The following is a 144,179-nucleotide window of genomic DNA, read 5'->3' as shown; positions in this document are numbered from 1 at the left end:
CCATCATACAAATACATATTCATTTACTAATGTACAGTAATTCAAAACTAAAATAAAAAGTTTTAAAAAGCAGGCAACCCATAAAGCAAGAACAGAATGCAATGAATACAAATGAAGCTCCTACAAACTACAAACTACAATTTTCAAAGTAAACAAAAGAAATTAATAGAAGGACTGGTAGATAATGTAAACAAAATCTCCAAGAATGTTGAGCAAGGAAAAGCCACAATGGAATGAAAAGCAGCCTTTAAGGTTCAGCAGTAGGTCTGCAGATGTAGCTCAATGGGAGAATGTCTTTCTAGTATGCGTGGGACTGGGCTTGATAGCCACGCACAATAAAAGGTTCACCGTTCATCATGCTCCAGAAGAGAGAAAATGGAGAAGAAATTATCAAAGCAAAAAAAAAAAAAAAAAAGGAACTTTACAAGATCACGAGGTCTGGCAAACATGACAAGTAAAGCAAGATCCACCCTAGATATATCATTATGAAGTTTCAGAAGGCCAACAGAAAGCAATCCACAGGGATTTCTGGATCCTGCTGAGAAGCAGGGGCACAAGAAGGAAGGAAAGGAGGAAAAAGTCTTGGGCTGTGGCTCCTACTGTAGACCAGACTGCTTTCTATGTTATTGGAATTACTCTTAGGAAATAATTATTACAGGCCTACCGTGGGCTCACAGATGGGCACTATGAAGATTTCAGAATAGGGATGAGTGATACCACCTTGTAGGCACACCTTACTGAACAACAATTCTCACACCAAATTCCCTGCAGAACTGCAAAGAACTAGCACTCTAGGAGTCAAAGGTTATCGTGGCAGCAAGAACCTAAGGACTGCAGTCCCAGAAATCCCAGCCTAGAGCCTCAAGCATCCAGAGGAAGGTCCCTCACTGTGCTCAGGAGTTCCTCCTACCTGGTGCACGGGAGCCCATGATTCATGTGCTCTGCCCATTGACCCACTGAGGTCTGGTGTGCCTGGCACCCATCCCCCATGCCCAGAAGCCCCAGCCCAGTGCCCAGAAGTCCTTACCTGTTGTGCTGTGCCCACAGACCTGCTGAGGCTCTGACCACCCAGCACCCATTCTCCAATAGCCCAGAAGCTCCCCTGGTGCCCAGAACCCCCCACACAGAGCACAAAATCCCATACCTGGCTTGCTCTGGCCAAAGATCTGCTGAGGCCCTTCCTGCCTGGCACAGGATTCCCCTGCACCCAGAAACCCCAACACGTGTGCTCTGCACCAGGACTCCATCAGGGCCCAGAAGTTTCCACGTGGTGCTCCACATGGACATCCGGTGCACAAATTGCAGAGGCAGAAAAACCAGTAAGAAACAACAGCCAAAAAGCAATCCCCACTGTAACAAAGAATAAAACCCTTAGGACTGGAAGGTACTGCTAACAGCCATAAGCCCCACCTGAGAAATCGCAGAGCATGTATCCTTGCTGGGGGCTGCCTACCTGTTCTTCCCATCCACAGAAGCCTGCCACCAATGGGACACCTAACAAAAGACTGAGCCTAGATTACAATAATAGTCTGTAAGTAGTCAACCTTGGGAGAGGGGAAAGCTTCATGTGAAGAGAGATGTGAGACTGGGAAATTGAGGGCCAGATTCCAAAACCGTTCCCTGGAGATAATATTCAGATATCCAAAGTTTACTCCCTGGAAAAGATGCTGAAGGGAGTAAACTGAGCAATTCCAGAGTTGGGTATCTGTCTAGACTGTCACCCAATGGACTGAAAGATTGGACACTGATGGTTGGAAAGCACCTGCTCAGACCATAGAAATTTCTGAAATTTTCTTATATGCCAATCTGTTTGTCACTGTTACATTTTGGATGTGTAGGTTTTTGTGTGTTTGCTTGTATTGTTTATTTTTTTCCTGTACATCCAAGTTGGGTAATTTTGTACTCTCTCCTGTTTTCTCTCTAGTTCTGCTTTTCTCCCCCTCCTTTTCTCTGTAGACATCAAAAAGAGCCACAAAAGCTGCCTTTCAGTATTCAATCTCAATCCATTTCTTTTCCTTCTCTTTCCTATTGCCTGACCTCTTTTATACTTTTCCCCTGGTTACAACTAGAACTGCAATCTATCTCATATGTTCTTCTATCTCTGTTTTCCCACTCCAAACCCTCCTTTGTTACCTGTACTTTATTTTTTCCAGGTTTTTTAAATAAACTTTTTTTTTCAGTTAACATGTGCATTACAGGAAACAAACACATGAAATAAAGAACAAAAATCATCCATAGCCACAATTAGTATAGTTGGAATGTCCTAAATCCTGTGTGTATACTCAATGATCCATCGTTATGTTACCTATACTTTTAGCTGATAAAAAGATTGCCAGGTCATTTTTTTTTGTTTTGTCTATGTTTGTCTACTCAATTTTCTTCATTTCTGTTCCTCCTCTCTCCTTTAGCACAATATTAACTAGATCTCTTCTACCTGTCTCACTTCCCCTTCTTATCAGCCCCTTCTATTAAGCTTGGACAGCTCTCCTTTCTGCCTCATAAGATCCCACACCTTGTTTAATCCATTAGGATTATCCTTCCATCTCCTCCCCACTCATTACCATTCTTATTACCTTGGGTTTTTCTAGATCATGAAGATTCATCTTTGCTCTAATATACCTCTAAAAATAACAGTAGTAGTGATTGACCTGCTTTAGGGATTGCCATAATCTCAAGGCTGTGGTTTATCAACTATGCTGGCTTAAGCAGCTAAGCTTCCTCTCCCTGTGTGGAATAAGGGGTGTCAAATAGTATCTTGAGAACTGAAGCTGAATGTTTGACTACTGAGTCACACACACCCAGCCTAGAGACAAGAAAATATACCATGACCCAGGTACTACCCAGCCCAAAATAATATTTGAGAAAGTCCCAACTAAAGGGACACAGGGAAGAAATTAAAAAGTTCCTAGAATCTAATGAAAATGAAAACACAGCCTATCAGAACCTTTGGATATAGCAAAGACAATGTTGTGAGAAAATTTTATGGCTTTAAAAGCTTATATTAAAAAAAAAACAGATCACACAAATAAATGATCCAATTATGTGCCTTATGCTTTTAGAAAAACAACAACAAACTAAACCCAAAACTAGCAGATGGGAACAAATAATAAAAATTAGGACCAAAATCAGTGAAATAGAAAAAATCAACAACAACAAAAAACTATACAAAGAATCAATGAAACAAAAAGTTGGTTCTTTGAAAAGATAAGTAAGATTGCTTCACCAACTTGACTGGAAGGAGAAAAGAAAATGCCCAAATTAATAAAATTAGAGTTGAAAAAGGGAATATTACAACCAATATCAATGAAACCCAGAAGATCATTAGGGAATACTTCAAAAATGTATATTCAAATAAACTGGAAAATCTAGAATAAGTGGATATTTCTAGATTCATTTGGCCAAACAGAATTGAACTGACAGGACATGAACCATGCAATGAGATCTATAGCAAGCAATAAGATTGAAGCAGTAATAGTCTCCCAACTAAGAAAAGCCCAGGATTCACTGCCAAATTCTACCAGACCTTTGAAGAAGAACTAACAACAATACTTCTCACACTTTTCAATGAAATAGAAAAGGAAGTAACACTACCAAACTCATTCTATGAAGCCAGAATCACACTCATTCCAAAACCCAACAAGGATGCAACAACAGAAAAAGAGAATTATAGACCAATCTATTTAGTGAACATAGATGCAAAAATTCTCAATAAAATACTGGCAAACCAAATTCAACAACATATTAAAAATATTTTACATTGTTATCAAGTTGGCTTCATTTCAGGGATGCAGGATTGTTCAACATATACAAATCAATAAATGTAATACAGCATATAAACAGAAGCAAGGACAAAAAAATCACATGAACATCACAATAGATACAGAAAAAGCCTTTGACAATACTCACCATCCTTTCATGTTAAAAGCACTGAAAAAAAAAGGAATAGAAGGAATGTATCTCAACATAAGAAAGGCTATATATAACAAATCAGCTGGCATTATACGAAATGGGGAAAAACTGAAACCATTTCCACTAAGTCAGGAATGAGAAAAGATTGTCCACTTTTCCCACTTTTATTCAATATAGTTTTTGGAATTCCTAGCCAGAGCAATAAGAGAAGAGGAAGAAATGAAAGGGATTCAAATAGGTAGGAAGTAAAATCATTCCTATTTTCAGATAATGAGATCCTATACCTAAAAGACCCTAAAAACATCAAAAAACTCTTACAAATCATAAATAATTTCAGCAAAGCAGCATGATACAAAATCAATGTATGAAAGTCAGTAGCTTTGCCATATTTCAACAGTGAACAGACTGAGAAAGAAATCAGGAAAATAATCCCATTTACAATAGATTAAAAAAATATCTAGGAATAAATTTAACAAAAGAAGTGAAAGACCATTTCAATGAAGAAAGAAATCTAAGAAGACATCAAAAGATGGAAAGGTCTCATGGATTGGCAGAATCAATGTTGTGAAAATGGCTATACTACCAAAAGCATTCTATCTGTTCAATGAAATCCGTGTCAAAATTCCAATGGCCTTCTTCACAGGGATAAAAAAAAATCAATCCTAGAAGGACAAAAGACCATGAATAGCCAACACAATCCTGAGCAAAAACAGCAACCCTGGAGGGAATCACATTACCTGACTTCAAACTATACTACAAGCCACAGCAATTAAAAACAGCATGGTACTGGCACAAAAACAGACAAAAAGAACAATGGAACAGAATAGAAGACCCAGAGAAAAATTGTTGCAGCTACAGTCATTTGATTTTCAACAAAGGACCCTAAAACATACATTGGAGAAAAGACAGCCTATTCAACAAATGGTGCCTGGAAAACTGGATAGTCACATGAACAAGACTGAAACTTGATCCCTGTCTTTCACCCTGTACTAATATCAATTCCAAAATGGATCAAAGATCTTAATGTAAGACCCAAAAGTTTGAAAGTACTACAAGAAAGAGTGGGGAAAACATTGGAAGATATAGGTATAGGACCCCAACAGCCTACAGAATGGGAGAAAATCTTTGCCAGTTATACATCTGATAAGGGATTAATAACCAGAAGATACAGGACATTCAAAAAAATAACCTCCCCAAGAATCAGCAACCCAATGAATAAATGGGCAAATGAATAGAACAGACAACTTTCAAAGGAAGAAGTAAAAATTGCTAATAAATACTTGAAGAAATACTCAACATCCCTGGTCATAAAGGAAAGACAAATCAAAAGGACATTAAGATTTCACCTCACTCCAGTCAGAATGGCTATTATCAAGAACACAAACAATAGTCAGGTGCCTGTGGCTCATGCTTGTAGTCGTAGCTACTCAGGAGGGTATAGATCAGCAGGATCTCAGTTTGAAGCCAGCCTGGACAAATAGTTTGTGAGACCCTATCTTGAAAATACCTATCACAAAACAGGGCTGATAGAGTGGTTCAAGTGGTAAGGTGCCTGCTTAGCAAGCATGAGGCACTGAGTTCAAACCTCAGTAGTGCCAAACAAACAAACAAACAAACATCCATGTTGGTGAGGGTGCAGGGGTTGACCGTATGCACTGTTGATGGGAATGTAAATTAGTGCAATCACTATGGAAATCAATACAGAAGTTCCTCATAAAGCTAAAAATAGATCTACAGTATGATCCAACAATACCACTTCTGGGCATATATCTGAAGGAGTATGTCAGGATACAATAGAGACACTTGCATACCCATGTTTATTGCAGCATTATTTAAAATAGACAAGTTATGGAAACAGCCCAGATGCCCTACAACTGATTAAGAAAATGTGATATACGTATACAATTCAGCCATAAAGGAGAATGAAATTATGTCATCTTCAAGTAAATGGATGGAACTGGAGTTTATCATTTTAAATTAACTAAGCCAGGCTCAGAAAGACAAAGGTTACATGTTTTCTCTCATAGTAGAAGACAGACACAAAAGATAAAATATACACAAATAGAAACATGATCATATATATACATGAAATGTCTGTAATAGTGGAACTGTTTGAGGATACTAGGGAGAGGAAGGAGAAGAGAAGAGAATGATAGCAAATAATATCGAAATACATTGCTTCTGTGTAGGAAGATAGCATTACAAAATGTACTGAGACCTGTTGATTAATAGAGGATGGGCAAATGGTAAGAGTGAGTCACAGAGGGGCTAATCTGATTAAAGTACAATATATTCATGGGTGAGATAACAGTGAAACCCCTTTGAACAATGAATATACACTTTAAGCAATGAAGTACAGGAATGTAAAACAAGTCCTGATGGTGGAGGGGAGGGTGAATGGAGAAATTGAAGGAAGTGAATATGGTTGATGTACTCTATATACTTGTATGAAAATACCACAATGAGATCTGATGAAATCATTTTAAATAGTGGGGAGTGGGATAAGGGCGAAAGATGGTGCAGATGAATCTAACCAACGTACACTGTAAATATATAAGAACATGTCACAATGAAACCCTTATACAACAACTATATGCTAAAAAATGTTTAAAAAAGATTCAGGGGGGACAGGTGATAAAAAAGCCACAAATAAGAAAATAAGAAGCCAGTTGGCATAAGATTTATCATCAGTAATGACAGATGCCATCAGACAACGAATAATTTCTGCAACGTTCTGAGGATTCTGGATTTGAATAAATAATCCTGTACCTGAGCAAATTAATGTGAAGGTAAAATAAAAAAAAAAGCATGAGAGAAATTACATTCAAGAACCATTGCTGAGGACGTTACTTAAGGATGAATGCGTATAAAACAATATGAATAAACAAGAAAAATATGGATTCAATAAGAAGTTCATTAATTCCAGTATTACAGCTACGCAACGAGGCTGCATTGCAACAAAAGATGGAAGGCCTGGAAAGGATGTCTCTGGGGGAAAAAGAAGATTGTGTGTAATAAGAAATGTGATTGAAAGGCTGGAGAAATTTGGAGATATGATGAGCACATTTTGTGTGTGTGTGCATGTGTGTGTGTGTGTGTGTGTGTGTGTGTGCACAATTAAAAATCTGAGGGAAAAAGCACCACTAACAAGAAGATGATCCAAATGTGAAGCAGATTTAAGTGTCACATGACTTTGAGCAACTATGGAGCATAAGAAAAACGAACCCTGGACTGGGGATGTGGTCAAGCAGAAAAGCACCTGCCTAGCAAGCACAAACAGTTCAAACCACAGTACAGTTCAAACCAGTACTGTCAAAAAAAAAAAAAAAAAAAGGAAAGAAAAATGGAGCCATTTGATCTTGCTGCTAAAAGTGGTGCAGGGTTTGTGACAATGGTTCTGTACAGAATTAAATACAACCTACCACAATCTTTGGCTATGCAGCCAGTAATATGCACATAACATAATCTGTTTCATTATTCTTCAACTTTTAGGATCAAACCATAGGCAGGACAGAGATGACAATTCTGTTTATGGAATAAAATAAAAATAAAGACAGTGTATAGCAGTAAAAAAGTGAAAATAATAAAAATATCGAACAAAATGTGGCAATAAAAAGGAATAAAGTGCCAAAACATGTTATGACGTGAATAAACTTCAAAATCATTAAGATAAGACAAAGAACCTGATATGGTTTGAATATGAAATGTCCTCCACAGGTTCATGTTTTGAATGTTCAGTTCCCAGTTGGTGGTACTGTTTTAGGATGTCGTACAGTCTTTAGGGGATGGAGACTACCTGGGTGAAGTAGGTCACTGGTGCAGGCCTTTGAAGGTTATAACTGGTTCCAGGTTCCTGTCTCTCTGCTTCTTGTCCACCAACAAGTAAAGAACAACCTCCACTACAGGCTCCTGCCTCCAGGATGTTCTGCCCATGTTGGAGACAAGCAATTATGGACTGAACCCTCTGGAACCATGAGCTAAAATAAATTCTTTCTCTTTTAAGTTGTTTCTGGCAGTCATTTTGTCACAGCAACAAGAAAAGCAACTAACACAGAAAATTCATACCAGAAAAGTGGGGCTGTTGCTGTGACTTTGTCTGCCCATGTCATTCAAAAGCCTTTGGAATTGGTTTGTGGGAGTAATTTGGAAAAGTTTGGAGATGCAAGCTAAAGAAATTCTAGAATTCTAGAAGCAGATATTAATGGGTAATTCTGATAGGAGTACCGAAGACCACAATATCAAGAGTATGTGTACAGCACAGGTCAGGTTCATGGGTTTTAGATGAAAATAAGGGTTCTGTTGGGAACTGGAACAGAGGTTATGTGTGTTACACTTGCTAAAGAATGTGTCTGCGTTTTGCCCACATCGTGAAATGCTGAGTGAGGATGAATGTAAAAGAAATGAACTAATTAATTTGGTGGAGGAAATTGCAACAGCATTCAGGCTATGGCATGGTTAGTGATGACTGCTTTTAGCTAGGTTTACAGTGGGGTTTGAGAACAAGAAACAGAGCAGAAGGATTTGAAAAATGTGCAGTCTGGCTACAAAAAGAGCCAATTGAAAGTGATGGACAAGAAAGGTTGTGGTTGCTAAAGAAATTAGCACCATTAAAGAGAAAACAAGCAGTTTGCACTAGGACCAAATGAAAGATGCCTAAGACAAGGCATCTCAGAAATTGGCCAGACCCCATCCATCACAAGCTACAGGGTATAAAATTATAAACACATCTGAAAGACTCTCCCATGAGAAGAGCATGCCACTGAGACTACCTTGCTTAGGGAAGTGTTTTCTCAGGTTTAGCCACTCAGAAGCTATTGTAGCCAAGATCCAAGGGGGAGGGGATACTGCTCAAACTAGCAGCAGACCTTGGCATCATTCATCCTTGAGATGCTGAACTCATCCTTGAGAGTTAAGGGATTGTGGAAGCTTCCACCAAGATTTCAAAGGAAGGTCTGGTAGGCTGGTTAATGTGTAGCAAGGCCAGAATCCCTGAGGGGAAAGTGTAAACCTGTGAGGGTTAAGCCTAAGTGCTATGAAGACCCCAGGATGTTAGAGATGCCAGCAACAGAGGGTATCTGCTGAGGAAAACTGCAGGCAATAACTGGAGTCATCCTAACAGAGGCTACATGGGCTACAAATAGCAGGGAAGTAGGGGCAGGACTGCCTCAGCCTATTAGAGCTCATGTCACAGCACCACATGCCCTGAAGGAATCTGGTCTTGCTTTGATCTGATTCTTCCTTGCTAGTCTCTTATGCTTCCTTTTGGAATGGGAATGTTTACTTTCTAACACTGTATGTTGAAATTATGTAACTTTCTTCTTGATTTTATATGGGCTTAGAGCTAAGAGACTGCCTTGAGTCTCAGTAGAACTGAGCCGGTTGGAACTGACTTGCGTCTCAGTTGGAACTGTTAAGACTATGGGGACTGCATTTTGTATTAGGACAGAGCCACTATCCTTCAGGTCCTGGGGTGGAATGTTATGGTTGGAATACCAAATGTGCCTCCCAGGTTTACGTGTTTGAGCACTCGGTCCCCAGCTGGTGGTACTATTTGGGGAGGATGTGGAAACTTCAGGAAGTGGGGCCTAGCTGGAGGAAGTAGGCCACTGGGGGCAGGTTATACTGGTCCCATGTTCCTATCTCTTTCTCTGCTTATTTGCTAATAAGTGAAGAACAGCGTTCTTCATGAATGCTCCCATGAGGTTCTGCCCAAGTGCATGAGGCTGAGCAACCTTGGACTGAACCCTCTGAAACCATGAGCCAAAGTAAATCATCCCTTAAATTGATTCTGTCAGACATTTTTGACAGTGATGAGAAAAGTAACAAATGCAGAAGCTTGTCACAAATGGACACATGTCATATAGTTCCATCTAATTAGGTAGATCTATGCAGACAGATTAGGTAGCTCTATGCAGACAGAAAGCAGATTGGTCACTGGGTAAGACTGGAGGCATTGTGGAGAAGTGAGGAGTGACTGCCAAGGGGTCTGAGGTTTCTTTCTGGAGTAATGAAAATGTTCTGGTTATGGTTGTACAACCACTGAATTATACACCAGATAGGTAAACTTCATGTTATGTAAATTATATTGCATTGAAACTGTTAATTATATATATATATATATATATATATATATATATATATTTTTTTTTTTTTTTTTGGTACTGTAGCTTATTCTATCTGCCCTTTTATTTGATGAGGTCTTTTTTTTTTTGAGATAGGGTCTCATGAACTATTTGCCTGGGCTGGCTTTGAACTTCAATCCTCCTGATCTCTGCCTCCTGAGTAGCTAGGATTACAGGTGTGAGCCACTGGTACCTGGCTAATGCAGCAGAGAAGTAAAGAGAAGAAATGAAGTGACGATACCCTATCTTTACATATCAGAGATAAGAAATGGAGGCTCAAATGTATAATTTACAATATGAAGCTGAATGCTTTCCTAGCATGCACAAGTTCCTGGGGTTCAATCCCCACAACTACATCCCCCCAAAAAAGCAAAATCAAACAAATAAATAAAAAAACAAAACTGTAAGGGGAACCAAGAGAAATATTTTTTAAAATAACTTAAACATTCAGAGAGAATGGAAGTGGTAAGTAATATTAATGAGTTAAATATTTGTCTCTCATGTTACAGGCAAACTATACTATCTGAAGTTGTAAAAATAAAGCAAGATACATGGTAATCAGTAACAATAAAAAGATAATCAGTAACAATAAAAAGAATGAAAGTGGGATAGAGAGGAAGACTGTGATTTTCATTAAAAGTACTTTTGTGGAGTGGCTCAAGTAGTAGAGCATTTGCCTGGCAAGCTTGAGGCTTTGAGTTCAAACCCCAGTACCAAAACCCCCCCAAGGAGTCTTTCTGTACTATTATTTTCTTTCCATGGGCTTGTAGTACTTTAATGAAAACACAGCCAAAGCAAAATAGATGGATGATAAAGGGAAATAAAGGAAAAAATTTACATGGCCCCATAAACATGCGGTCTTGTATGAAAATATACTTCACATATTTTTAATTCTCAATCAAGTCCTGGAAAAATACAGGTCAAGTGTAAACAATTCTGTCATGTGACAAAATTTCAAAATCTTATGTCCTTTTATAAAGCCTTTAACACTGCCACCTTGTGGCCACAAAAAATAGTCAAAATTATGTATTAAATATTCATGTTCCATTTCAAAAACAGTCAGGGGCTGTAAATTCTCGCTCCTGAGATCAGGAGGATCATGGTTCAAGGCCAGCTTGGGCAAACAATTCATGAGACCCCCCATCTCCAAAATAACCTGAGTAATATGAACTGGAGGTGTGGCTCAAGCAGTAGTGTGCCTGCTTTGCAAGCATGAATCCCTGAGTTCAAACCCCAGTCCCACCAACAAAAACAAATCAAAATTTAAAAAAATTGTCTTAAATGTCATGTGATAAAGGTCTCCCTTCAGCCCTGTCCTTCAATTTGTCTCCATAGAGAATCCAGTATTAATAATTTCTTGAGAATATTCTTGTCTTTACAAGAGTATCTTAAGCATATTTTATATTTTAAGCATATCTAGGAAAATTTGGGGGTCAAGTGTGGTGGTGCACATGTGTAATCTCACCTATTCAAGAGGATAGCAGTTTGAGGCCAGCTGGGGCAGAACAAAGTTAGCAGGATCCCATTTCAATCAAGAGACTAGGCATAGTGACAAGTGTCTGTAATCCCAGCTATGAGAGAGACATAGGCAGGAGGATTGTAGACCATTAGTCCCCAGTAAAAATGCATGACCCTATCTAAAACAAAAAAGGGCTGGTGGAGTGGCTGAAGTGGTGGAGCACATGTCCAGCTAGTGTGAGACCCTGAATTCAAACCCCAGTACTATCAAAAATAAAGAAAATGTGTAATTGTGTAGACTTTCCTAACAAAAATGCTAAAATACCATATACACATGTATTTTGCTTTTTTGGTCTTTTGATGGTATTTTGAAGATTCTTCTGTATCAATACACAAAAAAGTCTTCCTTATTTTTAAAAGAAGTATAAAGTAGTCCACTTTAAGGATGGTTAGTTCTAGTCCTTTGATTTCTCAAATGATACTGGAATGAATCCAACTGCATTATGCCATTTCACACTTTTTTGTGAAGGATACGTATATTTACAATTTTGGTAGACTTAGCCAAATTCACCTCCACTATGTTTGCACCAAACAGTAAGGTATGAATTTTCCTACCCCAGTGACATTTGTCAACTAGATTCTTTTGATCTTTAGCAATTTGATAGACCACTAATGGTTTCTTGTAGTTTTAATTTGAATTTCACTTATTGTGGAGACCATGTATTTTCAGATGTAAAGCCTACCTTAGTTTGCTAGGGCTACTGTAACAAAATACTGCAAACTTCATCTCTTAAACAATAGAAACTTATGTCACAGTTCTAGAGACTAGAAGTCTGAGATCAATCAGCAGGGTCTTTCTTTTTGGTGGTAGTGGGTTTTGAACTCAAGGCCTCGCACTTACTTGTAGGCAGGCATCACTTGAGCCACTCTGCCAGCCCTTTTTTGTGTTGGGCACTTTTGAAATAGTCTTCCAAACTATTTGCCTGGGCTGACTTTAACCACTATCCTCCTGATCTCTGCCTCCCAGGTAGCTAGGACTACAGATGTGAGCCACCAGTGCCTGGCCAGTGTTCTTAAACGTATCCAAAACCAGCTACCCCAACTCCCACCAGGGACACCAATCATATTGGATTTGGGAGATCCTACTGATCTCATGTTCACTTCATTGCCTCTCTAAAGAGCCTATCTCCAATTAAGGTGAAAGTCCGAGGCACTGGGGCTTAGGAATTTAACATAGGAACACAATTCAACCCATAAGAGAGCCAATTGTGTTTTCAGAGTCATTTATACATTTTAATATTTTATATTTTCTCTGTTCAAATTTTATTCAGTTTCCCATAAGCATCTTAAAATTTGTAGGAATTTTCTGTATATTAGAAAATTGGCCCTTTGTTTTGGATGATTAGAAATATTTTCCTCAGGTTGGGGTGGAGCTCAGTGTACAGTGCTTGCTTAGCAGAAGTAAGGTCCTAGGTTTGATCCCAGAACCCTCCCCAGTGCAATATATACATTTTTTCAGTTGTTTTTTTCACTTTGCTTAAGAGTATTTTCTTGCATAAGTACTTTTGACTTTTTATTGTTTATAAATTTGTTTTTAGCTTCTGAGTTTTTGTAGATACCTAGGAAGATCCTCTCACTTTGCAGTTAAATAATAATTACCCAGGAAATTTCCACTAGTACTGTAGTATTTATTTTTACCTTTATTTATTTGAATTTATTCCTGGCATAAGATGTGAGGTACTAAGCCAACTTTCTTTCCAAACATCTACTCCATTTTCTATTTCTATTTACTGAATAATTCATCTTTCCCCAGTTATTTGAGATGCCACCTTCAGTAATACTATGTTCTTGAGTTTGTCTCTTATGTCTGAATTTTTAAAAATTTTGGTCCTGTGTTTGGGATGTAGCTCTAGTGGTAGAGCACCTGCCTAGCATGCACAAGGCCCTGGGTTGATCCCTAGCACCAACCAACCAGCAAGCAAACAAAATCGAAACCAAAACACCAAGGGTCTGTGAACTTTATTAGTAAGCCAACTGGATATTGTTTTAATTCTTGAGCATTTTAAAATTTGATAGAGCCAGTCACTTTTCTCAGAATTTTCAGCCTTCTCATGTTCTTTTAAAATATCAACTCAGAACTGATGTATTTATTAAATGTCTTTAGACTGTGTAACATTTAATTCAAATCTACCTTCTGTTCAATAGTAACTTTTCTTTCCTATTTTCCCCACTACTGGGTATCAAACCTAGGGCCTGGCGTAAGTGTTCTACTACTGAGCTGTACCATCAGCCCCCAACAGAATTGTTTTTAAAAAATCAAAGTATAATGTATGTCAACATCTCCCTTTTTAGTATACAGGTCTATGAACTTTGGCAAATGGATACATTTGTGAAACTACAACAATCAAGACATATCTCCACTGCCCCTAAAACTTACCATCAGTCCCCTTAGAGTCAATTTGCTCTCTCTGTACTACATGGAAACCATTCATCAGTGGTGTCTTCATAGGGTTGCCTGTTCCTGATTGTCATATAACTGAACTCACATAGTATGAATCTTTGAATTTGGCTTCATATACTTGGTACAATGCATTTGAAATGCATTCATGTTGTACCAGTTTCCTTTTATTGATAAATAATAATCCATTATATGGAGGTACCAGTTTACCCACTCACCACCTGAAAGAACTTTGTTTTCACTTTGGGCTGATTATGACTGATTCAGCTGTAAGCATTCACAATAGGTTCTTCTGTGGAGTTTTCATTTCACTTGAGTAAATACCAAGAGTAGGACTGCTGGTTGTAGAATAAAGTACATGACTAATTTCATAAAAGACTGCAAAACTATTTTCCAAAGAAGCTGAACCATTTTGTAGTCCCATCAGGAATGTACAGTTGCCTGCATCCTCATCATCACTTGTAAACTTTAAAACTTTTAGGCATTCTAATAGAGATCTGTAGTGGTATCATGAAGGTTTTGTTTTGTTTTGGTTTTTTTTGGTGGAACTGGGGTTTGAACTCAGGCTTTGCACTTGCAAAGTGGGCATTCTACTGCTTGAGCCACACCTCCAGTCCATTTTGCTCTGATAATTTTGGAGATAGGGTCTCATGAGCTATTTGTCCTGGCTGGCCTTGAACTTGATCCTCCAGTTCTCAGTCTTCCAAGTAGCTAGGATTATAGGCACGAGCCATTGGAACCTGGTTCAGTATTTTGAAGTTTTTACATGAATTTCTCTGATAACTTAATGCCAAGCATCATGTGAAGCACATGAAAAATGTATTTATCATCCATATCTTTCATATGTCTGTGCAAGTTTTTGCTCATTTTAAATTAGGTTGGTTTCTAATTATTCAGTTGTGAGAGTTTATATATTCAAAGTACATGGATTTCCTGGAGTATCATTTAAAGTTTTCTTTATCTTAATCTGGCACACTTCTTAGGAAGTTAATCCTTGGATAAAATTTGTACTGTTTTTTACCTTCCATGTCATACACACATACACTGCTGTGGAGGTGACTTGCTGTAACTGCTCTGAAGCAGCTGCGATGGTGAGGATGGACTGAAAGAACAGAAGCTGCTCTCCAAGGGCCACTAGGTTCCAAAGATGAGTAACAAAAGTGGACAACTGGAGCCCAGAAGTGTCTTCCTGCCACAACAGTCCTGTCATGTCACTCCGGTGCTCTCATGATAAAACTTAACATTGTGCCAGCTGGTAAAGGAAAAATGTTTAAGTGGCTCTATTCCAGTGCCATAAAGTAGGACAAAAGAGTGGATTTGGAATTTTGAGGAATGGAATTCTATGAGTTTTTGGTTTTGTATTTGTGGTGCTGGGGACTAGAACTCAAGGCCAGATGCATGCCAAGGCAAGCACTTAAATCACTGAGCTACACCTTCAGCCCAACCTTTTTTTTTTTTCCCTTCTTGGTACTGGGGTTTGCGTTCTACCACTTGCACGATATCCCTGCCCTTTTTGCTTCAAGTTTTTTTGAATAGGATCTCGTTTTTGCCGGGATAGGCCTGGACCTCCATCCTATTTACATCTGCTGGGATGACAGGCATGTGCCACCACACTCACTACTGATTGAACTGGGGTCTTGCTTTTTGTCTGGTCTGGCCTCAAACTGCAATCCTCCTTCCTGAGTAGCTAGAATTACAGACTTGAGCCACTGCACCCAGGCTGAGAACTATTAATGAAGAAATTTTATAAAAAGAGGAGTGACTGAGGTCAGCTGATGGCTCATGTCTGTAATTCCAGCAATTTAGGAGGCAGAGGCAGGAGGATCATGAATTCAGCAGCCTTGGCTACATAACAAGACTCTTGTCTCAAAACAAACACAAACACACACACACACACACACACACACACACACACACACACACAGGGTGTGGGCTGAGAAGATAGTACAGTTGAAACATAGTGGTGGTTAGAGAAGTAGGTACAGAGAGGAAATGAAAAGTCATGGTCACATTAGCAATTTGGTCTTAAATCAAGGGCATCTGAACACTAATACTTGTATTAAGGAATTAATTATAGAAGAGGTGGTAACAGTACTGTGGCTATGCTAAACAAATCTTACATTTTAATACATAACTAAATGTCTGAGATTTACTTCCAAATATTTCAAGGAACAGGAAAAATGGGTAGGCCAAAGATGAAACAAGTTTGGCTTTGTGTTGATAATTAAAATTGAATGATACATATAGGATTACTTTATTCTAGTTTTTTACATGCTTGAATTTCCAGTAACTTGAGGGGGGAAAAGAATGTTGGCTTTCTAAGAGCAGAGAGAAGACAGGAAGAGTTAAAGATGTTGGCACCTGAAGATTTAATGTTAGAAAAGATTATTCTGCCTTCAATGTACACATCAGATTGGAAAGGTACCAGAATAGCTCTTGGAGACCCTTTTAATAACTCTTGCAATGGTTCAAGAAAAAAGATGATGGTCACACTAAGGAATAGAAACGGCAATAAGTGAACAGATTCAAGAATCATTCTGGGGAAAATTAGAGGGGAGGGTGACTTTCATTAAGAGAGGGAATAACGTAATGTTGGGGGTAGGAGAGGAAGACCATGGGCTTAATCTTGGACAAGTTGAGTTGTGACTATTTTTCAGACACATAGGTGGAAATTTCCCAGGTGGCAGTATGGTGATTTCAGGGAAAGCTGATACTCAACTTGGAATCAGTGGCGTGTCATAGACAGCCACTGAAGTGTGGTCATTTCTGCAAAGATCAAAGGGAGTTTGCTGCAAGAAGTGAACCTTGGGTTGAGACTTAAAAAGGGAAATATTTAGTGACCAGGGAGAAAGCTATCCTGGAAAAAAAGACAAAGGACTGGTTAAGGATCTGGCAGAGGAATGGATCATTGGGTCACAGAAAAGTAAAAACAAAATGATGTGAGAATCTAGAAGAGGATGGTCAAATGCCTAATGTTTTTGAGAATCAAAGACAAATTAGCCATTTAGTGATATATAGGCACTGCTGACTTTTCAAGAGCTTTATGGGATTTATTGGAGCAAATGAGAGACTGAAATTGGTTAAGTGAATGGGATTTGAATAACTGAAGAGAGCAAGCAAACTTTTTAAGATCTTTAGCTATGATGACAAAGGATGGGATAGGCACTGGGAGGGTGGAGCTTCCTTAAAATAAAAATTTGGGTATGTTTAAGTATTATAGGAAGGACTGTATGAAGGGGAGTAGCTCGATCTAGAGGGAGAATGAGCCATAATTCAGTGTGAATCCTGAGGAGCAGCAGGAGATAGGACTTATGGCTTTGGGATTTCCTTAGTTATGAGAATATGGAGTGGATGAGTGGTACCTTAGTGGGTGTCAAAGCTGGAAGTTGAGTAAGTTTCTCTCTGCCACCTCACCCCACTGAAATAGGAACGGTCATTTGCTAAGTGTGAGGGGGAAGTAGGACATTAGAAGTTTAAAAACTTCTGAATAGTGGAAGTCTAAAGTTGGAGACAATTTAGAAATACTCAGTCCAATATTTTTTTTGGTGGTTCTGCAATTTGAACTCAGGGCCATGCCCCAGTCCTAATATTTTGGATGCTCTGTGAAATGCTCTGATACAGCCTTAAAGTACCAGTGGAGTTTAACTTCAGGTATCGTGTACACCTATCATTGCTTTTATTTATGATTTTTGTTTCTTCATCTATTTTCCTATAATTGCTTTTAATTTATCCACCATGAGGCTGTTTTTATTTTTTTTCTTTCCAATAAAGTAAACTGAGAATAAGTACTACATTTTAACTAGTCTTGTTTCCCTCAACTCCTAGTGTAATGTCTACCCCAATATGGGTTCTCAAGTACTGTTAAATGTAGCAATGAACAAAGCTTCTAGCTTTACTTGCATCAAACTTTAAAGGTTACTTACCCTTTGTGTTATAAATGTTTGTCATCTATCTAGGACTATTTGGTACATTTACGTGAGTTGACTCATTTAAACCACACAATAACTCACTACTGCTGTTTTTCATTTTTCAGATGAAGAAACTGGAGTACATACAGATAAAATAACTTTGTATGGTCCCACAAGAGTTAAGTGGCAGAGTCAAAATTTGAAGCCAGATAGTCTCTATCAAAGGGGTCATTGTATGAATGTACACTTAAGGGTCTCTATAATAACCAACAGTAAAAGAATGGGTAATTGTCACAGTGATGATCAGGACTGCTCAGAATAAAACTAAGGGCATTCCTTGAGCTTGTCTAATTATTTTTAGCAACTAAAAATTGTGTAACTGCTATCCAGGTATAAGCAAGCTTAGGTAATTATGTGGTTATCTTAATCAATGAAAACTGCAACACTAATAAACCAAAGCATTCTAACAATTTCATTCTCTTATCAAAGGCTGCAGCCATCTTTATGATTAGAGCTCTTCCTGTGAAAAAAACACTTGTAATAAGTTATTTCAATAAGTGACATTTCAAAAAAAGATGTCACTAATATTAGAAGACATCCAGGTTATCTCTGCTCCATTGTATAAAAACTAGCATTTATAAAACACGAGGACTCATTTCATATCCTGTGGTTGTCAGACATCCAGATCTGACATGAGGTGAAATATCAAGTGAGGAAAAGGAAATAAAAAGGAAGGGATAAAGTATCTTTCCTTTCTATAAAAGTCTTCTAAACCTCAGGTAAGAGGCAAATTAAAAAATTCCAAATTGGAAAAAAAAGGCTTTTAGAGGTAGTCACTGTAATCAGTTCATCTGAGAAATTGCATCATTATCACAAACTTTTATTGAGTGCCCAAAGAACTCATGGCACCTTCATGGTGTTTACAAAGCTTTCTCTGCTTATATGTTGACCTTGCCCTTCAGGAGCTTACAATCTAGTGGAAAGAAAGAGAAACGCAGATGTGATAGAGCAATGAGTGAACAGACACTACAGACCGAAAACTTACCACAAACATAAAACATATACTGCAAAATGAGAGTTAATGGGGGGATGACTAGGATGGTAGACAGTTCTGGATATATTCCTGACTTCTTGAAGGACATATTATATATACTATATAATATTCAAGGGGCACACAGTGGAGAAAAACCAGGATGCAAACAAGACACTGCTCTCTGCACTTAGGGAGAATTACAAAATGAGAACATGGGGATAAAAGACAATGGGGGAAACAACCGTTACAGTACTCATTAGCACCTCTGATCATGAGGTGACTTAAGATTGGAATAGAGCTACTGTTTAGGTAACTAAAGTTACCTTAGACAATCCTACTTGTTCAAAGGAAAAATAAAGAGTTTAAAAAAGTCTCTTTGTACATATGTAACACGCAACTTCAACTAAATGATTAAGATGGCCAGAACGGCCACTATGGCAAAGGATGCTGTACTGGATGTAACAATATGGGTGTACCTTGAATAAACTGCAAGTCACTAGTTTTGCGCAGAATATGCCTGCTGATGGACACAGCACACTGGCAAGTACAAAAGGAAATGGAGGTAGAAGATACCCAGAATAACAGGCAAGTTTTATAGAGTAAAATGGGGATACAAGCCCTTAAGAAAGAAAATGGTAACACTGTAGGAGAAAATAATGTTATCTTGGTTCCCCCTCCAATTATGAGTCAAAACATGGAAAGTTCCCCTGAGCTGTTAGCAGAAAAAAAAAAGTGAAAAAGCTTAGTGGTAGAGTAGCCTGCACAAAGCCCTGACATCTTCAGCACCAAATAAAGGATTGTTATAAGGCTCAAAAAGAGGAATGGAGAGGAACGAACAGAGGGAACTAGCTGGAAGGCAAGTAACCACAAAAGCACGTAGTTTAAGATTATTAGATATTTTAAAATAATTGTTTCAAAGTTAGAGTAAAATCAAACTGGAGAAGCTCTTGGGTAAAATTACAGTTCATCAAGTTTTCATCAGCTATTGCTATGGTTTGAGTATCTCCCAAGGCTTCATGTTTGGAAATTAAATTTCCTTTATGAGGTGTTAAGAAGGTGGGAACTTAATTTGACTATGCCATTTAGAGATGGGATGTTTGTGAAGTAATTAGGATTGGCCAAGGTGATTAGGAGTGGAAACCCCCATGGTTGAACTGTTGTTTCTGTAAGAGGGAGAGATGAGACACATATACCCTGTCTTGCCATGTGATGCTCTCAGCTGTGCCAGCAAGGCCATCACCAGATGCAGTTTCTTGATGTTGTGTGTGTGTGGCGGGGGGGGAGGGGGGGCGACTGGGATTTGAACTCAAGGCTTTGCACGTGCAAAGCGGGCACTCTACTGCTTGAGACACACCTCCAGTTCATTTTGCTCTGGTTATTTTGGAGATGGGGGTCTCATAAACTATTTGCCTGGGCCAGCCTTGAACCACAATCCTCCTGTTCTCGGTCTCTCAAGTAGAATTGCAGGTGTGAGCCACTGGCTTAAAACCTCTTTTCTTTGAAACTTTAATACAGTCGAACAGATTATAAGTAAATAAGGTCAGGAAAAGGATTCATGTCTGACAAATAACAAAGAAAAGTGAAGCAGGGTATGGTGACTTACACCTGTAATCCTGATTATTCTGAAGGCTGGGGTCAGGAGGACCAGGGTCCGAGGCCAGCCCAGGCAAAACAGTTTGCAAGAGTCCATCTCAACCAATGGCATGCCTGTCATCTCATCTAAGTAGGAGGTATAAATGGGAGGATCATGGTTCAGTTGGACTGGATAAAAAATGAGACCCTACCTCAAAATAACCAGAGCAAAATGGGCTGAAGTAGTCAAGTTCCTGCCTAGCAATAGCAAGCACAAAGCCTTGAGTTCAAACTCCAGTACTGCTACCCTCTACCCCCTCAAAAAAAGAAAAACTAAGTGGAAAAGGTTATAAAAACTTCTCTACAAAGACTAAAACTAAGGGCTGGTGGAGTGGCTCAAGCAGTAAGAGTGCCTGCCAAGCAAGTGTGAGGCCCTCAGTTCAAACCCCCAGTACTGCCAAAAACAGAAACAAAAAAACAAAACTAGAAGAACTGGCAGGCTTCTAAGTAACCTTGAAAAAAAAAAAAGTAACCTTGAGTAGGCAGCATATTTAGAGATGCAAAATCTGTGGAGAGAAGGCAGACATTGAGGTAAAGAAAGAAAACAGGTAAGGGAATGCTGCAGTTTTATAGTAGGAGGTAGATGCAAAAGAATCTGTAGGAACTTTTACTTTTCTTCACATTCAACTACTTTTATACACAAAGTAAAAAAAATTTAGAAATAAGTTTGTCACGGATATTCTGAATGAAACGTGAATTCTACCTCTTCTGTATGACTGATAAGCTAGTTATCACAAAATGTGACACTCCCGTTGACACACTTGCTTTTTATCACATTTTAGGCTTTACAAATCTTCATTTTTTTTCATCTTCCCTTATTAAGAATTAAGTTGCAACATGGAGCAGGGTGTGGTGACATGTGCCTGTAACTTCAGCTATTGGGGAGGCTAAGGCAGAAAAATGTAACCCTACCCACAAGTCAAAGAAGCCAGTGAGAACCCATCTCAAAAAAAGTTGCATTATGAGCATCGTTATGCATACAATTTGATTCAGACATTTATGCAGAAACAGGCTAGTATCTACAGCAGTAATAAATTTTATCTGAACATATTTTATTAATGTGCACATTTAAAAAGTTAAAAAAATTTTTTCCTAAAATGTTCAAAAGACAAATGTGTTAGTCACAAGTTTGCTAGTACAGTATTTGGGATATTATATCAGATGTCTGGGCAAGTTTTTTCCCTCCTATTAAATTATTGGCTGATGTTTAGTGAGTTTTGCCAAAATGAATAAATAATCAAGAAGTAAAAACTATTACTACTCAGACATCTAAGTCTTCAAACTAGTCAACAATCCTAGTAGAAGATTTACACATAAAACAGTAAAGTTCAGGTAACTGTTTCTGGCTAAAGCTAAGTGGGCCTGTTTATACACAAAACATTAAGAAAAGCTGCATAAACATCTTTTTGCATTGGTTTGCAAACTTCAATGAATTTAGATTATTCTGGAAACACTGAAAGGTACTAGAGTACAGATCTAGCCTCACTTGGCCCTTAATAGCTGTGTGGCCTCAGACAACTCCATCATTTGAAGGGGAGGGTTGGGACAGATCATTTGTACTTGAATTTCTTAATGATATAGGAACTGTATGTATGTGACATACAGTTACCTTACGTATGACAGGAGGTAAGCTGGTACAGAATTTTCATTAGATTCTCATAGGTGATCTTGACTCAAAAATAAGCTTACATTATCTGAGATGATCACTTTAAAATTATTCCAGTTCTAGTTAAATTCCCTTCTGGTTGGTAGACCTCTACAATGGCTCCCAGGATTCCCTGGTATACACACCCTGTCCCTTGAATGCAGGATCTGTGAATATACTGGATTTAACTAATCCTGACATCCACACTAGAAGGTATATATAAAGGGAAGGATTTTGCAGGTGTGATTAAGGTACCTATTATTTGGCTTTGGGTTAATCAAAAGGGAATTACCCTGTGTGCGTAACTAGGTGAGTGCTTTACTTTATTTTTGGTACTGGGGACTGAATACTGCCTTGTGCTTAGCAGCCAAGCACTCTGCCACTGAGCTACATCCTAACCCTCAAGTGAGCCCTTTAGAACAGGGCTTAGGCTTTCCCTGAGATCAGAGATCCTCCCCTGGCCTTGAAAATCAAGTTGCCAGGAGCTCTATAGCTGCAAGGAAATGGACTCTGTCATATGAGTAAGGAGGAAGACCCCCCATCAGAGTTAGATCAGACTGTGTCTTTGGTTGCTACCTCGACTGCAACCTTGTGAGGGGCCCTGAGGAGAGGACCCAGCTAAGCTGTAACTGGACTCTTGACCCACATAAACTGTGAAAAAAAGTGTGTTATGTTTTAAGCCATTAAGTTTAAGGTAATTGGTTATACATCAATTAGTCTTAAAAGGAAAAACTTAGCTAACTCCTGCAACTTTTGTCTTGAAGGAACTGAGTCCAGTAGAGAACTGGAAAAGGGTGTTCCATTAGTTGTAGTAAAGGTAAGCCCAAACTATGTGATGTCCTTCTACCAAATTCTTCCAGATACATTTTTAATGATTAGTAAATAATCTCAACTATAGGAATATTCTAAATTTGCTCCAGAACAATGTAAAAAGTATTAATTCCACTGTACCACACAATTACTGAAGCCTTTGAAAATGAGAAAGGAAACAATATTTTTAAATTGTTTTAGATTAGGGCTTCTCACACACCTCAAAGTTCTTTTTGTACTACTTGAAAAGGGCTCAATACTCAAAAGGGGCAGTGTAAAGATACAAAAAGTCAAGGTTTAGCTTATTAATCCATTTTTTCCCTCATCAGACGTAATGATCTGTGTTTAAAATGAACCATTTTCTAAATCATTGCTGAATTAAAAAAAAAAGTTGTGTTAAAATCAGATTAACTATATTGAAACAATTTCAGGCACAGAGAAGCCCATCTTAGAATTCTACTACAAAATTCTACTATGATCTCCTACAAGAGATCACAGAAATAAATAGAACTATCAGGTAGCCCTTATACTTAGAGATGTTATAATCACTCCCACTTATTTTGTGTATAAGAACAAGTACTCTATACAACTAGACTATTAAAGCCTACTGGCCTACCCTGAACCATACTGTTTTCCAAAAATCAGGTATTCCTATGCTTACCTTCCAGTAATTAAAGCCTTCTGTAAAAATCATGCTCTGTATGTAATCATTTGGAGCCAAGGTTGAAGTTCTATTAATACTCAAATTATAGTTCAAGTTGTCTCTTAAGTCTATTGGGCTGGAGAATGAAGGAAGGCCAAAACCTTGGTTTGTACAGGGGAAAAAAAGCACAAGTATAGATGTGATCAGCTGACCAACTCAGTGAGCTAAAATACTAATATGTCCATACTTGAAATTACAGAGCTTATGCAATTTGTTATGTTGGTTTTAGGTAAAAAGCTTAAGAAAGACAAGAAGCTACTAGAAGCCACTGAATTACAATCTAACTTACAATCTAACTTAACATTAATAGCAAAAATAATGCACACACCACACACACACCCCATGTAAAACATTGCTTTAAGTTTTAATGTTTATTTCCCCAAGACAGCCTAGCCTGCACTCTACTTGGATAAATTTTACAAGCTAGTTTTCTGCTGTTTCTAGTTTTAAATTTTAACCATGTTTCTGATGACAAGGAATGCTGCAAAAATACTCTAGTTCAACAAAGAGTTATGATCACAAAATAATTTTTATCCATTCTACAGTGTTTCAGAATTACCAGTTGATTTTTAAACACAAAGTAGATATAGATGCTAATGGTGGCTAATCTGGTATGTTTCTTATAGCAAACTGTTGTTCATGCAACACTTGTGCTCAAAGGGGAAGGCACAGGATTTCCTACAATGAGCCACCTTATAAAGAGTTCTTTTTGTACAAATTAATTTATGTCACATTTAATTTAGTGTGCATGACCTCAAAACTGAGGTAGTATTCCAATTTATAAAAACCACTTGCATAACTTTTATGCAAGTTTTAAAAATACAAAGTTTTCTCCCTAAAGTGGCTCAAAATAGATTGTTCATGGCTGCCTACATCTAAGATAAAAAGATTCTAAAACAATTGAACAGATTAGGCATATTATTAAAGGTGTTCAAACCATTACTTGATTTGTACATCTACTCAAACCTCTTCATCGGTCTTTATTCAGCAGTACATATGCACCAAATTCCATTTTAGAAGTTTCCATATCATTTTCATAGAAAACAAAGTTTGAAAACAAGTAACATTTAAACACAGCACGGTATTCTATCACAACTGAAACTTTTTTCTTCTTCTTTACAGGACTCAACGAAATCTAAAAATGAACTATGCTGTAGATTTACCTCATGCAAAGATCTTTATGTTATCTTTGAAAATGAAAAGGATGGCCTTTTAAGCACATTTTTACTGTTTTATACTATTATGGCAACTTGTGTACTGCAACAGTCTATTTTGAGGGAAATTTATGATTTTTTTCATGCAAAAATCTACACAAATTAGTTTTGATGATATGGAAAGCTTTTCATAGCATCAAACATTCATCTGGTGCAAATGCACAGGGAAACCTTCCTGAAGTTTTTGACTTGCGAAGCAACTAAAAAAAAGCCATACTAGGTAAAGTAAATAAAAACTAAACAAAAAAAAAAGGGGGGAGGGAAGGGTAGCTGGGGAATAGAAAACACGGACTGCAGAGTAAACCAATGTCTGCTGCTAAACCGGTCTTTGTTTTCATGTCCAGTGTACATTAACACTTGTGATCTCAATTTGATGATTTGCTAGGTTTGTTATCAACCCCCTGAAGGCGAATCAAGCTTGCATGCGTTCACATACAGCACCACAACCACACTCTCGTACACAGTCACTCCAGGACTAGGAGTCTGCTTCATGAGTGAAGAGCCCTAGATTTGAAAGATGAACCTGGCTATCACTGAGCCAGACATTCATTCAACATTGTCCATTCACACACTGCTTCATAGCAAGGCCTGGGCTCATTTTCCTTGACTTATATGGCATTCTACTCTCTTTTATGCTTACAAGGCTTGAAGATGACAGTACTTCACTTTTCCCTCAATTGATAGAGTAAGTCAATGTTCCTTCTCAGGCACTGAAGATCTGTGACCTGTAGCCCTTTTTACTTGAACAACCTAAATAAGCATTCATGTAAAGTTTCGTTACATTTTGCCATTCATTCTCACTCGCACCCACTCGCCATCTTGACCTCATTTGGGCATTTTCTGTGATTCCAAATGAAATCTTCACATTTTCTTTCCCGATTTAATGCAGCAGCAGATCCCATGAGCCAAGCTTGATGGATCAAACCTTTTTATATATATGTATATATATATATATGTATCTCAGTGCTGCATTGTACCTAACTTCCACAACATCTTTCTAAAACTGGAACCCTTCTGTTGGTACATTGGCAGATGAATTGAAACCAAATGTTCCACCTTGAATTGCCTCTGGAACAAGGCTAGGATCTTCATCAATCTAGGGGAACAGAGAAAAAAAAAATATGATTAGTTTAAGGTATACAAAAACAACATTATTATAATATTTTCATTACCTTTTAAAAAGTAGAGGAGAGCTAAGTGGTAAGTGCCAACAATGTACTACCATCCTTTAGAAAGCTGAAATACTTTATAAAGGCTTTTTCTTAAGGGATACCAAACTGAAACTTAATACGAAAGATGGAAATCTTTCAAAAGAGAATGTAGCATGAAGTGGAAGTTGTCTCAATTCTCAAACTGACAGGATATACAATCAGTACTCACTACAATTTCATCTGTAAGGGTGCTAGCTTAAAAAAAAATAACCCTACCACTCTTAGAGAGTGCATTCTTTGGGGTTTTTTGGTGCTGGGACCAAGATTTTGTGTGCATGCTAAGCACATACTCTACCATTGAGCTATACACCAGCCTGGTTATCTTTCTTTCTTTATATAGGAAATTATATTATAAGAGAAACAAAGAGCTTCAGGCTGAGGTACTAGAAATCATAAGCCCTTGTCACACTATTAATAGTAATTAGTCAGCCAACCGAATTACGTAGGACTCCAAAATTTCGTTTTAAGACATGCAATTAAAGCTATTCTTAAGAATATGCTTTTCCTGGATTTTATTTCTGATTTATTTAATTGGCATTATATTCTAAATAGGATTTAGTTAGCATGGTTATCTCTATGAAAATAGGCATTAACAAAGGGTTTAATAACATTCTATTCTTTTTTTAATAATGTAGAAAACATGTGGTATAAAATTCAAGTCTTTAAAAAGCTGAGAAGAGCTGGTGGAGTGGCTCAAGTGGAGAGCATCTGCCTAGCAAGTGTGACACCCTGATTAAGTCCCAGTCCCAGTACCATACACACACACACACACACACACACAAAGCTAAGAAAATCATTCAAGCTGGGTGTGGTGGGGCATGGCCCGTAATCCTCTCAGAAGACTGAACAAAGAGGATTAAGAGTTCAAGGCCAACCTGAGTTACATAGTCAGACTGTGTCTCAAAAAAACCTAAAATAGAATAAAGATATCATATAAGAAATCCAGTTAGATACTGTTAACTGTATCTAACCATTATAACTTTCTTTTTTGTTTGAACTCAGGGCTTCTGGCTTGCTAGGCAGATGCTTACCGCTTGAGTCACATCTCTAGCCCTAACCTTTATAATTTATGAAAGAGCAATTGCTCTTAGATTTAGTTTTCTAAAAAGACAATATAAAATAATACTATTGTAGAATGACAGTTTCAAGATATTTTGTATACTATACCTTACATGTCTTATCTTTTGTGGTGACTTATTATTTTCATTCTATTATTATCTTCATATTTGGTTTTAGTCACCAAAAAAATTTACAATAACATTTTCAAATGTGGATCAAGCAAGCAATTAGTTTTCACAAAAGATTTATTTCAGGATATACCAGTATCACTGATCTTTTTGTTTATAAATATGCTATCCCATTATTATCAATTAAAAACTATGAGAACTATGAATAATTCAAGAAAATAAACTCTGATATACCCACTGTCAAAAAAAATCCTTACTTTTTTGTTATCACATCTAAAATGTCCTGAAGGGATTTTAAGTTTCCCAAAGCAAGTGACATTACTGTCACATACCTATTTTAATTCTATTACAAGAATACATGTATATGTAACATACCTATACTATTCTCTCTATATATACTATTATACACTATATTTATGTTAGCATATAAAACTGAGAAAAACTACAAAACTATTAAATACATCATCTGAAGAGAAGAACTGATCAATGATCTCATAGGCCAATTTGTAGATGTCTTCATTTTCATGATTCTGAAGTTGTTCAATTTTCTCCAGTCCTGCAAGAAATTTTATGAAGTAAAATAATAGTAACTAAAAAGTAGTGACAAGTATAATTGTGGAATACATTATACATTTTTAGCATTTCAAAATTTTTAGGTTACAATTCTTATAATCTACTGTATAGTGAATCTTAAATACAAGAAGATTTATTCCAAGGATATAGCATATTTATCTTTAAAATGACATTCTGAGTGTCTAGCAGCATGTAAATGTGTAAGTAAACAATGGGATGTCTATTATGCAGAATATTACATACCCATACTCATAAAGAATAATACATAAAATTGCTTTTGTTTGTTAAAAATAAAAAAACAGAATCTTCATACTTTCTAGTATCTGCCAAGTTTTTCTACTGAACATGCATAAAAAAGAATTTAAAGATATTGGCAATAAACAAATAATATGATGTTTAAGATACCTATTAAGTATACTGAAAATTACCAAGATCAGCCAGAGTTGAAACTTGAAATCTGAGAAAGTCTAAGTTTCCCTTTCTCTCAATCAAATCTCAAAAACCTCAGCCTATGCATTTGTTAAACTATTTATTTACTTATTTTGTGGCCCTGGGATTTGAGCTAGGGCCATAAGCTTGCAAGGCAAGTGCTCTACTACTTGAGTCATGCCCCAGCCCTTTTGCTTTATTTTTCAGATAGGGTCTTGTACTTGTCCAGGCTGGCCCGGGACCCGGATCCTTCTACATAGCTTGGATTACAGGCATGTACTACCACACCTGGCTTTTTTTTTTTTTTTTTTTGAGATAGAGTATTGCTAACTTTTTATGCTTGGGTTGTCTTCAAACCACAATCCTCCCATCTTCACCTCCCATGTAGCTAGGATTACAGGTGTATTCCACCATGCCTGGCCCCGATTTCCAGAATCATCTCCACTTTTGTCTATATTATTACTGCCTTCACTTATTGTGGTCTGACTACTACCAGCTTTCCTAATTGGTCTTCCTGCCTTCTATCTCCAAAGACCCTGCTGCCTAACATCCACCCAAAATACCAACTCCCTAGGTTAAAATCCTCCGGTGGCCTGTCATACCCTATGGCAGAATCCATAGGGGAGCTTATGAAATACATTTAAAAAATAGTAATTAAGATGCATTTACAATGCAAAGACAATCAAACCCAAGTATCAAAAATAATCAACTATGCTTGTTATTTATTTTGCTGACATTCCCAAGTTTGTTCCCTAACACTATCCCCCATATCTCCTATTTCTAACTTGATAAGTATGCACTATTTTCTGTTGTTCTATTTGTTACCTTAATAACTTCAAGGTAATAACTATTTTTTATCACATTAGTTTTCAAGTCTCTTAACTCCCCCACTGAGTTGATAACCTTTCCTTTTGTTCACTTTCAATTTCAGTCAGAAATATCTTTACTTCTATGTGCATCCTGGCTGACTACATTCTGTTCCACAGCCACATTTTGGGACTTCCATTTTCTGCCATCATGTTAACACTGAGTATTAAGAGCTAGCATGTGTTATTTACATTCTATGTGGCTCTGGTACATAGAACTGGTAACTAATGCCCTACAGAATAAAGTATTTGCTGTTCTACAAAGCTTGCAAAACTCCACAGGGGTCTGGTTATTGGCTACTCCTCTAACTTCATCTCTTGGCAGTTTCTATCCCATATTTTGATTCAGCAACACTGAACTACTTATAATTTGCTGAATGCTATTTCTCACCTCAGACTTTCCTCATGGTGTTATCTCTGCCTGGAACACCTTTCATCCCTTTTTTACTTTATTAATCCTTATTCATCTTTCAAAATCCAGCTCAGGTGTCACTTCCTGCTTCTTCCAGGATGGATTACGTATCCCATTTTGTTGTACATTTCTATTAGGGTAATTAGCACATTAATCAGTTCATAATTATCTTCAAGTCTAGACTACATGCCTTGAGGGCAAGGACTGTGCTTTATTCACCACTGTCTTTCCAGTACCTTGGCACAGTGCCTGTTCAATATATGGCAACAATTCAGTTACCTAAGCATATGCAAGAGGCTGAGCAGGACTGTACATATAGAAAATAGAATTTACTTTATTCTGTTACTTGATTATCTAAGATAGAAAAATACAGAAGTGCTGTATTAGTCAGAAAATAAAGGTAGTTATAAAAATAACATTAAAATATGAAACAGCAACTTATAATAAACTTACCTCCACATTCTTCTATAAGATTGGCTATGGTTTCCGCCTCATCTTCAGCCATTTTTAATATATTACTTAGTCCATCAAGTACTACTTGAACAACTTGTGCATCTTTTACAGTCAGCAAGTTGCAAAAAGGTGGGATAACATTTTGTTGGATAAGGTAGGCTACCTGAAAAATAGACATGGTGAGATAATAAAATGTAAATCAACTTTCTGTATCATAATATTTTACAAAAACAATTCTAACTTTTACATTTTGAATATGGAAGCATGACTTCATCTCTTGCATGTTAATTAGACTATATTATTAATCTAACTTCCTTCTTTTTAAGATAGCAAGTTTATTTGTCTTGAATTTTGGGGGGGACTACAGTGAAAATGAAGGCACTACTCTATGTCATATTGAACACATTGTGTGGTACTGGGGTTTGAACTCAGGGCCTCATGCTTGTTGGGCAGGGGTTCTCCACCAGCCCAGCACCATAATAAACATTTCTTTGACCTAAAGAGCACTTCCTTCCAAGATCCTTTCCAACTCAGGAGTAAGAAGTTATGAAATCAATTAAGAGGCTAAATGCTATTTTTAAAGAACTGTGATGGTTTAATGTGACAACATCCATTGGCCCTTTGCTGTAACATTTATCACTCTCCTAAGAGGTGAGAGGTGCTCGGGGACTTCTCAGTCCACTGTTGTACTGGTTTCATCATATTTTCCAGTCATTTACATATTGTCACTTATATTACTATTTCCTTGCATTCCACTTCCATTCTGCTATGTTCCTATTTAAATGGATTCATTATGTAGCACCAGTCCACAGCTTTGAGTTATCAATTTATTGACAGTGAGCTCCCAATTCTTCCTCATTACGTGCTCTGCAAAGCAAATCTGAGACTTTTAACACCACTGGTGCTCTGCAACATGGCACAATAGTAAGCTCTGCCACCTGTACCAACCTGAGAGTGAGTGTCTGTTTAAACTTCATGCCCTAAGAACCTCACATTCCTCACCCTAGTTCCTGGTCCCAACTGTGTCTGGCTGAATTTAATTTCTCATTTGTTTTGCTGCTGGTAAATTTATTTGTTCTTATTGGGAGATTTGGAAAATATTTTTTTCAAAAAATATAATTTGCTTAAATCTAAATGTTACAATTATCTGCAATGTTATATGTATATTTCTAACCAGTTTTAAGAAATAATTTAAAGCTCAACTTACTTGATCTTTCCTTCCACTAATTGTTAAGTTACTTATGGCCCAAGCAGCTTCTTTCTGAGTGCCAAAATCCCCCTGAAAAAAAGCAAAACAAAAGGCTACTAATTGCAATATAGGGTAAAGTGGAAAAGATGTTTTCTGAAATGAATTTTCAACTGTTTATCCTCCCAGGTTTCCTCTGAGTTTTTTCTATGTACATATGTAATTTTTACTTATTAAGATAAGCCTTGAACTACAAACAAATCTACCACCTAAAGCAAATCGAAATTTCATTATGTGAACTCTCCTGGAAATAAAAAATTGATTTGATACTACTATTCAACAATATAAGATTCAATGAAAATCAGCAAGTAAGATTTTCGGAAGTCTAATTTCATTACAAAAATACCGACTGAATAAATATTTTACATGTGTAAATAAACTTCGTAATTCACCTTTGAGTATTTACCTTAGAAAGTAATTTAAAACAATAATATGTATCTTCTTGTAAATGGTTATAGCACCATAACAAGCAAAAAGTAAAATCAACTAAAATTCTCACTAGGGGCCATAGTTGACTAATTATAGCAAACTTATTCAATGAACTAATAAACAGCTATTAAAAATTAAGACTAGCAACTTGGAAAAATGGTATGCTACACAAAGGAAAAACCATAAGAGAAATGTAAATTAAAATGGCATTGAGCTATCTTTTTGTATTTATCAGGCTGAGAAAATCCAAATATTTGTCAGTGATGCTGGTAAGAGTGCAAAAGGGTACAGAGGGAGTTGGCATTATACAGTATAACTTATATATGTGTTTATCTGTAAACTCAGTAATCCTAAATATAACTTGGAAAAAAAGTGTATCATTATTTTTAGAACTTAACTGAAAATATATCAAATGGGCATTAATAACAGATGGACTGAATATATTATAGTGCACTCATGTAATGCAGTACTACGTAGCCACAAGAATGAGCGAAAAACAAGTAAGGAAGCTTACTATTGAGTACACAGGGGTGATGTCTAGGATATATATTTCTAAAAGAAGTAATGTGAGAAGAATACACATTTTTTTCTGTGTAAGAAAGTGTGGAAATAAGCAAATATGCATTTTGTATATTTAATAAAACTAACAAAATGATTATCTGTAAAGGGAGACAGAGAATCGGGAGAAAGGGACAGAAATGGAAATTAGACCTTTACATGTGCCTTAAAATAAGTATTTAACAAAAATTAAAACAAAAACAAAGTAACTGCCCCCAAATCTGTATCAAGTTTGTAGCTTAACTAATTAGCCTCAGAACCACACACATACAAAAACAGGTAAATAATTTCAAGTGACACATGAAATACATTTTTGATGAAATATACCCTAAAGTAAAAAAAAAAAAAAAAAAAGAAACCCAACCCTCAAATTTTTAAAGTGCATTCAGTAGTCATGTCATTAGCAACGTGGCTTTGTTATTTTGATATAATTTATACATTATCTAGATATATAAATATATATATAGTTGTATTTCTCTTAGGCTGAAAATCAGGTTTATTTTCTCTTTATGATATATGCCATCAATGATGTACTTAAAAATAATATGTAAGGAAACTCTTTTGGGCTGGAGGAGTGGCACAATTGGTAGACCAATTGCCCAGCCAGGGTGAGGCTCTGTCTGAGTTTAAACCCTAGTACTGCCAAAAGGAAAAAAGAAAAAAAAATAAAGGAAAGAAAAGCACAACACTTGTTTTACATATATTATCTCTTACAATATTGTGGAATGAACCCAGGACCACTTAACTACCTCTCTAGTCCCCTATCCCTTTTAAGATTTTTATTTTCAGATGAGGGGACATATTTACAGTAGAGAGGGGCAGCCACGCAAAAAGCTGGGCAAATTCCTGGAGTGCAATGGTCAGCAAGGTGCTCAAGGAGCAGCCGGAAGGCAGGTGTGAGAGGAGGCAGAAGAGGTAAGTAGGAGCAAGGACCAGCTAGGGGGCCCTATAACCTGGGAAGGGGATCATTCTGGGAATTCAGGTGCAACCAGCAGAGTACTGGCCTGTGACTCAGCAGGACCCATGGCTCCACAAACTGAGTGTCAGTTTCTAAGATGCATTCCTAGGCCTTGCTTGCACACAGCAGGTGCTCAGGCAGTGCTTAAGGAATGAGGGCAGGGGTGCCTCCTAGCCAGCAGAAGGAGCCCCCACCCCCAACAGGCTCATGGTGGAGGCCAGCTGGGCCAGCGGAAGCCATGGATCTTGGGATCCCCCTCCCTCAGCCTCCTAAGTAGCTGGGATTATAGGTGTGTACCATGATGTGCACAAATTATCTGTAATATTTGATAACTTCCTTTAATTCATGATTTCTTATGAATTCATATGTTCATAAATACACTATCTTCCACATTCTACAAAAATATCTATCACATGTTTTGTTTACTTGGACCTTAAAAACAATGACAACCTTGTAACAATGATTATTTTTTATAACTGAACTATGATCCACAAAACACCATTCCTTATAAAAAAAAAAGAAATCAAGACATCCAGAGAAATAGTTGATTCCATAGGTAGGTCAGAAAAACATACAAGATAAACCTGGAAATCATGTCATATTCAAAAGGTAGAAAATTCTCAGAAACTATTTTGTGGGCTGGGAGTGGTGGCTCAAGTCTGTAATCCCAGCACTGGGAGGTGAGGCACAAGGATCATGACACTACCATGGACTGCATACCAAGACCCTGCCTCAAAAACAAAAACAAAAACAAAACAAAAAAACCCAAACTATTGTGTAATATAAAAAAAGACACAGGTACCAACTTCAAGAAGTTCCCATCGGTTACTAATGTGAATGTCAAAGGAGTAACAATTAAAATGACACTAAAATATATACTCTGGTTTCATTATGAGGTTGTTAGGAAACCACGCTAGAGTCTAAAATTGATTGTTTAAAATGACTGATGAAAAAGAGCCAAGCATTTATTCTGTCTTTACTATGTGAACTATACTTTGCAGTAAGTGATAGCTGATAAAAAAAAAAACTTACTGAAGAACTGTAGCCAATATACAAGGACAGGATTAGAAAGTCACCATTTTGCAACTCACTGCAAAATAAGGGATCCAAGCATTGATAATCAATGACTATCTCAAAACCATTAAGTGACAGCTATCTTTACAACCATCAGCTAGAGTAAACCAGTTAATGCCTGAGATCACCCATCTTAATTCCACTAGATGTAGACACTGTTTAATCTACAAGTTTATAGGAAACACTGAGGAATACAAGATGCACAGAAATACACATTTTTAATTTGAGAAAAGTGCTTAGAAAAAATTCTCACGCCATCATTGTCACTATAAATTGTCTTTTATTTCCCCAAATGATATAGTATGCATACATACTGGCTATTTGATTTAGGGCAATTTGTTTGTCTATATCAGTTTCTTCATCTTCCAACTGTATAGGTTTGTCATATTAAATGAGGTAATATTTATAAAGCACTTAGAACAATATGAATTAGTAAATCCCAAGTAATGCAATTTTGAGAAAGGAATAACACAGAAGAAGAGCCAGAGGTTTTCAAGAAATGTTTCTTGTATGTAAAAGCTGCTGGGTTTGAAGGCTTTGGTACTAATAGTATTTTACTGTATTCATGATACTGTACATAGGTCCCAATTAAATGAACAGAACAAGTATATTTTCACATAATTTGCTAGACAGCTACAAGATGATTCTCTTACCTTATCCAAAAGGTGTATTATCATTGGTACAAGATTGGCATCAATTACTGCCTGGACCTGCTGTTGATTTCCTGCAGTGATGTTAGAGAGGAACCACACTGCTTCCTGTAGAACAACATTTTTTCAGTATTTCTCATTAAAAATAAAATCTGTATCTGAACTAAGAAAAAAGCATTCACTAGTATCCAAATGATTTCTGAATGAGTTCCACAATGAAAATCCTTATAATCTCAATTCTTCTATCCCCTTCCATATTTCCTTTGGGCAATTCACTAATGGCACCTAATTTAAGTCACAATGAATAAACCCTTCTAAAGAATTTTTAAAGGTAATTCTACCAAACAGTATGACTCAAAGAAAGCATGGCTGAACAAATTCCAAGGAAGCAATGAACTGTAATACAAACACAAATCTTATAACTGTTGCAAATGAGGTTTAATGCCCACTTCTCACAAAATGTGCCTTATTCTCTGTTCTACCCTGATCAATAATTCTAGCCAAAGCAGATAAATCTCAATTATTCATGATAATGAAGACAACAAAGATGAAAGAGTGGGTTGTTTTAGTAACCTTATTTATAATAGTCATTCACTGAGGTGGAACCAGATGCTTAATTGCTTTATTAAGCATATCATTAGGTAGACTATAGTCTACCTAAATGATCTCTTTTTGTTGTTATTTTGTTTTGGTGGTAGTGGGGTTTGAACTCCCGGCTTCTCACTTGCAAGGTAGGAGGCTCTACTACTTGAGCTATACCTACAGTCCTTTTTGTCCTAGTTATACTGGAGAGAGGGTCTCGCTTTTGGCCCAGGCCTGGACCATGATCCTCTTATTTTCCACTTCCTGCCATCACTGGGATGACAGGTATATGCCACCACATACAGCTGCTTTTCCTCTGCTGACATGGGGTCTCATGAACGTTTTGCCCAGGCTGGCCTCAAACCATGATTCTCCCAATCTCAGCCTTATAAACAGCTAGGATTCCAGGTGTGCACCATTAGCCTGGGCTCATAAATGATCTTTTAATGTTACCCTTTACACTACACAATGGTGTAATTCTGCTAAGACACAGTGGCCCCAAGTGTTTTATAAGTCTCAAAGATCACAAATGCATTACTACAATCACCATTAACAAGAAACAATACAAAATATCTATCTAACATCCTATGTAGGCTATTATTAGAAACTACCAAATTTAAATTTATTAAATTCACAACTTTAATAAAGAGAAATATTTTTTCTATTTCTAAAAACTCTTAAAACAATTTTTACTCTAAAAACTATTTGTACTGACTAGTGTACATTCGGCTCTTTTGGATCAGATCACAGGAACACATTTAATGAACCTGTTAGAGATTTTAGGGTGCCAGGCTACTTAGGTGAGCTGTTCTTGGGTTCTAATCATCGGCAATGTTGTAATCAACAACCCATGTTATTTCTACAACAGCCTCAGATGCACTCCAATATCAGCACCACCATTCAGTGCCCCCTTTCCATAGCCACAAGCATGCGCGCGCACACCACACACACATATGCCATACTCTCTATTAAGTAAATATAAAATATTAAACTAGAAGAATTACTCAACATACATACTAAAAATTACCAGTCATACAGCATTCAACACCCAAGTATCTCTGCTTCATCATTTCCAAGAGAGCCAAAAGAAACAATTTGTGGATGAGGGTGTAGCTCAGTGGCAGCATGCCTGAGCTCCAGGGTTTGAGCCTAGCACTGTTCCCGCATCCCCCCCCAGAAAAGCACTGTGCAATGGGTTTGTTTGTTTCATATATGGAAAAATTACATACTATTTTGTGCTTTAAAGAATAAGATATTTTTTCTTGATGTCTAAATGATGTATTATATTAATAGCCAGTATTATAGACACCTCTGGGACCCTAATCCTCACAAATGAAAACTGCCATTTTTAAGTGCTATTTATTTAAAAATATTTTAAAACACTTACTTTATTAATTTTCTCTTTGGGATGTGTCAGGAGTGCTGGGAAATGTGAAAGAGCATCACAGTTCAAAACTACTTGTGTTTGCTCATCAGTTCCAGTAACAATGTTGCCCACAGCTCGAAGTGCAGCAGTCTGAAATGTAGAAAAGATTTGATAACATTCTGATCTTAGTGATGTACTCCTTACTAAGGATGGCAGGGAGCTTATGAGAGACAGGTGCATTTATTTATGCCTTCTTTTGAATCTATCCCTTTTGAACACATACTTTGTATCAGGCAGCAATCTAGAATAGCGGAAAGAGGAAAGACTCAAGTTGTACAACTTGTGTAGCTTAAATTATTGAGAGAGTCAATAGAAAAAGAAGGATCATTTTATGCAATAATTGCTGCCAAAATACAGTACTTTTGACTTGTTTAAAAAAATTAAAAGGAACCTCTTTGACAAGAGATTTCACCAGCTTATGAATTTGAATTATCAATTATTTCTATTCTATAGTTGCATTAAATCACTATCTGTTAATGTATTGTTGCCATCTTATTTTTCCTTCTATGAAACAAATGACCCAGGTATTTTAAAAATCTGAGGTATGATTTACATAAAATTTATCCTTTCAGAGTATATAATTTTATAGTTTTTTAAAACTGCATGGCCATTAGCCTCATCTGATTCTGTAACATTTTCATCATTCCCAAAAGAACATATATCACCCCCACTAGCAGTCATCCCCATTGCCTCCAATTCTAGTTCTGACAACCACTATGCCTACCTCTACAGATTTGTGTAATCTGGACATTTCATACAAACAGAAACAAGTCCATGTTATTCCTCATTCCTTTTCATGACCAAATAATATTTCACTATATGACTGCATTACACTTTATTTAGATGGACATCTGGGTTGTCTCTCCTTTTTGGCTATTAGGAATAATGCTGTTCTGAACATTTGTTTGCAAGTTTTTGTATGGGCATGTGTTTTCAGTCCTCTTGGGTATCTACATACACAAGAGTGGAACTGCTGGCTTGCACTGGCTACTATGTTTAACATTTCAAGATTCTATATTCCAAGCAGCTTGTACCACTGTACATTCCACCAAAAATATGCTAATATCTCTTCATCTTTGCCAATATTTGTTATTGTTCTTTTAATTATAGCCATTCTCAAGTGGCATCTCACTGTAGCTTGCATTTCCTTAATGACTAAATGATTTTAAGCATATTTTCATGTACTTATTGGTCATTTGTCTTCTCTATTCAGGTCATTTGCCCATTTTTAAAATGAGTTGCCTGTTTATTTTTGAGTTGTTTGAATTCTTTATATATTTCGGATTTTCAGAAATATGATTTGCATATATTCTCTCCCAGGCTGCCAGGACTGTCTTTTCACTTCTTGATGGTGTCCTCCATAGCACAAGTTTTCTTTAAGACAGGGTCTCATTAACCTACATTTTCCTGCCTCACTCTTCCAAGTGCTGGGATTACAGTGTGCACCAGTATGCCCAGCTCAAGTGTTTAAATTTTGTGAAGTCGAATTATCAAGTTTTTTTTTTTTTTTGCTCTGGTTGTTTTGTGCTTGTGATGTCATATTTTCGAAACCATCACTTGATCCCAGGTCATTAAAATTTATGCTTATGCTTTCTTTTGAGAGAGTTGTACTTTGAACTCTTACAGTTAGGTTGCTTTACCCATTTTGAGTTAATTTTTATGTCTGATGTGAGATAGGTTCCAAACTATTTTGGAACTTATTTACTGTAGCTTGGCAGTCAATTTTGAAAGTGATGTCTTCAAGCTGTTCTTCTTCAAGATTGTTTTGTCTGCTTCTGGGCCCAGTGCAGTTCCATGTGGATTTTAAGATCAGCTTATAAATTTCTGTAATAAAGGCACCTGTGATCTTAACAGAAATTACATTTAATCTCTAAACTTGGGGACCACTGTCTTCCTAACAAATCTGTCTCCAATCCATAAACCTGGGACATCACTGTGTTTTGGGTTTTTTTAAGCACTGTTTTGTAGTGGCTAGTTTCTTTAACAAACATATTTAAATAAGAAAAGAAAAAAAGCTATAAAATAAGAGACCCTTAAAAGACATTACAACATATGTTGACTTTTTTTTTTTTTTTTTTTGGTAGTACTCAGGGCCTTGTGTTTGCTAGGCAGTCGTTCTACCACTTTAGCCATACTCCAGATAGGAGTGGGGGGCACCTTGGACTGCGATCCTACCTATGCCTCCTGCATAGCTAGGATTATAGATGTAAACTACCATGCCCAGTTTGTTTCTTGAGACAGGGTCCTGCCAACTTTTTGCCTGGGCTGGCCTCAAACCATCTTTGCCTACTGAGTAGACATAGGCCATCATGCCTGGCCCCTTATGGCTTTGTCTGAGAAATGATAAAGCATTAAGTAAAATTTGAATACTGACTGGATATTTAACATTAAGGTTTTAAAACTGCACTAATAAAGGCTGGGGATATAGCGTAATGGTAGAGCACTTGCCTACCATGCTCAGGGTCCTGGGTTGGATCCCCAATACTTCTCCCCCAAAGGAAAGACATTAATGATATTGTAGTTACATTTTTTAAAAAAAAGTTCTAATTTCTAGAGATGCAAGATGGATGAAATGATGATACCTGGGATTATAATTATGCCTAAATAACTTTAGGGAGAGTAGGGATATAAAAAATATTTTATAAAATAAAAGTTTTATTTTCCTAAATTATGGCATGAACACTGAAAAGTTTGTTTGCTATATGTTTATAGAACTGGTGACTTATACTAACAGCTTTCCTAAGCTATTTCTATACTTTATAGACATTAAGCTATTTTTAGATTAAAACACTATTTCCCTCCGAAATGTAGGGAAAGCTACCTGTATCTCCCTTTACCACCGTGGGTTGATAGTTAACCATTTAAAATATTCTCACATTCTCTTTTTAGCTTTTTCTAGATGGGGGTTCTTTGGGATAAATATTATGGATAAAGACTTACTTAAAAGTAATAAAACAAGGAATTAGATAAAATTTAAGTAATTTAGAAACACTCTAACCAGCACATTTCAGTACAAAGCCTTTAGGTCAGTTCTAGTAAAGCTAAGTGTTAACTAAACTTGTTAGGTGAGTAAAAAAGATACTACAGGGGGAAAGTAGGGGAGGAAAAGAAGAGTGGAAAAAGAATAATGAGAAAAGTGGAAAAAAATACTTATTTTTATATGCCATTCAAGTTGCTACGTTGAATCACACAGGTTTATGCTAGAAATCAATACTCTACAGCAGAATATACCCCCGCTTTTTTTTTGGGTGATGGGTAGAGGAAGGGAAGTCATATTTTATCAGATTTAGATTTTATTATTAATAACACATTCCTTCTAATTTTTATCTTTTTTTGTTAATACTATCTGTATCTAAAATACGTTTTATATTGGTTCTATTTAAGATATACAGCTTTTTTATATACACAGTAGTACATGTTAATAATAAATTTTTGTTTGATTTCTTTCTAAAAAAAAAAAAAAACCCTCAGAATTTCCATCACAGACATGATGTTATACTAAGAATATACAAGCTACTGAAACTGTCCATCTTTGAATGCCATGCTTAAAGCAACAACTGGTAAGAAAACAAGATCAGACTTACCTGAACTTTAACTTCCTGGTGACTGAGTAGAGGAACCAAATGAGGAACTATTCCAGAATCTATTACCATTTGTATCTGTTCATTGCCAGCATCAGTAAGGTAAGAGAGGGCCCAGACTGTATCTACCAATATCTAATAAGTAAAATGAAAATTCAAAGCCTTGAGTATGTTCTCATTTTAGTAATTCTTAACCATACAATGAATTATTACTATTATTTTGCTTTTCTTTCTCACCTCAATTCACTGAAATTTCAATCTCTATTTTGCATCTTTTAACCACATTCAAGATGGATAGGTTACTTATAGTACCAATCCCTGACCAGTACCCAATCTCAATTCAATAAACTGCATAAACACACTACATAGTACATTAAATAGGAGAAAAAGATGTTCTCCTTCTCAATAGGATAATTGGCCCAAGGACATTGTGGCTAATGTATACAGTTGGAAAGACTGTATATATCCAACATGCACAGTAGTTTGAAACAGCTGGGCTAGGGTGGATATATTCAAGTAGTTCCATGCAAAAATGTCTAAAGACAGTACCCTAATATTAGTTGTTTTTGCCTTAGTTAAAACTGGAGGCAACCTCCTACATAGAAGCCCTCTAGAGCTGCAGATCAAGACACTGGGGCAGTGGGAGGGGGTGCTAGGAAAAAAAAATGCATACTTTACACTAGCTGCTACTTAAAAAAATTAGAATCCTCTATAATTAACTTATACTAAAAATAGCCTACAAGTTTTTAATGATTGTCCTTTGAAGTACAGCAGGACATTGATCTTTTTTTGTTTGTTAAGTCTCAATTAGAAGTTAGGACCAAAGGACAGTGTGACAACCATGCATATAAATACTATAATTATTGACAAAAACATAGGAATAATAACTGTGCCTGGAACTTTACTTCCAAAACTTTTCAGGACTCTTATCAAAAGGCAAGCCAGAGAAGTTTAAAACCTTTACAATCCTAAATCAATATTATTGTTTAAGACCCTCAAGAAGCCCCTAGAAGAGGAAAACAGCACTCTTGTCATTATTCCTTCAAAAATTCAAGAAAGCGCTAAGGATATCTTTTTAATGTAAAAGAGACATTAAATGAAAGAACACAAAGTATTATCAATATATGTAAAACAATTAAATTTCAATTTGCAAATATGACTAGTTCTTTTATTGAAGTATCAACATATGCTAAGATTTGTTGACACAGAAAGATTTCAAATTACTTGCTCATAACTGTACCTAAAAACTTGTTTGGCCAAACGCCAAACAAATCATTAATGTGTTCAAATCCAAATTCCATATGAAACCAAACTAGACCATTTATGTTTTTTTCTATCAAAGTTTATCTTCTATATTAAGTTTTCTAATTATAACTACAGTATAATTTTTTTATTTCTTTGATGGTCTGATTCAAAAATATGTTAGTTATGTTTATCTAAGATTTTATTTTTAGTAACATTACTTGGTGAACAATTTTATCTATTAAAGATGTTACTAAGAAGAATAATGTAAATTGAGAAATTTTTCAAGATACTTTAAAAGTAAGACAAAAGGGCAGGAGGTATAGCTCAAGTGTCTGCCTAGCAGCTATTTCAAAGCTGAATTCAAACCCCAGTACTGTAAAAAAGTAAGAAAAACAGAATCACAGGACAGGGGGAAAAAGGAGAATGATGCAGGGGGTGAATTTAACTAAGCTACATTGTAAACACTTTTGTGAATTTCACAATATACCCCTGGTACAACAATAATATATAATACAAATAATTTTTTTAAAAAAGTACTTGATTTTGACAGTGATTTCATATGAAGTTTAAATATTTTATGTTTTTTTCTGTGTTGATGATGTAGTACCCCCAGTACAACAATATAATAAAAAAAGAAAAAGAACAGTGATGTAAAATATGCAAGCCTATTACAAAAACAGCACAATGTGTATGTACTCTCAATACTCAGGCTGCTAAAGTAAGCTTCCATAAACAGTTCATGGACAATCAAAGGCATGCTCTCAGTGAGAGGTAACTGGCAACTTTGTAACAGGCTTGATTTCTTTAAACAAAGTAAATGTAAACATAACAAATATGTATTACAGCTCTTGAAATAGTAAAATATGATACAGAATGCACTGACAGAATACTTTACTTCTGTATCGCAGAGGGAGTCCTACACATACATATACAACATACATATATATGCATAAAAATATTTCTGTATGTATGAAAATCTATAATCATAGGCATTTACTCACATTTACATCTGTGTGATGAATTAAAACACAAAGGGCTGGAAGAATCTAAGGAGAAAAATACAGAGATTATAAAACATACTTAGATAAAAACATATACATATGGTATCTACTTTATTTTTAAAAAATTTGTTTACCTCCTGAATGGTTTCCATTGGTGGTGGCGGGTCTTTGTGGCGACATAAGTTGACCATAACCCAAGTAACATTTCTTAAGAATGTTATAGGAATAGATGGACTTATGAATGAAAGTAAAGGTTTCACAACTCCAAGACTTATGACATAATCTCTACATTGAGGACCATCACCTGTAGATAGGATGAAATCAATAAGATATACTAATTAGCACTTTTAGAAAACATACAGTACTGGGTACAATATGTTGCTTCTGGTATTCTAACCAGATCAATAATTTCATATAAAGACTTTTTTTTATGAAAACTGGGATTTGAACTCAGGGCTTCAGTGCTTGTGAGGCAGGCATTCTACCACTTGAGCCATTCCAACAGCCCTATATAAAATTTTTAAAACTATGATAACTAAGTTGACATTCTATGTCTTCAAACCAAGAGAAACAATGTAAGGTATTAAGATCATTTATTTGTGTACGTTATTCACATCTTTAGCTTTACAAGTTGCTCACTTACCAAATGTATTTATGCCATCTAAAGTTTGGAAGACTAAAGCGTTCGTTAAAATAATTTGGGAGCAGAAAACTGTTATTTTTATTTACTATTTTGATGGTCTCTGGTTTAACAAACTTTTAGGTAATAAAGAGGCATGTCAAAATACTATTAAACATACATATGTAGAATTTATATTTATGATCCAATAACAGAATATCAAGAGTAAACTATTTAAGCATTCTATATACTTAGAAAACTATGTCTGAAAAAAAAAGGAAGAAAGAATTAAATAGTAGTACAGCAACAGGACCAAATGTGATTTTTGGGCTCTAGGTCAGAATTACTGAAGCAGAAAACTAGGGATCTAGGATTCTGTAACCCGTGTAATTCTGATAGCATGTTAAAGTTTGAGAACCAGTACTGTAGACAACTGCCAAGTTTAAGTTCTGAATCTAGTGTATCACTGTAATTTCTAGTATGAAGTATTGCCATATTAAGAACACTTTTCTGCACTGCAATACCTGTAGATAAGATACTTGCTGTTTTTGCATTCATGTATTTGAATTAATACCAAAATATAATTGGATCAAAACCCAAATACCAAGATGCTGTTTTAATAGTTTTAAGACTAAAAATTGGTATAAAAGCAAAAGAGGAAGGAGCCCTAGATATACAAACACTAACTCTTAATAGCAGTGTACTCTATGTAAGTAAGTCTGTGGAGAAATCCTCCCTTAAAAGTCCATAATCATTCCATTTTCCATGTTGGTTCTATAAAAGGGCAATAAAGAGTTATATCAAAGTAATACAAATTACTTCCATGCAAGAACAATAATCTGTGGTGAAAACAACCTTCAGAATCCTCCTCCTCCCACACCCATCCCTATTCTCAATAAATAGGTCTCTGAGCTACACCACAGTCCAACTCTGAATCCAGATTTTTTCTATTTTCTACTGAGGGTAGGTGTCTGAATTTCTGAGTTTGGGTTAGCTTCTAGAAGCTGAGAACAGTGGTGTACATCTGTAATCCCAGTATTCTGGAGACTAAGGCAAGAGGATCATCAATTTGAGTCCAGCCTAGGACACCTTTTCTCAAAAAATGCAAATTAGTCTTTAGTCAATGAACAAATGATTAAAATAGAAGGATTTTTCTTTAACTATTCTTTCTATAATAATTTATCAGTAAAAACCTGAAAGGGCAGGGTGCTGGTGGCTCACACCTATAACCCTACCTACTCAGGAATCAGAGATCAGGAGGGTTGTGATTTGAAGTCAGCCTGGGCAAATAGTTACCTTATCTCGAAAATACCCATCATGAAAAAGGGCTGGTAGAGTGGCTCAAGTGGAAAGAGTGCCTGCCTAGCAAGTGTGAGGCCCTGAGATCAACCTCAGTACCACTAAAAAAAACCCCTGAAAGGTATGGTAATTGCAGTATTCAACATTTAATTAGACTATCAACAGGTTGCAGATACTTCCTGTTGATTCATGACAGGGAATATTACTATATTTTATACATTACTAAATTTTATTGTACTAAAGACATAAAAAGTTTCATTTTAGGCCTCTCAGAATTGCTGTTAAGAGAATAATTATTGGCTTAAGGTTTGCCTTCTTTTGTCTTGTTATTCCCTGATGAAGAAAGTTGAAAAAATGGACCCCAACAAAAAAAAAGACATAGATCATAGAAATATTTCATAATTATTCAAATAACTGAGTTGACTAAAGACAAAAAGACAAAAATGGTAGCATGAGCAACAAAAATGTGCCTTCATTTATTACAGCTTTATACTTACATTGTTATAATTAAAATTTCTGTAAGCTATTTCACAACAACTTGTACCAAAGGCAAACAGTTTTTTCTTTTTGACTACTAGTAGTGATTTTTAAATTATCAAGACTATGATAAAAACACTGTTGGATTAGCATTACGAGTCTTATACAAACCTATGATATTTCCCAATGCCCACACTGCTTGTTCACAGACATTCTGATGGGGTGAGTGGAGAAGCCTCAGGAAAAGTGGCACAGCATCTGAAGGAGGAAAACATGTAAGTTTAAAGATACTATACTATATAAAATCAACATTGATGTTTTGCTGAAACCTCAAAAGAAAAATACAAGCACCTATCAAAATACATTTAAAATATACCCTCATTGATTTTATTAGTATAAAATATATGGAAGAATTCTGACTAGCAGACTATTGTTCATTTTCAAAAATGAATTTCAATATACAGCCAATGCCAAATTGAGATTATAAAATTCCATGCACAATTAAACTTGAACTTATTTGCTTTTGGTATTGGAGATTATCAGACTAAATTCAAATTTTACGGATTTATTATTTATATGTAAACATTATCTTCTAAATAAGGTGGGGGGGAGTTCACTGTTTAAGTAACTTTTGAATGTGGACATTTAAACTATTGCCATATACGTCATTAGTCTAGTGATTACTGGGTCACATGATGCTGTCTGAATCAGAATGATTCTGTTGCTTAACAAGCACTGGAAACACAAAGACAGGTTTGTATGTGTCTACACACTGCACTGAACAAATAATTCTTCTTTTGTTATTACTTTTGAAGAACAATAAATATTTAAGTATACACAGATTAATCATGCATACTTATAATAATAAGTAGCTTATTTTATTTATTTTGGTATAGTAATATAGACTATCAATAATAAAAACAAATTCCAAGCCTCTTTCTAGTCTTTAAGGATTATATAAAACAGGACAAAGAGAGGGAATGACACTGTCATTAAACCATAAAATTTATACCTGTCAACTATATAATACAAAATATAACTGAATCCAAAACTAAACCAGTTTTAGGACTTAAGGTAATTATCTTTTCTAAGTAATAAACAAATTACAATACAAAATGCTTCTTACTTGGATAATGTATTTGTCCCCTGCCTTCAAAATCATGAAAAACCAGTGCTTATGATTTTAACAAGTTTAGACTAATTAACCCTGCTTACATTTAAGGATATTTAAAGATTTTCTTTTAAGATTATAACTTCTTCAGTAGAAGGATAAAATATTTATGGAAATAATATATTCAGGGTACTGTGTTTTCTTTTGAAACGTAAAACAGCAATGTTATGCCTAGCAAATGTGAGGCCCTGAGTTCAAGTCCCAGCACCACAAAAAAAAGCAAAGAAAAAAAATAGTAATCATATTACAAATATAATGGAAAAAAAATCTTTCTAACCAAACTTTCTATAGGACTACTTTATAGAAGGTTTTAAACATGAAAGAAATCACTCTCACTGAGAGAGCCTGTAAATATGACAACAGAAAAACAACTTTATTTCTACTGATGTCCTATAAATAAATTGATCCTACAGTAATGTAATTTGCTACTATAATTAGGAAATTATAGTTTCAGTTTTAGAAACTAATCAAAAGAATTTTTGGAAATAGAAAATGTTAGTCTCAGAATGTGATGATTCAAATAATACACATTAAGTTGGCTATTTTAACAATCCTACATGCTACTGGGTAAGTATTACAGCTACAGAGTAAACTGCCTTATTCAGTTTACTCTGTCACATGTGGTTTTCACCAAGTACAGTCAAAAAATTTGTTTTAATCAAGAGAACTTTCAAGGGTGTGAAGGGATAAAGGACAGCAGAAAAGGGGGTGAATTCAAGTATGATATATTTGATACAGTGTAAGAACTTTTGCAAAGGCTACAATGTACCCCCACCCAGCACAACAATTAAAAAAAAGGAGAGAAATTTCAAAAAACAAAAGTTTAAAATTCCCACACATGCCTCAGGCAGTTCAGGTGATGCAGAGAAGCTATGTCAACCCCACATTATCATCAGTCAAGTTTAAATCACCGTGTGGCTTGCTGAGTACTACCCTGCCCTTAATGTTGGGGAAAGCATCCTTCCCCAAAAGCAAATGGTGCCCAAAGAACAAAGTAAAAGTTATGGCTACCCTCTTAAGTCAAAAGGGGCATGTAATATGCTTAACTTAAATGGTAAAGTAAAAAGTCTGGATCTGCTGAAACGCAGGACGCCTTTTGCAGAAGTTGGGCAGCATTATGCGAAAAAATGAGTCAAGTATTCTCAAGATGAAAACACGAAATAGGATCTAGGTTTGGTGCAGTACTAATGTGTACAATGGTAAAGTTCTGTGATAGTAATGTAAGCCTACTCCACGTGGTACCAAGTGTATGTACAGGAAAATCTGAGTAAATTCTGAGTACTGAACTCTATGTATCCTGAGCTTTTGTGATTTTTGTTTTTTTCTTTCCTGAAGAGCAGTCTGGAACCAGGTATCCGGAGACAGTAAGGGTCTATTGTATGCGTTTAGGAGAATTATTGTTTTTTACTGATTTTTTTTTTTTTGTTGTTGTTGTTGTTGTACTGGGGCTTGAACTCAGGGCCTTCATCTTGAGCCACTCCACCAGCCCTTTTGTGCAGGCTGGCTTCGAACTATAATTCTCCTAATCTCTGCCTCCAGAGTAGCTAGGGTTACAGGCGTGAGCCACCAGCGTCCGGCTTCTTTTACTGACTTTTTAAAAAAAAATTAGATTTTTTTTTTAATAACCAACTTACTGGACTGAACCACAGCTTGAGTTTGTTCAGAGGTTCCAGATGCAATGTTTGTCAAAGCCCATGCAGCTTCGAACTGTAAAGAAGGACTATAAAAGAACAAATGATTGGAAACAGTAGACTTTTACATTGCCACTATGTCTACCATTTCCTCCCTCTAGCATTTAAAATGCATTAAATATTCTGTTTCAAAAGGTTGCTAGCCATCCAGCATTTTTTAAAACCCCCAACCACTGTTTCAAACATTTCTTCAGTATAAAAGGAATATACCACCACCTATGTCTTTATGTGCAGCGACATCTCTTTATTTAGATACTTGCATATTACTCACCAAACAGTTTGTTAATTGGCTATCTAGTCAAACTAATTCTTGCCAATTTTCAAAGCTTCCAAATTAAATTTATCATTCTCAAATTTGTCTTTGGTCTTCACCTCTATCTCTTGATAGTAACGTATTTTACAATGCTTTTCACTTTAACTTTTCAATTCCATTTCATAGATCTTCCCCCCCCCCCACCACCTTCCCACTCCCCTCCCATCCCCCGCCAAGACAACATCTGTGTAGTAGAGACTGGCCTCGGAACTTGCAATCTGCCTGCCACAGTCTCATGAGTGCTAGGATTACAGGCATATACCACCACTCCCAGGTCCCTTTCTTTTTTAAAGATAAAAATTACTAGAAATTCTAGTCTTCTTCAAAGGATACATTCTACATTAAATATATATGCATATGCATACTTATACTTACTTGTCATCTCTTTCAAGACAATGAACTAAAATAGGTAATATTCCAGATTTTATTAAGTCATCAATTGGTGGATTTCGATCACTGGACAAAAGCTTCCTGTAAAGAACATACTTCTCATGAAACTGAATGACATACGCTATTACAGTTAAATTCAAATTCACATTTGATAGATAGTATTATAAATCTAAATATTTGGTACAAGTATCCTCTTTGAAAGCTGCTTTTTATAATTTATGTAATGCAACACTTTCTGTAGTTATGAAGATTAATTTACAAATCAAACTTACAGAAATGACCAATAATTAGAAAAATATGGACATTTTACTACTTTTATTAATACAATACCATTCCCTTAATGAAGTTCTCATATGGCTTCTAAAAAAGACAACTAAATGATGTCTTTTATATGTGCTACCTTTGGATTTAATTTTGAGCTCAGAGAAAAAAAAGCGGGCAAGCATTGTTGGCATAACATTTGCCTTGCTGAGGAAAAAATCTGAGACCACTGAAATATCCCAAACTATTCGTACTAGGTCACAATAAAGTCAAAGAACAAGAGAAGATAAGCTTCTGATATATGTTTACAGCTGATACTAGTGTTCAATTCTTCATCCTACTTTATGACTTTAAGATCATAAAAGGCCCCTCTCAACAACTAAAGAAAAACGGAGTAAGTGGAATACACAGAAGAACAATCAAAGAGATGCTAGAAATACGGAGGTGAACAAGATAAATACATCTCTGTTCTCATGAAGCTTACAGGATAAAAACAAAACAAAACCTAGTGCCTATTTTCATAAGTGAGAAACCACAGGTTTAGCTGTTAAGTCCTCAGAGTAGCCTAACATAGATGTTCATTTATCGAATTCCCTACACTACTGCAGAAAGGCAAGGTTTAAAAAAAGCTTAACCAGATAATCTCCGTATAAAAACTTAGTGATAATTGCTTATTTACTATCTTTTGAATATAAACTCCCTGACTTAGCTTTAAACTCCTCCAAGTTGACTCCGCTGTAGTAATGAATCTTACTGTCTGCAATTCAACATTAGGCCAGTTGTCTGTTGCTCCATTTCGATCTCATTTGTAAAGCCTTTGTGTTCTACTCATCTCACTAGGAATGCCTTGTCTTCTGTCTTACTCAAATTCTATCACTTCAAAGTCTATTTGGAATTCAATGTCTTACAAAACCACCTCTTTCAATTTTAAGTTTTTACACAGCATAGTCCCACACTTGCTGTTGAGTATCACTATTTTTATACAGTTCTCTATTCCCAATTAGATTCTAAACTTCTTAGAGAAAATTCTATCACATAGTATTTTTAATAACACATGGCACAGTGCTTAAGATTCAATGGAAAGAAAAAAACTATATAAAGTTGTAACTCAGTCTTTCTTGAGGATATGTGAGATCAAGGGTGATGATTTGAAAAAAAAACCATTTTATTGCTTCACTAAGGACAATTTTAAAGACAAATGGCTTTTATTCTTGATAATAAAGAATACAGTATCTAAAAAATACAATATGAAATCACTTTTTTTGTCACTGTCTTGATTTATGTTAAGGCTCCATAGTTTTATCTATAGTTCCTTTGGCATCATCATTATAAAGGTTGAAAAAAGGCAAATAAAGTCTTAAAAATTTTTTTTTGTGTGTGGGGGTGCTACTGGGGTTTGAACTCAGGGTCTTGAGCTTGCTACACAGGTGCTCTACCACTTGAGCCATGCCCCCAGTCCTGTTTTTCTTTTATAGATAGGTGCTTGTGTTTGTTTGGGGTGGCCTAGACTGTGATCCTTCTATGTAGGCTTCCTCCAGCTGGAATAACAGGTCAAAGCCACCATTCCCAACTTTTTATTGGTTGGGGTAGGGACTGGGGTCTCATGAATTTTTTGCATGGGCTGCCTTTGAACATCCTCCTGATACAACCTGGTTTAGAATTATTGTGAAAATCAGTTTTGTCAAGCATACCACTGAAATTTTCTCAGGATCTCATTATACTTTAAAAACTTCTGTCTTAGGAGTATTTGGCTTTAATTTCCTTCAGAGCTCATGTTGAGAAGAACTATCTCCAAACTCCCAAATAATCAACCATGAAAACAGTAAGCATAATCAATTTATTAATCATTCTTCCTATAAGCATTAATTTACTATTGAGATACGAATCTCAGAATTGAGATTTTTCTTCCTACATAGCAAAGTCCTCCCTCAAGTTCTTTCATCAATTGTGTACAACACTATCATCCTACAATTTCCCTATTAATCCTAGATTACGTAAGACAAATACATAAAAGCAAGTACAATAAAATACAAACGGATCATGTATTAGATGAGACATTGGATAGACCTAGGTAAATTTTTTTTCCCACTTTGAAATTCTATTAACTAGGATCTATTTCCTGCTTAAGTGTCATTTTCCTACTAATATATGGTGCTATTCTTATGTTCATAAATACACAAAGCAACCACTATATTATATTATAGTATAATTAGGTCTTCCCTACACCACTGATTAATATGAAGGTCTCATTAATACTTTGTTCTGGGATTTTCTTTTAACATATGACAACATAAATTTCACAACAGAAATGTACAAAATGACTTGGTATTTCTGGTCTGGAAAGACACTGGAGTGTATGCAGTCCTGTATCTTAATGTCTATGTGCTATACGCTGACATAGTTTGCTTATAACTTGATTTACTGTTTGATTAATATGAACATAGTCAGACTTAGCTACCTGATAAAGTCTGAAGGATCTGACTTTTATAAAATTATAGCTATAAAATAATAAATAAGTAAAGTTTTATAAGTAATGCTTTTCCACTACTCTATGGCACTAATCTGTTAAATCATTTTTCTAGCATTTCTATGTGTTTATTAAACACTGAAAGCTTCAGTGTATTTAAAGTATACTTTCAGCACAAAATTCCTGGGAGTTTAAAACTGCCACCCTAATACTCTACGTTAGAGAACACCTTTTTTTTTTTTTTTTTTTTTTAAAATAAAACCATTGGTTTTATGACTGTTCTCTATTGTTTGATATTGAAGTTTTGATTGACAGGACTATAACAGTGAAAATCCCAAACTGAACCCGTGTTACCTATCAAATTTAAATTTGTTCTCAGAATTGAACTTACCTAGCAGCCTGGACTGCACTTAATTGAATTCCTTGGTTATCACTCGAAGCATTCTATACAGAAAAACAAAAAAAAACTGTGCTGTAGATACAGAATCATTAGTCATAGAGAACATGAAATATAAAGAGGGAGAAATAAAAGCCAACTTACTTGAACAATAGCTTCTAGAGAGGTATTTTGCTGGGAAAAATGTTAAAGAGAAAACTATGTTAAAAAGTCACCTTAAAAAACCATATTCATGGAAATCTTTTATTTGTAGCCTTATTACCAGAATAACAGTAACTTACCACTCTATAATCACCATCAATATCAGAATCTTCACAGATATCTTCATGTGGTACATTCCTTCTTTTCAAGAGATGTTCATCTCTTTTATTCTTAAAAAAAAAAGTCAAATAATTTCAGTTTTAAAAGTAAATAGCTAAGACTATTCATAAAAAGGTTAGGTAATCTTGTGCCTACAAACTGAAAATTAAAGTGCCATTTAAAAGTAAAACTCAAATGCAAAAAATTAAACCAAATTATGAATTAAATACTTAATTGGCACTAATTCGAGTCCCAAACCCCCAAACATGACATTTTCAATGTACCGTGAACTACGTACAAACAAAAAGTTTTACTAAAAAAGACAGTGTGTAGTTTAAGCCAAACCAAACATATATATTTAAAGTACTAGACTATTTTACAACATCTGGGAGCATCTTTTTATCACATAAAAGCAAAGTCAAAGCAAAAGTTGGGCAGTTCAGAATTAGATCAAAAATCAACAATGCCTTACAAAAGCCAAGGGCCATCTAAATTTCACTTAAAATGTTTGAGGCAAATTTATAATTATATTCTCAACTACTTTAATATTTGCAAAGTTGATAAAGCCTATAAGTAACAAGTTCTTCTCAGTGTATAATTACAACCTATTAATAGCAGAACTTTAGTACAACAAACAGTATCTCTGTAACTTACACTTTACATAAATCATTACAAATTATCAAAAAAAAAATCTCTCAAGTTGTTTATATCTATTTCTGGATAAGACAAGTTGTATCTTGCCTATTTCAATAACTATTCAAATTTAGTCACAGTTTTTCCTTTTTCAAAAGAAAAAGTAATGTTGAGCATTTGAGATTGAAAAAAGTTTAAATTCAGTAAAAAAAATTTCCATTATATAACAGGTTATACATTTTACATAACAATACCCATTTGCCATCTTCTATATATGCTATTAAGCTATTAGAATTATGCCTGTGAAGTACCATTTTAACCAGACTCACCTTCCTTAATTCAACTACAACTTCATTTCGTTGTCTTCTCATAGTCTACAAAAAATTTTAAAAAATTTAAATCACCTCAAATTCTATCATCAATGTTAAGAAAAAACTGCTCTTAATATTTAGCATATACCCCAATATTTTCATGTGTAACTTATAATAAAGCTCACATTATCATAGTATATAGATGATTTTCTATCTCCAATTCTCATTTGTGTTACAAAAATATTAAAAATCTCTTTGAAACCATTTTTATAAAACTGGATATATATTTTTAAAAACTGTAACATAAGGTTTACAAAAGATACAGAACAAAGAATAAGAGTCCTGTAAATCAATGACATTTTAGCAAATTAATGTTTGTACAAGGATACTAAATTCAGTTGCTTAAAAAAAGAAGTCAAGGAGCATTCTTGCCCAATCTTTTTCTCTAAAAGTAAACATTAGATTTACTATGATTGTAACACACGTCTGTTCTGTTCTTCATCTTATTTTGGTTTACTTTATTTACAGATCTTGAGCTCTCCCATGGAGGCATAGACAGATCTGTGCCAGTCTTTCTAATGACCATGAACTATTCTACCACATACTGTGATAATTCTCTTTTTAAGGTATGTTTTTTAAAGTTACTTAATAAATGAATACATATTTACTATAAAACATTCAAATATTCAGAAACAAGTTCAAGCTGTTTCTATTTATAGGTTCTCCTCCCTGCACATGCCAAGACATAATAAGTGGAAATACTTATATCCAAATGTGAACTTTATGATCTTTAACAAACATACTCCAACTCTCCAGGAAATGGCAAGTCCATCCTTTCACTGGCACAGATCCAAAACCTTGGAGCCATCCTTGATTTGTTTTCTTCTTCTCGAATTATACATTCACACATCCAAAATCCCACCCCTCTGCCACTCTTCTGCAAAAGCCATTTAACATATATCCCTCCTGCTCTTCTCCTCCTTTCCTCCCTACTCTATTCTTACCTTAGCAATCACAGTAATCCTCATAGGAGCCTTAATTTTTGTGTACTATGGGCTCCTTTGGCAGCCTGGTAAAGTTAAATGGATGTCCTCGGGTAGTGTTTTTAAATACACAGGCACAAAATAAGATTACAAAGGAAACCAATTATATTGATTTATATGTGCCTTATTATTGTACTAAAGGGATCTAGTGATGGGTCTGACTATTATAATTTCAAAGTGATGGTGATAATGAGCAGTATTTCAGAATATCTGCAACAACAATAATGTAACATTTATTGGCAGTGACAAAGTCACAAGGTACCTTTAGTACTATTCTGGTTCATTGACTGCATTATTAAATGAAGGAAACACTGTTTGCTATAAATTAGTAAAAAATAAAGATATAATTTTTTTCTCTAAGTGCCCAGTCTCTCCTGAATCCTACTCATAGACTCCATGATAAAAGGGTTAACGGATTCTCAGGTACTCTACTACCCAAGTCACACCCCCTAACCAAAGAACCACTTTTTAAAAAGTCTGTCAGGCCATGTCAATCCCCTTTTCAAAAGTGTCCACTTTGGAGTAAAAGCCCATCTTTACAATGCCTTAAGTCCAATCAAATATTTCCATCATGCCCTTTCCACTTACCACCACTTGAGCCCTTAGTTCTTAACCCTTTCTCCATTCATTCTCATACAGTCACACCAAGCTTGCTATTGCTCTAACATACCAAAATTCTCTAGGCCTTATGGACTTAACTAATGTACTACATAGCAATTCCTAAGATAGACTCCAGAGCCAAACTGCCTAGGTTCAATTTTTTTTTTTTAACCCCTACTACTTACTAGCTCTCTGCACTTCAGTTTCCTTACCTATAAAATGGAGACAGTAAAATTACTTATTTCTTAAGTTTACTGTAAGGCTTAAATAAGTTAATACAGGTAAAGTACTTAAACAGTTCCTGTCGAACTATAGAAAAGGTTAGATCAAGAAGAATTAACTTAGAAGGTAACACACATGCACAGGAAATCAACGCATGTCAACTCCCTGTATAGCTATCCTTATCTCAACTAGCAAAAACCCTTGTTCCTTCCTATTATTGCCGATACTCTCTTCAACAAAATTAGAGATAAGGGCAAAATAGTTTCTGCCGGGTAGCGAGGGAGTAGGCGGGGAGAGGGAGGGGGCGGCGGGGGGGGGGGGGGCGGTAAAGAAGGGCGTGGAGGAAGGGGGGAGAAATGACCCAAACATTGTATGCACATATGAGTAAAATAAAAATTAAAAAAGAAAAAAAACAGTTCCTGTCACTTAGCAGTGGAGTGTTACCTTATTATTATTACTGCTGCTATTTCCTCAGGCTGGAATACTCTTCTCCCACTAACTGAAGTGCTCAGTTTCTCATCTCTGTGATGAGATGGTCTTTCTGATCATCCACCAAACTCTCCACCTGGGTACTCTCTCTCACATTTATCACATTTGAATATAACGTATAATTATAATTGCTTATTGGTAAACCCCCTGCTACAATATAAGTTTTATATAAGAAATAAGAATAAATAGCATTTTTTCTCAAAATATTTTGGCTATTTTTACATGTGCAGAAATCTTTGCCTCAATTTTTGACTTCATTTTATTTTATCTTTGCTTAAGTGAAGCTTTAGTGATCTTGTAAGTTTTGGAATAGACACAGACTTTAAAAACACCAACTCAATTATGAAAGTGCTATACATCTGACAATGGATTAATAACCAGAATATACAGGAGCTCAAAAAACTAAGCTCCCCAAAAAATCAATGACTCAATGAAGAAATGGGAAAATGAACTAAACAGAGCTTTTTCAAAGGAAGAAGTTCAAATGGCCAAAAAACACATGAAGAAATGCTCAACATGTCTGGCTGCAAAGGAAATGCAAAATCAAAACCACCTTAAGATTCCACGTCACTCCTGTTAAAATGGCTACAATCAAGAACACAAGCAACAACAAATGTTAGCGAGAATGTGGGGAAAAAGGAACCCTCATACCCTGCTGGTGGGAATATAAATTAGTACAACCACTATGGATGGAGGCTCCTCAAAAAACTAAAAATAGAACTGCCATACAATCCAGCAATACCATTCCTAGGGATATACCCAAAGGAATGCAAGCAGGATACGATAGAGATACTTTGCACACCAATATTTATTGCAGCACTGTTCACAATAGCCAAGCTACAGAAACAATCCAGATGCCCTACAACTGATGAATGGATTAAGAAAATGTCATATATATATATTCATAAAATGGAGTTTTAATCAGCCATAAGGAAGAACAAAACCATGTGGTTTGAAGGTAAATGGAGGCAACTGGAGGACATCATGTTAAGCGAAGTAACCCAGGCTCAAAAAGACAAAGGTCACATATTTTCTCTCATATGTGGGAGACAGACACAATATAAATATAAGCAATATTATGAAAAACAGGTTATGCCAAGGGGAGGCCACTAACAAGAGAGGGAGGGTAAAAGGAAGAAGTTAAGAAGATGAAAGTGGGTAATGTACTGTCTATACAAGAATGAATATAGAATTTTTAAACCTGTTAAAATCACCATTAAGAAAGGGACTAAAGTAGAAAGGAGAAAAATAGAGGGCATGAACCAATTCGAGTTCCAATACATACATACATGGAAATGTCACAAGGAAACGTCCTATAGAGTTAAGTTACCTTAAACAAACAAAAACACTTTCTTTAAAAACAGAACAGGAAGGTAAAACAGGTCCTGTCTGGGGGCTGGTACCAGTAAGAGGGGGAAGGATATAAGGAAAGGGTGAAGGAGGCTGAATATAGTGGAAATATTCTGTGCTCATGTATGAAAATAGAGGAGACGTGTTGAAACTATTCTAGGACTGGGAGGAAGAGGGGATAAAGGACAATGATGGAGGGGATGAGTTCAACTATGATATATTGTCAGAACTTTTGGAAATGTCACAATGTACCCCCAGTATAACAATAATATAATTTCAAAAGAAAAAAAATCAACTCAATCATTCAAGTGCTAGTAAAATAACGAAAAATGAGTAAAAACCATTAGCTAAGCACTACCATAAGAGTTTTAACACCTACTATCTCATTTAATAATTACAGTCTTGAAAGGTAAGAAAACTATTTCTTTTTATAAATAAGGAAACTGAAGCTTAAAGAGGTTAAATTACATGTCCAACCATTAGCCAGGATTAGAACTCAGTCTCATATAAAGTCCCTGAATCTGTAAGCCACAGTTTCCCATGCATCCCAAGTTGAGAGTTTATGGTTCACACTAAAGCAAAAGTACTACAGACTGAGTGTCACTAACCTGAAAATCTGAAATTAAAAAAGTATTCCAAAAACTCAAAACCTTTTTGAGTATTCACATATACCTCAAGTGAAAAACTCCACACCATGAAACTTTGTTTCATGCACAAAATTTAAAATGTTATATAAATCTACTTTCAGGCTATGTGCACAAGATGAATATGGAACAAATATAAATGAATTTTGTGTTTACAGTTGGGTCCTATAGTCAAGATATCATTATGTGTAGGTAAATATATGAAAAGCATTTTGAATGAGGATGTCCAACTTGTATTACAAAGACAAATGGGCTTTGCATTATCAATACAAAACAAACAACTCTAATAATATTAAACTGTCCTATGTCTCACACTCAGTGTAAAGTATCTTTTAAGATATATTACTTAAAAACTGTTCAATAAATTTAGTAAGGCAGGATTCTGAAGGACAGTTATTTCTAGTCTATTAAAAGTTTTTATTAGTAGCCATTCCATCTAAAGCAGCAGGATTGAGGTATAATGATGTTAATCTTGCCATCAGAGCAAAACAAATCCAAAGACTGTAAATGAATTGGTAGACAGACATCCTATGTACTTCAGCCTGGCAACAATGACCCATGTTTTTCACTGCAAAAATCAAATGTCTCTAAGGTGGTATTAGACATTTGGACATTTTCAAGTCACAACCCTAACTCAAATCAAGGACTTTTATTTCTTAGGTCCCATGAAGGAGTATATAAAAAGTCTTCTTCTATAAGAACTTTTGTAAATGCCACAATGTATCCCCCACCCAGCACAACAATAAAAATAAATAAATAAGTAAACAAAGTCTCCTTCTAAGTTTCCCTTATCTTAGAGAGCAAGCTTTGCATATTACATATAAATATAGCAGTTGTGAGTTCACACAATTTACACAGATACAGTAAGCTGTGTTGTCAATTAGATTCCCAAAAACGTTGCCAAACTGGCCAAAGGCTTATTTATAGGCAAAGCCTTTAAATGTAAAGGACAAAGGCTAAAAACAGGGGAGGGGAGCAAGGAAAAGATAGGGGACAGAGGGTTGGTTTGTGTGTGTGTGTGTGTGTGTGTGTGTGTGTGTGTGTGTGAGAGAGAGAGAGAGAGAGAGAGAGAGAGAGAGAGGGAGAGAGAGAGAGAGAGCCCCACAATCTTCAGAAGATTATAGTCTGATGGGAGAAACTAACATTGAGTAAATATACAAATTATTTTAAGATAAAAAAAAAAGAGGTTTAGCTTTTAGTTAGTTTGTTCAGGTATGGCTTCAGTAAATGACAATGAAGCTAAGATTCAAAGGATGAGAAATAACCATGCAAATGAAGGGAATGAGATAGTAATTACAGGGTAGGGAAGGCATTGTGACAGTCAGAGCAGCATGTGTGAAGAGCCCAAAGAGGAGGGGCTATTGACATGTAAGAGCAAGAAGAATTAGAAGATAAATGAGAGCTCAGTAATTAAGGGAGATAGTGAAATGAGAGAGAGGTAGGAAAAATGGATAGAGACAAAGGTAAGCATAGCCAAAGTGAATGTTTTAAGGTCTCAATAGCGAGTTTGAAAGCTAAGTGTGATAGGAAGCTAATGAAGCACGTTTACTTTTTTTTTTTTTTTTGCAATGCTGGGGATCAAACCCAGGGTCTTCCTTGCACATGCTAGCCAATACTCCACTACTGAGATACATTCCCAACCCAGATTTACTTTATTTATTTTTTAAAGAACCACACTGGTTATTTTATAAATTGGAGAGGGGCAATAGCAGAAACAAACAACCACTTTGAAGACCAGACAATAATGAAGTAACACTGATCTGCCACAGATTGTAGCAATGAGTAGAAAGTTTACAGAAAAGAATGAAAATGATGTTAAATAATGTTAACCCTTAGTTCAAGAAGAATTAACTTAGAAGGTAACACATATGCACAGGAAATCAATGTGAGTCAACTCCCTGTATAGCTATCCTTATCTCGTAAAAACCCTTGGTCCTTCCTATTATTGCTTATACTCTCTCTTCAACAAAATTCGAGATAAGGGCAAAATAGTTTCTGCTGGGTAGTGAGGGGTAAGGGGGGGTGTAAGGAAGGGGGTAAGGAAGGGAGCGGGGGTGGGGTATAAGGGGAGAGAAATGACCCAAACATTGTATGCACATATGAATAAAATAAAAATTTAAAAAAATAATAATAATAAAGTTAACCTTGTCTAAAAGAAACTGCTTTTTCTAGGGATGTTCCTTTTGGTGTGACACTCCCCCTTTCCTTACACCACGGCTGACTAGTGCTAGGAATTAGCAGGAAGGCATCTGATGACACAGAAAAAGCCAATCCATAAGCAGACCAGCACAGAAAGACTTGCTTTCGCATAGGCAGAATTTATAAACTCAGTAAGAATGATTTTCTCTTTTAGTGATTTAGCACAGAATTACGTAAAGACTAATAGCTAGGAAAAATAAAACTCCATGCTGACCTGGCAGCCGAGAGGCGATGGGGCAAAAAAATCCATAAATTCTCACAGACAATTCTACCTGAAGTATCTTGGACAATATGAGAACTGGCCCTTTGCTAACATCACACTTTACTGGACCTACTCTGAATAAAAGTATTCCTTGTATTATTAAAAGCTTAGTTCAAAACAAGTACCCACTAATGTGGAACTTTAATTGTATAGATGCAGAAATTGAAGCTGAAAAAATATTAACTTTGCTAATGGCATATAGGTAATGAGGTATAATCTCAAATCTTCTCAGGGTAAAAATGAAGCTTTTCCACAAATCTCTAAGGAAGTACCAGATTTAAAAAAAAAATTAGGATTTCCTTTCCCTTCAAAGTACAGGTTTATTATAAATTTGAGTTTAAGAAAGAAAGCTAAGCAATCTACTTCAACCCTACCTTCCCAGGGGTTGAATACCCCCATAAGGTCAGCTTTTACGGCCAGGGATCTGAGTCTCTTGGCATGCAACAAGAGGAATTTAGCCTGTGTTGTTCACAGCTCTGTCCTCATCGCTTACAACAGAATTTCTGACACAGAAGCTGAATAAATATTTGCTGAACAAATGAATTCAATAAAGGGAAGGGTAGAAGTCAATGAAAAAGTGCTGCTTGGACAAGTTCAACTGTGACCCTCAGGTAGTAGAAAGTTGTCACAGACCCAAGTAATTTCTCTTAACTAAACTTTCTTTGTATTACCCACCAGTATTGAAAGAAAATTCAATATACACTTATTTAAAGTGTACATTGCAGTGATTTTTAGTTGTGCATCGATCATCACTATCTAACTCCAGGTAACTTACATCACCACAAATAACAGCCCCATACCCAGTAGAATTCATTCATTTCCTCTTTGTCCCAATCCTTGGCAACCACTTTCTGTCTTTAAGGAATTTTCTATCCCAGATATTTGATGCTATATTATAAAACTGTAACATATTTGGTCCCCTGACATACAGCTCCTAAAATCCTTGGAATTTCTACAGTGATGAGTGTCTTCAGGAGCTGGCCATGGTGTTGCATTCTTGTAATCTCAGCAGTCAGAAGGATGGCAAATTCCAGGCCATACTGGATTAGATACCAAGATCTTGTCTCAAAAACAAAACCAATGAGTGTCTTTTTGTATGCTGCTGAGATAACTGGTGGCTGGGGGACCCTAGAATGAGCTGGCCACCTGAAATACTAAGGCATAATTAGAGGGCTGGGACTTTTTCAGCCTCACCAAATAACCTCCCAGGAGGAGAGAGGTTAAGGTGATCACCAACAGCCAATAATTAATTAATCATGTCTATTTAATGAAGTCTCCACCTCCACCCCCAAAAAAAACCAAATTTGTTTGGTGTGCTTTCAGCTAGCTGAATGTGTGGTGGTACCTGGAGAGTGTCATATTGGGAGAGAGCATGGAAGCTCTGTGCCCCTTTCCACATAACTTGCTCTATACATCTCTTCCATCAGGATGTTCATCTGTAGCCTTTGTAATATCTTTAAGTAAACTGTTTCCCTAAGCTCTATGAGCTACTTCAGCAAATCAATTGAACCAGAGGAGCGGGTCATGGAAATCCTGATTTACAGCTGGTCCATCAGAAGCATAGGCCACAACCTGTGCTTGCAACTGAAAATGAGAAGCAGTCTTGTGGGAATGAGCCTGAGATTGGATGCTATCTTTGCAACAGAAATAAACTGAATTAAAGAACACCCAGCTGCTTTCCAATGAAGAACTGATTGCTTGCTTGTGGACTTATACTATTATTACACTATGAAATATATATTCGATTCCCTGACATACAGCTCCTACAATCCCCAAAATTTGGGGAAACCTTCAAATATCTGGTGTTAGAAGTATTGTGTTGAGTTACTGTGAGTATACAATAGAAAAAACAGCTTAGGTGTTTTTTCTCCCCTCCTCTATATCCTCTCATACGTGAAATGGAATTATAGAACATGGGATCTTGTAATTTACTTGACTGGCTTCTTACAGGCAGCATGATATTTTCAAGGTACATCCATCCTGTTACGTGTATCAGTACTTCACTCCTTTTCATAACAGAATAACAGTCCATTATATAAATACACCACATCTTGTTTATCCATTCATCAGCTAATGGATATTTGAGTTGCTTCCTTCTTTGGACTATTCTGGATAGAGCTACTATCCATAACACATTCGCATATGGGTTTTTGCTCAAAAAAAAAGTTTTTAATTCTTTTGAGTTAATATCTAGGAATCTAACTGCCAGGTCACATCATAACTAACTTTCTGAGGAACTGCCAAATGCATTTCAAAATGGCTGCACTTTAAAGAACAAAAAATAGTTCTGGGGATTGAACACAGAGCATCATACATACTCTACCACTGAACTATACCCCAGCCCATGGCTGTACCATTTTATATTCCCATCAACCATTTATGAGGGTTCAACTTTCTCCACATCCTCATCAATACTGATTATCGCCTACCTTTTTGTTTAATACCATCCTAGTGGGCACGAAGTGGTTATTTCATGGTTTTGGTCTGCATTTCCCTGATGACCAATAATAATGATCACATTTCTTATTTGCTAATTAGTTTTAATTAAGTTTCCCATTATTTAAAGATAATACCATTATTATTTTAAAAGTGAAGAACAAAGGGAAATTAGGAAAACTATTCAAGACATTAAGAGGAAAAATGTGAATCAATACTTTGATAAAATATTTGATAAATTAGCTGAACAACAATGAACCCAACCTTACAGACTTAACTTTAATATAATGAACATATCCACATAACATTCAGAGGCCAAATAGGGAATCAACCATGTACATCAATAGTGGATATTCTACCATTTTGTCTTTGACAGGCTTTTTCTTCTTTTTTTCATGCCTTAACAGATCTCTCATTCTTGTGGCAAACATGCGGTTTAAGTGGAGGTTCCAACACCTTTCCTCATCTCTAACACAGATAACTAGATACATGGCACAAGACCTTGCATTGGTCAATCGTAGAACTATATCCCCTGTTCCATGATTAAACTCGGGTATAAGCACTTGTCAAAACTTGGACAATCACCACCTTCCTTAGATTCTGGTTAGCACTTTAGCACTTTTATCTTAATGCCTGCTGTTGCCCAGGGTTTATGGGGTATGAGAAGATTCCCCCATTTTGCTTAAACAACTTGAACTGTGTTTCTGTTCCCTAACATGTAATTACATAATATAAAAATTAGCTCTTTCTGCCTCAAGTCAGACAATCTTCAATATAAACATTACAGAAAAAGACCACAGTACCCCTAAAATCTCTATTCTAAAGAAAACCAGAGAATACCTGGGTTTTATACCCACCTACTAAAGAACCAGGAATGATAAAAACAATTTGAAAATTTTAAGCTTATCATTTTGCTTGTTTTTACTGGACCAGCAATAGCCCAATGTGACCAAAAAGGATCAGGATAAAGAGGCAGGACAGGTAGCGAACAAGACAGGGCCATCTAATACAATCATGCAAAGACCGTGTAATGTAGGGCTTTCAGGATACAACTAGCAAACTAAATTCATGTAACTGCTACTTGGAGGAACCACAGACATACCATAAACTGAAGGAGGCATTAAAACCAGATACTAGGCAACTAAAATTCTTTAAAGGAGTGGGATACTGGGTCAACTCAAACAGCTCCGTTGGGAGAGTATTTTACTCTAGAAGAAGAGGATACTGAGATTGTATATGATTTGCTTTTTTAACATTAGGAAGTATGTCTACAATCAAATTAGGAAACACCATGTTATCTCAAGATTCTGACTTCTGTTAATAAAAATTAATGAAATTCCATGTTGCCAAAAGACCTGATTTAAAACATAATTTACATTGATTTTACATTTTTTTCCCCCTTGACACAGGGAATTGCTGTGTAGCCCATACTGTCCTGGAACTCACGATCCTCTTGCTTCTGCTTCCCAAGCACTAGGATTATAACTTTGCTCTACCACACCTGGCTTATGTAAGTTTAATGTAAATTAATTGCATTAAGTTTCATTAAATTAAATTAAATTTAGGGTAAAAGTGACAGGTGACAAAAGTCTGCTCTGATACTAAATATATAATGTAAAAATATAATTAATAATATTAAAAACTTTAGCATTTTCAATAATCAAGCTAATTTTATATTACGAATACATGTCTATGACCTTAAATCATTACGAATACTAAACAGTGTGAATTGGAACTATTTTGATTAAATTTGCAATCTTGTGAGAAAAGTTACAAAATCTACATAGAGCATTCATCAACCTACTTACAACACATTAGAGAAACGAAAGTCAGAAGGTAGTAATTTTTTGACAATTTAGTTAAAACATGTGGTGAAAGAAAAAAAAAACCCTACCCAATTTGTTTAATGTGATTTGATTTGGATTATGGCACAGTGATACAGAAAGAACTGTAAGCAAAATGTTATTCAGACAGGGGACATAAAGATTTGCTAGGTGTAATATACGATGAAGTTAGTAGAGATAGGAGAAGCCTCCATTCACTCTGCACATCCATATTGCTAGGCACTGTTAAAGCATTCCAATGGCATAGAGATTAAGTTATTCTTCATAACTTTTAAACAGAGGAACCAAGGTTCATACCTAGATCATCTAAGTGACTCCACAGTCCATATTCTGTTAACCCCTATAATATAAAGCCTTTTGCCAGGCACCCATGGCTCATGCCTGTAATACTAGCTACTCAGGAGGCAGAGATCAGGAGGATATAGGTTCAAAGCCAGCCTGGGCAAACGGCTTTCAAGACCCTGTCTTGAAAAAAACCTATCACAAAACAGGGCTGGTGGAGTGACTTAAGGTGTAGGCCCTGAGTTCAAACCCCAGTACTGTCTAAATAAATAAATAAATAATGATATAAAGCCTTTTAACAGCATATATTAACGAAAAGTGACAATCATCTGTAATAACAAGCTACAACAGTGGTTCTCAAAGTGTGGTCCTTGGACAATTATGGGAGTGGAGGGGTGTCCTGAGACCTTTTCAGAGTCCACAAGGTTAAAACTATTTTCCTAATCATACTACCAACACTTCATGTATGTGTACATGTGTGTATGCAAGGGTACATGTGATTAATATTTGCATCAGTGTAAAGGAGGTAAAACTGCTAGTGCTTCAGAATGAATTAAGGCAATGGCACCAAGCTGTTATAGTGTCATTGTATTTCAGTTTTTCTTTTAAAGAAAAGCCAGGTTAGTTAAGAACATCCTTGATGAAACAGTTTTTTTTCTAATTGTATGATAAAACAGGTAATACACACAAATCACTTCTGCAGCATACCAATTTCTCCAATTGGATGACGGCCTCAAGAAAAAAGTATTTGTGCAATTGAGTTGTAAACTGAACTAGCAATTTTTTTCAGGGAGCACAATTTTTTACTTGAAAAGGACAGAGAAATTATGGCTATTCAGACTCTGTGTGGCAGATGTCTTCACAAAAGTGGGCAAAGTAAAACCTATGGTTTGAAGGAAAACAATTTGCAGTATTTATTGCTAATAATAAAATTTGAGATTTCGAATGAAAATTATAATTTTAGAAAACTTGTATCCAGCACTGAGGCTTGACAGGTTTCCAATACTAAAGATTTTTTTGAAGTGTGTAGTGACAATAATAATTGTGAATTTTCTTCATTTTGTACGACAAAATGTGTCAGCATTTGGAAGTTCTACATAACTGCAGTTGGGTTTTTTGTTTTTGTTTTTGTTTGTTTTTTTGGTCAATGACATAATGTTTTCCAAATAATCCATCACATCACAAAATCAGGCACAGGTAAAAGGCACATTGAAGTATACGTCAGATCAGTGTCTATCGGGCCAATGGATTTTAGTTAACCACATATGTAAAGTTCACTGATGTGCTTCAAACTCTACACTGCAACTAATCTTTAAGAAACTACCCACGGTAGCTCACGCCTGTAACCCTAACTACTCAAGAGGCAGAAATCAACAAGTATTATGGTTCAAGGCCAGCCCACGCAAAAACTTAGCAAGATCTGATCTCAACAAACATAGGTGGATGTGGTAGCCAACACTATAATCCCAACTATGCAGAAGACATAGGACTTCTAGGGAGGAGGACTGTGTCTGAGGCCCACCCAAGCAAAAACAAGGCCCTATCTAAAAAATAACTAGAGCAAAAAAAGGCTGAGGGTGTGGCTAAAGTGGCAGAATGCCTGCCCAACAAGCAGGAGACCTTGAGTTTAAACCTTGGTAAACACTCCCCCCACCAAAAAAAAAAAGAAAAGAAAAGAAAAAACCCCAACAAACCACCATATGTAGTTATGGTTTAGTATCAAACAATAATCTCAAGTATCCCAGAAAGTAGAACGCTTATCTATATGTAAATGGACAGACTTTATGTACTTCAATCACAATAGTGAATCACAACAGACTGAATTCAGAAATAGACACACAAATCCAGCTGATTTCCCATAAATCAAACATTTGGGACCTGAAAAAAGTGTTAAGCATAGCCGTTCTTCTCATTAAATACTTTTGGTTTTGGAAAATAAATCATTTTTCATTAAAATTTTTATGCTTATATAAAATTTCTTTATGAGTAAACATTTTTAAACACCCCCTCCCCTCCCCTCACACAGTACTAGGATTGAACCCAGGGCCTCCCACATGGCTGGTCAAGCACTCTACCACTTAAGTCATGCCCCCCAGCCCTTTTGCTCTTTTGTTTTTGCTTTAGAGTCTCTCGAACTGCCTGGACTGGCATCTAATTCAAGATCCTACTGACTCTGCCTCTCAAGTAGCTGGGATTGCAGATGTGCACCACCACATCCAACTAACACTTAAAAAATATTAATTTCTAAAGTAGAAAACATGGGTAGAAATTCACAAACAAAAACTCTGAAGGTCCTCAATGAGTCTTGAGCACCAAACATACATGTTGTCCTTAGGTGTGTAGGTGTCAATCAAAAGACTGTTCTCATATTAACTATAGAAAAATGGAGGCTCTGAAATTGGAAGGATTGCAGTTTGGGGGCAGGAGGATTAGCAAGACCCAATTTCAACCAAAAAGCTGGGTATGTGTGCTGGGTGCACCTGTCATCCAAGTTAAGTAGGAGGCATAAGTAGGAGGACCTGTGGTCCAGGCCAGCCCTGGCAAAAAACATGAGACCCTACTACCTGAAAGATAACAAAAGCAAAAAGAGTTAGGGTGTGGTTCAAATAGCAGTGCACCTGCCTAAAAAGCGTGAGGCCCTGAGTACAACAAATTCCAATACTGCCAAAAAAAGGTGGGGAACGTCCTTCCCCAAACCTGACTTCTACCAAACCTACATGGAAAGCATAGAAAATAGACGGTGTTCTCCAGTGTTTAAAGTTCACAAATGACACAATTCCAAAAATCTCTCTGGTGAAAAAAAGAAACAGACTATGCTAGTGCTTTCACATGAAACCTTTTAATCAAATTTGAGCTCTGCATTAAGACTGAAAGAAGTTCAAGTAGTAAGGTATACAGTATAAAAAGTATAAACTTTTAGTATAAAAAAGTACAGACTTTATTTTGACACGTCTAAGTTAAAATCATTTTCTTGAATGTTACATGGTTCAAGTCAGAAGTGCTTTCTTTAAAATGAACTCAGCAGGAGGTGTGGCTAAAAGCAGTAGAGCAGCAAGTACCAGGTTCAATCCCCACTATAGCCAAAAATAAATAAATAAATAAATAAATAAAAAGAACTCAGTAATTCCTAATTATAAAATTGAGAGAAAACAGTTAAAAGCATATGTAGTAAGTACTCAAAAGTTTTCTTTGATCATACACCTCCTTGTTCCAAAACTAAATGAGGGAGTACCAAAATCAGCAATCAAGGTTAAAATTTGATCACTTGCTCTCATGCCATCACTACAGGCCCCAAGTAGGTGAACACTACTCCTCAAAACATTTAAATATATTTTAAGGACCTACCACTATCAGTTATTAGGGATCAACTGCTTTCTTGGGTTCAATTCCTCCCACTAACCATACAAAACGAAACAAAACAACAAAAAATGTATTTCTAAAGTTGTTTCATTCTTTGTTGTTACTCTGTCAATTCTTCCCTATCTGTGTATCCATTTTATATATACTAGTGACTATTAAAAAAAAAATGACCTCATGATAACTTATAAGAAAATTATTAATGAAACAATTCTGGAATGAATTGACTTATAAAATCCAGGGAAGCTGATAGAAAACACAAAAACAACCATTTAATTTGTAACTATATTTCTATCAGATATTTCATATCATCACATGCTTGGACTATTATATGAAAAAGTAGACAGTAGTTATTTTAAGTACAGTAAATATGTTCCAAGATTTGTGATGAGAGAGGTCAGTCTCTAAAAGTTAACAAGACTTAATAGCTTAACAATGCTTTTCACTCTACACACTAACAAATCAGAGGCTATTTCCAAACAAAACAGATGATCAATTTTACTAAATACTTGCCAACCAAACAGTTTTTGTTTTTGTTTTTAAAGTTCAAACTGACTTCTATATTCTGTTGTGTGGAAAACTTCAAGTTTCTAATTGTGTGGCATTTTAATATTCTTTTTTTTTTAGTTAGGATAAGTTGTTTTCATAAGATCTAATTATCTTTCTAACATGTATCTTACACTCCATTTGAGCCCATACACACAAAACTTTTATAAAAACTATGCAAGTTTATTAGAAACTCTACAAGTTTCTACTTGTAGAAACTTCTACTCTAAAAACAAACTAGATGAGCCTAATTTGCTTAATCCAACAAATTTCTTATTAGAAGTTTAGTCACTATCCATTTCCCATGCCCTCTTCTCTGTGGTTCCCATTCTCAAATACTGGATGAGCTCTATCACAATGCAAGGAAGAAACCAAGCTTTGGTGGATATCATCTAACAACTACTGAAAATTATTTTCAATTGATACAGACACTTCCTTTGACGCTTCTATCTTTTCAGAACGTTAGCATGACCACATTTTGGAGAAGCCAGAATGGTATATTGAACAGTAGTAACGATTATCAGATTGAAAGCTCTGAATCAGTTTCAACTCTTAACACTTAGAAATTATGACAATAGAAGGGTCACTAATCCTGTGACCAAATTGTCCTTCAATGTGCAATTACATGTTCCTATATTAAAAAGCATTCTCCATTAATTATGCAATGTTAAGTTAAAATTTCAATGTAACCTAAGTTATACAAGCACCCAGAGGAAAACAGCTCACTGCAAATAAACAAGAGAATCAATCACATTGAATCCTATTAAATCCTCTCCCAACCCCAAAAGAAAAGTGAAAATAAAATGCTCAGAGAATTGCCAGGCATCTATCTCCCTAACATTAACCTATAAATCTTCACAATACTCATGAAGCAAATGTCAAGCACTTCCAGTTTTACAGATGAAAGAACCCAAAGACCTAAGAGATTTCCTCCAAGGTTACACACAAAGTTAGAAATCAGATTAATGTAAACTCTAGGACAATGAACTCATCATCATTTCTAATCAAACTGTTAGAGCAAACAAAAAAAAATTACCTCACTCTATATGTTGTCCTATATTTACACAAGTGCTGTCCAAGAAGGTAGCCATTAGCTACATGTAGCTATTAAGCACTTGAAATGCAGCTAGTCCAAACAGAGATTTTGTAACTATAACCTAGAAACTGAAAAGTTAGTATGTAAAGAATAAAATCTCTCTTTTAACATGGATTACATGTTGCAATGTTTTTTGGATATACTAGGTTAAAATTCATTGTACAGCACTGGTCCATACTTCTAAAAAACCACCCAATGAAACAGATGCCCTAAGACCGAGCAGCATTTTCTCAGAATCTGATGTATTCTACAAATAGTATACATATATGTATACTATGTATATATACTACATATGTAACACAACATAGTAACCACATTTGTTTTTGATTTTTTGTTTGTTTCATTTTCTTTTTTGAGTCAGGGTCTTACTATGTAGGCTGGCCTTAAACTTTTGATCTTCCTCAGCGAGCCTCCCAGGTGCTGGGATTACAGACACGTATCACCATACCTGGCCATAGTAACCATATTTGGAAAGGTAGAAAACGGGCATAAGTTTTTTGAGATACAGGCATGTACATAACTACAAATACATAGAACAGACCATTATAGTAATTCTCTGAAGATAATAAGAGATGTTTCCATCTCATTGTAAGTATATGTGATCTTTTTCAGAAGGGGTGTATGTGCTTATTTGTTTCTGGGTTTCAAATCTAGGGCCTCATACATGATAGGCAAGTGCTCTACCACTGAGCTACATCTTCAGCCTAGTACATGTAAACTTGAATATGTCACAGTGAGAGGAGAGTATGACTTTCCTTTAGAGTAGTATGTCATTTCCTCAGGTGGAAAAGTGAAACATTCCTATTCTAATATATATATATATATACAGGGATATCAGTCATCAGAGGCTACCTGTAGGCACTCTGAACCTCTCAAAATGTCTAATATGTATTTAGATTTTAAAAAATCACATCTCCTAATATTCTAATAGACTCAGTACTTAATCTGAAATAAGTGGCAAGAAACACTCAAGTTTTTTAAAGACTAACTTTAGAACATAGTCTGATAGACTACACATGGTGGTACATGCCAATAATCCCAACAACTGGGAAGCTGAGGCAGGAGTATCTCAATTCTAGACTAGCCTCTGCTACATAGTGAGATCCTATCAAAAAAAAAGGGAAGAAAGGAAGGGAGGGAGGGAGAGAGGAAACAACAGAGGAAAAGAAAATAGTCTGGTAATCCTATAAAAGGTTTAATACAAAATTTCAATTGACACAGCAATTCTACTCCATGCGTTATAACCAAGAAAAAACGAAAACATACAGCCACACAAAAAATGTGTATATGAATGTTTATTGCAGTACTATGCATTACAGCTAAAAAGTGTTAATGCAATGTCCATGAACTGATGGATGGATAAACATAACGTGGTATATCCATATGCTGGAATATCATTCAGTCCTAAAAAGGATACAAATTTGTTACATCATGGATGAACTTTAAAAACATTATCCTATCTTGAAACAAGCCAGTCACAAAAGATCACAAATTGTATACTTCCTTTTATATAAAATGTCCCGAACAGGCAAATCTAAAGAGACAGAAAAAAGTTGTTTGGTGCTGGAATAGCTGAAAAATAACCAGTGACTGCTTAACGAGTGAGGTTTCTCTTTGGGTTGGTCAAAGTTGATTATGATGGTGACTGCACAACTATGTGAATACACCAAAATCCACTACAGATGGAGGAACTGTATGGTATGTGAATTACACCTCAATAATCTTGTTAGAAATATGAAGCATGGGGAGAAAAGGATTACAGGGATTCATCAGGCACCTTAATTGCTACTTTTCTGGATTTTGTAGCTTTGTGGTTTTTATCAGTTTTGAAGTTTTGTAATTTTTTTTCTCACTTTAAATATTCATTAGTAAAATTTTTCATCACATTGTTTTGCACAAGTAAATATACTAAAAGCTGTGAGTTATACATTTAAAAAGCTGATTTTCTGCAGCAGGTGAATTACTTTAATAAAGAAGTTAAATTTCTTTCACTAGAAAAAAGGGATCAAAGGATAATATCTTATGTTAACCGTAAACAATCTCAGAATTAACTACCACACCCTAGGACATAGATTCCCGCTGTCTAAAACAGCCCATACTACATTAGAGATTGAATAGCTTTGTTAAAGTCAAAAACACAGTTACTATCTCAATCAAGCAAATGCTCAAGTTCAAAACCAACCCACAGGAATCTGAAGATACAAGTATAAAAATGTGCAAGGACACCAGAAAAACTCGACTTTACCACTTTATCTTAAAAGCCAAACTCTTGACTCAGAATGGAGTGGGTGGGGGAAAGAAAAAACCCAATAGGCACCTAAATTCTTAAAAATCTCAGTGGGATGTGTTTAACACACACCTTACCAATACAGAAAGCCTAGGGAGCAGCTGTACCTAAGACAATGAAGCTCTTCTCTTTTCCTTTTTAAATAACAAAACGTGATGGTGCCATTCCCTAGCCCACCCCATCCCCCACTACTACCACCACCAGCAGGTGCAGGGAAAGGATACTGTAGACTAGAGGATGACAGCTTTGTATAACCCTTTGGACTTTATGTGTAAGAGTGCAGCTGGTGGTCTCCTCTCAGGAGGGGGTAAAAGAGATTTGTGGACAAGCTGAATTAAGGGGGATCCTTTGCCTGGAAGAGGGCACACCGGGAGCCTCATCTTGAGTCAGCTATATCCAGAGTAAAACACAGGCCGCTGGAAGGCACTGTTAGCATCACCGGGATGGCTCTCACGCCGGGGGTGGTTTTTTGCAGCGGAGAAGTTGACTCCTGTAGTTTGGACATTAGGGGGAGGCGGGGGTAGAGCGGGAGTCGGGAAGACCAGAAAAAACGCCTTTAAGTGGAAACGCCTCGGGCCTCGCCGAGGAAGTTCCGAGCCGCGCTCGGGGGCCACACGCTCGCCCCCCGCCCCTCCTGCCGCGGCGCCAGACGTCGGGGCCCGAGCGGGATCCCGAGCCTCCGCCGCGGCCCGGCCGGCCTCCTGCCGCGCGGCCCGGGCTCCGCACCCGCGCCGAGCCGGCTCCGCCGGGCAGGCCTAGGCCGCGCCGGCGGTGCCCCGGCACCGCGCTCCCCGGCGGAGGCGGAGCCGGCTCGACACAAACTTCCCGGCGCGTTCGCACAGGCGTCACCGGCAGGCCGGCCGTCAGCGCCATTCCCCCGCGGCCCGGCGGCGGCGCCCGCCCCGACTCCCCACACTCCGAGTCCCGGCGGAGACCGGCCGAGGCCCACGGCCCCCCACCCTCCGGCGCCCCCGAGTTTACCTCCAAGTCGCGGCCTTTGTTCTTGAAATTCTTGAGCCGTTGGTTGTCCAATTTCTCGTTGTCCGCCATGGCCGGGCCGGTGACTCCTTCCCCCGCCCGGGCCCCGCGGGATCCGCCCCAACCACCGCGCCGCACCGACACTCCCAGGAACCGGGCCGCTGCCTGAGCTGCTATGTACGCCGGGCGGCCGCTTCCTTCCTCCTCTCACCTGCCTCCGCCACGGCCTTCTCCACCTCTCCCCACCCGCCCCCCCGCCCTAACCCCAGCGCGACAGAATCAGCTCCAGCGAAGACAACTGCGGGGCCGGGCGGCGGCAACGGCGGCGGAATGTGCTGCCGGCTGAGAGGGGGGAGGCAGCCTCGATCTGAGGCCCCGGCGCCGCGGCCACGCCCATCACCGCCAGCCCAGCTTGCCGATTGGCCAGCCAGGCTCCGGTGCGTTCGGCCAATCAGAAGGGGCGATGGAGAGTTGGGGGGGTAGGGCGGAAGAGAGAACAGAAAGGGGAAGAGTGCGACGCCCGGAGGAAAGGGCCCGGGCGCTGAGAAGGGAGGGAGTAGAGAGAGAGGAGGGAAAGAGGAGAGGGTGCGGCGGGGGCAGGGCAGGGCGGGACCACGAGCCTGGGGGGAGAGGAGGCGGAAGCACCCGAGGAGCAGACTGGAGGGGAGGCCGGAAGGGAAGGAGAGGCCCGGGAAGGCGGCGTGACGAGGTGTGACGCCGGTCTTGCGGGCGGCCAGACCCCGACGCTGGGGTCCGGCGTCGGAGCGGAGTTGCAGTGACGCCCTTTTCCTCTCCTCCCCCGGCGCGCGTTTTCTTCCTGGGAACTTCGGGCGCTTTGCGGGGCGCAGAGGTGCGCCTGGCTCCGTCCCAGCAAGGCAAGCCAAGCCATCCAAGGGCCAGGCCTCGGGGCTAGGGGTGACAGGATGGCGTGCGTTCCCGAGGCGCAAAGGAAAGCGAGAGGGACGGTGGTGGAAAAGGAAAGGGGTCATTAGACGAATCGGATTCGTCCTCTGACCAAGTGCCCGCAACAGGTAGGAACTTGGGAAGAGCTGATGATCTGTAATACCACTTCCTAGGTGTTTCGCCTTAGGAATTTCAAGAAGCTATTTGGCCACGAAATACTAACGCCGAGACCGTGGCCATTGACATGGTAATGTAGTACTGGAACTCTTGTTAATGGAAGTGAACTCCAAGGATACCATGTTCACCAGAAACATTACTGGAGGCAGAAATAACGCACGATCCAAAAGAACGTACTCAAAATTTTCAGAAAAAAAGATTAGGAAATGTTTAAAAATATGTCGGTACCGACTAATAGCACTTCCAACGGACAGGGTTATGTAAAGTAGTGGCAAGTCGGACCAGAAGCAAGGAATTAAGGGCGTTGGATGTGTTTGGTTACGGCAAGGTAAAAGGAACGATTTTGGTTTGGGCCCTAATGGGGTTTGAACTCAGGGCCTCACTCTTGGTATGAAGGCACGCTATCACTTGAAAGTATGAAGTCAGTCAATGGGTTTAAACAGTAAGCTGAGTTCCCTCTGAGGGAGTAGAAATAAAGAGAGCTGGAAGGAATACTTGAAAAAGATGTTATAATGGTAGGAAATGGTTTTAACAAAACAAAACTTAGAAGCAGAGTAATACTTTTAAAGTCTAAAGTACTTTGTATACTTTCGACTGGGCTACAAAAACAAGCAGTACCAGGTAATAATTCACACTGAAGGTTAACTTGAATGTAAATTGAATGCAGGTCTTAAAATACAGATTGTAAATTTTTCATTATAAATTTTTATTACCAAAAAACTCAATTAATTGAAGTAACATTGTATTTGCATGCTGGAGCACTCATGTTTTAAAAAATGAGTGTAGAGGCTGGTTGTGGTAGTGCACACCTGTAATCCCAGCACTCCCAGCACTAGAGAGGCAGAGGCAGAAGGATGGCAAGTTTCAAGGACATCTGGGCTACAGAAGTGAGTTCAAGGCCAGCCTGGGCTGCCTAACAAGACCCCGTGTCAAGACAAAAGAAAAAAATAATTTAGGATAAGAAAATTCTAAACCTAGAATATATGTATCTTTTCTGCCATCATGGATTTGGTCAGACCAAGGTTCAAGAAAAAAATTTACTGGTGACTTCTTAAACTGATTGGAAGTTACTCTGTCAATGTATATAGATGACTATTTTGTTGTTGAAGTAAATTTCACCATTGTGTTCATGATGAAGTTTATAGAATTGTTTACTGTTCTGTACATCTTCACGTCTCCCAGCTACACCTGGTTATGTCTGATGATTAAACAACCTGAAATTCTCTGTGCAGAATACTCCTTAAAATGGGTTTGATCACCATTACCAACTGAGAAAGATTCAGTACAAATAGCAAATAGCCACATCTTGTAATTTTATTTGTTTAATGTCTAACTGAGGAGTAAATTCTTTGAAGTCAAGAACCAGTGTTCTGTTTACTACTATATACCCAGCACCCAGTGACTGTCAAGCGTTAAGACCTGAATCTGAGTTTTTTCAAGTGTTATGTCTTTGCAGTTGAATAACTTGCTTTCAATTGTGGATTGAGTTTTTCTTGCTTCTCATTTACACCAAGTTTCATCTACAAATACTTCATTTGATGTGACCTTCATCCCAGGGTTAAAATTTATGGAATAAATCAAACATGTTTCAGGGGAAAACCTGAACAGTAGTTGTGAAATACTTTGCTAAAACAAATAATTATCCTTAATTATAATTAATAGTCTCTTTGCCTGCCTAAGATTTTCACTGAAATTGTAACTGCTCATTTGCCAGCAAGTTTACATGTTTAGCGTCTGTACTTCGGACTCTTTTGAGACAGAAGATACATAATTTATAAAAGGGGTAAAGAAGTTTCTCCAGGAGTGGTAATAGCTTTACGTGCAGATTGGACAACTAAATGGCAAGATATCATAGAACAAACTCCTGTTAGTTTCAGAAATTTAATTTGCTGAACTAAGGAAGTAGTGAAATACAGGATCATTAATACCATTTCAACTTTACCTCAGTTTGGGCTACAATAACAAATTGCCATACATTGACTGGCTTAAACAGCAGACATTTATTTCTCTCAGTTCTGAAGAATGTTCGTATTAAGGAGGTCTGTTGTGCTTTCAAAGTATCATAAAGTTCTCTTAGAGTCACTTGAATAAAGCTACTTTCTCTGTTCTGCAACAGAAATTTGTGAGGGGATTTGGGAAGCCATACACAGGGTTTTAGTAAAATATAATCTCAAAAAGAATTATAATTGTTAATTATTTCACCCAAGCAGTTTGGACTATTCTTATAGTATGTACATTAATTTGAAGATTGTGAAATCTTTCTTGAATCAATCTATAATATGGATCTTATGGTCTCTTGTTTGTTGAGTACCTTAGATTATTTGTGGTTTCTTGAGCAAAATGTTGGTTACTATTAGCTGAAAAAAGGAATTTTATTTATAGCTAAATCTTAACTAAAAATATAATTTGTGTTTATAAATTAAACACTGGTTCTTTTTTGAGAGACAAACATTGAACTTTTGGTAATTGCTGTAGTTTGATGTAGTTTGTTTCTCAAATGTTTGTGTATTGGGAACTTGGTCATCAGGGTGATGATGTTGAGAGGTTGTGGGACCTTTAAGATAGGGCCTGGTGGGAGTTGGTTATATCCTAGAGGGCATTGCCCGCCAAATGGATTAAGATAGGTCTCAGTGGGACCCTGAGTTAGGTCTCAAGAGACAGTTGTTATAAAAAAAATGTGCCTGGCCTCTCCCCTCCCTTTGGGTACTTGTCTCTTTGTGATCCTTCTGTCACACGAGCTCCCTCCATGATGCCATCTGCCCTAATATGAGGCAGGGTGGGGGGTGCTCACCAAAGCCAATGTATGCTATTTGGACTTTCGGCCTCTGAAACTGTGAGTTAAATAAACCTCTTTTCTTTCGAAAGTACCCAGCTTCAGGTATTTCATTATAATAGAATATGGACTTATATAGTAACATACCTTTATTTTCTCTGGAAAACAAATTGACCTGGTATTGTGGAGTTTCATTCATGTCTTTCCATTGCCAGACTGTTCTGACTTAGAATTTGGGGAATTTTGAAGAAAATGAGTTTTTTATTTACTGAAGTCCCAGAAAGGTAAGAAATGATGAATTAAAATTGATATAATTTGGTTGGGAGAAGTGAATCACCTAGTTTTTTCTTTAGCTTATTTTTTTAATCTTAGTTTTGACCATTTAATTGAATAAAAACTTAGAATTGTAGGCCTAGCCTCCATGCCAATAATGCTCACTTCAGACATGTTCCCATCCCTGTATTTTTTTTTACTTTTTATTTTTAAATAATTATAGATTAAAAAATAATAATAATTAGAGATTCACAGGAATTTTACACATACACACACACAAAGTGGGCCCATCTTTCTTTTACTCAGCCTCCCTAATAATAGTATCTTAAGTAACCATAATATACTATCAAAACAGGCAGTTCATATTGACCTAATCCACAGAGGCTATTCAGAGGAGAGGAAAGACATTAGAATATATAATACATGAATCATGTATATGGAGTGCCCATATACTAGAGCTTCCAATAATCCTATATTTTATGGGAAAGGAGTGAGGAATAATAGTAATAATAATTAATAGTAAATTTTGACTATTCTAGGTCTAGGTGTTTTCTTTACATGAACTATTTTATTATTGTTGCTGTTATTTGTACTTCTAGTATTATAAATGAGTTATTGAGCCCTGTGTAGCTGGGTTGGAACTCACTATGTAGCAGGCTGGCCTTGAATGCGAGGTACTCCTCTTTGCCTCCTGAGTGCTGGGATTACAGGCACCATGCCCAGATGACGCAGTTTTTTCTAAACAATTTTTGTATATATTAATGCATTGATCCCCCCAACAACCCCATGAGGTAAGTGTATTCATTTTACAATTGAGAAAATTTAAGTACAAAGAGGCACAGTAATTTGCACAAGATCACACAGTAAACGGTAGAGCTGGCATTTGACCTGTGCCTGACACCACAACCAGCACTCCTGTTACCACGGAGGTACATAAACTTCGGTATTCATAGTATCCTTCAAGGTGGGTGTTACTATTTCAGCTTTCTGTACGAGAAGCCTGAGGTCCAGTGAGTCTAAGCAACTTGCTCAAGATCCTGCACCACTGGAATCTATTTTGATTCCAGGCCCGCCTAGCTGCAAACCCCCTACTGTTTGTGGTTGGCCCTCCTGTCTCCCTGGCATATCACACAGATCTCAGCTTGACCTCTAGACTTCTTTAAGTCTAGTTCTGAAATGTGCAAGGTGGTGGTTCTCAAACCTTAGAGTACATCAGAATAACCAGGGAGGATTAAAACCCAGATTTGTGGGCTCTATCCCCAGGACTTCTGTTTTAGTAGATCTTGGCTAGCCTCTGAAGATTTGGATTCTAGGAAAAGCTTAGATGACACTGATGAGATTCTATTACCTGGAACATCCTTTGAGAACTACTAGATCTGATGTAACAGAGCTCATTGTAAGGTAAGTATGAAGCTAGAATAAGGATAATGAGGCACCACAGTAATAGGTCATATTTTGTGCAACAGTAATACACATGTAAATCATGGTGATATATCTGTTGCTCAATGTAACCAAATAGTGTGTCAGGGACTGAAATTCCCAAGCCAGTACTATCCAGTTCCATTTTTCTGAATAGATTTATTCAATATTTTCCTAGATCCCTTTCTGTATCTAGTTTTTCTCTTGCATTTTCTCAAATACCATCTCTTTATACATTCCTCACAAAGACTGGCTCCATTTGGGCATGCTAAATCTATTTTTAGTTTCTTGGTGTTAACTTTAATCTCATATATTTTGCTACTGCCTTTCTAGATCCTTGAAGGTTCAGGCCTGCCCTGGTTTTGGGTCAATTCCTGAAGAGGTGGAATGTGTGTCCATTGACTGCTATCACTCTTCTGAATTCTAGCGCATTTGCCAGCTACTCTGGTTTACTCCTACTAGTCTCCTTCTCAGGCCCTGTTCCTGCAGGTTCATTCAGGAGTGGGGTCTCCTGCCATAACTGGACTGGCCTCTTGGAACCATCTCTAATATCAACAAACAAAACAAATGAAGATTTAGCATCTCTGTTTTTGGTTTCCCTGTTCGGGGATATCCCTCACAATCAAAACAATGGAAAAACCTGTTAATGTGCAATGCTACTTTATTTCTACTAATGGTACTACTCAGTTTCTGGAGCTGAAAACATTAGATATCTTTGATTCTTTATCCTTTTTTCTCTGCATGCTACATTCACTCAGTGCCAAATTGTATTCAATAAATAAGACATCTTAACAGAATCTCAAATTTGCCTCCTATCTATTCCCAGTGCTGCCATCATCTGCCCTTCCTGTTTAAAATCTGTAAGAATTGTTTTATATTCATGATGTCTCAGAATTGGAAGAGAGCATAAATGTTATCTAGTTCAACCATCCATTTTGTGCTTAAACTCTCACTTGAACATTCCCCATCAAGTGGGTTTTCCAGCCTCAGTATATCTTGAATCATAGCCCATTCGGTCTTCAGAGGACACCATTGTCAAACACTCATGTATATAATACAATCATTTAAAAGAAAAAGTCATTGAATACTTAAAACAGTATCAGTGGAGATAACAAAGAGTAGATGCATTAAATAGAACTGGGTTTTATTTTTGCATTTATGGTGATGATAGACTCCTACCTTCAATAATATACCTGGATTATAGGTTCTGTTTTGAAATTGGGAATAGTGATGCTAATCAAACATGAAAATTCTCATGAGCATGAGTGACTTTAGTAACTTCAATGAGAACAGACTGATTCCCTGAAACACATGACTTCTTTGGATAATTATATATAAGTAGGACTCTCTGATGCATTTATTAGTTTTTCTCCATTACTGAGCATAGATTTATATGTGACATATGGTACCACATATACACATATAATTCTGGAACATGAATTAAATTACAGTACAAGATTGAACACTTTCAAGTCACATAAATTAGTCTTGAAATACACACCTCATAGGATTTGTCATCTTCCTATTTATAGTCTTGTCACCATGTTATACAAAACCCTGAAGTCTCTTGGAGAGCTTCTCAAATGGAGTTTCAACAGATTCTCTAGATGCCTACAAAGTCAAAGTTCTGTAGTTCCTGATGTGCCACGTAGACTTAGTTGTTACTGGTTACCTTACAACAGACTTCAGAAAAAAATCTTTAGTGCATCTTTTAATGTTTTTCTCAGTCTCTTACACTGTTAAATCTTTGAAACCTTCATTCTTTCACCTACACACTTATTCTACCACTCATTAGAAACTGTTAAGTGTTGGTGACCATATGACTAATGAGGATGAGCACTTAGAAAGTGTTAGACCATCTTATTTAGAGTCTGTTAAATACTAGAATGTCTTGTACTCTTGCCTTTTGGCTACAACCCTAAGATCTGCCTGACCAAACCTTTCTGTTCTACATGGCAGAACACAAGGTACCATACTGATCCTAAATTAGACTTGCAGGATTTTAGTTCTACCTATAAATAGAAGCATCAGAGGAAGCACCTTGTAGGCAGATCAAGTCAATTAATGACTAAGAATTCTACTATTTGGTTAATTTGTGCATATGAGAACCATTTAGAGCAACAGAAAAATATCACTACCCACACGACCTAGAAGAACTATTTAATTTCTAGAGGTAGAAAATTGTTTAAGTTTTATATTTTTGTTCTTATTTTTTTACTTTTAAATTTTTATTTTTATAATCTTTTGGTTTTTTTGAGATAGGGTCTCACTTGTCAGTCTTCTTGGAGGCACTCTTGTGGTACATGAAATGATACAAAGGGACACTGGCAAATGTCTAATTTCAGCAACCTTAGCTAGCTCCTTCTAGTTCTTGTGGTTGTGTTTTTGTTTTGTTTTTGAGTGGGGGAGGGCACTGGAGTTGGAACTCCAGGCCTCAGGCTTACTGGGCAGGTTCTCTTACCACTTGAGCCACTCCAGCTCAAAATATTTTCTTTCTTTTTTTTTTTAAGCAGCACTGAGATTTGAACTCAGGGCCTCACACTTGCTAGGCAGGTGCTCTTACTGCTTGAGCCACTACCAGTCCTGCTAACGCCTAGAAACAATTTAAATACACATTGTATAGCTAGTATCACAAAGTATATGTTGCCTTTATTATAATACCTAAAATAGCAGAAAGGAGACCACACATATATTTCCACCCAATGCATGCACAACTACTTAGTGTAGTGTGTATGTATCTTAGTTCATAGTGTAATATATAATATGCTGGGGTTTTTGTTTTGTTTTGTTTTTTTGAGACAGAGCCTCACAATGTAGTTCAGATTGGCTCAAACTCCTGACCTCCTCCTGTCTTAGCCTCCCAAGTGCTAGGATTACAGGCATGTACCACTATACCCAGCCTGTCATGTATAATACAGTGTAACGCATATCTAGATGTGTACGCTGTTGCTTTATGGACATGTATCCCATACAGTTACATAGGACCCCATGTTTGGCTTAATAATCTTTTGTCAAAATCTTGGAATTCTCAGTTTTTAAACAAGGGAATCCACATTTTCATCTTGTACTGGTCTACTGTCTACTAGGTAGAGAGTAGTGTTTATCTAACTCAATGCTCATTCTTTTATTGGCATGCATTCCTTCAATCTCCAAAGTGTCGATTTCTATTTTAAATGTAACCAAGCAATATAGGTGTAAATAGGATAATACCATGTACCACTGCAACCTACTGTTTTCATTTAGACATTGTTTCCTGTTAATGTGTCTTTGTAAGGGCTGAAGAATGTTCTTTTACATGGATAAGCCATGATTTATTTATTTAATCTCCTACCAGGGAACACATACTGCCTTTGGCTGTTTGTTGAGACAAAGAGTAAACATATTTGAATGCATATGTTTGTGTACTTGCCCACCATTTCCTAGGATAAATTTCTAGAAGTGCACTTGAACGTTTTAAAAATGAGATACATACCACTTGATTGCGCCTCAGAAAGATTATACTAGGTTATACCAATCTAAATCCCATTGCAGTGGACAAGAACAATTGCTGCCCACAACTGAGTGAATCGCTCAGTTTCATCTCTGCTCACCCAGTAGTGCCTGCTATTTCTAATGGGCTTAGCTTGCATTATTAGCTCACCAGGATAGCCTTTATTCCCCTAACATGGAATGGCTGTTTATTGAATTAAACATCAGTACACCTATCAAAGTGAGTACCTTTCTTTTTCACAATTTTTTTTTTTTACATTTTTTGATGGAAACCGAGTATCTTTTAGGTAGTGACTTTGTATTGGCTTTCCTGCCCAAATGTGTGAAGCACTGCTCTAAACCCCCAACTTTTCTTTTAAATGAGTTTTTGCTCTCCATGTCTAACGCTCAGGGGTACTGTAAGTACAGTAAGTGCTCAAAGAAAACCAAAGGACACTTATTTTACTGCTCGTAATCCTCCAGGTATTAAAAAAATTCTAATTTTGAAACAACTTCAGGGTTGTAAGAGAGTACATAATCGTAAGAGAGCAGTACAAAGAATTCCCATAATGCCCTTCACCAGGATTTCCCCAAAGTTTACATTTTGCCATATTGGTTTTCACATCCTCTGTGCCTCTGATCTCTTTGAGAGTAAATTGTTGGCATGCATTCAAATGTTTCAACTCCATTTTCTTCTGTAATCACAGTATAAATACCTAAATTGAAAAAATTATTATAAAATTATTATGTACATATATTATTTAATTCCAGGGTTCAAACCAGGACCACGTATAACTTTCAGTTACTTGTCTCGTCTCTTTTGGGTCATATTTTCCCAAACAAATCCTACAATGGTGTAAAGAAATATTTTTGACAACCTAAATTCCAAAACTCTGGTTGTTTAGTTTTTGTTGTTTGTATTTTTATGCTCAAGAGCAGAAAAATGTTGCTTAAAAAGGAAAAACAAACTAGGCACTGGTGGCTCATGTCTGTAGTCCTAGCTATTCAAGAGGCAGAGATCAGGAGGATGGAAGTTCAAAGCCAGCCATGGGCAAATAGTTTGAGACCCTATCTTAAAAATATCCATCACAAAAACAAGACTGATGGAATGGCTCAAGTGGTAGAATGCTTGTCTACCACACATGAGGCCCTGAGTTCAACCTCAGTATTGCCCAAAAAAAGGCTGAAATTCTATCAGTAATACAATAAAGCTCTTTAAATCCCTGTCACCTATTAAAAAAAAAAAGGAAAAATAAGATCCAGCAGTTAAAAAAGTGGCATATTCAAATACAGATAATAGAAATTTGCAGCAGTAAGACATAAAGTATTAAAAACCATTTTAAAATATTGAAACGTTGCATATGTGTATGAAGATAATATAATGCAATGCCCTGTAAGCCTCTGGATAATAAGGGAGCAGGGTGTTAGAGAGTAAGTAGTAGGAGGGCTAATCTGATTAAAGCATGATGTATACATGTCTGAAATACCAAGGTAATTCCTCCCCTTGAACTATCACTCTACACTTAAAAAAAAAAAGGAGGACAGGAAGGTTAAACAGGTCCTGTAGGGAATGGGTGCCAGTGGGAGGAAGGAGGCATAAAGAAAGGATGAATGAGGGTGAATATGGTGATGTATTTTGTATTCATGTATGAAAATAGAACATGAAAAAATCTTTTAAAAAGTTTTTCTGAAGACTTTTTTAAAAATCTTTTTTATAAGGCCATTGGAGTTTTATTCTTTATGAATTTCTTATTCATATTTTTATCTAGTCTTCTCTTAAATCATCTCTTATTGACTTGTAGGAATTGCTTGTATTTCCTTGGTACTTTTTCTTTTTTGGTTTTTTTTTTTTTTTGGTTTTGGAGTTTGAACTTAGGGCCTCACTCTTGCTAGGAAGGCACTCTACCACTTGAGCCACTCCACCAGCCCAAATACTACAATAAGTCCACCTTATTTATGGATTTGTTACATGTGTTTTTTAAAATTAATTAATTTTTTAGGTGGTACTGGGATTTAAAATCAGGGCCTCATGCTTACTAGGCAGGTGCTCTACCACTTGAGCCCCTCCACCAGCCCGAGAAACTATATAAAAACTTTGTTTGTCCCCTCCATTGCTAATGATATCAGGTGTTGAGAAATCCTGTTTGATTTTATGCAAATAAAGTTATCTCTATGTGCCTAGACAGCCTAGGGAAAAGGAAAAAATAATACATACAATGAGAAAGACCCTTTCCCAACTTAACACTAAAAATGAAGGACATTTGTGTTCTTACTAGGATGACATTGAGCAGCTTTTCTTTCTCTTAAATCTTTTATTAAAAATGAAAATACAAGCCAGGTGCTGGGGGCTCACACCTGTAATCTTAGCTACTTGGGAGGCAAAGATCAGAAGGACCTGCATTCAAAGTTAGCCCTGGCAAAGAGTTGGACAGACCTTATCTCAAAAATACCCAACATAAAAAAACATGGCTGGTGGAGTGACTCAAGTAGAGTACCTGCAGCAAGCATGAGGTCTTGAGTCTAAACCCCAGTACCATCCCCCACACATCAAAAAAACTAAAACAGAGCTGGGTATGGTGGGGCACATCTGTAATCCCAGCCCAGAAAATGGAGGCAGGAAAAGCAAAGGTTTGAAACCAGCCAGGGTTACAAAGTGAGATCCTCTCTCAGAAAGAAACAACTAAAGCAAAAAAACAAGAAACAAAACACAATAATGCAAGGTGTGTTGATAGAATAACTTAAAGCTATAAACTGCAGTTGGCACTGGAGTAGGCTCTGTGAGGTACTGAGGGGGACCAAGGTTGAGATCAACTGGCCTGGCAACATTTACAACTTTAAGGGGAGTTCATAAAGAAAGAGCAGATTCATATTTTGCTTGTTAAATAAGCATTGAAGAAGTACTCAGTGTTGAGCAATACTCTAAACACTTCGCATGAAAATTCATTGTCTATCATCTTATCCTCACCTAGTAGAGCAGTAGAGCATTTTGTCCATGGCGCACAGCTTGTAGGTGGCAAAGCTAGGAAACTGTGAGAACCTCCAGGGAAGAGTCTACAGGGACCTGAGTGGTTTAATCTCATGGACTTTTGAAACTGATCTACTAGTTCCCATTTGTATGAAGATAGGGCCTTATACTAAGGAGAAAGGACTGGGTATGCAGTCACAAAATTCAGTAGGACAGGGATAATGGAGAAGGAAGAAAGTTTCTTCCGTAAGCAAGGGAGGAAAACCAAGCCAAGAAACCTCCAAAAGCAAGCTGCTATTAAAGCTATCTGAATCAAAATTTGGGAAACTATATTCACATAAAAAGCTTAGATACCATATAAAGAGAATAAATGAAGCAAAGGAAAAAGTAAAGTATAAAATAGCATCCATACAAACAATAAAAGTGTGCCAGAAAAACATACTCAAATAGCCATTCCAACTTACTGTATTTTATTTCAAAATTAGGTAAAAGATAGTCTTACATAAGAAATGAAAGAACAAAATAAATTAGAATTCAAAATAGATGACAGAAATCAAGAAAGAATTAGAAGCAGAGCTTGGCATAGGCTTTTGTGGCAGCTGCCTGCAGGGTTATTAATGGTGGCGCTGATTTTTTTCTTTTGTTTCTTTTTTTTTAGGCTGGGTCACTGACCTGGAACTCACGATCACCATACCTGGTTTTGAGTTTCTTTACTTTTAAAAGTAAATTTAAAGGAAAAGTATCAGTTAAATGTTTTTAAATAAAATGTCATTGAGTGACTAAATTAAATATAAAAATTCATTTTAGCTGTTGTGGTTGATGGTATAGAAAATTCACATTTAAATCTCAAGCCCTTTTTATTCTTTTTACAAAAAACATTTAATTGCAGATGTTTTAGGGAAGAAAATCAGAAATAAAATATGAAAATGGTACAATTCCCATCACCCAGAAAGTCAATTTTTTCAGCTTTTTTTCTGTAAGAATGTTATTTTAAACAAAGAGCGTATAACACTTCTTTACAGATACCCCCAAATCGAAATGACCCTGTTCAAAATCAAATCCTGCTGAGTTTGGTGAGCAATCGCTCTCTCCACACACATGAGCCTTCTGTGAAAATAGCATACATGCAACTCACCCTAATTTTCCTCTTATGATTTAAGTTTCATTTTGCCACATTAAAATATAGCAGTTTTTGTCCTGTTGGTTTATTTGCTGGATTCATTCAGCATGGATTGAGAAGTTCAACACCTGTACTGTCAATCCAAAGACTGTGACACCTTATGACTCTAACTACAATTTGGTAGAAAGTGAATACAGTTTTTGGAAGCTAAAACCATAAAAATGAATTTAATAAGTGGCAGCAAATGTCACAGTGTATTATGGAGAATTATACTTAGATAGAAACTCACCCAAAATTTATTAGAATACTCTTTTGTAATATCACATATGCATTAATATAAATTAGGATTTTGCCAACAAAAAGGTGTGAGGTATTTAAGGGTACTGTAGCAGAAGAATTGAACGATAGAACAGTTATTCCGAAGGTGGACAGCATGTGTAATATTAAAAAGCTTATTCAATAACTATCATCAAGAACACAAACAAGAACAAACTTTGATGAGGATGTGGGGGGAAAAAGGAACCCTCACACACTGTTGGTGGCAAGGTAAATTAGTATAGCCATTATGGAAAACAGTCTGGAGCCTCCTCCAAAAACTAAAAATAGAACTGCCACATTACCCAGCAATGCCACTCTTGCATGTGCTCAAAGGACTGTAAGGTTACAATAAAGACACCTGCACACCCATGTTTATTGCAGCATTTTTCACAATAGCTAAGCTATGGAAACAACCAAGATGCCCCACAACTGACGAATGGATTAAGAAAATGTATTTATACAGAATGGAATTTTACTCAGCCATTAAAAAGAATGAAATTTCATCGTTTGCAGGTAAATGGATGGAACTAAGGAACACCATCTTGAGTGGAGTTAATCAGTCTCAAATGCCAAAGGCCACATGTTCTCTCTCATATATGAAAGATGGATCCAATATGCAAATACAAGCATATCATACATACATATAAATATATACAGTCCTTAGGGAGGGGCTAGGGTGGCTGGCAGGTTTACTTAACATAGCCTTATCACATAACAAGGGGTAATTTGCGTATGCCCTTATATTAATTTATAGCCTTTAATTGTATGTATGAGATGCAATCAATGTTCAAGTTAAGAGGACTTGGCCTGGAAGGTCAAATTGGGAGTAGCTCCCCCTGCCCCGCCCCGTTTTTTAAAACAAGCAGGGCAAACCCAAAGGCAACTCTTTTGGACGCTATCTTGCAATGATATTTATGACCCACCAGAGTGTTTAAAATTTAGAGGATTTATAGTTCTAGAGATGGTTCAGTGCTATGCTGGGGTGGCTGTTAGCTTTGTTTGCTTAAGAGAAGAGAGACCTTGGTAAGTTATTTTCTCTGCCTGCTAACCTGCCTCAAGGGGACTACAGGAGACAGGAGAGGGAAAGAAAATGTTAGAGAATGAAAACTACAGAAACAATCCATCTGTATATGAAGATAACACAATGCTGCATAAGCTGTCAAATGTAGGGGAGCGTGGTGATAGAGAAAGAATTAATAATGACAAATCCCCTTGGAGTATCAATATACACTTGAAAAAGTGAAGGACAAGAGGCTGAAACAAACCCTTTTGGGGGATAGTTTTTAGTGAGAGGTGGGTGGGCATAAAGAAAGGGAGAAAGATGGTGAATATGGTGGAGGTATTTTGTATTTACATATGAAAATAGAAGAATGAAACTGTTTAAATTGTTCTAAGAAGCAGGGAGGAGAAAGAACGATCCAGGGGGTGGATCTAACTAAGATATAAAGTTTCTGTAAATATCACAATATATCCTCAGTACAACTATTATATGCTAATAAAAAACATATAAAAATATATAGAGAACATGTTTCCAAAAGTGGGACCATTAGAGGAGGCTAAGGGAGGAGGAAAAGAAGAAAAGAATGATAAGGAGTGAATAATAATGAAACACATCAAATCTGGGTAGGAGCAAGACACACAAAACACACTGAAAGCTACTGAGCAATAGAGGCTACAGAAAAAGGGTGAGAAAGAGTAGTGGAGGAGGTTAGACTGATTTAAGCACAATATATTCACAGGTAAAAAAACCAATGCAAAATCCACACTAAAAAATGAACAGACACCTAAATAATGAAGGACAGGAAGGTAATGCAGGTCATGTTAAGGGAGGGCCTCTGTGGGAAGGGAGGGTAAAGGGGCAAATATGGTTGATGTATTTTCTGTACAGGACTGAATATGGAACATTGAAACCTGTTGAAGTCACCTTAAGAAGGGGAATGGAGTAGAAAGAAGAATGGAGGAGATGAACCAATTAGGGATATAATACAGGCACATAGGGATATGTCACAACAAAACCACCTGTATTACTATCATATATTCACAAAAAAAATTTTTTTTAATGAATGACAGGAAAGAAAAACAGATCCTGGTCAGGGATGGGTACCAATGGGAGGAAGGAGGACATAAGGAAAGGTAAAGGAAGGCTAATATGGTGGATGTGTTTTGTATTCATATATGAAAATAGAACAAGGACACCTGTTGAAATTGTTCTAAGAAGCAGGAGGGAGGATATGGGAGAAAGATGGAGGGTGTGAATCTAATTAGGATATATTGCAAGCACGTATGTAAATGTCACAGTGTATCCCCCTGTACAACTATTATATGCTAATTTTAAAAAGCTTATTCAATATGACTATTGTTTTCCTAACTCAAATTGAAAATTAAGCTTGGTAAAAAATCTGTTCAATTGGTGGGTATGGCGTTCTACCATGAGAAGGTACTTCCTGGAACAGGATAAAATCTGAACTATGATGCAATATCCTGAGGATGTATGCATGTGTGGGAATGTGTACACTGGGAGTAGAGAGGTACACATTCACTGTATTCACATCACTGTTGTAGATTTTCCAAACTATAGTACACAGGTCGAGCCAATCCATACTTGTGGAAGCTACAAATATGTATTATTAGGGGCAATTGGAGAGATATTTGAGCTATGTACAGAGTTGTGCAATCTAGTATAGCTCATCCTTGAAAACTTTCTTACCTCTAAATTTTTTTGCACAAAAGCATCAAGTTAAATGAATGTTGAAAAGTCTTAAAGAAAAAAGTATGCCCTTTTCGCAAGTTATTTTTAAATTCTCTGTATCTTACTCCTTTTCTTTGAACCAACGTAGAGCTTAAGGAAAGTAAAACAATTTAAACTTGATTTTTATGACCATAGAAGTCTTAGGTTCTGATTCGGACTTTATGATCTGGATTTTGGGGCCTTCATTGAACACACCTCACCAAGAAAGGATATGTAAGTGACTTGGTTCTCTTTGAACACTGTTCATCAATAAGTTGATTTACTAGTACAACTGAGCCCAGAGGAGCCTACATACTATCAGTCAAGTTCTCTGAGGCTCCTTTCTAGGTGAATTTGTGCCCTGGATCTGAGGGTAGTTCTTCCTAGCACTTTAGCCTCAGGGCTGGCTTCAGCCAGTTCTTACAATCCTTTCAGAATTTACTTCTCTCTTTAATTTTTTTTTTTTTTTTGGCAGCCCTGGGGTTTGAACTCAGGACCTCATGCTAGCAAGGTAGGCACTCCAACTGCTTGACCCACTCTGCCAACAGTACTTTTTTTTTTCTCTCTCTCTCTCTCTTTCTCTGTCTCTCCTCTTTCTCAATGTATTTTCCATGCTCATGACTTGATCATCAGAGCTTAGAAGTTAAGGAGAAAAGACAATTCAATTCAGTTTAGCCCATTGCACTTATTTTTAAGTTTTTATCTTTTTGTTTTTTAATTTTTAGCTTTTTTTTGGAGATATGGAGTTTGAACTCAGGTCCTTATGCTTGCTAGGCAGACACTCTACCACTTGAGCCACTCTGCCAGCGGCCCCCTCCCCATTTTATTTCTTGTTAACAACTTTGGCAAAAAGACATTGGGATGAGATCAAAACTTTTGATTAAACAGAGATCTGGATTTTCAAGAGTTCAGTTTAGTTTTGGTATGACTCTGGGCACAGGGAATTAATTTGTTCCTTTTGAATATATAGAGGTTCGGTTGTTTTTTTAATGTAATAGAGAATTTTAAAGTAAGAATATCAGTAAATTCTGTGGAACTTCTACAAAACTACTATCTCCTAGTTAAAAAAAACTATTTTTGTAGTTTTGTTCCTCTGTGTTAATAACTTTGTTGTTGGTTTTAAATTGTGGCTTGTGGATATGGGAAAGTGGTAAGAAAAAATACACAAAGAAAATAAAACAGCAGGTTTTCTAGTGTAAATCAACTCTTCCTCCCCAACTTGCTCCCAGATTTACCAGTTTCTCTCCAGCCAAGCAAATTTCTGTAGCTGAAGTTGACCAGCAGGTAGTGAATTAGTCCTTCTTGAAAATCAGTCTTGGTCTTCAAACTTAAAAAAACAGCATATTGGGCTATAAACATTGGCACTGTTGGAAACAGTCACACAGCATTGATTTCTGTAGAGTCATCATTGGTGTTGCTTACATGCGAAGTGGCAATGATCCAAGATTTATAAAGAATTGCACAATAAAAGTTAGAATGTGTGTTGTGGATCTTTGAATAGGTACCACTCAGGTTACAATTTAACCATGCTTTAAAAAAAAACTATGGAAACAAATGTTAATAACTGAAACATACTTAGAGAGTTGAAACTATTTCATTTTTAATTTGTAGTTTATGAAATATTTCTTTCAACAGCTTAGAATTTGAATGACTAGTAAAGTCTTTTTTCTTTTTTTTTTTTGATGTACTGGGGCTTGAACTCACGGCCTTCACCTTGAGCCACTCTACCAGCCCTATTTTTGTGAAGCATTTTTCGAGATAAGGTCTTGGGGAACTGTTTGCCCAGGCTGGCTTCGAACCCAATCCTCCTGATCTCTGCCTCCTGAGTAGCTAGGATTATAGGTGTGAGCCACTGGTGCTCGGCTTAAAGTCATTTTTATCTTTGATTGAATGGAGTCTTTCAGAAAAATAGATATATTGCCAGATAAATGTACTTTACATTTTAAAAACTAGGAAGGGAGCCGGGCACCAGTGGTTCACGCCTGTAATCCTAGTTATTTGGGAGGCAGAGATCAGGAGGATCTTGGCTTGAAGCCAGCCCTGGCAAATAGTTCTTGAGACCTTATCTTGAAAATATCCATCACACACACACACACACACGCACACAGAAAGGCCTGGTTGAGTATCTCAAGGTGTAGACCTGAGTTGAAGACCCAGTACCACAAAAAAAAAACCTTAAGGGGGATAAAGGAGAATAATGGAGGAAAAGTTGAATGTAACTAAGATATATTGTAAGCATTTTGTAAATGTCATTATGTACAACAATAATATGATAAAAATAAAAATAAATAAATACTTATTTGCATATGTTTAGCTTTATATACACTGCTATTTGATTTTTTTTTTCACATAAGAAAAAAAAGAATATCCACTGACCTGCAGTGGATATTCAATAGATGTTTGCCGGATAAGGGATGTTTATTGTGTGGATTATAAGCAGCATTTGAGATCAACAGTGGCTTTAAAAAAAGGTTCAAAAATATGATAAGTGAGTTAAATATAGATGTATCAAGATAAATGAATTGGAAAGAAATAATTCAGATCGCACTGATGAAATTTGGGTTCTGAGCTATCAAAATATAAAAGATAATCTAGAGTACAAAATAACTTGTTTACAGAAAATATATATTGTATATTCTAAGATAGCTTAATGCAACAAACTACACAGGAAGACTACATTCACTGTGATTTTACAAATGTAGTGATCAGATTTCAAAGACATGTAATTACTGCCATGAAAAGACAATGATATCATGCCATGATATCATGGCAGGAGAAGGGAACATCTCATATGTTTTTAATTGAATCCTTTTGAACTTCTTCCCAAATCTATTTCCATATAGCATTTCCTTTAATTGGTAAATGATAACTGTCTACCAATTGCATATGCCAGAAACCCAGTTGTCATACTTAAGAAGTTCATTTCCCTGTTAGTGATTGTATCTCTCTGGTAACTATGAAAACCTTCTCATCGGCCGCTCCATGTCTGCTCTTGCTCCTTCTTCAGCCCACTCTTCAATAGCCAGGAGAATGACAGTTTAAAAGAGACATGATATTATGCATTTCTTAAAATCATTCAATGGTTTCTTAACGCTCTTACGATAAAATTCAGAAATCCTTGACTTGGTTTACCAGGCCCTATGTGATTACTTATATCCTTCTGAGTTCCTTTTTTTTTTTTTTTATGGCACTGGGGTTTAAACTCAGGGTCTCCCACTTGTTTGGAAGGTGCTCTTACCACTTGAGACACTCCACTAACCCTTTTTGGGGGTGGGGTTTTTGAGATAAAATCTTGCGAACGATTTGCCCAAACTAGCTTCACACCGTGATCCTCCTGATCTCTGCCTCTTGAGGAATTAGGATTACAGGTGTGAGCCACCCACACCTGGGCCTTTTGAGTTCTTGTTCACCATACCCGAGCCATGTTAGCCTCCCTCCTCCTTCAGTGCACCTCAAATTCCTTTCCCTCCCTGCTTTCTCGTGTACTTTTTCCTCTGCTGACACATGCTTTCCCCACATCTTGGTGGGAAACTCTTCCTTCAGATCTTGCCTTGCATATCACTCTGCCTGCAGTCCTAAACCTGCAGACAAGACTGAATTCACTTGTTTTCTCAAAGCACTCTATTCTTGTCTTTCATAACCCTTTTATTTACCCATACCCATTTTTCTCACTACTAGAAACTCATTAAGAGTCCTTGTCTGTTTTTGTTCCCATTGTATCCAAGCACCTAGTATATTTCCTGGTGCAATAACTGCTTGAAAAATATTTGTTGAAAACAAAGGAGGGCTGGTACTCACTAAAATATGATATGGTCTAGCTTTAGTTTATGGAATTTTTTATATTAAAGAGCATCTTTAATGCAAAATCTGTAAGAAATGAATCAATTATCATTTCTGAGCATAGATACCATGTATACTATGGCTTAGCCAGTTTTTTGTTTCTCTTTTAAAAGAGTCAAAGTCTACTAGCACCTCTGGCCTTTCCCTGGAAGTTTTCTGAAAACTTTAAGAATTCACCGTGCATGCACTTCTCTTTTGCTATGAGGCTGGTGAGCATGTTTTCCTCTGCTGTTGATAACCTCTCCTGAATGACCCCAGTCTCTGACGGAGGCACTTTGTCTTGCTTTTTAACTCCTCCAAGACAGTTATGTACTTTCCAGGTATTGCTTCCTTGTCTTAGTTCCCAGAGGTCAGTTCATATACTGCTTGCAGTCATGTGTTATTCATCATTTGCATTAACTAGTCTTCACTTCTTCCTTTGTCATAACATTTCACTATTTTGAAATTATTCCTATTGGAAAACTGGGAAATTTTGTTATATTTCCTCTCTCCCAGATCATTAGAAAAATATTAACCAAAATGGCCCTAACACAGTTTGGGCACCACTAAGATAACTTTCCTGAATTTTTAGCCCAAGCCCTATTGCATAGGACACTCTAAGGTGGCCTCATGGTCTTTAGATCCTGGTATTCACACCATTGAGTAATCCTTTTCCTTTGAGAGTGGGCAGAACATACAGCTTGCTTCTTACTGGTAGTATATAGTGGTGATGATAGGATGCAGTTGGTTCCATGTATGTGATTATGTTAACTAAGATTATAACATCTGTCTTGCTGAGAGATTTTGCCCCATACTGGTTTTAAAGAAGCAAGCTGCTCTGTTGTGAGCTTCCCTGTGGAGAGAGCCATGTGGCAAGGAACTGAGGGCAGCCTCTAGACAACAGTTGGCAAGAAACTGATAATCATAGTCTGTCATTCTGAAAAAACTAATGCTGCCACAACCACATGAGCATAGAAACAAATCCTCCAGTTGAAGCTCAATGAGAAGCCAATCCTGGCCAACACCTTGATGTCAGATTGCTCAGCTGTACCCAAATACCTGACTCACAAAACTGACAAAACAAATGGATGTTTGAAGTCACTAAATTTATAGTAACATTGTCATGCAGGAATAGATACCTACCACATCTATCTTCCACCATGTTAGCTCACAGCAAAAGATGCCACCTGTGCACCTAAAAGCCAGCCCTCAACAGACACTGAATTCACTGGTCCCTTGATCTTGCCAGCCTCCAGAACTGTGAGAAAGAAATAAACTTGTGTTGCTTATAAGCCACCTAGTTTTATGGTGCCTTGTGAGAGCACTTGGAATGGATTAAGACACTTGTCCTGCATGTTCATGTTTTAATGCCTTTTTCCGTGGTGTTTCCTCAATTTAAAATGCAGCTGCCATCTTGTTTTCTTCTCTAAAATTTTAATTGCCCTTTAAACTTAGCTCAGATGTTTCTTTTCATGAAGCCTTTCCTGATATGCCCAGGATCAATTGTTTCTTTTTACTCCCATAGCACATTGTGTGTTGTGTATAGTTTTACATCACTCTATTCTACTGAGTACTTTTCTACATAACTGTCTGTAAATACTTGGAAGGCAGGGATCACTCCTTATTTACACTCTGCTCCATTCAAAGCAACTAAAGTCTTCCTATTTGATCTCTGTATTTTCTAGAACACATCACATAGGGGTTTGCAGAACACACACATCTTAAAGAAATATACCTCAAAGAAAGTTGGTTGAGTATATGTATAAATAAATGAATTAACATGACAAAAATTTATGATGCATTCTCCTGATTGTATGCATTATAGAAAATTTGGAAAATACAGGAAAAAATAAATAATTCACATTCTTACCACAAAGTTTCGGAAAATATGATTCTGGTTAGCTTATGCTGAGCATATGGCTTGGAAAATCCACCAGTAGGTATCATTTGTTAGAAGGCCGACCAAAAAGGACCCACAGATCTTTGTCCTTGCGTCACCTTGCAGAGGGATATGCTTGTGGATAAGGCTGGATACATCAAGAGGTTGTATAGGTATATAAAAAAATAGGTATTTTTATGTATAGGCATAAAATTCAAAAGTTATGAAAGGGCATGGTGAAAAGTAAACTTCATTCCACTGTTATCTTTCAGACACCTAGTTTCTCTCCCCAAAGGTAACCATTGTTACCAATAGATATTTTATAAAGTGATTTCTACAGTCTGATTGTGTCCCATAAAATTCATACATTGAAACTTAAATGTAAATACAACAGTATTAAGTGGTAAGGCCTTCATGAGGTCAAAGCCTTTGCTGATGGAGTCAGGGTCTTTATGAAAGGCCTTGAGAGATAAGCTTGCTCTTTTCTGCTCTTCCACCATGTGAGGACAGCATTAGTCCTCCTTTTGTCTTCTATCCCTTTTGCTAAATGAGGACACCAAAAGGTGCCATCTGTGATTGGTGTCACCAGAGACTTGCTAGTGCCTTGATTTTAGACTTCTTAGCCTCCAGAATAGAGAAAAATAAATTTCTGTTCCTTTTAAATTGTCCTTGTTCAGGTATTTTGTTATAGCAGTACAAATGGACTTGGGCAGAAATTATTCTAATATTTATTTGGAAAATAATATTAAAAGTAATGTAATGCCTTACATTATTAGATTTGCAATAGCAAATCTAAATCTAACAACCTTGATTTGCTAGAATTCTTTTTGGTGGGACTGGGGTTTGAACTCAGGGTTTCACACTTGCAAAGCAGGTGCTCTACTGCTTGAGCCACACCTCCAGTCCGATTTGCTAGAATAATGAGTAAATCAAAAAAAAATTTTTTTTGTGGTACTGGGGTTTGAACTCAGGGCCTATACCTTGAGCCACTCCATCAGCCCTTTTTTGTGATGGGTTTTTTTGAGATAGGGTCTCACGAACTATTGGGCTGGCTTTGAACTACGATCCTCTTGATCAGCTAGGATTACAGGAGTGAACCATGAACGCCCAGCTTAAATTTTTTTTTAACTAGTAATATTTTAAAGGTGAATGAATAATCTTGAGTTTGCAGTGAGTATGCTGTGTTTATCCATCGTGGTGGTTTTGTGGCTTCAGTGGCTTTAGTAGGCTTCTGGAGAAAAATCATATAATCATATAATTTGGCATCTTCAAAGCGATCCCCAAACCTTTCTCTGTTTTCCAAATCAACTCTCAAGAGTAGATAATCCAAACCTTCTGAATTCCTCACATCTCTGACCCTTCCTCACTTTTAGCAGATGACTTGCCCCCTCTTCACAGGGTGAAAGATAATCATAATTAAGATCGTCTCATGTAACAAGCTTTCCCCAACAGATACGAATGAGCCAGTGTCGGAAGGAGTGTCTCATCGTCTGTTTCACATGGAAGGAGATGGTCTGAGGTGTGAATCTATATTGATTCATAGCAGAGCTAGAAATCAGATCATGTTCTTTCCAGATCATGGAAAGAACAAGACTGAAAGATTGTGACTAGGAGATATGGGGTAAGAAGATGGACATCTTAAGACTGTGCCTAGAGTGGGTGAGTAACTATATCATGTGGATACTTGTCAGACCACTTCTATAGAGGGGTCTTTCCTCAGAAGTGTTTGTTCAAAAGATTCATTTATAAAAGTCTCCATGGTGGCAAGGAAGTAGATTACACATAGGTTCACAACTGACTTTGCCCACTGGGGCTGACCTGACTACTCAACTCCTACAGTGTCTAATATACCTGAAGTTGTGTCCAGTACCCGAGCCCCTGATTTGGCTCCCAGCCCTGGAATCTCAGCCATCTAGTGGTCCATCATGGAGACCGCAGCAATTGTCCTCACAATCATAAGCATTTACTTTGGATACAGGCTTTTTCCTTGGATAGCAGATTCTTACCTGCATCATTTTCTGTAGACTTACTAAGTACCCAAGTCACTGGTATCCCATTAACTATGCTCTTGACCTGGATATTTATTTATTGGTAAATGAATTAATTCTGTTGACATCCACTTGTCTTATCATGCATCCCATCAGCCAGAAGTGGACTAGCTTCTACAAAGATAGAAGGTCCTTTAGGAGACCCAATTAACATACCAGCTGGAAAACTCCACCTCATGAGGTTTTAATGCTATCAGTCCGAATGTAGTCAATGTATATCTTCCATGGTCACAATACATGGGTTCAGAAACCATGTATTCATGGTATCTAAAGTAAATGCTTATTATTGTGAGGACAATTGCTGCACTCTCCATGATGGACCACTAGATGGTCTTCATAACCAATGGGTATGAAGTAGACGTGACACCTCACTAATAAGCCTAAATGATCCATTCTTAAAATTTTTGCATCATGTCCCTGCAACTTTTGTTGCTTTTGTTCTAATAGTCTTATTATCCAAGTAAGGAATGAATCCATCAGGAGACACAAAAGTGGTTTCACTGAATTAGGGATTGAGACTGACACCTGATTCTTTTGGATTGATTCTTCCTGTCTCATGAACAAAGGAAGAAAAAGATTGCATATATTGTCTGGGGTGCCTGATTCTGATTTTAAAAAAGGAAATAGGTTTCTACCACACATTGAAGATAAGCAGCAATATATTTGGACCTTAGAAAATCCTTTGTCTTCTACTACTGCCATGCCCAGTGGTTAAACCAGTGAAAAGCCTCAATCTATATGTCAAAGGCATAAAAAGGTCAGGTCTTTAAGGAAGGAAGGTTATGTCATCTCATCAAACAAATGATTCCAACCATTTCAATTGCTGACTGAGGGTAAGAGGAGCATAGAAAAAGTAGTGAAGGAAGGAAGTTTTAAACACCATCTATAGACTGAAGATCTGTACAGCTAACCTTAATTCCTTCCTTCCTTCCTTATGTTTTCCCTCTGCCCTTTTCAGTTGTGGTTAGCTTCACTATTTAGTCCATAGGTACCAGGGCATCAACACATAGTTATAACTTAGCCAGAGGAGGAAAAAACATTACCCAAAGATAAATGAAGTTACTGATGAGATTCTATGTCTCAAGGGAGAGAATAAATGTAGTTTCTTTTGTACAAGGTATAACTGCATTACAAGAGGTAAAAACAGCTGGGCACCAGTGGCTCACGCCTGTAATCCTAGCTACTCAGGAGGTAGAGATCAGAAGGATGGCAGTTCAAAGCCAGCTCCAGGCAACTAGTTTGTAAAACCCTATCTCAAAAAAAAAATCCATCACAAAAAAGTCCTGGTGGAGTGGCTCAAACAGTAAGAACACCTTCCGAATTAGTGTGAGGTCCTGAGTTTAAACCCCAGTGCTGCCAAAAAAATAAAATAAACAGAGGGAGAAAGAAAGAGACAGAACATGTTGCAATTTGTGATTTGAAGTTTTAGTGTGGGAGGAAGGGTAAATGGATGCTGAGTAGGCAAAGGGACAGGCAGTGGCAGATATTACTGAATCATTCCACACTTGTCCATTCTCATTACAATTTGGCTTCATGGACTTTAGAACCTGAAAATCTAAAGACTACTATATTTCCAAGGCTCCCTTGAAGTGTAGCTAGGGTTGGTCCCATTTCTTTCTACCAGGCAGATGCACCCCTGTTGGAAGAGGCAGGCAGAAGTGAGCATCACAAGGCAGAGAGCACACAGTTCTCTTGGCAGGCATGACCATAGAGGCTTTTGCTTCCACTACTGTAGCTGTTGTAAAGGTTCTGGTGTCCAGATCCTGGACTCATGGACATTAAGCAACAGGTGGTGGTAGCAGTGACATATCTGCTAGAAAGTTCCTTTGGTGTGGTTGATCATTTCTCCTGACTGTGTGGTCAATGGCTATATAAAAGACAGGTTTGGTTTATTGGCCCACCCAGGCATGCTGTAAGCTAATTATAAATAGCTGTCATTGTAATAGCTGTAAGATATTATAAATACCTTTCTGCTGAAGCAATTGAGTGTTTTCTAAAACTAGGACCCTACTATGTGTCTAAATTAGTCAATAGCAAGTAGAATAGGATTCCTCAAGTTTGAGGCATAGAAATGGGACAGATGTCTTGACAATCAGACCCATGGCAACCAGGCCTCAATCCTCAACCTCTGAAATTTGGCAAGTTCATCCTCTGCTACTATTTTTGTGAAGGTTGCTAAGACTTTACTGATGTAGCCTCTTGGCAGCTTTTAATCCTGTTATCCACCTAACACTTAGCTAAAGATCTTTCTTCTTTCAGCTTCTGTATACACAGTCTTCTAATTTTTTTTCCTTCTGTCTTTTCCTCCTCAGTGATCTTTGATGTGCCTTCTTTCTCTGTTGATGATCCTTTAAAGATGAATAATTCTCAGTATTTTGTACTGACTCTGCTCCTCTTCTTACTGTATATATTATCCAGAAGTCATTTTAGATTTTCTTTATTCAGATGGTTTTAATTAATCCCTCCACAATGCTGACTTTCAAACTAATTTCTTCAGGACGTGCCTCTGCTAAGCACCAATGCAGTCTGAATATCTCCACTTCAGGGTAAACACAGCATGAGCGAAACAGAACTCATTAGCTTCCTCCTTTTACCTCCTTGAAATCCCTCAAATTGGCAAAGTACTCCTTCCTTGTGTTCCCTATCCTGATGAATGGCACCACATTTCATGGGGTTGCGTAAGCCAGAAACTGAATAGCAGCTCTCATCTCTTCTTTGCTTAGGCAATCAGACTTCAAGTCCTATCCTTTGTACTTGTGAAGTATCACTCAACTTTTCATCTCTACAGCCTTAGTGTTAGATTCCATCATCTCCAGCTTTCCTTATCACCACAGTCTACTAGCCAGTCTCTCTACCTTCAGTCTTGCTTCCCTCTTGTTCTTTTCTTCACATCGAAGATAAGACTAATGCATCCAGAATACACGAGTCCTGTCTTTTCCTTGTCTCTGGGTCTATGGACTAACATCTTAATCTCCCCTCAGAGGGCTTGCACATTCTACGTCTAGCCTTACTGAACTTCTCCCAGGTCCTAGAATATACCACATTCTCTTTGTCTGTACTGTCACTCTTCTAAAGGTACTGATTTCAATGTAGGTATTATTTTCTTCAGCAAGTCTTTCACTTCCAGATTTTTGTTCTGCTTTGTTCTCCAATAGCAGGGAAGTACCTTCTACTCCCCCCACAAGCATAATACATTTGTGATATCGAATTGTAACTCTTGTAACTCTTTTTTTGTTTTTTTTTTTTTGCAGTGCTGGGGATTGAACCCAGGCACTTGCACATGCTGTGCAATGGAATAATGGATCTTTAACTCTTGACTTACTTTTCTGTCTTGCCCCACTTGGCCTGTCTCTGCGAAGGTAAGAGCTATATCTATTTTGCTCATTGTTAATGGTCTCAATCACCTAGCAGAGTCCCTGGCACATATCAGTTTGTTAATCAAGGGAACAGTTGACACAAATAGTAGGGTAGTATGTAATAAACAAATAATTGTTCATTAATTGTAACCATAACTGCAAAGATTTAGGGTTTGTTAAAATGAAACAGAATTGAATAAACCTTAATCACTGTCAAGACTTATTACTCTATGTCAGTGTTAATAGCAGAACAATTGGAAATTTATGTGTTTCTTGATGGGTACACAAATTGGCATAACATCTTTGGTAAAGTGTTTGATAGTGTATCCACTTAAGGTAATAATGCTTCTTTATATCATTTGTAACTTAAAATTTTATTTTGGTGGTAATGGTGTGTGAACCCAAGGCTTAATGCTTGTTAGGCTCATACTCTACCACTTGAACCATACCTTGAGCTCTTTTTGGTCTGGTTATTTTGGACAGAGGATCTCACTTTTTGCTCAGGTAGCTTGGACCACAATCCTCCTATTTTAAGCTTTCTGCCTTAGCTGGGATGACACCCAACACACCCAGCTTTTTTCTGTTGAGATGTGGTCTCGCAAACATTTTTGTCTGGCCAGAACCACAATCCTCACAATCTCAGCCTCTCATGTAGCTAGGATGACAGGTATAAACCACTGTGACCAGCTATCAGTTAAGATGGGGTCTCTTGGATTTTTTTTGCCTGGGCTGGTCTCTAACCTTCCCAGTCTCAGCCTCAAAGTAGGAAGGATTACAGGCATGAGGCATCAGCACCCAGACAACTTTAAAAAAAAATTAAAACAGATTTTTCACTATGTAGTCTAGGTAAAACTTAAATGTACAAATCTTAAATTCAAAACTTGATTGACTTTTTGCTTATGTATATACCTGTGATGCTACTCAGCTCAACGTGTAGAACATTGTCAGCACCTCAAAAGCTTCCCTTGCACCCTTTTTAGTCAGTATCCCAAAGATAATCACTATTTTGACCTCTATCACCACCAATTTGTTTGCCTGATTTCAAACTCCACAGAATGCAACTATAAACTATGTATTTTTGTGCTTCTATGCTTTTATTCAACCTATATTGGTAAAATTGATTCTTTTTCATTATACATTTCTATGTGAATATGCTATACTTTATATATTCCACTGGCAAAGGATGTTTGGATTACTTCATTTTTGGGCAATTGTGAATAAAACTGTTATGAATATTCTTGTATACGTCTTTTGGTGTACATAAGTACTAATTTCTGTTGGGTTTATAGCCAAAGGAGGATTTGCTGAGTCATAGGATATAAACATAATTACTTTAAGTAGATACACTACAAATTTTACCAAAGTCATTATACCAAATTACATACCCATCAATAAATGGGTTCTACATCCTTGATATTACTTCTTATCGTCTTTGTGTGTGTGTGTGTGTGTGTGTGTGTGTGTGTGTGTGTGTGTGCAGTACTGGGGCTTCAACTCAGGGTCTATACCTTGAGCCACTCCACCAACCCTTTTTTTGTGATGGGTTTTTTTTTCAAGATAGGGTCTCGCAAACTATTTGCCCAACTGGCTTTGAACCACGATCCTTCTGATCTCTGCCACTTGAGTACCTATAGTATAGACTTGAGCCACTGGCACCTGGCCTTCTTACTGTCTTTTGCCGACTAAAAAATGCACACAATCATTTGAGAAGAAAACTGAAAGTACAAATTTCTGTGATACTTTAATTCATCCAAAATTGGCTTCCCAAGGTTTGTGAGTTTTCAGAGATAAAATAATAAGAATGACTAACAGCAATCACTATGGAAAGCAGCATGGAGATTCCTCAAAAAGCTAAAAATAGAATTACCATAGGATTCAGTGATACCAATCCTGGGAATATATCTGAAGGAATGTAGTCAGCATATAATCAAGGCACCTGCACACCCATGTTTATTGCAGCACTATTCACAATACAAGTTTTGGAAAGAGCCCAGATGCCCTACAACTAATGAATGGATTAAGAAAATGTGTGCCAGGCACCTTTGGCTCATGCCTGTAATCCCAGCTACTCAGGAGGCAGAGATCAGGAGGATCACAGTTCAAAGCCAGCCTGGGCAAATAGTTTGAGAGACCTTATCTCCAAAAAACAAAACCCATCACAAAAAGAGGTTCAAGGTGTAGGCCCTGAGTTCAAACTCCATTATCACAAAAAAAAAAAAAGAAAGAAAATGTGGTATACATACACAATGGAGTATGAGTCAGCCATAAGGAAAAATGAAATTATATTATTTGAAGGTAAACAGATGGAACTGGAGATCATCAGGTTAAGTGAAGTAAACCAGGTTCAGAAAAGAAAAGGGTCACATGTTTTCTCTCATATGTGGAAGACAGAACCAAAAGATAAATATATACACAAATACAAACATAATCCTATGTATCTATATCTATATATTTATAAATATATCTAACAGAACATGTGTACAATAGTGGGACTGTTTGAGGGTGCTAGGGGGAGAAGGAAGACAGAAAGAGGATGATAGAGAGTGAATTATTTTGAAATACATTGCATCTGTGTGTGAATATGGCATAATGAAACCCACTCAAAGCTGTTGAGTAATAGAGGATATGGGAAAAGGGTAAGGGGAAATAATAGAGGGGGTTAATCTGCTTAAAGTAAAATATATTCACAGATGAAATGCCATGGAGAAACCTCTTCGAATAATGAATATACACTTAAATAATGAAAGATAGAAATGTAAAACAGGTCCTATTCAGAGGTGGACATTAGTGGGAGGGGCAGGTGAATGGCGAGATTAAAGGAGGTGAATATGGTCAATGTATTTTATATACTTGTATGAAAATAGAACAAGGAAACCTGTTGAAATTATTTTAAGCAGGAGAAGTGTGATGAGGGAGAGATGGTGGAGGTGAACCTAACCAAATTACATTATAAGCATATATGGAAATGTCACAATGAAACTTCCCAGTATGACTAATAAATACTAATCAAAATGTTAAGAAAAGAAAATATATATCTATAAATATAGATATATACACTGGAGTACAATTCAGCCATAAAGAAGAATGAAAAATGGATGAACTGGAGATCATCATGTTAAGTAAGCCAGGTTCAGAAGGACAAAATGTCACATGTTTTCTCTCACATGTGGAAACCAGATCTAAAAGACAAATGTGTACATAAATACATACACGATACATATGTATGCAGAACATGCTTGTAATAGTGGACTGTATGAGGGGACTAGAGGGAGGAGAAAGAGGAAAAGAGAATGACAGAGAGTGAATAATATGGAAATACATTGCATAAAGTGTAATACAATACAACACAACACAAACCCATCGAAAGCTGCCAAATAACGGGCTGTAAGAGGGATAGAAAAAGAGGAGTAATGGAGCTGGCTAATCTGATTGAAGTACAATATATTCATGGGTAAAACACCACAGTGATTTTCCTTTGAACAACTAATGTACACTTTTAAAAATGAAGTACAAGAATGTAAAACAGGTCCTGCTAGGGGTTGGGTACCAGTGGGAAGGGGCAGGTAAATGGAGGGAGTGAAGAAGGGTGAATATGGTCAATATAGTGTATATACTTGCATGAAAATAGGACAATAAAACCTGTTGAAATTGCCTTAAAAACAAGGGTGGGAGAGGAGGGAGAATGGTACAGTGAGCCAATCTGATGCAGGTACCTTGTATGCATACATGGAGATATCACCATGAACTCCCTGCACATGTAATACACGCTAATAAAATGTTTAAAATTGCTGACGTGTTGGGCATGTAATACACGCTAATAAAATGTTTAAAATTGCTGACGTGTTGCACATGTAATACATGCTAATAAAATGTTTAAAATTGCTGACGTGTTGGGCATGTGTTGCTTGCCAGGCATCTTCTAAGCACATATGTTGACTGTCTTCTTTAATCATCACCACAGTTCTGTGATGTAAGGACTGTGATTCTTATTTTCAGGATGAGGAATTTGAGGCACAGCATTAATTCCTAATCTTGAAGAACTGGCTGGAGGTGCCAGTAAAGACCAGCTAATGAAACCTCTCTTTGATCTGATTTTTAAAAAATAATCCAGGCCAGAAAACAGGCTGCATCTTCTGAAAGGGAAGTCACCCAGTTTGTAAGAGATTGAATCTGAATTAGAATCCAAATCTCCTATCTTCTCATCCAGCATTGATAATGCTGTGCACAAACTAGTTAATATTAACAGTTATCAAATAAAGATATTTTAAAAAATGATTCATACCCTTCAGAATTTAGTAATTGTGAAATTGCTTTGTGGAATAGTTTCACCAAGTTCTAAAACTATTTTTAAAATGTCATAGGAGAATGATGGAGGGGATGAATTCAGCTATGATAAATTATAAGAATTTTTGTAAATGTCACAGTGTACTTCTAGTATAACAATAATAAGATAATAAAAAAAAAAAAGAAAGAATGTCAGGTAAAAGCCAGGTAAGATAGTGCATGTCTCCAATCTCCAGCACCTGGAAGGCTCAGGCAGGAGGATCTGGAGTTCAAAGCCAGCCTGGGCTACATAGGAAAACCCTCTTTCAAAAACAAAATAAACAAACAAAAATAATATGATTAGGGGAAAAGGTTATTAAGAAAAAGAATGTAAAAATAGATTACCTTCGTAATTATTACAGAAATACACCCTGTGAACACATTATCACAACCTGGTGGTAGCCCGCTTCCAGTTATGAAGCTTTCCCTCAATTTTTCCTGGCTCTTGGTATTCATGCCTTGTATCATTCCTCTTCCATATTGTATTGAGATTGGTGTATGAGAGCAATAGAGTACAGCGAAGTGACAGTATGTCACTTCTGTGGCTAGGTGATATGAAAACATGAGTTCTACATTTCTTTCTTGGATCATTCACTCTGGGGAAACCCAGTTGCTATGTTGTAAGAACCCTCAAACAGCCCTGTGGAAACACCTATGTGGTGAGAAACTGAGGCCACTGTCTATAGCCTTGTGAATGGGCCATTTTGGAAGTGGATCCTCCAGGTCTAGGCAAGCTTTCAGATAACAACAGCCTGTCCAACAGCTTATGTGCAACCTATAAAATATCCCAAGCCAGGATGACCCCGATAAACTGCTCCCAGGTTTCTAACTCTCAGAAATAGTGTGAGAAAAGTTTATTGTTTTAAGCTCATATGTTTAATTTGTTAATACATGCTTCTCATAGGACCTTGGAAGAGACCCATGCAAAAGAGAGACCCCAAAGTTTAGATTTCGGAAGCATTATGATAATCGCCCTTTGCCTACATCAATGGTTAAGGCTACAAGGTGGCTAGAACAGAGACAAATAGTTTTCCACTAAAATTTGTCCTTTCTTTCACTTTGGCTCCAAGTAGGCCATGTCTGTTGTGTTAGATGGCTTTCTATTACTGTAACAAATGCCTGAGATAATCAATTTATAAAGAGAAAAGGCTTATTTTGGCTTACAGTTTTGGAGGTTTAATCTGTGATTGATTGGGCTCCATTGCTGCCTGTTGTGAGGCAGCACATCATGGCTGAAGTTGTTGGTGGAGTAAAACCATTCACCTAATGACCAGAAAGCAAAAGAGAGAAAGAGAGAGAGAGAGAGAGAGAGAGAGAGAGGAAGAGAGGGCTGGGGATATATCTCAGTGGTAGAGTGCTTGCCTAACATGCACAAGCAGCAGAGGAGAGATAGGTGGTAGGGGAGAGAGAGAGAGAGAGAGAGAGGACTCCTACAACCCCCTTTAATGGCACATCCCCATGGTCTGAAGACCTCCCACTAGGCCCGCCTCTAAAGTTTCCACTACTTCCTGATAATGCCAACCTGGGGAACAAGCCTTTAACACATGGGCTTTTGGGGGACATTCCAGAGCCAACCTAAAGGACCTGTGAAAATGATAATCACTTTGCCTAGCTTTCTTTGCAGCTAGTGGTTTCATGTGATTAAGTGCTTGCTAATGGGATGCGCACTTATGTGACTTTCTGAATTGTGCTTTCAAAAGACTGGGCATTGTACTTCTTTCCTTCTGTCCCTGGGTCAGATTGGTAAAAAAGTAACCTTGGAAGCCACCTGTTAAAAATGGCAGAACCTCCATTCCACTGGGTGCCTTAATGACTTCATGGAGCACAGCCTCTAACACCTCCAGTCTGTTGCACCTTCCCTGAGCCATTTTATTAGAGAGGGATAAGCTTCTGTTGTGTTTCAATGATTACCCTTTAGGGTTCATGTATTAATCACCCTAAGTGATTATAGTTAGGCTTCACACTTTAGATACTTGATTTTACTCCAGAGTCTAGTCTTGATTTTTACGGTATTTGTTTCATCCTCAGTTTATTAATCTATTAACTTTCTGGTTTGCAAATTTTCAAACACAGAGAAGTACAGGAAATTATATAATGAAGCCTCATTTACGTGATAAGGTCATTTCCTATTTTACTGATAGCCCTTTCCTCCTCTGACCTCTTCTGGAGTATTTTTCAGCAAACATCAGAATTTCAAAGTCACATCATTTTGTTGGAGAATTTTAAATGTTAGGTAAGAAGCTTTTGCCACTTTCCTTGGAGGTCAGGGCTTTTTGTGAGGCTATGGAAAAGGCCAGCTCCTATTGTTTGATTGTACATGATGAAGACAGAGAGAGCTGTAAGGTCATATTCTCCTGCTGGTGTGAGAGGCACAACCCGTGCCCATGATGTTTAAGAATCTACCTTCGCTGGTGAGTGACTCAATCGTGAAACCCTGAGTTCAAACCCCAGTACCACATTAAAAAAACAAAAAAGGAAGAAGAAGAAGAATCTACCTTCATTCTCACTATATTCAACCTGAAAGCTTTTAAGCCTATAAAGGAAACTGGCAGTGTCAGGCTGCCTGAGTCTCAATGACAAGCGTGGCAAGACATGTGGAGCAATGGGTATGGCCAAGAACTGAAGCCAGATCATCTGGATTGTCTTAACTGTACGCCCTTCAACCATTTGCCTAATTCCTCAGATCTTTATATGTGCTCATTCATAAAATAGACATCATATCTACTGCATCTATCACTGGATTGATATGGCAATAGACGCAGCTAAGGTTTAAAATTTTTTAATTTTTTATGATTATCAGTTTTTAACATGGAAGTAGGTGTAAGGTAGGTTTTTAATTCTTATTTAATGTTTGTCTCTAGTGTTTGGATTCACTTAAGCTATAGGGAACTATGAAAATCAGTGCTAAGAGGGGATTAATTAGTTTTTCCAAGACCGTTTTGACTATGAATCAGCAGCACCATCTGTGAAGGGAAAAAGACACTGCAGTGTATACATTTCTAAACGTGTTTCAGCTGAGGAAATTGGACAGCAACACGGCGAGCTTCTGCAGGCAAAAGGGCATGGAGAATCTTACCTGAGTTTTTCTCTGAGTAGCTTAGCTTCTCCCCGCTTACCAATGGCCCAGACAGTTCTAGATAATCTGGACTGTAGAGAGGATGAAGACACCATATTCAGTGACTTTCCTCAAACAGCACAATGTCTCTTTTTAGATTATTATTTTTTGGCAGTACTGGAGTTTAAACTCAGGGCCTCACACTTGCCAGGCAGGCACTCTACCACTTGAGCCACACCACCAGCCCTTTTTGTTTTGGGTATTTTTGAGATAGGGTCTTGAGCACTATTTCCCGGGCTTGCTCCCAACTGTGATCCTCCTGATCTCTGCCTCTTGAGTAGCTAGGATTACAGGCGTAATCCTGTTCTTTCTGGATGTCTGAGCTCAGTGCCAACTGGGTCACAGTGTTGCAGAAGGCAGGAGTAGACAACTCTGAGCAACTCTGACTTCACGCTGGCTTTCTTTGCCTCCATCCCAATCTTTGACCTAGCTTCTTGTTCTCTTTTACCTCTCTGTTCTTTACCCACTTGTGACATATCAATGACATCATCAGAGAACTATTTTTTTAAAAAGGAAGTATACAGTAATTAATGAAAAAAATCAACAATATATTTTTTTTCTATTGAATCCGTATGAAATGTTTTTTCTAGGTTTTGTGTTGTAAACTACATTATAAGCACCTGATAAGTCAGAGTCTTTTTTTCAAACTTTTTCGTTTTAGGATATTTTTAGGTTTTCCAGAAAGTTGCAAAGGTAGTAACAAGAGTTTCTGTGTACCCCTGGCACAATTTTCTCTACTGTCAGTATCTTACATCACCAAGGTACATTTTTTACAACTAAGAAATCAACTTTGGTCAGCTGTTTGTGGTAACTCACTCCTATAATATCAACTATGTGGAAAGGCCAGTCCTGGCAAAATTTTAGTGAGACTCCAATCAATAAGCAAGTGCCTGTGATCCCAGCTAAAATGAGACATAGGTAGGAAGATTATGGTCTGAGAAAAACTCAATACACCACCTGAAAAAAGCTACAAGAAAAGAGGACTTAAGGGTATGGCTCAAGTGGTAGAGCACCTGCCTAGCAAGTATGAGATCCTGAGCTCAAACACCAGTACTGCCCAAGAAGCCAACATTGGTACGTTGCTGTTAAATGACTCCAGACTGTATTTGGATTTTACTACATTTTCTACCAATATCCTTTTGCTGTTCTGGACCCCATCCAGCACACTAGATTATGTTGAGACTTCATGTCTCCTTAACCTGCTCTGATCTGGAACAGGTTTTCAGACCTATCCAAAGTGAGAAATATTTTTTTTAAATTTTCTTTTGGACTTCAGGTTTACAAGAGAAATTAATCATGATGTTATCATCATTGATCTCTGCAATGTCCCTCCCATATTTTTCTTTTCTTTCCTTTTTTTTTTTTTTTTTTTGTGGGTAGTGGTAGTACTGGGGTTTGAATTCAGGGACTCACACCTGGTAGGCAGGCATTGTACCACCCACCAGCCCCCATATTGTGTTATTTTCATTTTTTTGTTTATCAAACTGCACTCTCATTACTACTGCCCCCACACAGGCCATAATTCTAATGTATTTAGTGAGAACCTTCTCCTTGTATATCTTATAAAATGTACCTTGTTGCTTTCTGTGTATGTCCTTATCAATTAAAACATCAGCATTTTAGCTGGCAGTTGGATATGTGCCCATGTTCCCTGCTACTTGAGAGGCTGAGGCAGGAATGTTTGAGCTCAGGAGGTCAGCCTGGCAACATAGAAAGACCCTATCTCAAAAAGAAAAAAAGAGAAAGGAGAAAGAAAATTTTTAAAAAGTAAAACAGCGAAATGGTAATTAAAGGAAAAACTGAAGAACTACTAATTAAACAACTCAAGACCTGTGAAAAGAAAATGCAAGAACTCACCGACTCCATCAAAAGACCAAACTTGAGAATCATGGGCATCGAAGAAGGAGAAGAGGTGCAAGCGAAGGGAATGCGTAATATATTCAACAAAATAATAACGGAAAATTTCCCAAATCTAGAGAAAGATATTCCCATACAAATGCAAGAGGCCTCCAGGACACCAAACAGACCAGATCAAAATAGAACTACTCCACGACATATCATCATTAAAACAACAAGTTCAGAAACTAAGGAAAGAATATTGAAGGCTGCAAGAGAGAAAAAACAAGTAACATACAAAGGTAAACCCATCAAAATCACAGCAGACTTCTCAACAGAAACATTAAAAGCAAGAAGAGCGTGGGGTGAGATCTTCCGGGCACTGAATGAAAATAACTTCAACCCCAGGATACTCTACCCAGCAAAGCTATCATTCAAAATAGATGGAGCAATAAAAGTCTTCCATGATAAGCAGAAACTAAAACAATATGTGACCACAAAGCCACCATTACAAAAGATTCTGCAAGGGATCCTGCACACAGAAAGTGACACCCAACTTAACCATGAAAAGGCAGGCAGCACCAAACCACAGGATAAGAAAAAGCAAGACAGTAGAGAGTAACATCAAGTTAGGTACACACAATCAAACCTTCAAACAACTAAGATAACTAAATGGCAGGAATCACCACATACCTATCAGTACTAACGCTTAATGTTAATGGACTTAATTCACCCATCAAAAGACACCGTTTGACAAAATGGATTAAAAAAGAAGATCCAACAATTTGTTGCTTACAGGAGACTCATCTCACCGACAGAAATAAGCATATGCTTAGGATGAAAGGCTGGAAGAAGATTTACCAAGCCAATGGCCCCCGAAAACAAGCAGGAGTAGCAATACTTATCTCTGACAAAGTAGACTTCAAACCTACATTGATCAAACGAGATAAAGAAGGACATTCCATACTAATAAAAGGGGAAATAGACCAAAAGGAAATAATAATCATCAATCTGTACGCACCCAATGTCAACGCACCCAATTTCATCAAACATACCCTGAAAGACCTAAAAGCATATATAAACGCCAACACAGTGGTTGTGGGAGACTTTAACACTCCATTATCATCAATAGATAGGTCATCCAAACAAAAACTCAATAAAGAAATCCAAGATCTAAAATATGCAATAGATCAAGTGGACCTAGTAGATGTCTACAGAACATTTCATCCAACCTCTACACAATATACATTCTTCTCAGCAGCCCATGGAACCTTCTCCAAAATAGATCATATCCTAGGGCACAAAGCAAGCCTCAGCAAATATAAGAAAATAGAAATAATACCATGCATACTATCTGACCACAATGCAGTAAAAGTAGAACTCAACAACAAAAGTAAAGACAAAAAACATGCAAACAGCTGGAAACTAAATAACTCATTACTTAATGAAGAATGGATCATCGATGCAATAAAAGAGGAAATTAAAAAGTTCCTAGAAGTCAATGAAAATGAAAACACAACCTACCGGAACCTATGGGACACAGCTAAGGCAGTCTTGAGAGGAAAGTTTATAGCCATGAGTGCATATATTAAAAAGATTGAAAGATCCCAAATCAATGACCTAATGATACATCTCAAACTCCTAGAAAAACAAGAACAAGTAAATCCCAAAACAAATAGGAGAGAAATAATAAAAATAAGAGCTGAAATCAATGAAATAGAAACCAAAAAAACCATACAAAGAATTAATGAAACAAAAAGTTGGTTCTTTGAAAAAATAAACAAGATCGATAGACCCCTGGCAAACCTGACTAAAATGAGGAGAGAAAAAACCCAAATTAGTAGAATCAGGAATGCAAAAGGGGAGATAACAACAAACACCATGGAAGTCCAGGAAATCATCAGAGACTACTTTGAGAACCTATATTCAAATAAATTTGAAAATCTAAAAGAAATGGACAGATTTCTAGATACATATGATCATCCAAAACTGAACCAAGAGGAAATTAATCACCTGAATAGACCTATAACACAAAATGAAATTGAAGCAGCAATCAAGAGTCTCCCCAAAAAGAAAAGTCCAGGACCTGATGGATTCTCTGCTGAATTCTATCAGACCTTTAAAGAAGAACTGATACCAACACTCCTTAAACTGTTCCATGAAATAGAAAGGGAAGGAAAACTGCCAAACACATTTTATGAAGCCACTATTACACTTATCCCAAAACCAGGCAAAGACACCTCCAAAAAGGAGAACTATAGGCCAATCTCCTTAATGAACATTGATGCAAAAATCCTCAACAAAATAATGGCAAATCGAATTCAGCAACACATCAAAAAGATTATTCACCACGACCAAGTAGGCTTCATCCCAGGGATGCAGGGGTGGTTCAACATACGAAAATCAATAAACGTAATAAACCACATTAACAGAAGCAAAGACAAAAACCACTTGATCATCTCAATAGATGCAGAAAAAGCCTTTGATAAGATCCAACATCATTTCATGATAAAAGCTCTAAGAAAACTAGGAATAGAAGGAAAGTTCCTCAACATTATAAAAGCTATATATGACAAACCTACAGCCAGCATTATACTTAACGGAGAAAAATTAAAACCATTCCCTCTAAAATCAGGAACCAGACAAGGATGCCCACTATCTCCACTCCTATTCAACATAGTACTGGAATTCCTAGCCAGAGCAATTAGGCAAGAAGAAGGAATAAAAGGAATACAAATAGGTAAAGAAACTGTCAAAATATCCCTATTTGCAGACGACATGATCCTATACCTTAAAGACCCAAAAAACTCTACTTAGAAGCTTCTAGACATCATCAATAGCTATAGCAAGGTAGCAGGATATAAAATCAACATAGAAAAATCATTAGCATTTCTATACACTAACAATGAGCAAAAGGAAAAAGAATGTATGAAAACAATTCCATTTACAATAGCCTCAAAAAAAATCAAATACCTAGGTGTAAACCTAACAAAAGATGTGAAAGACCTCTACAAGGAAAACTATACACTTCTGAAGAAAGAGATTTTGGAAGACTATAGAAAGTGGAGAGATCTCCCATGCTCATGGATTGGTAGAATCAACATAGTAAAAATGTCTATACTCCCAAAAGTAATCTACATGTTTAATGCAATTCCCATCAAAATTCCAATGACATTCATCAAAGAGATTTTAAAATCTACTGTTAAATTTATATGGAAACACAAGAGGCCACGAATAGCCAAGGCAATACTCAGTCAAAAGAACAATGCAGGAGGTATCACAATACCTGACTTCAAACTATATTACAAAGCAATAATAATAAAAACAGCATGGTACTGGCACAAAAACAGACATGAAGACCAGTGGAACAGAATAGAGGATCCAGATATGAAGCCACACAACTATAAGCAACTTATCTTTGACAAAGGAGCTAAAAATATACGATGGAGAAATAGCAGCCTCTTCAACAAAAACTGCTGGGAAAACTGGTTAGCAGTCTGCAAAAAACTGAAACTAGATCCATGTATACCACCCTATACCAAGATTAACTCAAAATGGATCAAGGATCTTAATATCAGACCCCAAACTCTTAAGTTGATACAAGAAAGAGTAGGAAATACTCTGGAGTTAGTAGGTATAGGTAAGAACTTTCTCAATGAAACCCCAGCAGCACAGCAACTAAGAGATAGCATAGATAAATGGGACCTCATAAAACTAAAAAGCTTCTGTTCATCAAAAGAAATGGTCTCTAAACTGAAGAGAACACCCACAGAGTGGGAGAAAATATTTGCCAACTATACATCAGACAAAGGACTGATAACCAGAATATACAAGGAACTTAAAAAACTAAATTCTCCCAAAACTAATGAACCAATAAAGAAATGGGCACGTGAACTAAACAGAACTTTCTCAAAAGAAGAAATTCAAATGGCCAGAAAACACATGAAAAAATGCTCACCATCTCTAGCAATAAAGGAAATGCAAATTAAAACCACACTAAGATTCCACCTCACCCCTGTTAGAATAGCCATCATCAGCAACACCACCAACAACAGGTGTTGGCGAGGATGCGGGGAAAAAGGAACCCTCTTACACTGTTGGTGGGAATGTAGACTAGTACAACCACTCTGGAAAAAAATTTGGAGGCTACTTAAAAAGCTGGACATCGATCTACCATTTGATCCAGCAATACCACTCTTGGGGATATACCCAAAAGACTGTTACTCCAGAGGCACCTGCACATCCATGTTTATTGCGGCACTATTCACAATAGCCAAGTTATGGAAACAGCCAAGATGCCCCAGCACTGACGAATGGATTAAGAAAATGTGGTATCTATACACAATGGAATTTTATGCAGCCATGAAGAAGAACGAAATGTTATCATTCGCTGGTAAATGGATGGAATTGGAGAACATCATTCTGAGTGAGGTTAGCCTGGCTCAAAAGACCAAAAATCGTATGTTCTCCCTCATATGTGGACATTAGATCAAGGGCAAACACAATAATGGGATTGGACTATGAGCACATGATAAAAGCGAGAGCACACAAGGGAGGGGTGAGGATAGGTAACACACCTAAAAAACTAGCTAGCATTTGTTGCCCTTAATGCAGAGAAACTAAAGCAGATACCTTAAAGCAACTGAGGCCAATAGGAAAAGGGGACCAGGTACTAGAGAAAAGGTTAGATTAAAAAGAATCAACCTAGAAGGTAACACCCATGCACAGGAAATCAATGTGAGTCAATGCCCTGTATAGCTATCCTTATCTCAACCAGCAAAACCCCTTGTTCCTTCCTATTATTGCTTATACTCTCTCTACAACAAAATTAGAGATAAGGGCAAAATAGTTTCTGCTGGGTATTGAGGGGGGGAGCGGGAGGGGGTGGAGTGGGTGGTAAGGGAGGGGGTGGGGGCAGGGGGGAGAAATAAACCAAGCCTTGTATGCACATATGAATAATAAAAGAAAAATGAAAAAAAAAAAAAGTAAAACAGCATTTTGTTATATAGCCTATTCTAGTTTTTACTTTTTTTTTTTTTTGCCATACTTTTTTTCTGCTTGAACTCAGGGCCTGTACCTTGAGCCACTCCACCAGCCCTTTTTTGTGTTGGGTTTTTTCTTTGAGATAGGGTCTGGTGAATGGGCTGGCTTTGAACTTCAATCCTCTTGATCTCTGTCTCCTGAGTAGAAGGGATTACACACATGAGCCACTGGCACCTGGCCTGGTTTTTACTTTAAAAAAAAAAAGAAAAGAAAAGAAACTACTGACTTTATATTTTAGAGCACTTTCAGTTCACAGAGAAACTGAGTGGAAAGTCCAGAAAGATCCCATATCCACTCACTCACCACACTCCTATTATTAATGTCTTGCATTAGTGTGGCACATTCTAAATGATGACACTATACTGACATATTATTATTGACTGAAATCCATAGTTGCATTAGAGCTCAGTGTTTGAGTTGTACGGTTTTTAGTGGTTTTGACAAATGTACAATGTCTTACATTTGCCTTCACTGTATCATACAGAATAGTTTCTCTGCCCTACAAATTCCCTATGCTCCATTCATTGTTCTCTCCCTACTCCCTCCTTAGCCCTTGGCAATGCCTGGACTTTTCGCTGTCCCCATACTTCTGTCTTTCCCAGAATGTCAAATAGTTGGAATCATCATATGGATTATAGGATCTTCAGACCAGCTTCTTTCACTTAGCAATACACACTTATGTTCCCCTTTGTCTTTTCATGAGTTGATAACTCATTTCTTTTTATCACTGAATAAAATATCACCGTCTGGATCTGCTAGTTTATCCATTTGCTTATTGAAGGATGTCTTGTTTGCTTCCAAGTCTTAGCAATCACAAATAAAGCTACTATTAACATTTGTGTGCCTGATTTTGTATGAACCTAAATTTTCAGCTCATTCTGGTAAATACCGAGGAGTGCAGGTGCTGGTTCACATGGTGAGAATATGTTTGGCTGTGTAAGAAAGTGCCAAACTGGGTTCCAAAGTGGCCGTACCACTTTGTACCCCCACCAGCTATGAATGAGTGTCCTCACTGCTTCACACCCTCATCAGCATTTGCCACTGTCATTGGGACAGAGTTTTATTCATTCTGATAGGTGTGTGGTAGAACCTCATGGATGTTTTGTTCTTCATTTCTTTCATGATACAGGATGCTGAGAATCTTTCCATATGCTTATTAGCTATCTGTATATCTTCTTTCTGTTCAGATCTTTTTTCTGGCTTGCAGTAGAGTTGTCTGAATTTTACTGTTGAATTAAGAGTCCGTTGTATATTTTGAATACAAGCTTTTTTAAAATTGGATAAGCTATTTTGCAGATATTTTCTCCTAGTACGTGGCTTGATTTTCATTCTTTTAACAGTTCTTTTGCTGTTAAAAGTGAAATTTCACTGTTAAAAGAGCAGAAATTTTTATATTATATTATTTATTTGGTAGGCAGGTGCTCTACCACTTGAACAATGCCCCAGCCCCTTTTTGGCTTTATTTTTTAGGTAGGATCTCAAGTTTTTGGCTCAGGTTGGCCTTGGACCATGATCCCCCTACCTATACCTCCCAGTAGCTGGGATCACAGACATGAGCCATCACGCTCAGCTTATTTGTTGAGATGGAGTCTTGCTAACTCTTTGCCTAAACTGGCCTCAGACTGTGATCCTCCCAATCTCTACCTGCCAAGTAACTGGGATTATAGGTGTGAGCCAATATACCTGGCCCTAGACAATTTTATGTTTTAATGAAGTCCTATCTATCAATATTTTCTTTCACAGATTATACTTTTGGTGTTATATTTAACAGTCATCTCAAACCAAAGATCACCAAAATTCTCTCCTTTGTTATCTTCCAGCAGTTTTATAGCTTTGTATTTTACATTTAGATCTATGATTTATTTTATCTCTCAGCTTTTTCATGTATGATAACACATTTCTTTTTTTTTCATTATTGTTTTATTATTCATATGTGCATACAAGGCTTGGGTCATTTCTCCCCCCGCCCCACCCCCTCCCTTACCACCCACTCCGCCCCCTCCCTCTCCCCCCCACCCCCTCAATACCCAGCATAAATTATTTTGCCCTTATCTCTAATTTTGTTGAAGAGAGAGTATAAGCCATAATAGGAAGGAACAAGTGTTCCTGGTTGAGATAAGGATAGCTATACAGGGAGTTGACTCACATTAATTTCCTGTTCGTAACACATTTCTTAGGATCCATCTATTTTCCTAAGTGCACAGCTAATGTGTGTCTGAATCAGTACATAGACCTCCATGGTGGCCATCTGGAAGTTTACCTCTCCACTTTATGGTTTGCCTATAGCTTCTTGCCATCACAAATAATGCTTCAGCAAATGGACCTGGATTCAAATTCTTTGGATCTGTATCCAAGACTGGAAGGACTGGGTAATGGAGTGTATTTACTGAGCTGAGTTGTGATGGGCTGCTCTCTACTATGGCTACAGTATTCTGCACCCCTGCCCACAGCATCACATCGCTGCCTCCTTAGAAAGGGCTACTTAGTATGATAATTTTTGCCAGTCTAATAGTTATGAAATATACACTTGTTACTTAAATTTGTACTTCTCTACTAATCATTTATTTATTACATTTAAAATTTTAATGTATGGCGATTTTAACACTGTAAAATGTGTTAATTCAGATAATTCCTGGCTAACTTGTAGTCATTTATTAGAAGTATAAAAAATGAATTGTGGAGCTCAATTCAATATGATAATTAAAGGAGTCCATTTGATGTGGACTTTCAAAATAATATTTGAATGAGAGGTAACCTTTTGAAGCAAATAAATTTATGACTAACTTTTGGACATCAGCTACCTTAGAAATAAAGAATTGCATTGTGCTGCATGGTGAGCTTCTCGATTTCCAATAAATAACAGTGCTTTTCTGTGAATGGGAGGAAAAAGAGGTCTTGGAATGTGATGATACAAGTCACAAGGCTCCAAACTCTATTACTCAAAGGCACTGGATCACTTAAAACTTTCTTTTCCTTCTGATTTGAAAACTCTTTACTCATCTTTAAGGCAAAAAAGAACAGAGTTCAGTACAGATATGGTGAGTGTGTTGCAAGTTCTTTCATTTTATACCTGTGGGGACTAGTTTGAAAGTAAGTTCTCGATTCAATTCTTTGAAAAACATTGAAAAAGAAAAGTTGACCAGAGAGACAGGGGTAGCATCCAGAAAAATGCTTAAAGTTCTAATGGTGGCTATCATGTGAGACTGTCATAAGACCCCAAAATATTCACAGTAGACAGAAATTTCTGCTTCTGTCATTGAGGCTGTGGAAAGCAGGCCCTGTGACATGTCTGGGAGCATTGGTGCAACCTCTCCAAGAGGCAGTTTGGTAATGGTTGACAGATTTGCCATTGCAGCTACCCTCAGTCCCAAGAAATTAAGCTTGAACTCAATCTGAACTTACTTCTTCTCCGAAAGAACTGGATATAAATCACACTGAAAGCCTCAGTACAGGAGAACACAGAGGTGCTGCCAGAGATAGACTAAGAGCTGAGGTTGTGCAAAATGGTGTCCATCCCAGTGAGTAAGAAGTTGGTGGCAAGTTCAACATAATCTACTGCAGAAAAAGCAAACCCATGGGCCAGGGAGATGTCTTATTAAAGAATATGAACTTATGAGCAATTGCACATGCCAAATTTGAGAATTTTAAAATGATTTGTAAGGAAACAGTCATTCCTGGGCAAACTGGTGTGTGACAAAGAGTGTGTCATTTGTAGAGGATCCATAAAACATGCTATCATAGAAACTGACATCCAGCTGAGAACAGAAACATGACCTAAAAATTGCTTAAGAATTTCCATCACTTTTTAACCCAGAGACATTGGAATATGACAGCAGAATACCTCTGCAGTATCTGTTGTCATTCCAGATGTGAGTATAATTAGTGAACTGCTTGGGTCTTCTTTTAAACTGTGATTCTGCCAGTTTCAACTGGTCATTGTATTGTTTTTATAAAGCCCCAATAAAGAATCCCCACCCTGAATTATTTTTTTCCTTTCTTTCCCTTTCCCTTTCCTTTCATTGTGTGTGTGTGTGTGTGTGTGTGTGTGTGTGTTAACAGTACTTGGGTTTGAGCCTTGGATTTGTTAGGCAGTTGCTCTACCACCTGAGTCACACCCTCAGTCCCAGAATTGTTATGTATAGTGATCAGCATTGGGTGGACTCACATTGACAAATACCAGTCAGTTGCCAGAATGAGGTGACCAGCTGACTGGTCCCTGGCAGTGTGGTGCCCTATTGTTCTGTCTGGGATGGTGCCTGTTAGTTATGATGAGTCTGGGCAAGAAGCTGTTCATCACAGTGACTTTTCTTATAGGAAAAGAGGACTGTATATTTAGTACCTTTTGTCCAAAAAGCAAGGAAGTATGTAATTTTTATAGAAATAATTTCATATAACCATTTTTTAAGTTTCTGTGCTCTAAAGCAGTGAGTCTTTAACATTCTCATGCACTTAGGATCACTTATAATGCTATTAAAACACAGATTGCTAAGTCCCATCCTAGACTTTGTGTCAGTAAGTCTGGAGGGCCTAAGAATTTGCACCGTAAACTTCTGTTATGTGGAACATCCACGTGATAAGTTTCTCATTCCTTATGATGCAAAACACTTAAGATGTATTGCTAAGTGACACAGAAAGCAGAGTGCTCATTAGAAACAAGCAGCCCTACCTCCTTCCCTGTACCAAAGTCTCCTTGGAGAGCTCTGCTGCTCTTCCTCCAGCCTTCCAGCCACACCCACCTCCAAAGCAGATACTACAATGGAGGTCCCCTCTTGACTTTCATTCTTCTCTTTATTAATTTCTTCCGTTTCTTTCTTGTATTTCCTGGCATTAATATATGCAAAACAGTTGTGAATAATACATGACAGAATCTGAACAATTATGTACTAGAAGTTCAAAGAAAGGAGCAATCAAGAAAGACCCACGGTGGAATTGAAATGTAAGCTTGACCTTGATAGAAGGATGGCATTTGGTTAGTCGAACAGGATACAGTATACATTTCAAACCAAGACAGCATCATGGGCAAAGGCCCAGAGGCAGGACAGTGGAGAGACAAGCCTGAGAGAAGGATGGGGGATGGGGGGAAGGAGAGGAAGGTTGGCTAAAGAAGAAGGTTGAACAGGTGGAGATGAGAGTTGATTTAGTCAGACCTGGGAGGATGTTGATGGTTTTATAGTAATTAGAGACCTTCTTGGGGAAGATTAGCCAGGCAATGAAGTATGCAAGATAGCTTGACTGTGGAGGCCACCTAGCAGGCTGTTCTGGAAATTTAAACCTGGACAGGCAGCTCCTCCTTAACAAACTAAATGTATCCAACCCACAACGTAAGACACCAGTAGGTGACATTTCCCCAGTGTGTCTGAGCAAACTGCCATTTTTCTTAAACTTTCTTGTATTTATTATTTAATTTTGATTTTTGAGACAGAGTCTCACGATGTACCCTGGTTAGCCTGAAACTCACTATGTAGTACAGGTTGGCCTTGAACTCATGATCCTCCTGCCTTAGTCTCAGGAGTCACCATATCCAGCTTCAAGTTCTTAAACTTTCTAAAAATCACTTTCACTTATGGTACTGTGTGTAATTGTTCAAACTGTGTGTGTCACCCAAAGCATTGTCTTTTCAATCTTGAAGCATTGCTCTTTTCCATTTTGCAATGGTAGCTATCGTTTCCAAACTGGCCTTTAATTTCCTTGTACCACCTCGCTTTCTCATCCCTCCCAGTTTTTCTTTCCTGCCTCAGTAATGTTTTCTTGGATCATCTAAACCTAAACTATCTCCAGTTCTTTTCCACCCGGCTTGGTTTAGAGGTAGTATTTTCTTTTGCCTGATGATCAAAGTCACTGAAGTATTCATTGACAGATGCCTTTTCCCTGACATATATTATTCATAAATCATCTCACAATTAACAACATGATATTTTCCATGTTGGAAGAAGAGAATTGTACAGTCTATGGTGTTAGATGTGAAAGCCACATTTCCCTAGACTGCACTGATAAAACAGTTATGGTTCAGTCTCCATCAGCAAAATATGGAGAGCCCAGGCTAGACCCTTTAGAGTACCTGCTTCAGAAGTGGCTCTGTGGCACACCACCCACGTGGTTCCCACGGTCCTGACATCCCCTCCACTCCCAATATTGGTGTGTTCATGGTTGCACCTTACTTATCAATGGCTGTCTTGCCATCTTTCTCTTCGGTTAGTCTCTTCCTGGGCCCCAAAGCAGGTTGCTTTGTGCTCTATGGTTTACAGTAGCTCTGTTCTTTATTACCGCCCCTCTCCAGGAACAAAGCTTAGGCCCTGAGGCTGGGCTGAGCAGCAGTCACACTCACTGTCCTGCTTTATAGCTATCTTCTCTTTGATCTCTTCCAGTGTGCCCAGATCAGGCACATGCAGTTGGACTCCTGACGGAACAAACAGAATCATGAATCACATTGCACAATTTATGCAGCTGATTTCATAGACTTTAGGCAGTTTTATCACAATTTCTACAACTACAAATCTTTGGGAAATTGGGAAATGATGAGAGGGACCTCTCCCCAACCCTCCTGTTTCTTACCTATTGTCTCCCCATCCCTCATTCTCTTAATCTTACCTGTTCTCTTAATGGCCCAGCATGTCCAGAAATCTGGTTTCTGAGGTCCTCACTTAAAACCACCAGCTTTGTCAGCACCTAAATATCATCAAAGTATATAAACTTTCAATGTACACAAATGAAGTTCCATTCATTCATTCAAAAGATATCCTTTGAGCACATACCCAGTGCCAGGAATGGTTCTTAGCCCTTGGATTGTGGCAGGGAACAAGACAGACTAAATTTTTGCTTTCAGAGAATGTATGCTTGGGGCTGGCAGAGTGGCTCAAATGTACAGCATCTGCATAGCAAGTGTAAGGCCCTGAGTTCAAACCCCAGTACAGCCAAAAAAGTACAGAGAATGTATGCTTTCATAGAGGAGAGAATAAATAAATTATTTCAGAGAGTGATAGTACTGTTGTATTAATCAGGGATCTCTAGAGGATCAGAACAATATATATCTATATACAGTATAATTATATATATACACACATGCACATAGATATGCATATATACATGTATATAATTATACTGGTTCTACTTTTTTTTTTTTTTGGCATACTGGGGGTGGAACTCAGGGCCTTGCATTTGCCAAGCAGGTGCTCTCCACTTGAGTCACTCCACCAGCCCATATCTATAATTATAGAAGGTGATTTATTAGACTGGCTTACACAATTGGAAGTCGGAGTCCCAACAATGGCCATCTTCATGCTGGAGAGGCAGAGAACCTGGTAGCTGCTCAGTCCAAGAAGCTGGACACTGGATGTGAGGGCGATCTGGCTGCGACATCTGTCACCCCATTGATCGCCAGGGTTGATTCGGCTGATCTGGCTGGCTAGGTGGGTGTCCCCTTCCTCCCTCACTGCTCCATGTGCGTCCCTCCCGAAGCTGCGCGCTCGGTCGAAGAGGACGACCATCCCCGATAGAGGAGGACCGTTCTTCGGTCAAGGGTATACGAGTAGCTGCGCTCCCCTGCTAGAACCTCCAAACAAGCTCTCAAGAAGCTGGACACCTCAGAACAAGGGGGGCAGATGTGCAGCCCCTGTCCAAGGCTAAAGGCCTGGAAACTCCCTGAGGCGTCGCTATCATTGAAAGACTGAAGCTGGAGTCTGATGTCCACGGGTGATGGCAGCAGCAATCGATGCACACAGGAAGACTTGCCCTTGCACTTTCTGGCTGGCTTCCTGCTTTTTCCCCTTTCATTCCATCCTGGTTTCCAGTCTATTGCATGGTGAGTCTTTCCCCTCAGATACTGTCACCTCTGGAAACATCCTCACAAGACACTCAGAAGTGTGCTTTACTAATCTCCAAGGCATCTCTGAATCCAATCAAGTTGACAGTCAAGATTAACCATCACATCTGGGAAGAAAATGTTGCAAGGCAGCTTGAGAGACAGTGATGGGAACAGTGAGGAAGGTCTCTCTGAAGAGTGACAGTGATCTGAGCCTCTCCATGATGAAGGAGAAGCAGCCTTAGTGAACACAGCAAGCAGGAGGAAGATCAAATGTAAAGAGCTGAGCCTGGAATGCAATGTACATGGGGCATAGAGAATTAGGGAGCTGATGGGGGAGGGGATGAGAGGCAGCTGGGGGCCGAATTATTTAAGACCTTGTAAAGTAAGAAGATTGAATTTTGAGTGTTACAGAAAGTCACTGAGCAGCTTAACCAGTGGAAGATCATGAGCTGATGGGGAGGGTTTTTTCCTTATTAGCTTTAAATATTGAGATAAAATTCACACAACATAAACTTTACCATTTTAAAGTGTATAGTTCATTGGGTTTTTTTTTTTTTAAGCATTTTACAATGGGTACAGCCACCACCACAAATTCAGTACATCAATATCAGCTCCAAAAGAAATGCTATACTTGAAAGCAGTTCTTTCTTCTTCCTCTCAGCCCCTAGAAGTCACTAATAGACTTTTGGTCTCAAAGTATCGACTATTCTGGACATTTCATATAAATGGAATCATACAGGCTTTTGTATCTGGCTTCTGTCACTTAGCATGTTTTCAAGGTTAATCCATTTGTAACATCTAATTTCTTTTTGTACCATCTTTATTCCTTTTCAGGGCAGAATAATATCCCATTGTGTGTATGTGACAACTTTTGTTTATCCACTCATCAACTAATGAAATTTTGGGCTATTTCATTTTTTGGTTATAGGCATTTGTATATGCACATATGTTTTTGTTTCATTTCTATATGAGTAGGAGTGGAGTTGGAGTTGCTGGAGTATTTGGTCACTGTAGGTTTAACTTTTTGAGGAACTGCTAAGCTCTTGCCTAAAGTGGCTGCATCATTTTATATTCTCACCAGGAATTGATGAGGATCCCAATTTGTTCATATGCTGGACAACACTTGCTATTTTTTGTTTTTGTGTTCAAAGCCATCCTGGTGGGTATGGAGAGGTATCAGTAGTTTTAATTTGTATTTTTCTAACAATGAATGATGCTTCATGTACTTACAGGTTATTTGTATGTCCTTTTTTTTTTTTCTGTTGTTTTTTTAAAGAAATATCTACCCAAGTCCTTTGCCCATTTTAAAATTGAGTTGTTTGTCCTTTTGTTATTGTTACAAGAAGTTTTTTTGGTTGGTTTGTTTTTGTTTGTGGTACTAGGGTTTGAACTTAGGGCTTCACACTTGCTAGGCAGGCTCTCTACCCTTAAGCCACATGCCCAGCCTTTTTTTTTTTTTTTTTTTTTGCTTCAGTTACTTTTTATATAGTGTCTCTAATTTTTGCCAGGCCAGCCGTGGACCTCCATCTTAACTACAAACTCACAAGTAGCTGGACTCACAGGCATGGCCACTACGACCGGCTTGTTTGTTGACATGGGGTCTCCCTAACTGTTTGCCTGAGTTGGGCCTTGAACCACAATCCTCTGGAGTAGCTGGAATTACAGGACTTTTTTGTTTGTTTGTTTGTTTTGAGACAGGGTCTCACTATACAGCCCAGGCTGGCCTCAAACTCACAATCCTCCTCTCTCAGCCTCCCATGTGCTGGAAGTACAGGTGTGTACCACCAAAGAGTTCTTTTTTCTGAGAGAGGGTCTCCATGTGTAGCCCAGGAGGTCCTTGAACTCAAGATTCTCTTCTCTCAGCTCTCAGTATCAACTGCTGGGACTACAGAGAAGAGCCACCAAAGAGTTCTTGACACACTCAGGAAACTTGCTCTTTTCAGATAGATACATGATTTGTAAACTTTTCCTCCTATTTTATGAGGTTATTTTTACTTTCTTGATAGTGTCTTTTGACCTTATATAAGTTTTTAAAAGGTCACTCTGGCATCTATGCAGAAGATGTAAGGCAGACTAGATAATTGGCCATGGAACTTCTTAAACCTCAAGAAAGTATTCTCAACACATTTCATGCTAAACTCCTTATGTCACTCCAAGGCTTTGCTGTTGTAAATTCTAAGACAAAAAGAGGGGAGGGAATGATCTCAACCTCCATTAACATTTAGATAAAAACATGAATATGGATCACACCCCATGCATATGATTAAAATATCTAAGAGCTAGCTTAAGTGCAAGCACAGAGTAATTGTCAATCACCCCAGTCTGACCCACCAAAACAAATAAAACCAACAAACAAAGTAAAAAGCAAAGCAAAAGAAAAGAGGTAAGACCTCTCTGAGTGAAATCACCTCTGCCTGCAAGAAGCCGGACTCAGGAAAAGTGAGAGGCTTTCTGGAAGACACAGCTGAAAAATGCAAAGATAGAACGACTGGAATAACCATTTGACTAGTAGTTATACCAAGTGGTCACTAAGAATTTGGACAGATTTAGGAGGGGAAGGCCAAGTAAATAAACATAAAATTAACAAACAGTTATAAAATGGGTTAGATTCAGAAAGGACAGTTCATGCAGGTGGCATATGGGTTTTGCCTGTGCCTTGAAGCACAGAGAAATTTATGGATTTGCATTCTGAGGGAAAACATAGCAGAAATGAGAAATATTAAATTCAGAGTGAGACAGAACAGTAATCAACCAAGTCTAGAACCCAGATTAGAGCAGGGTTACAGCAGGGGGCAATGAGGCAGATATCAGGAGGACCATGGTTCAAAGCCAACCAAGACAAATAGTTTGAGACCCTATCTCGAAAAAACTCATCACAAAAAAAAAAAAAAAAAAAAAAAGGGCTGGTGGAGTGGCTCAAGGTGTAGGCCCTGAGTTCAAAAAAAAAAAAAAAAAAAAAGATCCTAGGCATACATGCTGCTAGAGGCCTGGAATATTCAAAAGTGGAGGAAAAGCCGGGTGTGGTGGTACACATCTGTAATCCCAGATTCAGGAGCCAAAGGCAGGAGGATCAGGAGTTTGAGGCCAGCCTGAGCTACAGAAGGAGACCTTGTCTCAAAAAAAAAGAGACAGAGACTGAAGAACAAAAAACAAAACAAAAAAAAAAGTGGAGGAAAGTCAGAATCATGGAGTTCACTGGAGAGGAACTGATTCCTTTACACCACCAGAAACAGGCTGTTAGGCATCTAAGCAATCCAGGAATCTAAAGTTGATTTTCTAGCTGAATCCAATATGACAACTAGGTGACAATCCCTTTCCTAGACAGATCAGACGGCCTTACGCAACTTCATAGCAAGAAACAATGGAAGCACCCTTTGTGGCTTAGGCTGGGGAAAGGTCTGCTCACAGGTTATTGATGAGGCTCAGTGGGGTGCAGAAGCAGCAGTTCAGAAGGAACAGGAAAATTAGTGATTATGAGTAAGTAGAAAGGCTGGGGCAGAGAATCAAATACAGCCTGGTAACTTGGACTGCTGTCCACTTTGCAGATTCTAATGTCTCAAATTCTACTAAAGTTATCGACAGATCCCTAGCACCTCCCACCAACAGAGATGTAGATAGGTGGTGTAAAAATTAGCTGTAAATGGGTGGTTGGTCCAGATTCCATATAAATTCAGAGACTGTGGGCTTCAATGAACTATCCTGGATGGACTGTCATCAGAGAGGATCAACCTATTCTTTTCTTGGTTGGACCTCCTTCCATCCAGTACCATGAAGTCATTGCTGGGGTCTTTGGCGATAGTAATTCTGGCCTCTGAAAGCATAATTTTACTTGTGACAACTATATATATATATTTCTTTAGATTTGGTGGGTCAAGGTCCAGTGCTGTGACATTCTTTTGTGTTCTGTTAAATCTTGAAATCTTTAAACATGCTTTCAAACTCTGAAGTCCTGAGGGAACTGCATCCGTTCTATTGAAGATACTGAGGTCACAACTGTCCACATTCACCTCACAGCCCAAATCCTTTCAGCTGAGATTAGGCAGAATTTGGGGAAGATAAAATTTGGAGTTCAGTTCCTTTGAATTTTTGGTTTTGAATTCTTTTGACCTCTAAACTGCTTTTAACTCTAATTTCCTCCCAGGAAAATCCATTTTAAAAGGCAGTTAATATTCAAGTCTGGGACTTTGTATGTTGTAGACATTTTTATTATTAGGCTATTTTTATGTTGTTATGTTACTCTCAGTGCCAAACCTTTGATGAGCTATTCTGGATAATGTGACTATACACAGCCTGGGAAGGAAAACAGAATAGAGAATTTCCAGTTTGGGATTCAGGTTTTAAAATTAATTTAAATTTATGTACTAGTCTGATTCATTTTAGAGTCTCTTGAGGTTAAAATGAAACACTCCCCACCAGCAATCCAGAAGAGCCATGGTTAGTGTCCAGGGAATGTTTTGAAGGTGGAACCAGGATTGACCGGTAGATTTTTAATCTTTTGCCCTAAGGAAGGCAGCCACACCACTAGTTAATGGTTAAACCTAACTGGGTAAAAGGACAAAAATCTGGAGGGGGATCTTCTTTTTCTGTGACTTGCTGCCTCTTTATTTGTCATCACTCACTCCTTCTGGAACCTGTCACACTAAACAGAGCCGGCAGTGCTGGATAATGCCACCATGCCTGGCCCAGACCCCTCCCTCTCTTTCATCTGCCTACCTACATGCTGGAAAATGTGTGTTCTGCTGTATTCCTCCATGCTGTAACATTGCAGGAGCAGGAACTGCCTGGAACAGGGAGGTCTATGGTAGTCTGTGCTGCCTGGGACTAGATAGGAAGCTTGTGTAGACGTGATTTCAGTATTAGGGTACATTCTTACCTACAAATAGAAGAGCTAGCAATCAATACTAGCTATCCACAGTAGCTCTATTCTTTTTTTGACAGCCCTAGGGTTTGAACTCAGGGCAGGCACTTTTACTCTTTGAGCTACTCCACGACCTCTTTTTTTGTGATAGGTTTTTTTGAAATACAGTCTTGCAAACTATTTGCCTGGGGATGGCTTTGAACCATAAGCCTTCTGAAATCTACTTCCTGAGTGCTAGGATTACAGGTGTGAGGCACAGGCACCTGGCATATTCTTGATTAATATTTTGTAAAGGTAGTACTCTGATCTCCATTTGTCTGGCTTTTGTGTCTGTCTTTCAGTTGGTTCTACACTTGGGGTGGGAACATAAGCATCAATTACTGGGCTCTCTTTAACTCTGTTAGAATTACTATAAATTTTTGGAGGTAGACTTGACAGCACTTGCTAATTAACTATGTGTGGGATATGAAGGAAAATGACAAATTAAAGATGACTCCTCTAAGTTTTGGGCTCAAGTGACTAGGTAAATAGTGGTGCTATTTAATGATATAGGAGCCCTGATTCTGAGATTAGAGCTGTAACTGTGATGAGAATGACTAATGTGGGCTGGAGGAGGTTATGCGTGCTGAATGACTTAGTGGGGAAGGGTCTGTACATATAACAAGAATGAGTTACTGGGGATGGGATTGCTTTGGGGCAGGGAAAGTAAGCAGGAGGAACTCTGATATAGTTCAGATCAGAGATAAGGGCTACAAGTAGTATACTGGGCATAGGGAAGGGTGGGAGGGGATTGATATTGGTGAAATTCTGGAGGTAAAATTATCAGAACTTGCCAACAAGTTGGATATGGACAGAAGGATAGAGAGGGAGTCAAGAGAGACTCTAAGATTTCAAGTTTATGAACTTGCCCATCTAAATCAAACTTTAGCTAGTTGCATAAAGATGTTAATTTTTATAGATTCTGTCATCTTAATATGACAACTCTATCAAGCCACAATAAAACATGCAGGGTATAGGGAGAGGAAAGTGGAAAGATAATTTTCTATAGAGCCTGATTCTCCTGTTCAAGAGAAAACAAAACAAAAAAGCAGCTACTCCAACCCCTTAAAAATAGCAGCTAAGATATATCCTTTGAGTTGAGGTGGTCTTTCTTTTTTTAGACTTGATATACTATCACATAGGTTGGCAGGCTTTTTCAATAAGGAACCAGGCAGTATCTTAGGCTTTGTAGACCATGTGTGTCACTGTTGCAACTATTCAACTTTTCCTATCTTACAGAAAATCAGTCATAGACAATAGGTTAGTGAATAGCTGTATTCCAATAACATTTTACTTATAAAACAGGCAATAGCACCACTGGATTTGGCTCACAGGCAATAGCCAGTTTGCTGATCGGTGCAGCTTGCATGTGTGGTGAGTGTCTTTCCCTCAGCTCTCAGTAGACTGCAATGATGAGTCCCAAGACCAGTTAATAAAAAAGGGCCTTGTAATATCACACAGGTTGGAGGAAAGTGGGACGTTTTGGTCAATAAGCCATAGTAGCAAGGGAGAGTTGTTGTCAGAAATTAATTCTCTGGTGCAAGATGTCTTTTAATGGTCTGGCCAAAGCACAGCAGGGAAGAAAAGGAAAAGAGTACAAAGCTGTCCACCTCATGTCCTTTTGACCATATTTCCGCCACCAGAACACAAACCTTCCCTCTTCCCTTACCCAGCAGTGGAAACAGGAGGATGAAAGAGAGGTTGTGATTTTGTAGCCTATGCCAGGTACAAATAGGATTTCTAGGCCATAGAAGGAGGTCCATAGCTTTCTCATGTTGGGGAAAGACCACTCCTGGAGGAGGAATGTGGGGGTGATATATGGGGAGAGGGAAGCAGAGGCATGGTGAGAGAAGAGGGGGTCCATGGGGACATTTTTCATTACGGAGGAGACTCCATGGAGGGTATCCTCACGCTCTGGTCAGTGAGGCCAGTGGTCATGGAATGTGCTCAGAGATGAGGCAATTTGATTAGGAGTCCACTATCAGACTCAGTTTGGGGTCTGTCTCTGAGGATGCTCGAGTTAAGAATTGTTTGACCATGTGTGTGTGTGTCTGTGTGTGTATAGGTTCACTTAATCAGAGAAGGGCCAAAGACCTTCTCCCCAGCCCCACCAAATGCTATACATAAAAACAAGAGAAGCCAAGAAAATCTTGATGTGCCGTAAGTGTTACAATTATAAAACCACAGAACTACAAAGGACTATGAGAAGATGTGACCTAGTCTTACATCTTCAGAAAAGTTAGTCTTTTCTCAGTGACGTGCCTCCCATCCAAGTACTAACCAGGCCCGACCCTGCTTAGCTTCCAAGATCAGACGAGACCGGGCGTGTTCAGGGCGGGATGAGTGACATACCTGACAAACGATGGGCACTCTCTCGTAATAATTCATTCCAATATTTTTTCATTCTGGCAGTCTGGAAGTACTTTTCTGGTTTTGGAGGAGGAGAGATGAGACTCGGGGCCTTGTACACCTTGTACACCCTGCAGCAAACACTCTACCACAGCTACATCCCCAGCCCTTGGGTTCTTGAGACAGTGTCTCATTATGTAGCCCGGGCTGGCCTCACTTCGGATCCCCTTGCCTCAGCCTCCCAAGTGCTGGGACTACCAGTACACATCACCGTGCCTGACCGGAAAGTCTTCATATCCAATAGAAATCTCCCCTACTTTACTCTCATCTTCTTTTCTTTGATCTGCTGTTGTTTGTGACCAAACAAAACCAACCCTTTTAAGAACCAACTCTTTTAAGATATACTACAAAATCATTTAGTAGGACTGGGGATATCCAAACAACAGAATTGTAATGATGGTTTCCTCTGCCAGTGTTGGCCCAGTGGCCTGGTTTTCAATGGAATAGAGAATAATCTTAGCAAGTGGCCTTTTCAGGTGGAAGAATCTCACACAGTTTATGAACTGAAGGTCATTTACTATTGAGCAGCAAAATCTACTGTAGTACAGGCTGAAAGAGACATTGGAAAAGGAAAAGAGCCGCCAAAGCAAGCAGACACTGACGAATGTGCTCAAATGAGTGCTGCTCTCATGTCGCCTTCAGTTTTGCCAGAAGCAATTTTAACAAATTCTGTTAGCAATTTTCTTACATTTTTCTCTGAAAGAACAATTTTACAACTAAAAGTGTTTTGCTTTTTTATTATTGCATTCTGCTTTTTAAGGAGTTATCTTATGGAAACTAATATACATCATGAGTTCTGTTTTTTAAAGGATGAGAACTGAAAAAGCATAATTTATTTGTTGTTTTTAACATCAGTAAATACTTACGGTTTTTCATAATTGGTACTACATTTTTTTCATTGTTGCTTTAGGTAAATCTTAATGCAAGATTATAATAAATCCTTAATCCATTCTTTATTTGGTTCATTATTATTAAATATGATGTTTTCTGACACATTGTTCAAAAATTTATATACTTATTTATTTTGACTGTTAAACACTTATCATTTTGGATACTGTTTTGTATTAATCAGACTATGCAAGACTATGCCATCCAAGAAATTAACTCCTACATCTCAGTGGCCGAATGTAGCAGAGGCTTGCTTCTTGCTCACGTGACATATGTGTTTGGTTGAGTGGTGGTGGTGCGAAGTGCTCTTCCACACGATCACAAGGGATCTTGGAGATTCTGACCCCATATGAGCTGCATCATCATCTGGCATGTGAGGAAGATTGCTGCAGAGTCACACATCATCTCTGAAATGCTCTGGCCACTCATGGCATTTATTCACTAAATGGTCCTAAAAGGTCTTTTATTCTATCACAATGTCCTTATATTTTTTTCTTAGCGGCATTCAGGGCCTCATGATTGCTAGGCAGTTGCTCTTACCTCTTGAGCCACTCCGCCAGCCCTTTTTTGTGATTGTTTTTTTCAAGATAGTCTCTCGAACTATTTGCTGGGGCTGGCTTTGGAACTGTGATCCTATTGATTTCTGTCTCCTGGGTATCTAGGATAGCTAGGATTACAGGCATGAGCCACTGGCACCTGGCCACAATGTCCTTTTGAAGTTAAGATGTTTAAAGTCTCAACATCACTGAATCCACTACCTTCTGGTTGAATGACCTCTTTAAAACTATGTCACCCTCCATCCCCCTTTTCTTGGTCAAACTTCTCTGTTTTTAGTCTTTTCTGACAGCATTTTTTAGTTGCAGATCCAAACTCAAGTCTATCTCACTTAAGTGGGAAGGGACTTCTGGTCAACGCTCTTCCACTTGACCCACCGCCCCAGTCCAGAAGAAACTTCTTAAGGGAGGTTAGAATTGGTGACCATTGGAAAGGCTGGAGGAACAGATTCTGGACTGAGCTACAATCAATCCCAGCACTAAACTGTCTTGATTGTGAGGGGGACACGACTGCTCCCACTGCTGATTTAGAACTGTGACATTGAAGCCACCTGACAGGCAGAATGAATGTCTGGACTCTGCCTGTTTTTCAGGTAGTTTTTGAGTAGGTGCAATTGAGAGCCAGAAGCTAAATTATAGTCATTAATACTTTGGGGCTAGAAAGAAGTAAGAGATATTAAGTTTTAGAATTTTTTTTTGGAAGGCAGGATTGCATGATTTGGGGAACTATTAAAGTGTGGAGTGGTTTTTCAAAAGATGTGGTAGTGACAGGAATAACAGATTCAGTGTGCTTTCTTTTCTTCATTTTACTTGTACTTACAAATTTTTTTTCTGTTACAGAAATTCATGCAACTAGAGTTTTTTTTTTTTTTTTAAGGTGCTCATGATGTCAATCACCCTAACACAGCTACTGTTATTTTTTGGTGTGTACCTTTTCTGTGCAGAATACTTTTATAAAAACTATGTAAAATATATTCCTAGTTAGTTATTAGAATAGAGTCACTTTCTTCTTGTTGTTGCATAATCTCTAGAATCATGAGTTTTTAGTGGCCGTGCAATATTGTGACAGTTGCAATGGTTACTATGTAAATATTGTTATGCAGGTTGACGCAGATGACTTCTCTGATTACAAGTGTGTGTTTGTTCTTTCATTTACACTGTAATGACACCAGTGTCTTATGGTTACCTTGTTTTCCAGTTTTGCTCAGGGCATGTAAGCTAGAGACACAGTCTAACACCGAATGTAAATAAAGAAAGGGAAATGAAAAACTTAAGCAATCACTTCATAAACTTTAGACTGCACTTGTCTGAGGTACCCAGAGCACTCAAACTCAGGGAGACAGAAGGCAGGAGGTGGTTGCCTGGGGCTGGGGGAAGGAGGAAGAGGAATGGACAGATGTTTAGGAGGTACGAGGTTTCAGCCTGGGAAGATGAACAAGTTCTGGAGATGGACAGTGGTGATGGTGGCACAACATTGTGACTATACCGAATGAACCATATACTTACACGTGGTTAACATAAAAAATTCTTTCGTGTATATTTTTTGCCATAATTTAAATATTTAAAAAATAAAAACCAATGAAAGACTAAAAGAAAAGAGCCCCTTATTCTTTACAAAAAGGGACTTTTAGTATATATCATCCATGTTGGGCCTCAGTCTTCTTTTATATAATGTCATGTAAGTTTTTGAAATTCCAGACAATTATCCCATTATTCATTTGCCTATACCATCACAAACTCAGTGTAGTTTCTAACGATGATGTAGAGCAAAAACAAAATCTAATTTTATCCAACTATAACCACAAAAAAAGGAAGAAAAAGGAATCCCCTACACTGTGATCTTGAGAAAAACCCATTCACCTGAAACCGTTTTGAGTATCCACTACATCAAGGAACACTGCAAGTTCCGAGTGAACACCAAGACGTGTGAAATCTCTTATTAGGATTTTTTTTTTAAAGCAACAGTGTGTTGGATTGCCTTTTAGGTTTTGTTTAAAGCACTAAAAGAACATGGGACTGGTAGTAAAGAGGCTTAAGTTTTATTTGCAATTTGAGCACTGTGTAATTTTGAACAAGTGACCCAAACTCTCGGACCTCAGTTTCTCATCTTTAAGGAGAGGTTAATAGAGGGTTGAGAACTCAGGCTTCTCATCTCAGACTTCCTGAAAATACAGCCCCAGGTTTTCAGCCCAGTGGTTTTCTAACAAAAAAGAATAATACACCAGGTGTCATTTCACACGTCTGTAATCCCAGCACTCGAGAGGCTGAGGCAGGAGGATTGTGTGTTCAAGATCAGCCTGGCTACACAACAAAATCTTGTCTCAAAAAAACCAGAAAAACAAACTCATACATACAGACATATATACATATACAAACAGATGAGGAAACTTATAAAATGACTATCCTGTATAAAGTTCACTAGGTACTAATATCACTTCAAAAATGATCATGAGAATTCTCCTATGAAGTAAACACCTGTAGTCCTGATCTGTTCTTTCAAGGTGTTAATGAGCTACTGGATAAGATTTTCTCAAATGTGATCACTTAGTGTAATGATTACGTCTGAATTCAGCCCAAACAAAATAGCTATGATTTTTAAGTATGCAATGGACAACAAGGCTTTAACTTTTCAATTATAATTCCATTTAAGGGTGGGTGTGGTGGCTTACTACTGCAATCCCAGCTACTTGGAAGACAGAGATCAGGAGGGTCATGTGTCAAGGCCAGGCTGGACAAAAGGTTAGTGAGACCTCATCTTAACCAACAAGCCAACAAACCAACAGGTGATCTGTGCCTATAATTCCAGGTAAGCAGGAGGCATAGTTAGGAGGATGGCACTCCAAGGCTGGCCCCAGGACAAAAACATGAGACCCTACTTGAAAAATAACTAAAGTCAAAAAGGACTGTGAGTGTAGCTTAAGTGGTAGAGTACTTAATAGTAAGTGTGAGGTCCTGAGTTCAAAACCCCTGTACCGCCAAAAAATAATAATATGTATGTACATGTATTTAGCTGTGTATATAACTAATTATAATATATATTACTATGTATGTGTGCATATATATAGCTGTGTGTATATACAGCTTCATTTAATCCTCATAGCAACCCAATTTGAGAAGTTTTTCCTTGTTTACAGACAATGAAATTGAGACCCAGGGGCTAAGTAATTTGTCAAGCCACACAGCCAGTGGAAGAGGCAGTTTTCCAACCCAGGTCTGTCAGACTCCAGAGTCCAGTGCTTTCCATCACGACCTGTTTTGTAAACCTTTCTATGAATTTAACTAATACCGATGTTCCTGTTACCATGATAACCATATCTTATCTGAGCTAATTTCTCAAATCCTGTTCATTGCTTTCAGGTGTAATCTAGTAAAATGTAAGGAATTCAGGTGATTTTCCAAATAATTAAGTTTAAAATGTATTTTAATTAAACATCTGGCTACTTTAGGAAAAGTTTCATTTTTGGTTCTAAACTGCTAATAAAAATCTAGCCTTGTTTTTTAGATATATATGCATATGGCTGGCATTAGAGGAGTACCTCATTATCTCAGGCATAACTAATTTCCTTTATGTTCTGTTCTTCCCATGCATCTTTCTAGGATAAGGTGAAGGAAAGCTCTCTCCAATGAGACCCAAGATGCTCAAGAATTGAGTCAAACTTTGTTTCCAAGTCTTATTCTCAGATGAACCAAAGTACTTTCTCTTTCTTCCGTTTTTCTGAACGATGTCACTTTACTTTTAAATCATTATTATTTTAAATCATGATTATTTAAATCATTATTACTGTAAGTACCTCAGGCTTTCAAAGCCTTTTATGATTATTATCCAATAAATTCTTCCAGTGGCTTAGGGAGAAACCAGCATTTCACGGAGAAGCAAAATGAAATATAGATGGGTTAATTTAATTGGCCAGAGTGGCACAGTGACTTTGCACAGACATCATAGTCAAGGACAGTTGAAGTAGTCTTGGCTTATTTAGACAGAAACTCTGCTCCATGAAAGATCACATTTAACAATTACATGATTCTATGGTGGTGGAGAATCCATTTCACTTTACAAGATGCCTAAAAAAAAATTCTAGATTTCCCAATTTGCTAGCTAGAATTGATCTACCTGATTTCATTCTAATTACTGTTAAGTCCTTTCTCTTAAGTTAGTTGATAAAAGATTCATTCTTATCTTTAAGCTTTGTACCAATTTCAAATTGAGAGACACAATGCTAATATTTCTTGTACAGTTGTCTTCCTTGCCATCTTTTTTTTTTTGGAGGTACTTGGGTTTGAACTCAGGGCCTACACCTTGAGCCACTCCACCAGCACTTTTTTTGTGAAGGGTTTTTCAAGAGAAGTTCTTGCAAACTATTTGCCCAGGCTGACTTTGAACCGTGATCCTCCTGATCTCTGTAGCTAGGATTATAGGGTGAGCCACTGTTGCCCGGCTCTCCTTGCCACCATTTTATCTTACATTTTTACCATCCTTTTGGGGGCACTGGGATTTAAACTCAGGGCTTTGTGGTTGCTAGGTGGGTGCTCTTCCACTTGAGCCACCCACTCAGCCCTATCTTGCCTTTTAAATTCTTGTATTAACATGAGGCTTGATGCTAAATAAGAATGGGAGAGAGGGCTGGGGATGTAGCTCAGTGGTTAAGTGTTTGCCTAGCATGCACAATACCTTGGGTTCAAGCCCAAGTCTGAGAAAAAAAAAAAAAAACCTCTTAAAAAAAAAAAAAGAAGTAGGAGAGAGAAGTTGCATCTTTTCCCATAAACAGATGCCCTGCCTCTGACTTCCAGCCAGATCCACCTGAGCAAAGGTCTCTATTATTAAATCAATATTTTCTGATTTATTTTACTGCTCACTCTTGGCAAGAGGAGCTTCCATCTTTCAGCCTTTCAGATGACTAAGTTGAATGTGCCTTTGGTTTGGATGAGTAATTTTAATAGCTAAGAGAAGGCAGTAAATCTTTGCTGTATGGCTAATAAATAAGACCATGCCATTTTATATTAGAGTTCTTAATGCTTTGAATTTGGAGGAAATAAGCACAATCTCCAGCGTTATATTATAAATGAAATACCAACTTTATTTAAAATTTTATGTTGTCATATGATAATCTGACAATAATTTTGAATGCTTACAAAGGAAATGAAACACCAGCAAAATCTATTTAAGAAGCTGTGCCATCCTGTGCATTTATAATCAAAAAATAAAACTCCAGTAACAAAAGTGTTGTTATGTTTTATTAGGTAAAATTTGAACAACAGTCTTTTGATTGATTTTTTGGTAATTTTACACATGGGATATTTACTAATTTGTCTGAAATATAATTAAGAAACTTAACTGAGATGCTAACCTTAATTGCTAAAGATTGGCAACTCCTTGCAATTTATTTTTCTCTGTCTTTTAAGGATGTTTTCTTAAAATTATGATGATATTTTGTTTAATTATTTAACTTTTTGAGTAAAACTTTAAAATATTTTTCACTTTTTTTTTTTAGAGATAATGGGATTTGAACCCACGACCTTACATTTGCCAAGTGGGTGCTGTACCATTTGAGCCACACCTGCAGCCTCTTTAAAATATTTTTATAAGGAGCCAGGCACTGGCAGCTCATGCCTAAGATCCTAGCTACTCAGGAGGCAGAGATCAGGAGGATCAAGATCTGAAGCCAGCCTGGGCAAGTAGTTCCTAAGACCCTATCTTGAAAATAGGTGGCTCAAGGTGAAGGCCCTGAGTCCAAGCCCCAGTACCGTAAAAAAAAAGAAAAAAAAACTATTATAACTATATATAATACATATATAAAATATATATGGTAAGTTTTCTTGAGAAATCCATTAAGTGGAAATAAATGTATGCAACCAAGAAATGTTTTTATATATGCATATATCTTACATAAACATGAATTCAGACATTTCTTTCTCACAGCTCGAGAGTGCTGCAGACAAAAATCTGCATAGAATTAACTGGGAAAGAAATTGAATTAGTAAGATGATGTTTCTGTCAACAGATTATTCGGTTGGCTCATTTCTTGGTAGAGGAAATGAGACTGTCCATATGAAGTAGTCACTGGACTGGAGGCGCAGAATGACTGGGTCCAAACCCTGCTCTTTCAGTGATGAGTCACTTGATGTCTGTACATCAGGTCCACACCCATAAATGTTATGGCAGTAGTTGTAGGTTTAGGTGGATAGTGAAAGGAACTTCATCAGGTGCACAGAGAATGTTTTGAAGGTTATGAGTCTTAGTTGTTCTTACAGTGCAATATTCAAGGTAGACCATTGAAAAGCTGCCTTCCTGTCACTATCGTGCTTGAATGGATTTCTTAGAATTGGAAAACTTAGTTAATAGAAAGCCTCGTTGCTGGCATTCAGTTGCTATGGAGGACTCCTGGAGCAAACCGGAATGTCAATTCCTTATTTAGCTTGGTTATGGACTTACATGTCCTGTGTGACCTTACTTTTTGATTCTTCCAGCATTTCATACTTTTACTTCATTTTGGTCCTCCAGAAATTTCATAATTTTTAACTTCATATTATTTGTTTTACTATTACTTTGGTCCTATGCAATCCTTCAGGGCAAGGAGGTATTTTCTTGAACTCAATTCCAGAAGCTAAGTACATTCATTACATATTGGTTTAGCTTTGTATTCCTTTAGCACTAATGCTTTGATGATTTGGTTGCAATTATTTTGCCATTTTCTTCAACAGATAACGGTCGTGGGTACGACTTTTCCTCTCTAAACCATCATTGCAGAGATGCCTTCATCAATGACTCTTTAAGAGTCTTCAAAATAAAAACCACAAAAAAGAATAAACACAAAATCTCAAAAGATTGAATATTACCAGCCACATGAAATTATAGTGTCATCAAGGCCAGATGTGGCAGCTCACACTTGTAATCCCAGCTACTCAGGAGGTCGAGGTGGGAGTATTGTGATCTGGGGGCATCGGGCAAAAGCTTGAGACCTTATCTTAAGAACGAACTAAGAGCAGAATGGCTGGGAGTGTGGCACGAACGGGATGGCTCTGGGAGTTTCCATTTCTCCTTGCCAAGTGGATGGTAACCAGAGTTGTTCTTTATGTGTTGTGATGTCTGCAGTGTTCATTGAGATGTGTGCATTGAGGATAGCTCTGGGACAGCAAGGCACACACAGGGATGTCACAGTGAAAGACATGAGGGCCCAGGAGCAGGAAGAAAGTTTTATTTCCAGGTAAGAGAAAGCCTCCAGGTTTAGGCTAAGGTGAGCTAAGGCTCCTTGGGCTCAAACTTTCAGCAGTCTTTCCCTCCCCAGGAGCAGCTGAGAGTGAATGTTCTTTAAATTTTGTGCCTCAGGAATGCCAGCCCCTGGAAAATAAGGTTTGTGCTAGAGAGTAGACAATGAGCCACAAGCTAGGAAACTTGGGACAGTGAGAGTGTGAAGCCCCCCATCAAATCACGTAAACAATGTGAGTTCTTTTGGTTTTTTTGGGCCCGTGCTCTCTGGTTTCAGGACAGTTTCACAGCCCACAGGCCTCCCACCTCTCCCACTCTCAGAGCACTCATGAAGAAGATACAATTCTAGGGTGACAGTATGGAGCCATCAGAGAAGAGGTGTCGGGGGAAGGGAGGGAATAAAGGGAGCACAAGGCCAGGATGAATTTTGTATATAGGCTTGCCCATGGCTCCTCCCAGGCCACCGTCCTGTTCCTTTGCTGGATGGGCTCCTGCCAGGTAGCTTTAAAGCCCTGACTGCTCTTTGAGGGACCCTCTTACCCCCTTGATAGTCATTGCTCCACTTCTTGCACATCCAGGGTAGATAAACCTATTTTTAATTCACAAAACTGAACTTCAAAATCTATAAGTGAACTTAAATTCCTATTTCAAGTTTCCATTCTGTCTGATAGCAGAAACTAATTCAGTAGACTGTAGATAAGCTTACTTATTTCTGTTTTTTATTTTTTTCATACTGAATTCAGAATTTCCTCTTTCCCCTCTGTGTCCTAGGTGACATCTAAGCTCTAGGGGACATGGGGTAACATGTTGGCTTCTTGACCACCAGTGGGTTAGCGTTTGCTCCTGGGGTCCACATTTCTTTTGCCTCAGCGGTCCCAGTGTTTGCAGCTCCTTAACCCAACTTTGGAGCAGTCCCTGAGCCATGACCTCACCCTTTTAGGGACAAGGGGGAGGGTTGAAGGTTCTCCTGTGCCCCTCTGGAGCTGTGGAGACTTGGGGGTCTGTCTTAGATACAGCTGTCCACCATCTTTACCTTGGCCCTACCTGAGCAGTGAGACCACCAAGAATACACTGTATAATATTAATAATGTTAATATAGCTTACATTTTGAAATGATAATATTTTGGAGACATTGAGTTAAATAAAATAGAGTATTACAATTAATTTTGCATATTTCTTTTTTACTTTAAAAAATGTGACTACTAGAAAATTTTAATTGCACTGTGCTCCTTTTGGACAGAGTTCATTTAACAGATGTTAAATTGAAGTGTAATAAACTAAATTTTAATCTCCCCAAATTTGTATGTTTGTTTATATATATAGTTTATAAACAACTATTTATATACTTTTTTTTTATTGGCACTGGAGTTTGAACTCAGGGCCTCATGTTTGCTATGTAGGTGCTCTACTACTTGAGTCACTCCACCAGTCCTCTTTTGTGTTGGATACTTGTGAGATAGTCTCAAGAACTATTTGCCTGGGGCTGTCTTTAAACTGTAGTCTTCCTGATCTCTGTCTCCCGAGTAGCTAGGATTACAGATGTAAGCCACTGGTGCCTGGCTTGGTTTATTTTTTGAGGTGGAGTCTTGCTGTATTGCCAGGCTGGACTTGCACTCCTGAGCTCAAGTAAGCCTCCCACCTCAGTCTCCCAGTGTTGGATTATAGATATACACCACCATACCTGGCCGTATGTTAAAGTTCTAACCTCCAATGTGACTGTATTTGGAGATAAGACCTCTAAGGAGATAATTTAGTTTAACTGAGGTTCTCAGGGTGGGACCCTAATCTAGTGAAACTGATGTCCTTATAAATAGAGGAAGCCACACCAGGACCTTGTGCACCAAGGAAAGGCCATGTGAGAACAAGGAAGAGAGGGCTCACAGAAGCCAACTTTGTCCACACCGTGATCTTGGACTTCCAGGCCTCAGAACTTCGAGAAAATGAATTTCTGTTGTGAAAGCTACCCAGTGTGTGACATTCTGTTGTGACAACTCCAGCAGACTAATACAGGAAGGAAAATTCATTCCAATATCATACAACTCCCAAAATAGGATGTTTAGCTTTCGATCTTCAAAAACCCATTCTTTTAGTCTATTGCCTATGCCAGGAATTTTAAAAAATCAATTTTGCAGCCTAAAAGCTGAGTGAGAATTGAGTGGTTTTTTTTGTTGTTGTTTCTTGTGATTTTATTCTTGAGGGTCATAGAAACAACAACCCTCTGCTGCCTAAATTAATCGAGGGGGTCACAGAGCAAAAGAGAAGTGTGGAGAATGAAAAATACAATGCTTAGTACAAAATATCAATATGCAGTAAGCAACATTTTGCTTTTACTCATTCTATCAAAATTCAGGAGGTACAATGTCACTTATTTTCTCATGAATTAATTTTTCCTTATTTATTGCCTACAGATTGATTTTGTGTGCTTCAGCATCAGTAGCTTTCAGACTATTTCCATTAAACATTTTAGGTCTTTAATTGCATAAAGAAAGGTATTATTCTTTGATAAAAGAAGTAAAAGTATAAGGAAGGAGTAGAGAGAGGTGCTTGAAAGTGCTAAAATCCTGCTGTCCACATCATTATAGCTCCAAAAGTTTCCTTAGCTATTCTGTAAGTCAGACTTTTCATGACTGTGACAAATACCTGAGAGAAACAATTTAAAAGAGGCAAGATTTATTTTGGTTCCCTGTTTCAGAGGTTTTAGTTCATGACCATGAACTTGATCTTGCTCCATTGCAAGAGCAAAGCTGCTCACTTCATGGCAACCAGGAACCAGAGAGAGAGAGAGAGAGAGAGAGAGAGAGTCAAGAAGGGTCCAGGTATAAGATGCCCTTCAAAGGTAGGCCCCCAATGACCTACTTCCCCAACTAGGCCTCACCTTCAAACACCTCCCAATAATGCCATTAGTTACAAATCCATCACTGCCATAAAATTATGAATCCATCATTAATCCATTGACGAGATCTGAGCCTTTATGGTCTAATCACTTTCTAATGATTGGACCCATCAGTTGGGGACCAAGCCTTCAACACATCAGTCTTTTGGGGGACACTTCATATACAACCCACGGCAGCTCTAGAAGAGACTTGTTGCCCACTTTCAGCACAGGCTGTGTTGTTCCAGAAGTCCTAAAACTCCTGAGGTTATATGGTGCATACACAGTGTCAGTCTTGGCTTCTACCCAAGACAATGTACATGATGGTCACTGGGGGACAGCAGAAGGCCAGGAGGCCAAGTTTTCCACTTGGAGAAGCATGGCTCGCTTTTCTCCCCTTTGTGCTTCTCTGATTCACCAGGTCTTATTACTGAATGTCAATTTACTTTTCTGTGAGCTCTCAGAAAGCAAGAGATTCTACCTTCTATCTCTGAATACTCCTTTACACAATGTCTAGCATACAGTACGCATGATAAACAGGTTTTGGAATGTTACAACATGAATATATGAATCCAACAAAATCTGCCCTCAGATCCTCAATTCAGACTTTCTCTTACCTCTTATCTCTGCTGGCCTAGACCAAGCAACATCTTCCGGCTTCTTTAATCTTGACCTTCTCTCTCTCTTTTTAAGTTTAATTATTTAAGTACTACATTGTAGTTGTTATGGTTTCAGAGTGTCCCTACATTCATGTGCTGGAAGTTTGGTCCCTAGTGTGGCAGTGTTAAAGTGATGGAATCTTTAAGAGGTGGGTTAGTGGAAGGAAGTTAATTAAGTCAATATCCTCAGAGTAGATTAATGTAGTTTGAGTGGGTTCTCATGAACGAGTTATTATAAAAAGAGCAAGACTAGCACCTTTCTGTCTCTGGGTTCCTGTCTTGCTATGTGACCTCCTCCATATACACTCCCATCATTAGCCATGAGACCTTCATCAGACATCAAATTGATGGGCCACCTGGTCTTAGACTTTCAGCCTCCAAACTGTGAGTGAAATAAACCTCTTTTCCTTATAAGTACCCAGCTTTAGGTATTTTGCTATAGCAACCAAAAATGGATGAATACAGTAACATAAAATAATGCAAAGAAGTTTAAAACTACTATCACTATTCCATGGCACTCCTCTCCATTGCATGGTATAAGAATAGCCATCCAATGCCAGGGTGCACACCTGTAATCCCAGTATAGTTATTAAAATAGATATAATTAGGTGTGATTATATATGCATGAATACAACATATATATGGGGGTACTGGGGTTTGAATTCATGAATTCACACTTGCTAGGCAGATGCTTTACCACCTGAACCACTCTACCAGCCCTTTTGGTGTGGAGTATTTTTGAGATAGTGTCTCAAAAACTATTTGCCTGGGCTGGCTTTCAACCATCATTCTCCTGATCTCTGCCTCCTGAGTAGCTAGGATTGCAGGCGTGAACCACTGACACAAGGCACAAAATATTTTTTATATTAAACACATACATGTGTTTCACCAAAATGATTTAATGCTGCTATGGATTGGAACTTGCATTTTTTGCTGCATCTGATACTCTTTCTTTCTTTCTTTTTATGCTACTAGAGTTTGAACTCAGGAATTTGTGCTTGTTAGGCAGGCACTCCACTACTTGAGCCATCCCGCCAACCCTTTTTATGTTGGTTATTTTTGAGATAGGGTCTCGCTTTATGTCCAGGCTGGCTTGAACCACAATCCTCCTGTTTGTGCTTTCCCCATAGCTGGGATCACAGGCTCATGCCACCACGCCCAGACATTGGGTAAGATGGGATCTTGCAAACTTTTTGCTGGGGCTGGCTTCAAAATTCCATTCTCCCAACCTCTTATCTCCCAAGTAGATAGGATTACAGTCCTGAACCACCGCACCCAGCCTCATCTGATACCATTTTTATGTCACTATGTATACATCTTCCTCATTCTCTTTTTAGAGAACAAGCAGAAGGAACAGATTATATCTTGAGACACAGAGCCAAAGCAAGACTAAGGGATCATGTTCCTTCTTTTATAACAACTTGCTTTTGAGAACTAACTCAGGGTCCATGAGAACTTCGTGAATCCCTTCTGAGGGTAGCACCTTCAATGACCTAACCACTTCTCACTAAGTTGCACCTCTTAGTACCCCACAGTGAGGACCAAGCTTCTAACACAATTCATAATCATTGGGGAATAACCACATCCAAACCATAGTACATGATATATTTAATGTGCAAAGAGAAATAAATATTCCTAAACTATTATATCCACAAAAATAATCTTTCAAACACAAGGTTAAAATAAAGCTGCTTTCTGACTGAAAACACTAAGAGCCTTATTCTAAGATATAGAGAATGGGGTTGGGCACCAGTGGCTCACACCTGTAATCCTAGCTACTCAGGAGGCAGAGGTCAGAAGGATGGCACTTTGAGTCCAGCCAGGAGAAATAGTTCGTGAGACTCTATCTCGAAAAAATCTGCCACAAAAAAGGGCTAGTGGCGTGGCTCAAGTGGTAGAGCACCTGCCTGGCAAGCATGAGACCCTGAGTTCAAACCCCAGTACTGCCAAAAAAAAAAAAAAAGTCTAGAAGATGTATTTAGAATGAGAGAGAATAAACCCAGGAGAAAGACTGAGTCTAAGAAAGAATGATAAGAGCATGGTGAATGTGGGTGATTCTGAGCAAGAATTTACTAAACAAAATAATGATAATAGTTTACCTTGTGAGAAAAGTAAATCAAGCTAGACACAACCCAACAACAACAGCAGTCACAATTAAAGAGTAGTAAAAGGGAGTTAAAACATTTACAGTCTTCAGACTTCCCTAAAAGCAGTAAAGATGACTGACTTTGAGACATTAAATATGAATGTCAAAATCCCTGAGGTGAGAGCATTTTCTATCGCTGGATGGCACATCACCACAGGTTTAGCAGTTTAACTTAGGTTTTGGGTTGCTGTGAGTCGAGAGTCTAGGTACCACTTAGCTGAATCCTCAGGTCTCAGGGCTGCAGTCAAGCTTTGTCCCAGCCAGAATTCAGTTTCTTGTAGTTACAGGTTTGAGGCTTCCACTCATACTGAAGAGGCCATCCTCTTCACAGAGGATTTACAGTGTGGCTGCTTTCTTGGAGGCCAGTGAGCCAAAACTGCTGCTTTGAATCATCCTTTTAGGGAAGGACCCAGTTCCTTTTAAGAGGAGGTCTGATGGAGTCAGTTTCA

The 144,179-nt window shown here is 37.7% G+C and overlaps 1 protein-coding gene, 1 long non-coding RNA gene and 1 other non-coding gene across 3 annotated transcripts; 1 reads left to right on the top strand and 2 right to left on the bottom strand.

Annotated features, from left to right (window-relative positions):
- Nucleotides 1–24,018: 24,018 nt before the first annotated feature.
- Kpna4 (karyopherin subunit alpha 4) lies at nucleotides 24,019–73,001 on the bottom strand. The gene is made up of 17 exons (XM_020180725.2): nucleotides 72,741–73,001; nucleotides 53,121–53,165; nucleotides 52,140–52,229; nucleotides 52,003–52,032; nucleotides 51,853–51,905; nucleotides 48,719–48,814; nucleotides 47,974–48,059; nucleotides 45,340–45,426; nucleotides 42,908–43,077; nucleotides 42,774–42,818; nucleotides 40,531–40,662; nucleotides 36,908–37,036; nucleotides 34,942–35,046; nucleotides 31,231–31,302; nucleotides 30,024–30,186; nucleotides 27,752–27,846; nucleotides 24,019–25,988 (listed from the first exon to the last, which is right to left on the bottom strand). Exons 1-17 carry the CDS (start codon nucleotides 72,807–72,809, stop codon nucleotides 25,890–25,892), a joined length of 1,566 nt encoding a protein of 521 aa, XP_020036314.1. The 5' UTR covers nucleotides 72,810–73,001; the 3' UTR covers nucleotides 24,019–25,889.
- On the bottom strand, nucleotides 36,255–36,595 carry LOC141423805 (small Cajal body-specific RNA 7). Its single transcript, XR_012448608.1, has one exon.
- Nucleotides 73,002–73,253: 252 nt separating the features above from the next.
- LOC141423301 (uncharacterized) lies at nucleotides 73,254–89,442 on the top strand. Its single transcript, XR_012448051.1, has 2 exons — nucleotides 73,254–73,768; nucleotides 76,806–89,442. It is a non-coding gene; the product is annotated as an uncharacterized lncRNA (long non-coding RNA).
- The last annotated feature ends 54,737 nt before the right edge of the window (nucleotides 89,443–144,179 follow it).

Source organism: Castor canadensis, chromosome 5 (assembly GCF_047511655.1).
Source record: "Castor canadensis chromosome 5, mCasCan1.hap1v2, whole genome shotgun sequence".
NCBI lineage: Eukaryota > Metazoa > Chordata > Mammalia > Rodentia > Castoridae > Castor > Castor canadensis.
The sequence above is the reverse complement of the archived record's forward strand: the minus strand, read 5'-3'. Positions and strand labels throughout refer to the sequence as shown.

Coding starts and splice junctions, on each gene's coding strand:
- Kpna4 (XM_020180725.2), bottom strand. CDS start 72,809: ATGGCGGACAACGAGAAATTGGACAACCAACGGCTCAAGAATTTCAAG. Junction 40,663..42,773: donor TTCATCACACAGATGTAAAT/GTGAGTAAATGC, acceptor TTTACTTATTAG/ATATTGGTAGATACAGTCTG. Junction 31,303..34,941: donor TAATACACCTTTTGGATAAG/GTAAGAGAATCA, acceptor GCTTTTTTTCAG/GGGGATTTTGGCACTCAGAA.